Genomic DNA, 126,691 nt, shown 5'->3' with positions numbered 1-126,691 from the left:
CGACTGGTCACCTGCCCTCAGAAGACGGTGCTGCCCCTGATCTGATACCATCACACTCACTCTGCACCTCGGACCCTGAGGAGGCTTGGATAAGGGCTGAGATCACCAGAGCTGCCAGCTGCACGCTGGTCCTGGGGCCCTGTGCTCCTGCACTGGGCAACTGCACCTAGGAGGAGTCCATGGACTTGGGAGATGGAGTCTTCGAAGAGTGGATGCCTTGCCTGTGGGCTGGTCCCGAAGGGTGGGTTTCACCTACTGATGTGGCTGGGACGGGGCTGTGGGGCTGCCCCCCCAAGCGTGGACCTGTGGCCTCTGGGCTCCCATGACGGCCGGTGCACCGCATGCAGGGAGGACTCCCACTGCCCTTTTGTGCTGTTCCCCTCCTGGCCTGGCCGCTGGGACACTTGGGTCAGTCACGGTTACTGGATACGGGCAGTGGCCTGCAAGGAACCTCTCCTGGGGTTCAGTCTGTGCCTGCAGGTAGGGATGTGTGGTCCCTAGGCAGTGACCAAATGACTGGCAGACCTGAGAGCTGAGTGCTGGGTGGCCTGAAGCTGGGTGTGGCATGCAGTGCTCAGTCGGTGTAGCTGCCATGGTGACCTGGCCCAAGCCGGCATTGAGCAGCTACACTCACATTGCCCTGGCTGTGATGGCCACTGGGTCTAGGGGTACTAGGCCTGGGTCCCTCCAGCAGGTGCTGTGCCGTGGGCTTGGTTCTGCCTTGCCCTGTTCTTTCTCCGGGGATGGAGGCTGGGTGCCCCTCATGACTCCGGGGGAAGAGACTTGCCAGGGCCCCATCTCAGCTGCGGGTGTGAGGGGTTCTTGGCATACAACCTTTTGCAGCGGGTGCCTCTGCTGTGTCCCTTGTGACAGGGCAGGTTGGCCTTGGTTACACTGTGAACACTGTATGGAGCAGCCTGGTGTGTGTGTGTGGGGGGGGGGGGAGGCGGGGCAGGACCGGGAGCATAGGGGCACCAGCCTCGGGCCCCTGAGGAGTGGGACAGGGTGGTGTGGTCCTGGGCCCTCAGGAGGTTGGCTTCAGCCCAGAATTGCTGTAGAGTCTCCACTCGGTGCCTATAAATGCTTTTATGCCCAGAGGGTTTCCTTATAAATTGCTAATTCCCCTCTAGTGACACGCTTCTGACAACATACTTCCAGGGGTATCAGGCACAGCCAGGAACAGTGGCACATGCCTATAATCCTTGCACTTAGGGAGGCTGAGGCAGGAGCATCGCCAGTTTGAGTCCTGCCTTAGCAGCTTAGCAAGACCTTGTTTTAAGGCAAAAAGTCAAAGGGTCAGGGTACAGCTCAGTGTTACAGTGCCTTGGTTCATTCAGGCAGGCATGTAGTTTGGCTTCTGTAAGTTCAGGTGCAGCAGAAGTGGCACGGACAAGTGTGTTGTGATTGGAAGGGAAAGAGCTGGGGTACAGGAGGCTACGCCCTCATAGGACCCCACCCTGCCTCTGGGGTGTCAGGAACCAGCTGTGTAGCATCTTCCAGTAGGAATGGGCCGCTGGCCACCAGGACCCGCATGCCAGGCCTGCGCCCTCAGGCAGGAGAGGGAGGAGGAGGAACAGGAGGCAGAGGCTTCCTGGTCCTGGAGTGTTGCTGAAGGCCAGGCCTGGGCTGGGCAGCTGGGGGCATAGAGCCAACCTCCCGTACCTGTGCCCCTCCTGCGAGGCCGCACCATGGTCAGGAGAATGTGCTGGGCTTGCTATGTGGGGCACTCAGCCTCGTGTCCTCTCCCAGCACTTGCTGGTCACCTGTGGGCTGCAGGGCCCAGCCTGTGGGTGGAGCCAGACTGGACAAGCAGAAGCCCCTGGGGGAAGAGCTGGACAGTGGGACCTTTTCCAAGGCTCCCTGTGACTGTTAGGTGGGTGTGGACCCCAGGGACGTGGGGCCCGCAGAGGGTGAAGGCCAGGTTCTGGGCCCTGCTCCAGGCTGTGCTCTGCCCCAGCCTGCCAGTGGGTCATGCAGGAAGGATGCGGGGAGGGAAGTCCTGATGCTGCCATCCACTGTTGCCTCACCTGTTAGGTGGTGTCCTGACCTCAGAAAGGACATATCTTGGACTTAAGTCCTCCTCTCCCTGGACCTGGGCAGCACAACCTCCGTGCCTCAGTGTGAACCTAGCATGGCAGTACAGGGCTGGGCCTTGGCAGCTTGGTGCCCTGCTTGGTGTTCGGATGCCAAGGTGGTGGTGTCTCTGTGAGCTTCCCTGTAAGCTGGGTACAGAGTGGAGTGGGGAAGGGCACGTGAGCGGGGAGGACCCCTGCCTATGCTGAGAGGCAGAGTCCAAGTGGGGTGTGGGCCCATGTACCCCAGGGGAGACATGGACACTGCTTGAGACTGTGGGCCTGGACCAGGACAGTGACCTAGAGGACAGGCCTGTGCCTCCTGCCCGCGGTCAGCAGCTCCGTGGCTGCCTGCTGTGCTCCGAGAACAGCTGTCAGGCCTGTACATGGCCCAGCAAGCAGGGGACACAGCCTGAGTGGATAGGCCGTGTCCCTGCTCATGGCCCGTCTGCACCTGGAGGCTGCGTGGTCTGGGCAGGAAGGAATCTTGACAGTGGCTGCCACGTGGGGGACCTTGGAGACGTATCATGGAGAAAAGTACTGTGCAATTCCACTTCTCCGAGGTCTCCAGAGTCAAATCATCAGGTGTGGACCGGGGCCCCAGGTGGGGGGGCACATGGTACTCAGGGTTGAGGGCAAGGTGAGTTCTGGAGACGGGCGCATGACTGGCACACAGTGGAGTGGATGTGGTTAAGGTTGGAAGCTGGGCACAGTGCCACATACCCGGGACCCCAGCACTGGGAGGCTGAGGCAGGTGGATTATAAGTTTGTGCCCAGCAGGGGGAACTCAGAAATGTAGCAAGACCCTGTGTCAGACTAAAAAGTGATTAAGGGACTGGGGATTTAGCTCAGTTCGAAGGTCCTGGGTTCAATCCTCAGTAACACCAAAGAGAAACCAAAGTCCGAGCCCTCCTCCTGGGCCTGGTTCTGTCCCACTTGCCAGCTGCTGTAGCAGCTCGGCCTCAGCCATACCCCTGTGAGGCTGGCCTGGGTCTTCCTGCTGGTCCCTGGATGGAGCGGCTGTGGCCCCTGCATGGACTCAGCTCGTCCTGTCCCTGCATGCAGCCCATCTGCTTGCTTCGGGAGCAGCAGTGCATGTGGGATTGGCGGTCTGCAGGCTCTTCCTGTGCAGCCGGCCCCTCGGGAACCAGGCACTGTGCCATCCTCTGTGCCCTGGGCATGGATACAGGCTTGGCTCAGTCTGCAGAATGCATCTCTGGAGCATTTGTCTGTAGCATTCCTGAGATCCCAGGTCACCTCATCCAAGGGGAGCTGGGTGCCTCTGTCCCCAGAAGTGCTGGCACCAGAACACAGTGACCTGCCACCTGCCACCACCTACATCCACACCAACTTGTCCCCACCTGCATGAGGCAGGACCCAGGCTGGGTCATGGGGTGGGCTGCACGTTCCACAGGACGTGGCAGCAGCCCACTCGGGTGTGGGTGGTGACGCTCCAGCTACACGGGGCTGAGCAGGCAGGCGATGGCTGTGGAGGCAGAGCCGGACACAGAGGCCAAGGCCACAGTCAGTGCAGTGGGTCCTTGGTGCATGGCCACTTGGGCAGTGACCCCAGCATTGAGGAGGAGCACTGACCAGCAGCTGTGGAGAGGAGAGAGGAAGGCGAGGTCCCTGGGGCTGGTCCTGCAGCAGGGATAGTGCTGACTGTTCAGTACCTGGCCCTGCCCGACCAAACCTGTGTGTTTCATCTGGGGGAACTCAGGTTTACATCAGCACTCGTTCCTTGGTGGGAGACTTCAGAACTCCGTCTTGTGTGTTCAGGACCTCAAGGTGCTGGGGTCCGGGGCTGGTGGCCTGTCTGCCACAGAGTCCCCTCCAGTGCCACCTCAGGGCAGGCCTTGTGCAGCCAGGTTTGGTTGGCTCCATTTCACATTTTAAGCTTGTATTGAGGAAATGATTTCCTTATTTTTTAGGGGTATTAAAAGATATTTTTAAATTTCGAAGTAAAACTTATGTATAGGAAATAACACTCAGCCAGTCAAGTGGCTTTTTCCGTGTGCACAGCTGTGCCTGTTTCCTTTTCTATCTGGGAAATGGTACTCTTTAAAAAAAAAAGAAGAAGAAGAAATGGTATTCCTCAAGTTTTGTCTGAATTATTATCCCTCAGGCTGAACCGGTGCCATGGATGGGGAGGAGCCCTGGTTGGCTGACCCTTGGATCTCCAATGTCACAATAAACCAGTATGAACTGGGCTTGGTGGTCCTGATGCTGAGTTAGCTTTACCTGCAGGATCTGTTTATGTGCTAGCAGAGAAAGTGCCCTCACTCCAGCAGCCATACCTAGTGCAGGCCTCGGGCACCGAAGTTCTGGACACTGACCCATGCCCCTGGAGGCCCCGGCTGCACCCAGCATCTCCCTTCTGTTTTTCTGCGGGTTTTGTGGTTGCATTACCGGGATGGAACCCAAGGTGTCCTGCATCCTAGGCAGTTGCCCAACCTTTAGCCCAGGACAGGGTCTTGCTGAGGTGACCAAGCTGGCCTTGTGTTCGGGAACCCCCTGCCTCTGCTGCGGGAGTGGCTGGAATTTTGGGGGCCTCCACCCTGCCTGGGTTGCACCTCCACCCTTCCCAGGTTGTTCTTGTCTGATAGTTTTGGCTCGGACATTTCACACGTAAAGAATCAGCATGTGATGTTCTGTTCTGGCGTCTTTCACCACGTGATGCCACAGGCTGCCTTTTAGTCCTGTGAGGCAGTCTGTTGTATGGAGGGACCCATGTGTGTCCTCCCTCCATCCATAACGTGACTATGATGTCCTGTGGCTGCTGCTGATGCTGGTGTAACAGGTTGATACCCCTGGGCCGCCTTTTCTTTCTTTCTTTTTTTTTTTTGACAGTTGTTCCTAAACTGCTGAGTTGCCTGAGTTGGGCTTGAACTTTTGATCCTCCTGCCTCAGCCTCCCAGAGTGTACACCTGGCCCTTTGGGGCTTGAGACAGAGACTGTCTGGACAAAGGTGACTGACCAGGTGGTCACTTCTCCCCTGCTTCCCATTTCTTTAACTGTGCTATAGTACACATAAACATTGGCCACTTTCCATACTGCGAGTGAGCCGGGGCACTCTGGCGTCTCTGCATGGCGTTGGGAGCTGCTGGTTGGGGAGCCCGTGGATGTGCAATGGGTGGGGCTGTTTGTGGAGGACCTTGGACACTGGAGGCCTGGGCCACTTGTCTTGCTGTTCTGGGATTGTAATTCTCAGCACCTTCATGCTATCAGTTAACTTGGTTTCTCCAGCTTGTGTCAGCAAGAAGTTAGGCTTGCTTTCCTCAGGGAAAGTCGTTTTCTTTTGGAATAGAATATTCCTTTCTGCCACACGGGGCTGCCACTCGGGCCTAAGCATGCTGAGCAGGGGCTGTCACCCCAAGAAAGCATTTGGAGAGGGCAAAGCCGGGGCCTCTGGGCAGCTGCATCTCACTTGGGGTCTCGTGATGGCAGCTCAGGCCCCTGAAGAGTGTCACAAGAAGCCCTCTTCTCGGGGGCGTCTCAGACTGCATGGTCTGCGCGATGGCTGTGTGTCACCAGCTGGTATGAAGAACAGTCATTTGTGGGATGAGGCTGAGGCAGGAGGCTGTGTCCTGGACCTGAGGTTGGCTTCATGTTCTTTAGTGTCTATGCTGCCAGGTTCTTTCTTCACATTCTTTTAGTGTCTGTGACCTCCAGGCAGGCTTGTGTGCAGTCACTGGAGGGTCACAGATGAACCCAGGATCTAGTGAATTTGTATTAAAGTTTCAAATTTTGGGGCTGGAGATTTAGTTCAGTGGCCTAAGCACCTGCCTGGCAAGCATAAAGTTGTGAGTCTGATCCGGTACCAAAAATAAATAAATACAAAGTTTCAAATTTTATAACCTCCTGTACATCAAAGCCAAAAACCCTTCCTTTCTTTCTGAAGTTTTAGGTTCAGCATATGCATTTTTTTCTTTTTTTTTTTTTTTTTCTTTTTTTGTTACCAGGCATCAAATTCATGATCTCATGCTCGCTGTGCAGGTGCTTATACCGCTGAGCTGAGCTAAATCCCCAGCCTAGCACACACATTTAAAAAATTTTTTTCCCTTTTTTCCACCCAAATTCATTTTATTTTAAGGAGAAAAAGAAAAACAAACAAAATTTTTAAAACACATCAGGGGACAGTAGTACACGCATGCGGATTTTCACCCCCATTTTTTTTTTTTGGTCTTTTTTTTTTACTGTTTTCTTTTTTGGTACTGGGAACCAAACTCGGCCTCACTCTTGCCAGGCAGGCACTGCACCACTGAGCTACATCCCTGGCCCCACCCCCACTAATTTTTAAAATTCTGTAACTTTTCTTTTCTTTTTTTGGCAGGGTCTCATACGTAGCCCAGGCTGGCTTCAAACTTGTGGTGATTCTGCTGGCCCAGCCTCCTAGTGCTGGGATTACAGGTGTGCACCACCACACTTGGCTAGTGTATATATTTTTAAAGTTGTGGTAAAATACACACACTATGAAATTCGGCACTCTGGCACTTGCATACCTGGCCCGGAACCAAGGACCACCTCAGCCTGGCCTCCCATGGGGTCTCCATTCTGCTGGGTGGACCTGGCTGCATGGCTTCCCCTGAACCCATCGTAACCCAAATGCTGTCGTGTCATCTCTTCAGGCCTTGGCAGTGGGAGGAAGAGTGTGTGTGCCCAAGTGTGGTAGGTGTGCGACTGCGTGTCTACACACATTTTGACCCCACTGTGGGACACAGGTGCTGGGTCACTCTGGATTGGTAGCAGACTGTCCCTTCCTCAGCCTCTCCACTTTGTGGCCTTCTTGCTCTTCTGGCTGTTTTTGCTCACAAAGGCAACAAGAATGACTGTCCCCTCTAGCAGTGGCCTTGCTGAGCATGGGCTGTGGGCCAGGAGGAGCTGGACGCAGGTGAAATGCCTGCAAGAGGCTGTACCTCACTTGTGCCTGTTTATTCCAACAGCAAAATGCGTAATTTTAGACTTAGGGAATCAGAATTAAAATGGAAAGATGCCTCTTCTGCCTGTACAAAGGAGCAACAGCTGCTGAGGTAATAAAGTGAGGTCGCCTCTTCTGCCCCTGGGAACTCCATGATGGCGAGCTCCCCTTCTGGCCCTGGCAGCCCACAGTGCACGCTCCCCTTGGGCACATGTTCCACTAAGCCTCACACACTGCTCACAGGCTCCTACCAACCAGGAAGAGCAGGGGGAGGCCTGCGGAGCAGATGGAAGGCTCGACACAGCTTGTGGGTCTCTTGGCGCTTTACTGAGGGAGCCCCTCGGCTGGCTGAGGCTGGGGTCAGCACTGCAAAGTGGCAGTGCTGGGGGGAGGAGGGCAGGTCCACCACCATCCCTGGTGGGCTCTGGAGGGATCTGCTCTGAGCTGCTGCAGGCTGGTGGCTGACAGGGACACTGCCCTGCTCTGTATCAAAGTTTTACTTCCATCCTGACTGAGGGCTTCAGGGAGTGGCCAGAGGGGAAGTGAGTCTTCAGACTCCCTGCTCACCTGTGGTCTCTGCAGCTTGAGACCTGCAGGCTTGAGGCGGGGCCCGCCTGTAGTTCTGGGTTGAAGATGCCCGCTTACATGTTAAAACCTGAGTGGCAAGAGTGCTGGCTGAGGATTTCCTGAAGGGATGACGTCTAAGCATGGAAACAGACCCATGCCGAGAGCTGTGTCACCCTCTTCGTGTCAGAAGCAGCCCTGGCCAGCACCTCCACACCCCTGAACCTGCTTCCTCCCCTGGCCTCTGCTCCTTAGCCTCGTGCTGCTGGGTCCTCTACCTGTCCGCTCCTCTTTGTGTTCCAGTGTCACCAACCACCTACCCTTGCACATCCCCCTCAGCTGTGCCCTGCTTAAACTCAGTGACTCTACCTTGGGTTCTCCCGTGTTCTCATCTGGGGGACACAGCTGGGTCACTGGCTTCCTATCCACTTAGAAATCTCCCAAAGAGATGGCCATGCTCTCAGTACTGTGTTCTATCTCAGAGCCCAAACAAGGTTCTGGGCGTCCGCTGCTTCCCCTCCCACTCACAGTCCCTCTGTGCTGCCCTTTAGTTCCTGTGCCAGCCCAGCCTCCTGCCCTCTGGGTTCCTGTGGGTTTGTGACCCCAATGGCTGTCTTCTCTTCTTGGCATCACTTTCCCTCCTCCTGCATCCAGGGACATCGACATGCAGAGTGTTGCCCTGTGGTTTCAGTGCCACTTCTCTGGTCTCCTTTATAGCAAAACTGAAAGGAATGCAAAGACCTATCTTGGGGATTCATGTCCTCCTGTCTTTAGTGTTCCACAAAGCTGCCTGTGAGGGATGCTAGGACATCACCCATCCTTCCTGATCCTGCCCCACTGCCCTGCCCTGCTCTCCTACTTGTCTTCAGAATTGCTTTGGACTTAAGATAAAATGCACAGATTCTTCTAGAAAAGCACAAACTACTGAAACTGGCTCAAGAAAACACACAATCTGCAAAGGCCTATACCAGATGAAGACTGAATTAGTAATCAAAAGGTCATTTATTTAAAAAAAAAGGTTATTTATGAAACTCAGACCCAGATGGCTTCATTCTTAGCACTGATGAACACTTAAAGAACACATACCAATTTTTCACAAGCTTCTGAAAAATATGGGGAGAGAATACTTTTGCCTCATTTTGAGGCCAGTAGTAACCTACTACTGAAACCAGATGCTACAATAAAACTGCAGGCCCATTTCGATTATGAGCATGGTGATGAAACTCCTCAACAAAATCCAGGAACACATAAAACGGTTTAGGTGGTATGAACAAGTGGGGTTATCTAGGAAGGCACATTATAGAATGAAAACCCACGATCGAAACGCGATGTGTTTCACAATAAAAACGCTCCAGGTGGGACAGAGAACTTGGGCCCATAGAGGGCTGAATGAAAACCCACAGTACCAGTCAGTGGTGGACCGGATGCTTCCCCAGGGTAGGGACAGGATGCCAGGCCGGCCGGGTGGAACTGGAGGCTGTAGTCAGGGCAGTCAGGAGGAAGCTAGAGGCCTGCAGGTGGGGTGGGCATGACATTAAGTTTAGCAACTCCGTGAAGATGCATTGAGAAACCATCGGAGTCACCAACAGGTCCTGCGGGGTTGCACGATGACCAAGGACCCTCCCCCCCCAAACCTCCTTGGCGATGTCCACTGCCAGGAACCGGAAGGTCCCCGTGGAAGGGACACGGCTGCCGCCTCCGCACTCCCCACCAGGCTCAGGAGGCCGCGCGCCCCGGCCCCGAGGTTCTGCCGCACTTTCCTGCTCATGGGCCTGCGCACAGCGCCGAGGCGGTTCTGTCCCGGTTCTCAGGCTAGGCCGGCTGTCGCCCGACCCAGGAAACGGGTTGCCGACACCCTCGGCTCAGGGCCTCAGGTCCCGCATCGCTGCTGTGCGTCCCCGTCCTTCCAGGCCTCCTGCCCCGCACTGCTCCTCCTCCCAGATCCTCGGCTCTGGGCCCTGCCGAGAAGCTCCGGGCCCGGCCCCCCGCGCGCGGCCTTACTCTGGCCGCCAAGCACACAGGCGGAGGCATCCGGAGGTCGCGTTCCGAGAGGTCCTCAGCCGGCGCCCACAAGACCCGAACTCGGCTCCTCCGGCACTGCGACGCTCGTCGAGGATCCGCCGGCGCCCGTCCCCGCTCCCTCACAGGGGAGCGACTGCGTCCCGCCGGAGGCGACTGGGGCCTGTAGCCGGGACGACCAAAGCCCAAGGTGGACGCGTGCGGTACTAGAAACCAGCAGAGAGACGCCAGTTCGGCCAGCGTTGCTAGGAGCGCAGTGGCCTGGGAAGGGGCGGGGCCGCGGGCGGGGCCCACTGCGCCTGCGGAAAGGAGCGGGTCGGGGTGGAACTGGGGGCGGGACCGCGGGCGGTGCCTACTGCGCCTGCGGAAAAGGGTGGGGCTGCGGGGGGTGCCCACGGCGCCTGCGTGACGCGGCGGCGGTGTGCTTGCTCCCGCCCGTTGGCCGTCGCCTCAGCAGCCGTCTCCCGGGGCTGCGCACGCGCCGCCGTCGCCGCTGTCGCCGCCCCCGCCCACGGCCCGCGCCCGCCTGCCGCCGCCGCCTCCTCGCCGGCCTGCCGGCCTCTCCTCGGCCTCGGCTCGGCGCCCACAGCATGCAGCAGCAGCCTGGGCGGCGGCGGCGGCCGTGAAGCGAGGGCCGTGCGCCCCGCGGGCCGGCGCGGGAGGGCGGCGGCGTCTTTGTTGCGGCCGAGCCGCCGCGGCCTTTGTCTGCAGAGGGCGGACGCCACCGAGGCTGGCGGAGGATGGAGGCCCCGCTGGACGGCGCCGACCTGGTGCCGCTGGACCGCTACGACGCGGCGCGGGCCAAGATCGCCGCCAACCTGCAGTGGATCTGCGCCAAGGCGTATGGCCTAGGTGGGCGGGGGCGGCGGGCTGCGGATCGGGCCTGAGACAGGATCGAAGCAGCACGGGCGGAGGGAAGGACGCTGCGGGTGACGGGCCAGGCCGGGCCGGCGCCCTCCCCCAGTGAGCGCGACGCTGCGATTCCTTGCCCTGGCCCCATGCCGGATGAACGCTCGCGGGCCGGCCGCGCCCCGGGCCCCAGGTGGGGAGGTCCTGCGTGCGGGGTCCGCCCCGAGTGGCCTCCCGGGTCGCCCGCCGACCACTAGTGCTGAGCGCGGCAGGGACCTCTCTCCTGACGGCCGCTGTCCCTAGCTGTCTTGTGCAGCCCAGGGTGGTGATAGCCGGGAACGCTGGAGGCCTATGTTCCAGGGGAACGACGCCTGGTTCCCATCCATTCCTGTTCGTCGTGCGTTTTGATACAGCATTTAGCAAGCCAGGGCTTTGGGCTCCCTCAGGTAGAAGTTGCTATTGTGTGAATGGCGCGAGCTATCATGATCTCCTTTGGTTAATTTGGGCTGTGAAGAACTAGGTAACCTTGCCATGGAGTCCCATTCGCGCGGCCTAATGTGCTTAGTGGATTAGAGGCTCTGGTTTCTGCCCTGGGAACCGTGCAGACCCGGGGGTGCGCTGACGGGTTGAACCTGTGGGGCTCTGTGTGCATGGCAGGTGCTTGGTCTCAGGGAGGAGATTAAGGGGTCGCCACTGGTGTAACTGCCTCAATTTGAAGCACACCTTGCCTTTATTGTGGTGGAAACATCACCTGGAGTAAGATTGAAGGGCAGGAACAATATTTAAAGAAAGGGCTAGTTAACCAGTTTAGAAAGCTTGCTGAGCAGGCATTCTGGTGACCCGCCTGTGCTGCAACCAGAGGCCTCCTGTCAGGCATCAGGACAGGCAGGGATTAAACATTCGGCTTTGTTTTGGACCTGTTTTTGTGTTGGTAGGCAGCAGTTTGGAAACTCTCCTTTTACCCTTTTCAGTTTTACGGTTGTTGTTTACTGGTTCTGTTGAACCTCACTCAGGTCCTGTGTAGTGGTGGGGAAATGCTGCTTTGGACCTGAGTTAGTCTGATTTTATTTTATATCTTGTTTTTTCGAGATAGTCTTAATATGTATGTAGTTCAGGCTGACCTTGAACTCACAACAGTTCTGTGTCAGCCTGCCCAGTGTTGGCATTACAATTGTGTACCACCACATCTGGCTGCTTTACCTGTTTTTATGTTTTTGTTTCTTTTTAATCGGTATTGGGGATCGAACTCACAACCACTTGCTTGTTTATGCCATTGAGCTAAATCCCCAGCCCCCTACCTGATTTTATCTTTTTTTTTTTTTTTTTATCGGCACCAGGGATCAAACTCACAACTGTCTGCTTGCAGAGCAGGCACTTATGCCGGTGAGCTAAATCCCCAGCACCCTCCTACCTGATTTTAAAAGTTGGAGTTGGTAATATGCATATGAAATACCTAAGAAAATTACCCTGGAGTGGCCCCAAGGGCCTGGCAGTTTTGTACCCACCTCTGCAGCAGAATGCTCCTCCTTTGCCACACCTGTCCCATCCTCCTCACTCCCTGTGAGGGTTGGGTTTTGATTCTCCCTTCATTTCAACACGCATCTTTACTGAAGCAGCTTGGGTTTTGCATGGCTTTGCACCTTTCATAGTAATGTCTTCCAAGCTGCGTTATGTTCTCAAACTCTTCCTAGTTCTATTCTAAGTCCCTGTGTTGTTTTGGAGTGGGGGGTAATGGGGATCAAACTCACAACCTGGTGCTTGCCAGGAAGGCACTGTGCCAATGAGCTGTATGCCTGGCCCTGTCTCTGTGTTCTTTCCCACCGCTTTGTAGCATTTTGCTGAAGCCTGTTTACCCTGAATGCTGACTTCCCTGTTTTTGCTGTTAAACCTGGTGCATTCTTGGGCTCAGCTCCTGGGCTCCTGTAGGATTCAGTCCTGTGTGTATTTTTAAGATAGTACACGTGGGAATGGTTTAGGCCTTCTGATACTTACAGTACTTATAAAAGGCACTTCCAGTATTTTTAGCAAGGTAAGTTTGGGTTTTCTTTTGTTACATTTGGTTATAGCATTCAGCTTGGGATCTGTCAGCTGCGTAGAAGTATTTGTCTTGGCATTGTGTGCTTGGTTTAGTCTAGTGATGGCAAATGTGTTAGAGAGTTCAGGGATACAAACAACCCGCTTGGCATGCGTGCCTGGGTTCGCCACCAGTGATCTAGTTTTACTGCTGTACCCGGTTATTCTGGGTATGTGCTGCCTCATCAGATAAGGAGTCAAAAATCTGACAGTACTGTGGGCTTTGAAGTTTTAGAATTGTTAAGAGTTAGATATTTGAAGACTAGAAATGTGAGAAGAAACTAAAGACCAAGCACCATACTGGAATTTCATTTATTTATTTTTGAGACAGGGTCTCACTGGGTACTTCAGGCAGCCCTAAACTCACTCACTGTGCAGCCCCAACTGGCCTCAGACTCACTGTGACCCTCCTGTCTCAGGTTCCTGAGTACAGGGAATGCAGGCTCCATTCTGGGGTGTGAACCTGGGGCAGCCTTGCAGGTTTAGAGACAGACCCCGTGTTGGCAGAGGGCTCATCACCCCATTTTAGCAGTCCTGTTCCTGGGCGGGGGATTTAGCTCAGCAGCATAAGCGCCTGCCTTGTAGGCAGGCAGTCATGAGTTCGATCCCCGGTACTGATAAAAAGGAAAAAGACAAAAAAAAAAAAAAAAAAAAAGCAGTCCTGTTCCCATTCATTTTTGCTAAACGAGGTGTCTGTTTTGTAGCTAGCTTTAAAAGGGGAGCAGATATGATTTTATCTATTTATAAAATCCATTTTATTTCAAAGAGAAAAAAATAACAGTTTTAGAACACATCAGTTTGGTCAACAGTGGTACATACACTGCACATTGTCATCTCCAACGATTTTATTTTTAATTGAGAATCTGAATTTATAAATCTGGGCAGCAGAGTTCAGATGCCTGATGAGACTCAGCTGGGCTCTACTCAGCGGAAGCGCTTCTTATTTGTGCTGTGGTCATGGGGTTGGGGCCTGGTGTGTGCTTGTGGCTGCCCCTGTGAGGTCAGGTCTCGAAGGAAACAGTGGAGAAGGGTGTCCAGCTGGATTGGCACACTTTCTGCGCCCCAGAAACCTGACTGGTTGGGGCAAGTCTTTGTTTCCTTTTGGAAGCCTCTCTGCATGGGTCCCCTGGGCTGTCCCTGGTTGGATACGGTGCTTTCCGTCTGGATGCCATGGGGAGTTATTGGTGGGGTTGGGATGGCTTATATACCTTACCAGCACACAGTTGTTCCCTGGGTCAAGAGAGTAAACCAGACCACTTTCCCTGTAGGAATCGAAAGCATCTGAAGCACTGAGGCTGGCCGCACAGTGGCTGCCTTCTTGGTTTACCTGCAGGAGCCCGTGCCCCTGGGCTGCCATCTGTGGTGAGTGGCAGGCTCCAGTGCTCGCCCTACAGGCCTTGGGCGGAGAACCACACTGAGCACTTTCCTCCAGTGTCCTTGGGCCTTGGTGCCACAGCCAAGACTGTGGCTGCTCTTTGCTTTTATTTTTAGATTCCTATTCCGTTTTTTGGCCAATTCTTGAGTTCCATTGATAGTCTTTATTATTTTTTCTTTCATTTTATTTTAAAGAGAAGAAAACAAAATCTCAAAACAAGATAAGAGAGTAACAATAGTTAATACATTGTATATTGTTATCTTCAAATCAGTTACTCGGAGTACAAGATATCCATATTTCATTGTCCAAGCAGTGTTAGCACAAATCTTTCTTTTCAATGAACTAAAAGAAGTTAGTAGTATAACTACCTTTACTTACGGGTGTGTGTGTGTGTGTATGTGTGTATATATATATATATATATTTTTTTTTTGCTTTTCCCTTTTCTCTGTGTTCCCATGCCAGTTTCTCTTTCCTTTAGAAGTTTCTTCCCATTTTACAGTATATGTTTTGTGTTTGGGGTCCTGTTTATTTTTTCAGCTTGGTTATTCTTTTTTTGGGGGGATATGTGGGTTTGAACTTACCACGTTGAGCTTGCCAGGCAGGCCTGGTGCCACTGAGCTATATCCCTAGCCCAGCTTACGATTCTTAACTGTGAAAAGTTTTGTTGTTTTGGAGATAGGGTCTCACTGTGTAGCCAGGCTAGCCTCAGACTTGCTGTGCAGTGTACCAGTTGGGCTCTGATTTCTCAAGCCTACCCCAGCCTCCAGAGTGCTGGGATTAAAGATGTGTGCCACCATGCCCTGCTTTCATTGTTTCTGGGAGTTGATTTATTGGGCATGTTACAGGTTGTTCACTTAAGATGTCTATAAGCAAGAGAGGAGTCTGCTGCCTACAAGAGTATGTGGTGACGTTTTGGGTGAAAGTTGCAATATATTGTTATATGGCTTGAAATACTGCTTATTTTGCAGCATAGAGTATGGACCAGGCTGTGGCAGTCCTGGCTTTTGCTTCTAGTTCACTGTGCTTTGTTTTGCTTTTGGAACTGGATTTTGCTGTGTTGTTCAGGCTGGCTTGTACTCAAGGAAATCCTACTGCCTCAGCCTCCCAAGCCACTGGGATTGCAGGTGTGTACTGCCAAGCCTGGCTACCACTGTGTATTGTGTATGAGCCCTTACAGATGCACAGATTTCTGGACCTTGGTTTCAGGAGGCAGTAGGGCAGTACTGGCTCTGGCTCTACCCGTTGAGGACAGTATTTAAAGACGACAGGGAAGGGACGAGAAGGCTCTGACCAACTGCAGGCAGTGCTGGGTAGCTTGGTGGAACCTGACTTGTCTCTTTGCCCTGGATCTGCGCTTGCCTAAGAGGCTGAGGCCTTGTGGCCTGCCCAGCTCTGCCCCTCCTTTCTCCCTGTCTCCTGTTCCCCCACTGCCAGAGTCGGTTCAGCTGCTGATCTGAGCAACATACTGTGGAGGAGGAAATCCCGGCCTGATTTCTGTCCAGGGGAGGTTGGTGCTGGAGCCCCCGAAAGCCGTGCATTGTGATCTCTTGTCCTTGGAGCCCCTCTGTGTCCCTGTCGCTGACTCTAGTACCACTCTTCCGCAGTGGGGCCTGCTCCAGAGAGTGGTGCCCTTCGATTCCTTGTCAGGAGCAAGCTATCCACGTTAGGTGTGTTAGGTGGATGATTGGTGCGTGAGTTTGGAATGTGTGTTGGTCATTGTCTTTCATGGCAAGGACTGGAGCATTCTTTTCTGTGACAGGAGGCTCAGAGCACCTGCAGGTGCGCAGTGCTGTGCTTGGGGCTGTGGAGTGGAAGCGGAGGAGGGCATGCTGAACTCACATTTCTGAGGTGCTTCATTTTGTGGCAGTCTCATTCCTGCCCTGCTGCCCATGTTGGATGCTTACCAAGAGCAGAAGTCTGTGTTTAACTCCCTCCGTTTTGGTCCTTCACATCTGAGCGACTCTGTAGGCCTGCTGTTGTCTGCGTTTTTCAGGGTGCCCATGTTGGGCAGACCACCCCAGAGCGCCCAGAGCAGTGCTTTTGTTATTGTATTTATCCTCCTGTTACCTCCTGGGCTTGCATTGCTGTCAGGAGGAAGCCATCATTGCAGTCATGGCCGGTGACAACCAGTGGCCCCTTGCCTGTCACTTTTCCTATTACGGGAAATACAGAGTGGCCAGTGATGCCTTGCCAATGTGCTTGTTAGCCTAAAGTCCCCGCCAGCCACAGAGACTCAGGAATAATGCCAGCTTCAGACAGACAGGCCCATGGCCTCACCACAGTGCCGCCAGAGGAGCACCTGGAATGCTGGGAGGCCGGGAAGGCATGTGGGTGACGGGCTTGGAAGTGGGCTGGGGTAGCACTGTGTGGAGGCGAGTGTCCAGGTGCTGAGTAGGTGCACCTTGCTGAGGCAGCAGGCTGCGACTGAGCCGGAGGCGCTCTCGGTGATGGGATTGATTGCACATGGTCCTGGCCTGCTTGTTTGCCGCGTTTTGCCTGCCTGGGGACTGTTCTGCGGGCACCTGCTGAGAAAGCTGGAGGAGGAGGTGCCTGCTGGGAGATGGGGGAGCCAGCCTGCTAGGTTCTCTGCAGGGCCGCCAGGTGGGGGCAGGAGGCAGTGGGACCTTTTCTTGCTGAGGTCGCTGATGTCACTGGGCAGGAAATCTTGAGGGCTTGCCTCCTGTCAGGACTAGAAGGGCAGTTCAGCCCAGAGATACAAAAGAATAATTCGTGGAGGTTAGGCTGCGGGCAGGGGTGACCTAGGGGTCCTGACATCCTCCAAGGGATAAGGACAGTTTCTAGTTTCCTGGCTTTTTATCACATGCAGAGAAGGAGTCTTTGATGTTTTTCTGTTGCTAATTTTTTTTTCCTCCCAGTCCTACAGACTGAACCCAGGGTTTTTACACTGAGCTATATCCCCAGCCCTTTTACATTTTTTTTATTTAGGGAAAAGTTTTCACTAAATTTCCCAGGCTGGGCTTGAATCCGTGCTCCTCCTGGCTCAGCCACCCAGGGTGCTGAATTACAGGTTTGAGCCACCACGTCCAGCTGACCTTTTTCTTGAGGTTGGTGTAGGGGATTGCAGGAAGACCCCTTTTGCTTACTACATAGATGGTGATCTTGGGGCCCTGCTGGGTAAAACCAGTACAGGTTGAAAGCACTATCAGGTCACAGTGCTTGTGAGTCAACCCAGCACCCAGTCAAGTGTTGACGCCACACTGTGGGGTTGAAGTTGTTTTCCTGGTGACCCTGGCATCACTAAATACATTGCAAACCTAGGAAGAGATTGGGATTGGAAGTGCGATTTCTGCCTGATTGCCATCCGAAGGTTGAAAGTGTCGTGTGGAATCAGTGTAAGCTAGCACCACCTGTGCTTGTTTGCTTGCGTGTTCCCCAGTCTCTGAAACTCAGCCTGTCCAAATTAAACTGGTATTGGGGTTCAGCTAAGTGTCATATCGGGCTGCGCAGTGACTCAAGCCCCATGTGGGGATAGGTTGGGCATATGGGAGACCACTTGGGGCCTATTTAGAGAAGCAGGACAGACAGGAGTGAGGCCCCAGGGGAGCCTGCTGAGGTGTGGCAGTTGGGCAGTGTGTGGGGAAAGCTGGTGTCCTGGGACAGCCAGTCCAAGTGGAGAATTTGCAGGCCCAGGTATGAGAGCTCCAGCCCCTGGGTTTGCTCAGTGCGAACTGAGGCACCCTTGCCAGTTTTTGGGGGCGACATTCAACATGTGGGCTTTTAGTCTCTGCGGGGCTCAGTGCTTACTGACCACTGGAGGACTTTCTGCTTTTATGTTTTGAACAGGATCTCACTATGTCTTTTAGGCTGGCCCTAAATTCTCTGTGTAGTCCAGGCTGGCCTTGAGTTCATGGGAGTCCTGCCTCAGCCTCCCGAGTTCTGGGATGACAGGTATGCTCCTCTGAGCCTGGCTCTACTGTAGGTATAAAGCGCAGACTTATTTGGACCACTTCACCCCCTTCACCGAGGTATAATTTGCATGCCATTGGACCCCCATTTAGGAGCACAGTGGGGTGAGGTGAGAGGCAGCTGCATGCTGCCGTGACCATTGGCACAGTCCAGAGAAAGTGCTTCCTTCCTTGCTAAGGTTCCAAGGCCCGGCAGCACTTCCCAACCTGGCTCTGCTGCTGCCATCACCTGGAGTTTCCTGGTACCTAAGCACAGAGCAGGGCTCCTGCATCTCACATCCTTCACTGTGCATAGAAGGAACCCAGCTTGGAGTGCCGACTGCACCCTCAGCTCTTTATGGTCACAGTTTGAGGACAGTCTTCCTGATTCTCCTGCCTCAGCCTCCTGAGCAGCCAGGGTTACAGTGTGTACCCTGGTACTCTGCTCAGCGGAGCATTTTGAGGCTCTTCTGTGTGTGGGTCTTTGTTGTTCGGTGAGAGTCGTATTCCATGGCATAGCTTGCCTGCCTGTTCTTTACCTGTTGGTGATTGGCAGGGTTGCTTCCAGTTTTTTGCTGTTGTGAATCAGGTTGCTATGAACACTTGTGAGGACAGATGTCTTCTTGAGTCACCACTTGGGGAGCAGTGGAATCATGTATGTGACTCTAGAAGGAAGCAGTTTCCAGAGTGGTGGTGTGGGGCTGAGCATGTGGCCGCGCTGCCTCCTGGTCAGCACTTGGCACTGGCAGCTTTTAATCTGAGCTGTGTGGGTGGGTATGTGGTGCTGTCTTGCTGTGGGTTAGTGTGAGTTTCTGTGGTGAGCAATGATGATAGCATTTAAAAATGCGTTAGCCATGTGAACGCCTGTCTCTGTGAAGTACCTTTCATAATCTTGGCCAACTTTTAAAAAAAATTGATTTTTTTATTGGAAGATAAGTGTTAGCACACAGTTGTGAGAAACACTGCCGAGGTCCTGGGCACCTGTTCCCAGTTTCCCAGTGGTGGTGTGTTGCAAAGCTGGTAGAATGCACCCCACCAGCCGGTCTGGGCCAAGGCCCCCTTCCCGTGTGGTGTGTTTGTGCCCAGCCCATGTCTCCAGCTTCAGAGCTGGGATCTCAGCACCCCGAGTGAGATGCCCCTCTGTGCCATCAGTAGCACCTTAGCTGCAGCCCGCGTGCTGGCAGGGAGTACTCCATTCCCAGCCCTGTGTGTGGTGTTAGCCTTTCCTTGAGGCTTCCCCTCTGACCTGCTGTCCTTGTGTACTTGGGCCTTGGGAAAGAATACCTTAGTATGCAGAATCACACACTAAGTGAGGGGCAGCGATTTGGTGCTCACTTCTAGGGGTGTGGTGCCAGAACCCCTAGAACAGAGCCCCAGTGGGCTTGGGTGTGCTGAGCCCCGCTGCCTGTTCATGGGGTCTCACTTGTGCGCGTCTGCACCTGGTGGGGGACACTCAGGCCTCCTCAGCTACCTGAGACAGTGCTGGTCCCATTGGTCTCATCACCACCCAGCGCCCCACCACAGTGGAGACACAGGTGCAGATCGCAGTACTCGAGGTCTTCAGCAGTCTGGTGCCCAGGGTGTATAGAGAGTTCCCTGTTGTGTCCTGGTGACGTGATGTCACGAGATTTCTAATAAGACCATGTACTGGCTTTGTGTCTTCTGCGCTCGTCCCCATGTGCTGTGTGGTGTACCTTGGTTAGTGACAGTTCCATGGGTATTTGAAGGAAATGATGGCTCTGCCATACTGGGTGGAGTGCTGGGCACTGGCAGGTGACGTGAGGTCAGTGCTCACTCTGCCACCTGGCTCACGAGTGTGGTTCAGGGCAGTTGTTGATGGGAGCTTTGGTTGGGGTCCTTTTCAGCCATCAGCTGTTCTCCTGCATTTTGAGGCTCTCTAATTTGGGGTATACAGAGTTAGGTTTTTGAGGCCTGGCTGACAGATTGCTCTTCTTATCCACTAATGTCCCTCTGCATTTTTAGCGCCTTCCTGTTGATTTACCGGATGTTGCTGTGTGGCAGGCTGCGCAGACCTGTGCGGGTCACTGTGTGGACCTGTGATCAGCCATGACTGAAAAAGTTAAATGGAGAGTCCCAGGAATTACCTCTGGGCTTTAAGTCGCATGCCACATTGAGTCAGGCGATGAAATGGGGCATGCTGCCAGGGAGGGCTAACCTCATGCCCAGGGCTGCCCTCTGTGGATGGCTGGTCCTGATCCAGGTCCAGTGCTGACGTATCCCTGGCTGTCGCTGCGATTGTCCCGTTCCTGTTGTGGCTAATGCTGCACCTCTGTCATAGGTCTGTCTGCACAGGGAGAAGGACCTCTGTCATAGATTTGTCTGCACAGAGAGGAGGACCTCTGTCGTAGATCTGTCTGCACAGAAGGAGGACCTCTGTCGTAGGTCTGTCTGCACAGGGAGAAGGACCCCTGTCATAGGTCTGTCTGTGCAGGGAGAAGGACCTCTGTCGTAGGTCTATCTGCACAGGTAGAAGGATCCCTGTCGTAGGTCTGTCTGCACAGGGAGGAGGACCCCTGTACAGCGTAGGTCTGTCTGCACAGGGAGAAGGAGGCCTGGGGATGTGTCCCTGAGAAGGGCACCGCGGCTTTCCCTGCTTCCTTTAGGTGATGTGCACTTGGGCTGTCATTTTATGTCAGTTTACTTTACAGATCACTTCATTGGCTATGTGAAACATTGTCTATGTGAAAAACATGTAGTTGCGTCACTTTTTAAAAATATAGTTTGCTTTGTCTGTCTTTTAATGGGTGTGTTTATGTTTACTGTAATTGTTGATAGGTCAGGACTTAAGTCTGACATTCTGTTTGTTTCTCTTTTCCTTCTTTTGGTCCTCCCACACCCGCCCCCATGGGGTTGAACCCAGGATCTTCACACTGAAGTAATCTATAGCCTCTCCTTTTTACTTCAGTTCCGTGTCTCTCACTGAGTTGCCCAGGCTGACCTCAAGCCTGCGATCCTGTCCTATCTCCCCAATCTCCCCAGTAGCTGGTGTTACAGGCCTTGCCGCTGGGCCAATGGGATTTGCTCTTCATTGTATGGAAGTTTAGAGACTCAGAGGAGAGAGGCAGTCTGCTGTCATCCTGTCTCTGTCTTTCATCTCCTTTCTCTTCAGAGGACTTCCTTTAGCCTTTAGGTTGCGTGGAGAAAAAGTCTTCATTTCCCTTCGTATGAAATGTCTCTGTTTCTCCTTTGTTCTCTAAGGATAGTTTTGCTGTATACAGAATTTGTGGTTGCGGAGTGTTTTCCTCCAGGTCTGAAACATATTCAGCTTTCATGGATCGTGTCACCGTCCCCACATCCTTGGGCCACCCTTCTTCCTCACCTGCCTGGAGATGGTTTGTCTTTGACTCTAGAAGTCTGAGTAGGCTGTGCCTGGCTTGGGTTTCTTGGTGTTGTACTGGGCTGGTCCTGTGACTCAGCAGCTCCCTAAACTCCACCCACCCCTCCAGTCCCCTGGAATGGGGGGCAGGGAAGGAGAGTCTGTTCAGGGTGGTGGATGCTACTGATTGGACCTCCAGCAGGTTGATATCCCACCTGTCCTGAACTTCCCACTGAGTTTTTAAATGTGTTTTTGCATTTTCAGCTGGGTATTTGTGACTTTTTAAAACTTTTGGGTTTTTTTGGTTGCTCTCCCCCAGAATTTGTAATTGCTGATGAAGACAGGTTATGGTAGTTACTGTAGAGTCCTAGCCAGGGAAGTGTCAGCTGATACCTTTCCTTTTAGGGGAGGTTTCCCAGTATCCCCTGATGGAGTGGCTTGTGTATTAGCAGACTGTGGGCATGGACGTGTAGGGTTAGCAACACTCTCCCTGCCCAGTTTTAGCCTGCATATGGGCCTTGCCTTGGGCATGGTCCCTGCCAGTGAGCTCAGTCGTGGGATACAAGTTCATGGGCAGGGTGGTCCTGTGGCTGGCCCTATCTCACAGCTAGTGTTTGTGGAGTGGTTCTCTTCGCTGAGCCCCAAGGGAGGGAGGGAGTGTGGCACCTGTCTGAGGGCTCCACTTGCTGGGTTCGGCTCCCCAGTAAGCCGCCCCAGGGCCGCTCCGCTCCCCACCTCGCAGCACTCTCCTTCCCTGTCTCTTTGGGGCTCATAGCTGCACTGGCAGGAGAGAGGAAGGTGACCTGGTCTGACCAGAAACTCCTGGCTGTGTTAGAGCCTTTGTCTGTGGACGTCATCAGCATTACTGGGGTGCTCTCTGGGTGTGGGTGTTGTTTTTCAGTGTTGCAGGCATTTTGCAGTACTACTGGAGGCTGTGATTTGTGTGAATTTTACATGTAGTAGAAGATTCTTGCCTATATCTGCTTAATAAATACTGCTTCTGCCACGTTCGGTCTCCTTTCTTTCTGGGCTTCCAGTTCTGGCCCCCTGACAGTCAGTGTCTGGCCTTCCCCTTCTCTGCTCTTTCCGTTCCTCAGTCTCGTTGTTCATTTTCAGCACATCCTGAACTCTTCTTCATCGCCCAGGGCTCAGCTGCTGCCTGGCAACCCCACTGTACCAGCTGCGAGGCCACCGAATGGCAGAGTGTACATGAGCCCAGGGGTCAAACCCTAGGCCACCAAGAAAATCTGTTGTGTCAAATTAACTGCAGCGACTTTTTTCTGTTCTAGGATTTCTGTTGTGTCCTTTAGTCTGTCAGGTGCTTTTCATTTTCCTTTTTAGAATAGCTTCTACCCTCCTGCCAACATGCTTGCCTGTTATCTCTCCATGTGCTGACGCCTTGTCCTTTAAGTGGCCATGCTTGCTCAGGCCAAGGTCCTGAGGTCCGCCTTTTCCCCGGGGCTCAGCGGTCCTTGTCCTCCTATCTTTCTGTGTACTTCACGGGCTGCTGCGTGGGATACCTGGGCCGTGTTTCCTGGGGTGCTTACCCTACCTCGCTCTCCTCCACTGTCACACACATGAGAGGCCTGTGTGTCTTGCACGCCTCCTGTGACAGCCACCTGCCCCCTCGGTCTCCTTCTCCTGTTGAGTCCGTGCTGTGAATTTGCATCAGCTTTGTCTTTGTCAGACAGGAATTCTGATTTGCTTCTTTTGTTTCATTTCTCTGCTGAGCACTTGTATTTCCTCACCTGCTTCCTTTTAAATATTTCTATGGTGCATCCTTTTGCATCAGTTTACTTTCTAACCTTCCCTTACTGAATGTGAAGTGAGATTTTTCCCCTAGAGCTTGCCTTGGGCTCAAGGGGCCAGCTGCTCCGGAGCTTTTGGTGGCCCAGTGTCTGAGTTGTTGCGGGCCTGGCCCTTTTTTGTTGTCTTTTTCCTTGACTGCTTGTCATGTTTTCCTGGTTCTTTGTGTTTGGTGGGGGCTGTGTCCTGGTGTTTGTGTTTGGAAGTTTTGGGAGCCATCTGAGGCCCATGCGGTGTCTTTCTGCAGGTAGAACTGACACCTGCTTCCAGTGGGCGCTGGGAGCCGGTAAGCAGTCCTGTGCCTGCCTCAGCTGTAGGCTCTGAGGCTTCAGTGGGGAGAGCTGGTCTGTGTCACCCATAGCGTGCCCCTTCCTGGAGAGTGGGGAGGCCACCGGACAGGTCCTGGGACCTGTGTTTTGCTGTTAAGAGCTGGTGAAATGTACTCCTTTGCCTTCATGTCAGGTCTGGACTGGTCTCCCCAGGAGAGAAGGCAGACACCCTGCCTGGGTGCAGCGGCTGGCTGGACACTCCCTTCCCTGGGCTGGCTGGGGAGTTCTTTAGTCCCGTGGGCAGCAGAGCCTCTGTGCAGCATCTGTGCACACTGCTCTCCTGCTGTCAGTGGCCGGAGACCTCCTGCATTAGGGGCCTTCTGCCCCCAGAAGCACCCTCCTTCCTGCTTGCCTGAAGGAGACCTCCTGACTTCTGCACTTTGCTCTTGCTTTCTCTGTTGGGCTGGCTTGTTCAGTTGGCACCCTGGTCACATGGGCTGCTTCTCAAGTGTCCTGTTACTTTTCACTGGCACTGGAAATCTCAGTAACTTGTATGGCGATGCTTTCTTGGGGGCTGCAGGTGGTGCCCTTGCTGTGGGCCTCAGGATGCAGGGGCTGTGGTGTACATTTGGATTCCCTGGCCCCTTTGTTGCCTTGTGCCTGTGTAGGTGTCTGTCTCTGCTGGGCCTGCCTTTTTCTGTGTTGTGACCACTGAGCCAAGGACAGAGGCACGGTGATGGTAGCAGGCCAGTGTGGACTTTGAGTCCCTCTTATAGGTTCCTGTCATGGTCCCAGTGTCCAGGCCCCTGGGCCCATGTTCCTGGTGAAGTCAGGGCAGCCTGGACAGGTGGCAGGCTGTGCAGGTTTCTGCCCATCTTCCTGCCCTCAGGCACTGGCTGCCTCCTGTTGTGGTTTTTGGTTTCCCTACACACTGGGCTGCTTTTCTGAGTTTTCTTAGAGTTTTGTGTTGGGGTTTTCTCCCTGCTCCGGTGCTTGCCCTGGCTTCTGGAGCACAGTTGTAATAATCCCTTAAAGTCTTTGTTGGACAGTTCCAACATTTGGGTCGCCATCTGTTGATTTTCTCTTGAGAGTTACTGGTTTCCTTGTGTTTGTTTTTCTTGTTTCTTGAGGGATTTGAGAGGTACACTGGGCATTTGGGACAGTGCATTTTGCAACTCTGCAGGCTCTGTTAGGAATTGAGGGTGCTGGTGCTCTGTCTGTTTACCAGCTGTCCCCAGCCCCAGGGACTGGTATACTGCTGGTGAGTCTTCACTGCTGGTGAGTCTTCATGGCTGTGCCCTCTGGGTGGGCACTGCATGAGACCTGGGTTCACATGGCTCTGTAGTTGTCACTATGCTGTGGGCTTTATTTCATGCATGACCAGAGATCTTCTGTCCTTCTGTTGGGGACTGTCTTCCTTCACACCTGACCTTATGCAGCAGGGGTGGCAAGGAAACCACCTCCCTGCACCATTTGCTCTTCTGCCCCTTGAGTGTGGGGCCGTGGCTCCGCGTGGTGCACGTGGGTAGATAGGTACTGCCCTGAAGTAGCCAGGTCAGCCTTTTGTTTTTATTTTCTATTGTTACTGTGGCACTGGAGCCCAAACCCAGGCCTTGTGCTTGCTGGGCGAGTGTGTTACCCAAAAGCTGCTCCCCAACCCTTGTAGTTTGGAGGTGGGGTCTTGCTGTACATTCAGAGGGTCAGAAACTGCTGGGCTAAGCATCCCTAGCCTCCTCAGTGTGGGGCCTGCAGGCATGGGCCGCTGTGCCTGGCATCTCCAGGGTAGAGTTGGGGTTTGGTTGGGGTGTGGTAGTGGTGTCTGGAGGTAGAAGATCTTTAGCTACCTCCTCTTGGAGGCCCCTTCTGGCACACCTCCTAGCCCGAGGGTCATCATTTTGCTGTGCTTCGGGGCAGGTAGCCAGTGAGCTCCTGGCACAGGTGAGCTGTGGGGTCCTGCACATGGCTGGCTCTTGTTATTCCTTGCCACGAGTTGATGGAGCTGTGAGTGGGGGAGCGTGAAGCTTTGGGTGAGGTGGTGGCTATGGCTGGGCCTGCCTATAGCCTGCGGCCTCTGCTGTGGAAGAGCTGGGACTGATGGGGCACGTTCGCCACAGCCCAGCTCAGACACAGTGTGGCAGAGCTGCTTCTGTGCATCTGCAATAGAGGCTCTGGTGATGAGAATGCTGCTACGCTGAGGCCTGCCTTGTGGTTCCTCACACTCTGCTGTGCCTGCTGCAGGGGCTCAATGTGGGTAGATCCAGGTCCTCACGCAGCCCAGCCAGGGCTACTTCCAGTCCCCTGAGCACACAAGGGCTCGAGGTTCAGAGGCCAAGCAAAAGGGCAGGCTGCAACCCTGCTGGCCATGCTCCTCACATGGGCTGTGGCTTGCCAGGGTCCTCACTCCCTTCTGAGGGCCTTTCCTGATCTGGCAGGTTCCAGAGAGGCGTGACTGTGCCCTGGTGCTGTGTGCTGTCCCTGGGCCCTGCCTCAGTCTCCATGCGATCATCACTCACTGCTCTCCCCTTCCCCTGCACCCCACTTTGGTGCCCACTTTCCCAGATGTCAGCGTGGCCTCTTCCTTACCCCACCCCTGACCCAGGCTGGTGTTCAGCAGCAGCAGTGAAACCTATGCATGTCTCTCTAGCCCTTAAAACTGAATTCTGGACCCGCATGTCCCTCAGAGCAGAGCCTGCATCCCTGCCTCCCTTCCTGCATTCCTTTTGTGACTGCCACGCCTCCCTGATCCTGGGGCTCTTTCCTGCTGCTCAGCCCAATGGGCATTCTTCAGCATTTTGCCCTTGGTCTTTTCAGTGCTGGTGGGTGGTCCCTCTCTCTCTTAGAGAGGTCTTCCTCTTCTGAGCCCTCCAGTGCCCTGTGCTGTGCCCAGTCACCTCTCAGACCCTTCCTTTGGCTTCTTCCTTGGGCCTGCCTGATACTGGATGCCCTGTGAGTCTGCTCCGACCAACCTCGCTTCTCTCCGTGCCCTCTGACTAGGAGGTACAGCCCCTGTGGGTGTTAGTTTTCATGTATGGATGGCAGGCGCCACATGCCATCCCTTTGTCCTGTGCCTCTGATCTCTGTGGGAGAGCCCTGTGAGCACTCAGAGCTCCTGCAGGGACAAAGTTCCTCCTTCCCCATCCGCTCCCTGGCTCCTGTCTTAGTAGCAGGTTTTGGCCAGCAGAATCAGGAGTTGGGCATCTTTCTGTTTTGAGCTCACACATCTGTAGCTGAGAGCCAACACCTCCACCTTTGTCCCAGGCACTTGCTATCATCAAACTAGAATAACCTCCTGGTGTCCACACCTGTCCTCCCCACTTCGAGTGGAGGCAACAGCAGATCGAATGTCCTCATCCCCCAGCTTCCAGCCCTGACTGGCCCAGCCTCGCCTGTCCTCACTATATGCGCCCAGAGTGCCTGGGCCTGCTCACCCTTGACAACCCTGTGTGAGGCAGGCAGGTAGCAGGTACTCAGCTGAGTGTTTGCTGAGTGCATTGAGAAACCCTGACTGTGTCTTCTGGGCAGCTGTGTGCAGTGGTGTTAGCTGCTAAGATTCCATGCAGGGTGGTGTTGAGGTTGTTGGGCCTCCTCCCGCCCATGCCATGTGGACGCCCATGCCATGTGGACGGTGCCGGGTGGCTTCTTCATGCTTGTCGGAGCCTCCGTCTCAGTGCTGTTGCTCTCAGGCTTCAGCTCCCCTGTGTTTCTCTACTTTCCTGGCTTACCCAGGTGCTCAGTCATTGTTGAGTAATTCTGTCTCATTGGTTCATAGAAGAGATGAAAATTAAGTCACCAGAAATAGACTCGTGGCGTTCACAAAGCCAACTTAAAAATAGCTGTTGACTGGTGAACTGGACACATCAGGCTCCTGGTGGCCTGTGCTGCACGTCCAAGTGATGGGGGGGGTATGGGGTGTGGCTGCCTGTCCTAAGTGAGCTGGCTCCTGTGGCGAGGCTGAGGGAGCACACAGAAGGGCTTGGCTCAGACTCATCCACACAGCCCTGGGGCTCTGCGCCTCAACTCCAGCACCCAGAGAGGCAGCACGCTGTGCAGTCCTCTGAGCTCTGTATCTGCTCTCCTGAGGTAGAGCCTTCCCAGTTTTCCAGGTGAGAGGGGAGGGTGGCCTGGGCTAGCCAGCAGCACTCGGGCCCCAGATGTCACATGGAGATGTCACAGAGATGGTTCAGGTTCAGGGAAGGCCAGGGCCAGAGTATGCTTTCGGTGGTTGCTGCATAACTGCCGGGGTCTTCTGATCCCCTGGGCAGAATGGGATCACCTGAGGTGGGGGTAGGATGTGTCCCTTGCCATCTCTGGAAAAGATCAAGACTCCGGTGGCTGTGATGTGGAAGGAAAGTAGAGGGAGGTGATGGTGGCTCTGACCAGGAGCCCTGGCCACTGGGCTGCTGCCACAATGCAGCCTTTTCCTGCGAGAGCTTCTTGGACCATGGCTGGGTCACAGGACTCTGGGCCCTGTGTTCTTCCTTCTCTGCCTTCCACCCACTCCACCTGACTTGTACCTTGTGACGCCTGTCTGTCCCTGGCCACTATGACCCGTGGGGTGGCTCCTGCCCCCATTTGTCCCTGTCCTCATGTCACTGTGAATCAGAGGCCCAAGATTAAGCTCCATATTGGGCTGATTCCTTCTGCTATGGGTCCAGTCTCATTTGGAACTCTGGTAGTTTCAGGGTCGGCAGCTGCCCAGTGTGCTCGGCTGTGGGATCTGAGCCTGCTAACATCCACTGAGCCTGAGCCAAGCCTGCCATCCTCAGGGTTGCCATGTGTGCAGCCCAATGAGTCAGGACCGCAGCATCCTATGGATGCCAGCCACACTGTGCAGGAAGAGGAAGCCAAGGGGAGTGTGGGGAGCGTGGGGCAGGGGCAGGCCACATGCTCAGTCCGACTTGGGCTCAGAAAGTAGCCCCGTGAGGAGGAAAAGGAGCAGACATAGGGGTGCTGCGGAGGGACACTGAAGCGCCGCTGCCCCGCTCTATGGGCCTTGTAACTTGGACCTGACAGGTGCTAGAGGACATGGGCGCCCCAGCAGCATGTGCAGCACCAGTGTCCTTGGCTGCTTCTGGGCTGGGTGTGTGTGGGCTTCTTCTGCAGCCCTCCAGAAGGTGGTGGCCCTTTCTGCACTTCTGGAGATAGGGACAGTGCTGCAGCCTCAGCAGGGTTTGTGGCTGCTTGGTGCTGGGTACAGAGCTTCCTGTGGGACTTTGTTTTGCAGAAGCCTAAAGAACACAGCAGTGGCAGTGCACTTGCCCTGCGTGCCCATGGTGGTTTGTGTATGTGTGCATGTTGGGCAGCACAGGAGCGGCTGTGGCTGCAATCGGCTGCCTCTCCAGCCTTGAGTGTGGTCCTTTGCCCTGATTCGACGAAGCCCAGAGATGTGAAGAGACGGTTGTATAGAGAGCTGAAGGCAGATGACCTGAGGAGAAGGAAAGGTGGTTGCTGCAATTCGTCGCCATCGAGGTTACGGCAGCACTAGAGAATGGCTGTGCAGCCCCGCTGTCACCTCCATCCCAAGGTCGGGGAGGCCCTGTGGACACCCTGCTCAGGTCATCGGGTGGTGATGCCTGGTTTCTCTGCGCCGTGTGTCCAAGTCTGGGTCTCCAGGGTGAGCTGCACCTGTGGGCTGTGGCAGGTTAGGCTCTGCTGGTACAGCGCACCGGGATTTGCAAGTCTGACAGTTGTCCAGTTTGTCAATCGCAGTTTTGCCAGGCCTGCCCCAAGAGGCTCCCCTTGTGTCCTGTGGGGCCAGCAGTGCAGTGGGCCTGGCCCTCTCTGTGTCTGTGTCTCGCTCACATAGTGCTGTCTCTTGCCTTAGACAATATCCCTGAGGATCTCCGAGACCCTTTTTACATCGATCAGTATGAACAGGAGCATATCAAACCACCCGTCATCAAACTGCTGCTTTCCAGCGAGCTCTACTGTCGTGTCTGCAGTCTCATCCTCAAAGGGGACCAGGCGGCTGCCTTGCAAGGACACCAGTCAGTCATCCAGGCCCTGTCCAGGAAAGGCATCTATGTGATGGAGAGTGACGACACCCCGGTGACGGATGCTGACCTCGGCCACGCCCCCATAAAGATGGTGAGTGGGGGTGGACAGCCCTGGGGAGCAGAGGTCTGTGCAGATACAGGGGGCTCCTCTCTAAGTTCGTGACTCTTGCAGACTGCGGAGCTCTTTCTCAGTGGACACTGTACTGGTGTTGTACTGAGCCAGTCCCTGCAGGCACCGTGGCCCAGTGGTTGAGCCTTGTGTGGGAAGGCTGCACGTATCTGTGGCCTCTGTCCCTGTGTTTAAAGCCTTGCTACTGCTGCTGCTGCCGCGTGTCCTGCCCTGTGGGCTCTAGGGCCCCTGTGCCCCTGCCTTTCTTTGTTACGCTCTCCACAGGCTTTTTGCTTTCAGGGTTTTTCCATTTGGGCTTGTTTAAGGGTGGAGTTGAGGGTGAAGGGGAGGTCCTTTGCATCCTGAGAAAGTGGTGAGAAGGCACAGCTTTCCCGTGAGGATTCTCCTCCCCAGGGCCTTATTGGGCTGCAGGGTTGGGAGGAGGTGAGGGAGCCAGAGCTCAGCGCTGGCCCTGGCAACTTCAGCTGTCTGTGTCCTGCCAATCCTGAAGCTTGAGGGAATGAGGGATGCATAGGTCACAGGTTTGTGTCTCTTCATGTGGGGAGCAGAGTAAGCAACGAGTGAGTCTGGGTGGGGACCCCCAGTAGGGACACGGAGGGAGGTGCTTTGGGTACCAGCTGTTGCCTCTGCCTTCAGAGTGCCCACATGGCGATGGTGGACGCCCTGATGATGGCATACACTGTGGAGATGATCAGCATCGAGAAGGTGGTGGCCAGTGTCAAGCGCTTTTCCACGTTCAGTGCCTCCAAAGAGCTTCCCTATGACCTCGAGGATGCCATGGTGTTCTGGATCAACAAGGTAGGTGCTGGGGGCCCTTTCCTACTGCATGCTGCTTGTCCCTTGCTCTGGACCTGACTACTTGATCCTAGGATTTGAGACAGGCCTCGGCCCAAGTGTTGAGTGGCGCACGAGTGCGATTAGGGTTGTAGTGCCTATGTGACTGGGAACAAACAGTAAATTTTGCTTTTTCTTTGGCCCTTGTGTGCAGTAGGAGCGTTCCATTTCAGAGGGTACTTCGGTCCTTAGGAGACCCCCAGTATTTTCCTGAATGCCACTTCTCCCTTTCATGCGTGAAAGTGTAGTGCAGTCTTTCCTTGTGCACAGAAGGCACGCCGTGGAATTATTCACATCCAGACCTTAATGCAGGCGTTGTCTGCAAAACTGTGTTCAGGGGCAGAGGTGATAAGATTGCCTGGCCCTAGCTAAAGCTGCCTCAGTTTGAGGAAGACATCATGCAGGGCGAGCACCCACTGGGCCCATGGCGCCTTTTAGAGACTTCAGCTACTGCTGTGATGGGCAGGTCTTTATGTCAGGGGAAGGCTCAGGCCAGGAGTGACTCAGCCAGCCTGGTCGTGGATCAGTGGCTTTGGGCAATCAGTTGGGTGGACACTGCCCATCTCTGTGAGCTTGCTAGCCTGGGGCGCTTTGCTCAGTCTCACCATAGAGCCGCTGGGTCTAGTTTGGACCTGGATGCTGCTCAGTGCCCCTTTAGGGCACCTCCTGTGTGGGTACCACTTTTATGTGGCGCCTGAAGGGATTTGGTTTTAAAATGATTCTTTTGAGCCTGGCATGGTGGGGCACATGGGTGGGTGGTGATCCCATTACTCTGAGAGGCTGAGGCAGTGGGATTGCAAATTTGAGCCCAGTTTGGACAATTTAGCAGTTTAGCCTCCAAATCAAAAGTATAGAACGTGGTGCTGGGTATACAGCTCTGTGCTGAGGCCACAGTTTTAGTTCCCACTCTGGGTGGGGAAAGGGTTCATGACCAGGGCACATTTCCACAGAGACTTGGCCCCTGGGCGACCTTTCTGAATCCTGAGCAGGAGTTTCCCATGGGCAGAACATTCCTGTCTTGGTTACTTTTCTCTGTTGCTGGGACAAAATACCTGATAGCCAAAATTAGGGAAAGAAGATTTATTTAATTTACAGTTTGTGGAGGTTTCAGTTCATACTCAGTTGGCTCCAAGGCAGGCTGGCATTGCACAGGGGTAATGCTTCAATGCTGCAGCCAGAGCAAAAGGCAGGGAAGAACAGGCCTCTTTTCCTCCCTTATACTGTATGCTGGCTACTACCCCTCCCCGCCAGGGCTGGTGTAGCCCTCACAAAATCTCTGTGCTGCCTCCTGTACAGGATGAGGATATATACACAGTGAGGATCCTGGCTCCCTGCTGAGTCTCTGGGTTAAACTTCTAAACTTCTGGGGTTCACACAGTGTATCAATTATAACAATCCACCCCTTATCAACTTGGCAACCAGACATATTTCTTTAAACCAGCCTCCAGATACAAAGGTCTGTTATTCTTAACATTTTGCAACTTGAACATTATAACACAGTTTAAAAATCCTTAAGAACCAGCATTAAGTCTATCAACATTACATTAGAAACAACATTTTGTTCTTGGACCCCCAAAGACTCATGCAATCCTTTATGCAAAAAGCATTTACTCCATCTGCAAGAGCTCCCAAAGTCCTAACAGTTTCAGCACTGCTGAAAAGTTCAAGTCTTAAGCCTCCCCTGTAAGACAAACTCTTAGCTGCAAACACCTGTATAAATGAAAACAAAGAAACACTTTCAACCTTCTGGCTCCAAAAGTTACAAACAGGAGGGTACAAAGGATTGAGACAAAAGCACTCCAGAATCTGGCAGGGCAAACATTAAGTCCTAGAGTTCTGTGTGCCCATTTGAGGCAATATGTAGCAAATTGTGAGCTCCAAAGGGTTTGTGTGACTTCATCCTTAGCCACTTCTGGTGGTTACCTGTCCCACGGCTTCTCTCTTGGGCTGGCTTTGCTCCCTCATTACAGGTTTCCCTAGATGATCCACGCTCCTGGCTTTTCCAAACTCCTGGGGTCTCCACTGCACCTTTGGCTTCAAACTCACAGCTTCACACGCTGTTCTCTCAGGGGCGCACTGCCTGGCCTTCCAGACCGTCTGAAATCAAGGCAGAAGCCTTTTCAACCTCAGAATTCTTGCATTCTGTATGCAAATAAAACCAGTACCACATAGACGTGCTAAGGTCTGCTGCCAGCTGGAGCAGTAGCCAGGCTTCCTGTCTCCTGGGTTAGGGGTCGAGTGCCTGGATGGCTGGGCTCTCTGAAGCTGATTGTGAGGAACAGGTTCTCTATGCTGTCTCCATTCTGGAACCTCCACTGCCATTCTGGAACCTGGTATTCTGAGGCTTTCTCCTGTAAGCAAAGTCTTCCACTTTGCAATTTGGAGGCTACAAAGGTTTGAGACTTGCTGCTTTCTGTTGTGCCTTCAGGCCATCTTTTCTATTCTGTTTCTTCTCAGCAACTGAGGTTTTGCTCAGCTCCATCTCTGCAGTCTACAGCTTCACTGGAGCCTCCTTTCTGGCCAGACTCACAGTGTTTTAAATCATCCTGCTGGGATCTTTGCTCTTGATTTGCAACATAAACCTGGCTAAAACTCCCCAGCAGTAGCCATGCCACTGCCTCAGCATTGGACTGCTCTGAAATTTATTCTGCCAGATTAATTAGTTTACCAACCTTAATCTTAGTCTCAGCCAAAGTCTCTGGACACGAGCAAAATGCAGACAAACTTTCTGCCAAGCCATAGCACATGTTGTCTGGAGTCCTTCTTTCCAGCAGAAACCTCCCAAGCCCAGCCTTCATCAGCAGGCTTTCTGTCGGGCTTCTGGTCTCCTGAGCTCTGACTAAAATCTCCCATGCAGAAAAGCCCAAAGCTTTCCAGCTCTGTACATTCAGGAGACATCTTCAAACCTTCCCACAAGCCATTCCCAAAGGCTCTTGAACCACATGCTCAAGTAAAGTCACAGCAATAACCCACTTCCACTGGTACCGAATTCTGTCTTGATTACTTTTGTCTCATTGTGGGACAAAATACCTGATACCCAAAATTGGGGAAGAAAAGATTTGTTTAGTTTGTGGAGGTTTCAGTGCATAGTCAGCTAACGCCAAGACAGGGTGGCATGGCACAGGGCAACACTTCAAGGCAGCAGCCTGAGCAGAAGGCAGGGAAGAGCAGGCTTCTTTTCTTCCCTTATACTGTATGCTGGCTACCACCCCTCCCCGCCCAGGGGGGTGCAGCACTTACAAATCTCTGTGCTGTCTCTGGCACAGGATGAGGCTATTTACACAGTGAGGATTCCAGCTCCCTGCTAATTCTCTGGATTAAACTTCTGAATTTACATTGACACAATGTGTCAATCATAATAATTCTGCAACTGTAACAATTCTGTAAGTTTTCTGTTGACCCCCCCTCCACCCCGCCCCTTTTTTGGTACCAGGGATCTAACTCCAGACCTCATGCTTGCCAGGCAGGCCCTTAGGCCACTGAGCTAAATCCCCGGCCCCCAAATTCCCCTTTTACTCTAAAAGAAATGATGTAATTATAGGAAGTTTAGAAACTACCAATGAGTGAAAAGGCAGTATGTAAGTTGCCCCTCTTAGCATCTGTCAAGGGAGTGGCATCTGCTACTCCTTGCAGCTTACCAGCATGGGCGCAACATGTGGGCCAGGCGTATGGCTGAGTGCCACCTGCAGCTGTTGGGACTGGCCGGGCAGGCGTCTCTCTGTGCCACGGGGCCGTAACCTTGCCTCTGCTGTGCCCTCACCTTCCTATGCAGTCACTGTGATTTCTTCAGGTTTCTGTCTGGGGAACATGGGAAAAAGTTCGTTTTGCAGCGTTTTTGTTTGTCCCTTCTTGAATCACACCTGCTGGCAGCCTCTTCTGTGGGTGTGTAGCTGAGTTCCAGGAAGTCACTTGCCATTCACTGGCGGGGGGGATGTGTGGTGACTTCCAGGTCCTGTCTCTTTTGAATAAAGCTGCAGGGAGTGTTTGGGTGTGGCCTTCTGCTGATGCACTTGTGTGTCTCTGAGTTCCTCCTTAGGAGTGGAACCGCTGGACCGCCTCTAACAACTGGGAGTTAACCGTCCGCTCTCTATGGAAGTGTCAGCATGTCTCCGTGAAACTTCAGAAGGCAGCATCCAAGTGGGGCATTAGCTAGAGTGACTGGTCCATTTTAAATGCCATCAGCAGGATCGGATTCCAGTAGCTCTGTCCTTGTGCAGTTGGGCTGTTGGCTGCTTGGGGCAGGCCATGCACGTGTTCACCTGTGTGTGCACGTGCTGTGTCTGTGCTTTGTCCAGTGCTTGCTCTGGTATTTCACCCAGTTTTTCATGGGGTTTTCTTCACGTTACCACATCGCCTGGGGGAGATCGGGAATGAAGAGCCATGTCAGGTCTGCATGTTGGGAATGTTTTCCCCATCTGGTCTCCTGTTTCGCAGTAATTCTGAGACACTCCTGAGATTCTGCACGCCGTTTCAGGTGTTGCTGGCTAAGGTCTCTACCTGCCCGCCCCAGGCTGTGAAGGGCAGCTTCCATTCCTTTCTAGAAGTGTGGCCCTCTCTGCTGTGGGGAGGGAAGGATGTGGTGTTTTGCCCTTCTGGGTGCAGGCTGGTCCTGTGCTCTGTGAAGAGGTTTTCCCACCCTGCCTGGCTATTGAAGCTCTGTCCAGCTGATCTGAGCATGTTCCCTGTCCCTCGGCTGCTTTTCCCTGATTGGTGTGACTAGTTTTGTGCTGTTGTCAGGTGATCTGTGATTTATATGACTGTGACCTGGAATGCTCACATCTGGACGATGGATCGGAGTCTTTGAACTGCGCCCTTTTTAGTGGGAAGCTGTTGTTAAACTACTGTGTGTGACCTATGGTAGCCAACCAAGGATTATAACAATTGTAGGTTTTCCAGAGGTGTGGGAAGCCTGAGTGGCACTTCTCAAAAATGGAGGGATCCAAGTTTTCATTTTGCTGGCAGACTCAAAGGAGATACAGCTCAAGTCCTGAGCCCTGGAAAGGGGCTGCTCAGCTGCTTCCAGAGTTTATGGCGAGAAAAGAGACACCAGTGAAGTTCCACGACCATGATGGTTACTCAGACATGACAGGCCAGCGGGGGAGCCCCTCATGTGGCGGGAGGAGGGGTGCTGCCAGGTACAGAAACTGTTGTCATCATGTGGTTAAAATAAAAGAACACAACACTGTCTGATAGGCAAGTCTCAGGGTCGCGCCCTTGGCATGGGGATGTGTGTGTGTGTGTGTGTCTCCCAGGATGGTTTATTTTCCTATCTCATTATCTACATGTCCACAGGAGTTTTAATTTTTTTTTTGAGATGGGGTCTCGCTATGCAGTTTAGGCTGGCCTTAAGCTCACTTTGTAGCCCAGGGTGTCTCGAACTCGCAACGATCCTCCCACCTCAGCCTCCCAAGTGCTAGGATTACAGGCATGAGCCACCATGCCTGGCTCACTGTGGTACCGGGGATTGAACTCATGACCTCACGTTTGCCAGGAAGGCGCTTATGCCGCTGAGCTAAATCCCCGTCCTTTTTTTTGTTTTTTGAGACAGGGTCTGACTGTGTAGTCCAGGCTGTCTTGAGCTCACAGTGTAGCCCAGGCTGGCTTTGAACTCACATCGATCTTCCTGCCTCAGCCTCTTGAGTGCTGGGATGATAGGGGTGCGCCACTGCCTGCCTGGGTCTGCTATTTCTTTGTTAGTCTGTGTCTGCAGCACGCAGGATTGCATTCATCATGGGGAGCTGGTGCATGCATGCAGCCCCTCTTTATTTCTTTCCCTCTCCTCCTCCCTCCATGCTCTAGTTTTGTTGATGCTAAGTAGAAGGCTGGTTCATTTAAACTGTTCTTCATTTCTCATGTAAACATTTAAAGTTGTTGGCCAGGCATGGTGGCACACACCTGACATCCCAGCCCTCGGGAAGCTGAGACAGAAGGATTCCAGTGAGTTCGAGGCCAGCCTGGGCTACAGAGTGAGTTCAGGGCCGGCCTGAACTGCATTAGCGAGACCCTGTCTCAGACAACTCATAACAAACAACAAACATGAAAACATTGAAAGCTGTTGCCTGCTCTCTGCTCTGCTGCCTTTGCTGTTTCACCTGTCACCCACATGCCCTGGCCAGCGCGTGACCCCTAGGCCGTGTGTGCGTGTGTGTGTGTGTGTGTGTGTGTGTGTGTGTGTGTGTGTGAAGTGCTGTACCACTGAGCTGCATTCCCAGCCCCCGTGCATTTTTATGTACCGCATCCTTCATCATTCGCTTCAGAGTATTTTCAGTTTCACCCATGGATTCTTGCTGTGTCAGTGGGTCATCTCAAATGCTTTTGCTGAATTTCAGGTTTTGAGGCACAAGGTCTCACTTTGTCTGCTCAAGCTGGGTTTGAACTCCTGTCTCAGCCTCCAAGGCTGAGACCATGCTGTGCCTGGCGGTGTTTGTTTAATCGTGAGTATTTGGAGGAGGGGTCCTGGTGTTTTTAGTTGATTCTGAGGCTAGAGAAGGCACCAGCTGTGTGAAGCCCTGCCGTGGCTCTGAGCACCAGTCCTGGTGACTGATGGTGGAGGATGTGGCCGTTGGTCTTGCCAGCCTCTGCCCCCAGCCCTTGGTCCTGTCGGCCAGTTACTTGTAAGGAGGAGGGGGTTGTGGGGTCACAAACTAGTTCTGTTCCTGGGTTTTGCTTCTCTGTGGCTGGGCGCGGTCTTCGTTATCCTTTGTGTTTAAGAAACGTTCTCCTTTGTCACTAGGGATCACCCCATCCTAGAAGTCTCCTTCCTCAGTGCTGATGTGGTGTCCCCGGTTTTCCAGTGAAAACTCTCTTTCCTCTTCCTGTCGCTTTCAGCCTCTGGTCTGTCCATTTAAATTAGTTACTTGTGCCCATGGTTGTCATTGTGTGGAGACTGCTTGGTGTCTGTGTGCCTGGGTCGCATCTGGCCTGTTTCTGCCTCTTGTTTCTTCACTTTCCCCTTGTCGCTCTCCCTAAGGGCCATGCGTAGAGCCCTGTTCCGTCTGCGGTTGTTTGCAGGGCTGCCTGCATCTTAGGCTGTCCAGGTCTCCTGGGCACAGTGACCTGGCTTCCGGCCTGTGCTTCTCTGTCCTTGGTGGCCATCAGTCGCCCTTCTTTGGGTTTCACTATTTTAGTTTTCAACAGTTAGTAGTCAGAAATCAAGGTAGAAGTCTTTGGGCTTTACTTGTGTATTTTCCTCTTTTTTTTTTTTTCCCCTTGAGACAGGGTTTCCCTGTGTAGTCCAGGCTGGCCTTGAACACTCCGTGTAGCCCAGGATGGCCTGAAACTCAGTGATCCTCCTGCTTCAGCCTCCCAAGTGCTGAGATGACAGGTGTGTGCCACTTTGCCTGGCCTTGGCTTTTTTTTAATAGCTCAAAATACTTAAAACATTTTGGTTTCATGACCCATTTATACCTTTTGCTTTAAATCCATTTATAGTCTTAATAAAGAGTTATTGTAACAGCAAAGAAATTTTTAAGAAAATTATAATCTATCAGTATGTACCATGCTAGAAATTAAAAATAACATTTAAAGAAAGCAGTTAACACTCTTCATATGAATAATGATTTTTTAAATGAAAGTAACCATATTCCCCAAAGCAACATCAGAAGGTGGTGAAAGGATTTGCAAGTTCCTTCAGTCTGTTTGTCAGTCGGGGCTGCGTTCCCCCACTTCTTGCTGACGTCTGAAAGAGCCGTTTACAGTAACCTGATGGCGAGCGGGTGACAGGAGGACCTCTCCTTGGTCCTGTGCCCAAAGTTGACATTTCTCAAAGATTCATTGGAATTCGGAATTTGAAACTGTCATCAATTATCTTTTTAAAAGAATTCTCAAAAATGGAGGGATCCAGGTATGTTTCTTGTTTGGTCTTCTGTGCCGCAAGAGAAAGAGTGAAAAAAGCCTTTACTGGAAAAGAAGAGAAAAAAGCCTTTACTGAGGGCACGGGAGGGCAGCCGAGGAGAGGCAGGAGAGGCAGGCATCCTCCAGAAGCTGGCAGGGGAATTTGATGGGGCGGAGCTAAAAGGGCAGGAGGGATGGCACTGACAGCTGATTGGAGGAGCCTTTGCCTGTGCCAGCGGGTGGGGGTGGGGGTAGGGGTGGGGGTAGAGTGAGGTGGGGGGAGTGGGAGGTTTAACTTGTGGGTTCCGGAGAAGAACACAGGGGGTGCTGTCCAGTGCCAAAGGGAGCTGCTCTCTGGGAGAACCTTCAGTTCTCTTGACATCGAGTTAACCATTTTTATGTGAGATTGTCAAGCTGATGTCACCCTTGGCCACTGCTCCTAGCAGCTACCCATTGCCTTCCACTCTCAGTGCCCGGCCATTCCCACTCTGCTTCCTGTCCTTGTCCCTGTGGATTTGCTGGTCCTGGGCAGTTCATGTCAGGCAGTGATACCTGACACCCACGACAAACTGGGAAAGGCTTTCTGTGGTTCTCAGTTCTGGAGAGCAGGACGCTGTCGCCCAGCATTATGGCAGAGGGTGTGGCAGGCAGAGCTGCCTGCACAGTGGTGCCCAGGATGCAGAGCAGCAGACCCATGTGTGGCCCCTAAGGTCACACTGTCAGGGCCCACCGACACGGGTCTCTGAACCCAGTTGACAGGTCAGGGTGAGGGTCACTTGGACCTGGAATTGTGTAATTCGTGGCTTATAGACGTCTGGCTTCCTTCAGGAGCGCAGTGTTTCCCAGCATTGTCCGGGGTGTGGCAGGGGCTGGGCTGAGTAATATTCCACGGGCGGTCTCCATGTTCCGTGCGCCCATTTGCTAGTTTGTGGACACCCGTGGTGTTCCTGCTTGTGAGTGACCCTTGTGAGTAGTGACGCCATGTGGACTTGGGTTTTCATTCTCCCTGGGGGTGTGTTGAGGGGCAAACTGCTGGGTCGCACAGTTCTTCTGTGTAACTTTCCAGGTCTGCTGGGCTTTCCACAGCAAGTGGCACCTTTAGGTGTTCCCACTCCTACGCCTGAGGCTTCCAATTTTCTCTGTCCTTGCTAACCCATTATTTCTGTTAGCTTCTGAGTTGCCCCTGGAGGGGAAGAGATGGCGTCCCTGGGTAGCATCCATCCGATCTGCGTTTCCCTCCTGATGCAGGGCATGGGACTGCCATGTGCTTCTGGGCATTTATGTCTTCTTAGGAGAAGTATTTAGTCTGACTCCCTGCACATTTTAAAATGAGTTTTTTGTTGTTGTTGAGGTGTTCTTTTTATATCCTAAATACTAGGTCAGTAAACTTTTTATGTCCAGCTTTATTATTATTATTTTTTTTTTTTTTGTCTTTTTGAGGCAGGGTCTCACTATACAGTTCAGGCTGGTTTTAAACTCACAGCAATCCTCCTGCCTCAGCCTCCCAGGTGCTGGGATTTCTGGTGTGTACCCTGTGCCTGGCTTTGTGTTCTCCTTTATTAAAGGCTGCCTCTTTCTTCCTGGGGCTTTGTTAGGTCGAGTGTTGCGCTTTCAGAGGATTCCTTCACTGAGAGCGCAGATCCCTGATCTCACAGACCCCTGGGATGTGGTTCGAAGTATTGCTGGGTTGCTGTCCCCTCCGACTTCTGCAGAGGAGCCTTTCCGTGTTAGGAAGCTGTCTAGCTTTGATGGCACAAACAGACTTTCCAGAGTTTTAACTTTTGCCTGAGATTCATATGTTACCAGGAACAGGTTCTCTGGTGTCCCTGGAGCCCTGCGCTCAGTTCTGCTTCTGGCACTGGGCTTACTGGGTTTGAGCGGGACTCGGCATGCAGGTCTGAGGTGGTGCAGCTCAGACAGAGGCCTGCAGGTGTCCCTGTGGTCCCCTTTCCGTGTGGTGCACAGGAATGAGCCTGGGGCTGTGCTCCATGTGGCTGTGTAGGGCATGGGGCTGACGGGCTGCACTCTGCTGCCCCACCAAGGCCTTGGCAACTGCACGCCCATGAGGACCGGAGGCGGGAGGTCTTTGCAGCTCCAGCCATCCACGGGACAGCACAGGGGCAGGACACTGAGCTGGCCATGTCCTGAGAGGTGTCCAGAACCCTGCCCGGCAGGCTGCTGGGGCATCACGGTTCTGCCTGCGTCCTCTTCCTCTGCTCAGTGGCCCCGCACAGTGCGATTGAAGGTTTTTCAGGCAGTTGCAGACCCTCCAGGCTTCAGCTGCCCACATGGGAGAGGGTTCCATGCTGGCTTCGGGGTCCTGGCGAGTGGAATGTCCAGAGGAGCCCCACGGGGTTGCACTGCCCTGCCCCTGCCCCTGTCGCCTCTGCCTCTGCCACTGCCACTGCCCCTGCCTGTGCCAGCAGCTTGGCTGGGGCCATTTGTCTGACTCTGCAGAGAGACTGCTTTTTCATGGGCCCATTCCTCTGGCACAGGCCTGGCTGGGGGCACAGGCTTTGGCTGGGGGCCCTGTCCCCCACCCTCAGCAGCTGGCTTTTCCATCTCCTGGTGGTTGCTCTTTTTCCTTTTGCTGTGGCTTTCTGTGTGGTTTGACAGGGGTCAGATGGTAGCAAATGCTCCATTTGCCGTGTTTGACCTCCTCCTTGGTCCTTTAGTAGCGTACAGTTGTGCTGGCTTTTTAAATGGTCCTTCTATCAAAGTAGAAGGGTAGATGTTTAGATGCTCTTACTTTTCCTTCAAAAAATAGGGCTGCACCATGTTACAGTTTTGTTTTTTATTTGACTGTTTGGCTGTGATATTCTTTTGAGAAAGGGTCTCACTGTGTAGTCCAGGCAGGCCTTGAACTGCCTGTGTTGTCCAGGCTGCCTGTAGACTCATCCTCCTGCTCAGCTGCCTGGGTGCTGGACTTCAAGGCATGCGCCCCTAGGCCAGCCTCTCCATGTGATTTATGTCATGCCTACAATACTCAGCTGTAGATTCATCTTTTTTCATGTTTTCTAATTCATTGATTTTTGTATTTATCTCTATTGATTTTTCTGTATTTGTTTTTGAGTTTAAAAAACAAATTGCAGATTTCGGTTTTTTGTTTGTTTTGTCTCCAATACTTGGGGTTGAACACAGGGCCACATCCTGCACTGCCTCCCCCCATCTTCTTCATTTACTGTTTTGAGATGAAATCTCAAAAGCCCCCCTGCCTCAACCTCTCAGAGGTCTCGGGTCCACCCCGGCCTGCTGTGTGATGAGAAGCCTTCAGGCCTGCTCCCCTCTGCTGGCTGTCAGAGTAGCCCACGCACATTTTTCCCACGCTGTTGGTTTATAGCGCACTTTGTCGTAATGCATGAGCAGTCCCAGGAGAAGATACAGGGTTTCTAGCTGTTGGGGTGTGCAGTGGGCGACGTGCTGGGACGTCAGTCCATGTGGTCCGTTGTGCTCTGCTGGGGTCTTTGCATCTGCTGATGGGTCCCCATGGTGTCGGGGAGCATGTCACACACACGTACCAGGTCGCGCCTTGGTGGCTGTGCTGTGAGGGAGAAACTTTGGCTGGTGTGCAGGGATGGGGATCCCCAGCTCTAGGTGTCTCCAGGCCAGAGCTCAGCGGGGCCTAGGTGCAGCTGGAGGTGTGGGGAGAGCTCGGAGAGCAGCCATCTCCTTAATGTGTTTCTCTTCTTCTTAGGTGAATCTTAAAATGAGAGAGATAACAGAGAAGGAAATTAAGTTAAAGCAGCAGTTGCTGGAGAGCCCGGCTCATCACAAGGTAAAGGACAGATTTGATTTCCCGGGAATGAACTTGGCCAGTGTGGTGCTAGTGCCCGAGGCTGTACCTGTGACTTGTTTGTGGCTCCCTTCCTCTTGCCCCACAGAGCTGGCCCAGGGCTGTGGTGGCCTGCAGTGGCCTGCGGTCTGCCATTCTCCTCCTTGAAAAAGGGTCTGGCCACTGAATTGTGGGAAGGCAAGGGTATGCTGGGAGGGCTTGGGCAGCTCAAGAGTGGGGGGCCCTGGCCTGCCTGGAAGCAGGCCTCCAAAGATTGTGTCCGAGTGTCGGCCTGGTACCTGCAGCACCCTGGTGTGTCCCTGCAGAGGCTTTGAGGTGCCACATGGCTGTGGCACCTGAGAATCCCTGTCGTAGAAACTCGGTAGGAAATGTGTGTGTTGTAGGTATGCTGCACGTTTGGGCATTGGTCTCTCTCCCTCCTGGCATTTTCCCTTTGGCCAAGCACTTGTGTGCAGGACACAGCCAGGCTCTACAGTCTCACTGGCTCTGAGGAACAGCCCCACCCCGGTTCTTCTCCCTCCGAGCGCCATACCAGTGGGCTCCTGGCAGCCTGGCACCAGTCAGACCGCAGCCCAGACACCCCAGATGTCGCCCTGACCCAGGTGACACACGCATGGTCGAGGGGACAGCCTCGCCCTCCTTTGTGGGTGGGCTGCTTGCCTGAGCCCCCGTCCTATCTGAGTCTGAGGTGTTCTTTGCTACTGTGAAGGATGGCTGAGGAGGGGAGGTGTCTCCTTCCCCTCGACTCTCCTGCTGCTGTGGCGTGGGGCAGTCACAGATACCCAGAAGCCTTTGCTTATGGGATGCTGTCCCACCGCTGGCGTGTGAGTGTGTATCACAATGTCCTGCGGACCTGCTGCTGACCCTCCTCTTCACCTTCCTTCCTGCTTCCTGAGCAGTCTCCCTCCAAGTGGTATTGGAAGTTAGTGCCCGTAAGTGACCCTGCCACCAGCTGCTGTCTGCAGAGTCATCCTGTTGCCATCATGTGCTGCCATTGAAATGCTTGCACCCAGAACTGTTTCTCTTTTGTTGTTTGTTCAAGCGTCCACTTGGGACTGGTGTTACAGCTTCTCAGTAGAGTAGGAGTGAGCGCTGGCTGGGCTGTGGCACCTTGCAGGGTTGCACTGTGGTGCAGGGGCTTCTGCTCCGTCTGCCCCGCTTCTAACCTGGGGTTGTCTGTTCATAGTGTTCATGTGACCAGCACAGAGAGGCTGACAGGACACAGTCTCTCTGTGACTCTCAGAGATACTAGAAAGATTGACGGCAACAGGCAGTAGCCTGAGCTGCCCCTGATGTCTGGTCTTTCCTGACGTCACTCCCCCTCAGTGTTTACCTGCCATCCCTGGCATCTCCAGGTGGTATCCATTTGGGAAGATGGCTCCTGGCCAAGGGCATAGGTGGTCTGTGGAGAGGGATCTTGCTCCTGTCCCTGGGCCTGTGACCTCCCTCCTGTGCCCTCCTTCCCTGGCATGCGCTGGCTCCCAGGCAAGGGCTCAGTGTGGTCAGCAGGCCAGCGCAGGCTCAGGGCTCTGGCTTAGCTTGAAGACAGTGATTTGATTAGACAGCCTGGCTGTGCCCCATCTGTGGTCCATTCCGGACAGAGCCAGTTTGTCACCCTGTGCTTGGTGCCTAGTGGTGCCTGTGCACGTGAACTCATAGATACGAGTCCTTGTGGAGATGGGTCTCTGTGTCCCCCTAATGCCATGTGTGTTTGGTGGCTTCCTGATGTGGCTCAAATCACCCTCTGGCCCCTTCTCGGGATCCCACGGCATGGACTGCACGGGCTCCTCCGGCCAGGCCTGTGTTCTGGCCACTGTGCTTCTCTGCATGTGTTGGCAGACAGGCTGCCTCAGGAGAGCCACAGACCTCCGGTCTCCCGAGTTCCAAAGGTAACTGGGACAGTGGCTCACAGATTCAGCTGTCCTCCAGGGAGGTTGATTGAATGAAGACAAAAATGTGACAGCATCAGCATCCCTTCAGTTGTCCCCTTATCAGTGTGGCACTGTGACACACTCCTGTAATCCCAGCATTAGGGAGGCTGAAGTGGGAAGATCAATGTGAATTTAAGGCCAGCTTGGGCTGCATAGCAAGACTTTGTCTGAGAAAATAAAAAGTGAGCAAATGTTCCTTTATCAGGAACTGCGAGTGCCCTGCCACAGTTTTCAGTAAGTAGCTGGTGAAGATGAACCCGGTAACAGTGACAGGTGGAGGTTTTGTCATCGCACCCCACAGCCAGCGTTGAGAGTGATAGCAGGAGGCAGTTTTGCGCTCCGTGTGCTCCCAACCCCCCTCACCGCCCATCTTTAATCCGGAACCCATTTGCTTCATGCATGCCTCTGCTCGCCCCATGTCTGCTGCCTGTGGAAGCCTGGCCTGGCGCATGCCACTGTGCACTGCATGCTGGAACCCGCGGAGCTTGCACGTGTGGTACAGTATGAGGAGGGTCATTGTGGGAGCACGTGCCCTGGGTGCTGAGAAACAAGTTAAAGCGAGCCTTTGCCAAGGAGTCCACACAGAACAAGCCTTGTTGCAGAATTGTGCAGACAGCATTAAAAGTGTCTGATGCTGAATGTGACTGTTTTATCCTTGGTCTCCCTGGACATCAGCTGGAGATTCCGGCCTGCAGGGAGACAGCCTTGGAATCTGTTCACCTGTGGGCCAGGGACTTGGGGCTCTGAGCTTGTGACGGCCAGGCTCTGCCTATAGCTGTCGTGCGTCTGCCTCTGCAGGAGCTGTGGCTGGCAAGGAGAGCCAGGCCTGAGAGCTGTGCTGGTGAGCCAATGTGAAACAGGGTGGGTACAGGCTCAGGGCTGCCGGAGGGGCCTGGCTACTACCTCCTCTACCCCAGAGCAGAACTGAGGCCCAAGGCTTCCTCTCCAAGTGGAGACATGGTTTCTGGTCCTGAGCCTTGCACAGGTGCTTCTTGGACGGGTTGATGTGTGTTTCATGAGAAGGGGGCCTCACTTGCTCTGAGAGTTCTCAAACTCTGCACCAAAGCTGTCGTGTGTTTTCCTTCACGGCCACAGCCAGCTGATGGCACTCCGAAGCTCACTGTTTAACTTGTTTCTCGCCAGTTCGTAGCGTGTCAGCTATGGTAGTGTAGACCTGTGTTCTGCCTCCTCCCCACGTGTCTACCTCCAGTGTCAGCTGAGCATTGGACTGGCCCTGGTGGCGCTTGCAGAGGATGGCTGCCAATTGTTGTAGCTGCGCAGCCCAAGTCTCCAGTCTTGACGAGGGTCCTGGGCAGGGGTGCCATCCCAGCAATCTGAGTGTGCCAGGCGGGCACAGGTTTTCTCCAAGAGTCTCAAGACACTGCCCATGCTGTGCTCCTGTAGCGTGGCTATAGTCCAGGCCAGGTGAGCACACATGCAGAGACCCTTTCCCTTTATCAACTGCAGGTCCGCTATCGGCGAGAGCACCTTTCCTCCAGGCAGTCACCCTACTTCCCGCTGTTGGAGGACTTGATGAGAGGCAGCAGTGATGGCGCTGCTCTCCTGGCAGTGGTGCACTACTATTGCCCCGAGCAGATGAGACTGGATGGTGAGTGGAGGTGCTATCTGCACGCCTAGGAGGTGTGTGGGGTGGTGTGTGGGGGGTTGTGCACCTGTGCCGTGGCGGGCGAGTCAGGGTAACGTGGGCGAGCGCCTGCAGCTCACCTGTATCTCAGAAAGGTAGAAAGGGCTCAGGACGCCTCTAGGGGATGAGAATCCCGCTGCTTCAGTGCTCTGCAGAGCACTCCCAGGAATGTGCGCTCGGCCTTGGTGTGGTCTGCAGGGGCCATGGCCTGGGAGGACGTGGCGGACTGAGCGCTGCTCCAGGGCAGGAGTGCCACATAGTGTGTCAGTTCTTACAAGGGAGTCTCAGACAAAGCGCTGCTCTCTCGCATGTTGTCCTGGCTGGCCATGGACACCTGCGCTACAGGCCATCCTCTCTCCACTGGAGTCTCCTGAATGGGTCTGGGGGGCTGCGGGAGTATTTCAGTACTCACAGAGCTGCACTGGAAAGACAGGGAACCTTGGGCCAGGAGAGACCTGAGAGGAGCCTGAGGAAGGAAGGAGCCATGTGTGCCCCAGGGTCCAACAGGCTATAGCCTGCAGCGCCATCAGCCTTAGGGCCGTCTGTGTCAGAAGCTGGGGCCAGGCTTCATGGAAGAAGAGCTGGGAAAGTATGGGGGCTCCTCGAGTGCCTACTCCCCAGGTCAACAGGCAATGGGTGGGGACTGAGAGGCTACCAGGGGAAAGGTCAGTGTCAGAGCGCTCTGGGGTTAGGGACACTCATGCCCCTGCAGGAGTTCTGATGGAGGCTGTAGGCCACACCCGACCTGTGGGATGCAGGACAGGAAGAGAGGGCGACAGCTAGTAGGAAGATGGCAGATGTTAGTGACTCTGGGTTTTTGTGTGGCAGTGCCTCGTCTCCTGTCTGCATTCTTCCCCTCCCCACTGTGGGTAGGATTCTCTGCAATGTGACTGCGGACTCAGGGGCCTTGTCTCGGGGGAAACTGAGCCAGGCAGGCTGTAGGCTTCGGGATGGTTAGGAAGGAGGTAAGCCCCTGGAGAGAGGCTTTGGTGTAAGCTGCTCTGTGCAGTTTGCCAGCCCATCTCAGCCCCAGGAGGTCCGTTTGCCTTGGGTGCAGAGCAGGGGAGGATTCTCCTCTGCAGAAACTTGCCTTGGGGAGACGTGGCCTGCCCTGTCACCTGCAGCAGAACCTCTGCTCTGATGCTTCCCTCTTAACTGGGTGTGGAAGGCCAGTGACCCCAGACCCAAAGGAGCACCAGGTACAGAGGCAGCACAGGAGACGCGGTGTCGATGAGGGAGTGGAGAGAGTGGACTCCAGGGAGTCTGAGGAAGGGTGTGCTGAGTCATGGAAATGTCAGAATTCCTGAAGAGCTGGGTTAGGTGGATTTGAAGAAACCCAAGAACCAGGACAAGGAGGAAGAGGTAGAAAAGCCAGAGGTGAGTGCAGGGAGGAAGAACAGGAAAAGGCAAGGCATCACCTGGGAAGTGGAAGATGCCAGTGTCACTTCCTGAGAACCCACAGTGGTCAGTGTGACTGCTGAAATGGGAAGAGGAGGCCCCAGCAACCTTGGGGAAGTGGGAGCAGGACGACATGGGACAGTTGGATGGCACCCCAATGCCCAGGGAGGCTTTTAGCAGGGCACACTTCGTGCAGGGGTAGGAGAGGGGCTCAAGTCTCCAGTGTTCCAGAGACCGAGGCCCCTGGGCCAGGTGGGGCAGGCAGGCCCAGCTCAGTGGCCACCAGACAGACACAGCAGAGTATTGGGCAGAGACCCCAAGGGGCTAGTCTGGTCATGAGAGCTTCCTCTGGACCCGGCTGCAGAACACAGTGTGCCCACAGCAGTAGCCATCTGCCGCACAGCAGTGCCCTGGACCTTCATTGCTAGCTAGGCAGGCCCAGGGCAGGAGCAGTCACCAGGGGTGTGGGCCTCAGCAGAGGGGTTGCCCAGTGACCTCTTTTTTAATAAAAATCATGGTGGCATGACTTTATGAGTTTCAATGTAAAAATGTTAAAGTTTTTGGTAAATTCAGTTGCAGAATAAGAAAATTTTAAAAGGGAGAATATGTAAAACTAACAGCTTTTAAAGGATTAATAGAAAGTTTTCTGGAAACATCAGAAAGGAGAGCAAAAATAAAGAATATAGTGAGCAAGAAGAACTACAGATCTAGTAGATAGCAGAGATGGCTGCTGGGAATATTTGTGCCACTTCCGTTTGCACATTAGCTGCCACACAGCATTCCCTGGGCCTGGGAGAGATGAGAGCGCAGAGAGACGCAGTGGTGACCAAGGCGATGAGCTTCAGGAGTTGGAAGACACCATCACATGGGACGGCTGGGCTGGGCCTGGAAGACAGGTCAGGAAAATGGCAGCTGGTGTGTGGTGTCAGTCCCAGGGGACAACACAGGTTTTGGGACTGGGGAGGGGATGCTGTTTCTGGACGCCACCTCAAGAGGGAGCCAGGAGTGGGCTTGCTCTGTTCATGCAGGCGAGAAGTCCTATGTGAGATGTTAGGAGACAAGAATCCGAGGACCACATGGGATCATTCTGGGAGGGGCAGCTTATGGCCTGCTGAGGACGTGATATGGCCTGGTCGTGGTACACACACACACACACACACACACACACACACACACACACACACAGACACACACACACACAGACACAGACACACACACACACACACACACACACACACACACACACACGCTCGCTTCCCAGGTTGCGCCCCAGGGAGCAGGGAGAGGCTGGGTCCCCCCAGAGGGCCCTCACTAGGGCTCCTGCACACCACACCTTGCCAACTCCTCACACTAGAGGGCCAGGAAGGACTTGGGAATGAAGTCAGTGAAGGGAAGTAAGAAAAGCAGAAATAGGTTTAAGATTGTAAGGAAAAAACAAATTCTTCTATAGTGCTTGGGCCAGGAATGAGCGTTCTCAGGTGCTGAGTCACTACCTAAAAATCGTTATTTTCCAGAATATTCTGAAAGTGTGTCAATAGCTGTTGTTTCCTAAGAAATTGACAAAGTGGTGTACAATCTCCCTGGGTGAGCCCGGGGCCACTGTCATGCTTTGTCACCCTGCCCAAAGCTGTTGGGTTAAACTCTCTAGGTGATCAGGGACCCCCAGTGCCCCCTGTGGGCCTCTCCTGTCACCACACTTGAGCCCCGGCCTCTGCCCAGCACGTGCCACATGGCTATGGCTTTCAGTGCAGCTCTTAGGCTTTCCAGGTACCTCCCTGTAGCCTCGGGACTGCATCTGAGCTGCCACTGGCCATCTGGGCCTTGGTGTTTGGGAGGCTGGTGGGTGGCAGAGTGTCTCTCGGCCCTTGGCCTTCTGTTTCACTGCACTGCTTTGGCAGGTCAGGCAGCTGGATGAGAAAGATTCTGCTTCAGAATTGGTTGATTCATTGCGAGGGTGCTGCAGACCTTGCCTCCTTTGCCCCTTGTCCTCAGATTTCTTGTCTGCCTTTCTGTGCACTGTCGCCATGCTGCCTGTTATTGGTCACCTGGTCCTGCTCCATGGCCTGCATTCTGGCTCTGTTAGTGGATTATAATCTGGTTTTTAAACTATTTTTCATTGCAGCTGTCGCAGGTTAACTGCGAAGAGGAGAAACACGGGTGCTTGCTCCATGATTTACCACCAAATCTTGCTGGATGTTATCCTGGCTGGAGCTGCGTGGCTCTGGTCTGGGAGGCAGTGGAGTGGGGAACTGCACGCAGAGCCTGGGGAAGAGGCGCTGGTGCAGGGGATGGATGTCCCAAAGCCACTAGGGACAGACTGGCTGGCTAGTAACCCCTGGTGCCAGGTGGCCTTATGTGAGACCTGGTGACACCCCACTGCATGTGAGGCAGAAGCACCCTGACCTTAGACTAAAGCCCTGAGCCTGAAAGGAGCAGTCGAGGTGACTGAGTAGAAAGTCTGACTTGGAGGTGCTTCCAAGCCCCTGATGTTGAAGCTTGTCCTTAGAAGGCTCCTGCGGTGCTCTTGCCAATGCAAGCCTGATGTCCTCAAGTGTCCTGCCCAGAGCGGGTCGGTGGCTTTCCTCGACACTTGGAGTACAAGCTTCTCCCAGCACAGTCAGGGCAGAGGGGACTTGCTCAGCCCCTGGTGTGGCGAGGCTCCCCAGATGAATCGGTGTGGCCACCCTTTCTTTTAGAAGCCCAAATCAAATTAGTGATTTGCTAGCTGTCTCAGCATTAGCCACTAAAAGCAAATCCTGGAGGTGTCACTGCTTTCTCCTTGAGCACATTCCTTTTACACCGAGTGTCACTGGGGAAACTGTACTTTTGGATCTCCTGATGTTATTTCTTTGGTACGACACTCCCCGGCATGAAACGCCCTGTGGCCCATCTGTACACCCCACTGTGCGGTGTCTCCGCGTGCTGAGCCCTCCTCCTCTGTGTCTGTCAGATATATGCCTGAAGGAGGTGCCGTCCATGGCCGATAGCCTGTACAACATCCGGCTGCTGAGAGAGTTCGCCAACGAGCACCTGAACAAGTGCTTCTACCTCGCGCTGGAGGACATGCTATACGCGCCCTTAGTGCTCAAGGTGAGGGCGGCTCAGGTGCAGCGTCGTCTGGGGCTGTGCACTGCTGGGTACTTATGTCCCCTCTCTCCTTTCATTGTTCTTTTAGCCCAACGTTATGGTTTTTATTGCTGAGCTCTTCTGGTGGTTTGAGAATGTTAAACCCGATTTTGTTCAGCCCCGGGATGTTCAGGAGCTGAAAGATTGTGAGTGACCACACATGGTGGGTGGGGTGTGTTCCAGGGATTCCTGGGAGCTGGGAGATCCTGGGGGTCTGCCGGCACCCAGGGCAGGCTGTGCAGTGCCTAGGTTCCTTGTGGATCAGGCTTTCCTTTTCTGTCCACTCTTCTTCCAGTCTGCATAGTGTTTGGAAAAGTTGGTTTAACAGTCATAGCATTTGCCAGGCACAGTAGCTCATGCCTGAGATTGCAGGCATTTGGGAGGGTTGCTGTGAGTCCATGGCCAGCCTGCACCTCACAGTGAGTTCAGGGCCAAGCTGAACCACAAAGCAAGACCCTGTCTCAAAATAACAAAACAGAAAGTCATATCTGACGTTATGCAGTAAATTTGTTAAATTTGACAACAGTTTTCTGGAGAGGTTTGTTTTCAGGTAAAAGTTGAGTTATTTTTACACTTATGAAAGATGCAGGCTTAGCCAGGTGTGGTGGTACAAGCCTGTAATCTTAGCACTCAGGAGGTGGAGGCAGGATCCCCACAAGTTCGGCCAGTCTGGCCTACATAGTGAGTTCATAGCCTGAACTGCATACACAGACCCTGTCTCAAAAACAAAATACCAGGTTTGTGTTTCATGTTAGTTTCCCTAAAGTTGTTACTTTTGCAGCTAAAACAGTGTTACAGCCGAAGAGCAGCCGGCCCCCTGTGCCTATCTCCAATGCCACCAAGCGCAGTTTCCTGGGCAGCCCCGCTTCGATGAGCCCCGCCGACCTGCCTCCCGCCCCGCTGCCAGCCGAGGGCGGGCATAGGCACCACCTCCACCCCGAGGAATCCGAGTGTCTGTGAGTCTGTCCTGTTCCCCACTTTGTAGCGGCTCAAAGTTGTGGCGGAAGCACTGGCTGTGTCGGTGTGCCCCAGGAAGCTTGTCCTCCTCCGCTTGGGCCTCCACAGAGGCCAGGGCTAATTGCCAGTCTCCACCCTTGGCACATAGCTCTTGGCCTCTGTGTCCTCTCTTCCTTTCTCGCCTCCTCTCTTGCTTCCCACCCCATATCCCTTCTGACCCTAGATGACCTCTCCCTGCATTTACCTCTTTAGGCCCAAGCCTGGCAGCTGCGGCCCAGCATGCTGGTGGCCTACAGTCCCTCCAGCCTGCCCATACCTTGGTGGCCTGTCCTTGCCACATTCCCCTAAGTGTGGCAGCGAGAGTGCCCACAAGCTGACAGCCTGGTCAGCTGGTGGCAGCGCCCTTGCAGGCGTGGCATCCCTGTGAGCACTGGGTCTGCTTCAGGAGTGTGTGTCCTCAGCCACAGATCTGCGTGAATGGGCCGAGTGGGGCCATGTTTGCAGTGTTAGTTTGCACAGTCATCTTTATTGCTGAAGTGACCGGCTTGCCACTGAGCCAGTGCCATGCAGTTCTGAGAATCCCACTCTTCTCACTCCTGTCTCTGTGGTTTCTCTCACATGTACCCTCGTGGCATGTTTATGTTTCACTGTTGAAACGGGAAACTGCCTGTGTGGCTTGCTGACCTGAAGGAACCCCTTGTTTGCAGCTTTTCCATTTGTCCCAGGGTTGGAGTTCTTGGTAGTCTCGTGGCTCATTTTTACAGCAGTATTTCCCAGGAAATGTTAGGGTGCTTACAGCTGAGAAGAAATTCTTGATGATCTTTGCCGTTTCACATGCATTTGCTTTTGAAATTGAAGTTTTATAAATGGTAATTTTTCTCTCAATTGTTTTCCATTTAGGGGGAAAGGAACGTCTGCATTTAGCCCATCCCATCCTTTACTGCCGTTGAGGCAGAAGCAGCAGAAAGCAGCACAGGCCGAGGATCTGCCTGGTGAGAGCATGCCTGCCCGCTTCTGCCCGCTTCCCCTCCCCTGAACCGCAGGACTTCCTTGGAGCCAATGACTTGGCTCATGTAGTGACTTCAGTTAAGAACAGGATGGTAAACTCTGTTTTGCACTGTGTGCCTTGAGTTTACAGTCTGACTGTGAAAATCTCAGCCATACCTAATAAATCCCACGGAGATGCAGAACCGCTGCGGGGACTGAAGCAAGAGCTTCTGTATTGAGGCTTGCCTAGAGTTGGGGTTCCCTTGCTCCCTGTGTTGGGCTGATGGTTGCGTCCCACGTTAGTTACTGACCTGTGAGTAGGATGGGTTCGATTGTCTGCTTTCCTTGAGCAGTCTTGGTGTACTGAGTTAAGATCATTTTCTGGGGAAAGCATTTCTAGTTGCGCAGAATTAAAACTCCAAATGTTAATTCCTCCACACTGCAGATCAGCGGCATCGGTCCAATTCTTTAACCCGAGTTGACAGTCAGCCACGAGGTGCTGCAGTAGCGTGGCCGGAAAAAAAAACCAGGTGGGTCCCTTGGAAGTGATGTTTACATTGTGGTCTTCAGTAGACTCCCCTGAGCCAAGCCTGCTATGGTGGTGCTGAGCAGCCTCCTGCACACTGTTCCACACCTGTGGTTTCTGCTCGTGTTTCAGGCCTGTGTCCCAGCCAACACCTTTTGTACTGCATCATGCCACCAGCTGTGAGGTGGACCCTGGTTCCGGCGACAGCATCAGCTTGGCCCGCTCTATCAGCAAAGACAGCCTGGCTTCCAATATTGTCCACCTGACGCCCCAGAACCAGGCACACCCCACGGCTGGGAAGGCCAACGGGAAAAGCCTGCTGAGCAATGTCAGTATTGAGGATGAAGAGGAGGAGCTCATGGCCATCATTAGGATGGATGTGACTGCCCACCGCGGTGACCCGGAGGTCACCAGGGCCTCACCCCGTGTGCCAGTTCTGCCGACCAGTGCCAAGTCTCCCCAGAGGCAGCTGGATACTGCAGAGAATAAGCCTGACAGTTTCTTCCTGGAACCCCTGATGCCAGCAGTACTGAGGCCAGCAAAAGAGAAGCAGGTTATCACCAAGGAGGACGAGTATGGGGAAGGGAGGCCAAGGAGCTCCACAGCCAAGCGGGCCAGTGAGGGCCCCCAGCCACTGGCACGAAAGAAAGTAACTGGTGGTCATGGTGGGCGGGACTCGAATAGGACTTTCACCCCCATCCCCTGTGCAGAGTTTGTGGCCAGTGCAGACTCGGCTGAGGTATCTCTGCGCTCATCGGAAGCCCTGGGGGAGGTGCGTGGGGGACCTCTGGCCATGGGTGGGTTCCAGCCGTCACCCCAGAGCCAGCCTGTAACTGGCTTCTTCCTCCACGTGGGCCGGGCTGACGAGGATGCAGAGGGGAGGCTGTGCATTGGCTCCAAGAGCCCTGGCTCCCAGGACTCGGAGCCCTGGACGCTGCTGAGGCAGGACTCTGACTCTGATGTGGTTGACATAGAGGACGCAGAGCAGGACTTCATGGGCGAGGGTCACCCTGCAGTTCTTACTGTGTACACGGGGGAGGAGGAGTCTGCCAAGCTGCAAGAGGACATGAAGGTGCGGGAGCATGAGGACAAGGATGGCGCCAGTGGCCGCTCCAGCCCATGCCTGAGCACGGCCTCTCAGCTTAGCAGTGTGTCCCTAGCCAGCGGCAGCGTGAAGATGACCAGCTTCGCAGAGCGGAAGCTGCAGCGGCTCAACAGCTACGAGACCAAGTCCAGCACCAGCAGCTCTCAGAAAACCACTCCAGATGCATCAGAGAGCTGCCCCGCGCCCCTGACCACATGGAGGCAGAAGCGGGAGCAGAGCCCAGGCAGGCATGGTCGGGATCCCGCCAGCCTCCTGGCCTCTGAGCTGGTGCAGCTGCACATGCAGCTGGAGGAGAAGCGCAGGGCCATTGAGGCCCAGAAAAAGAAGATGGAGGCGCTGTCCGCTCGGCAACGCCTGAAGCTGGGCAAGGCCGCCTTTCTGCATGTGGTGAAGAAAGGCAAGGCAGACGGTGCCCCACAGCCACTGCGGCCTGAGCACTTGGCCAAGGAGTACGCACAGCACAATGGCGAGGACCTGGACGACAGTACTGCCAGAACCGAGCAGGGCATGGCTCGGGATGCAGACGGAGAGGGCTTGGCTCTCGTACAGCCTCTCAGGCCCCGAGAGGCAGTCATGGTGCATGACGTGGATAAGAGCAAGGCGATCTCTGCTGCCCTCCTGGAGGATGGGGTGGGTGAGGGTGTGGACGTGGCCGAGTGCGAGCTGTCCATTGAGAAGCTGAGCGAGACCATCAGCACGCTGCAGCAGGCCATCCTGAGGATCTCACAGCAGCAGGAGCAGCTACTCATGACGTCCCCGGCTGTTCCAGTGCCCAGCTCCAAGACCAGCTCCCAGGACCAGAAGGTGAAGGCTGCCATCCACTTTGTGGAGCCGCTCTCACCACCCGGGATGGCTGGTCACCGCAAACCACCTCGGCTGGGCCAGGGCCGGACCTCCCGCTCTGGAAGACCATCGGAGCTCAAGGTCCCAAAAGACAGGCAGCAGGGAGGCTCCAGGAGCAAAACCCCGACGCCCAGCATGGAGGGCCTCCCACACCCACGCCCCTTCCCCCCGGGACACTCCCCGATCACCCCCGACACAGGTGCAGATAGGGCTGCAGAGTCCAGTGGCCACCCACCTGAGAAAGGGCTCCTCGATGGTTACCGGCTCCACGACGAGAGCAATCAGCGGGCATTCATTCTGTCCTCGTCCAAAGATTCCAACGTCATTGCAGAACAGATGGGTCTCAGCGAAGTCCTGGACGCCAGCGTGCAAGAGGCAGAGCTGCTCCGCACGAAAGAGGTAGCCTCCACGGAGGAGCCACTGAGGAGCAAGGCCAGCCTCATCGAGGTGGATCTGGCCCACCTGAAGGCCCCCGACGAGGATGGTGAAGTGGCGGGCCCAGACAGCGCATCGGAGCTCGTCAGCGACGGGGACCAGAAACCTGGGGTCGGCTTCTTCTTCAAGGTACGTGGGCGGTCGTGACGGGGCTGGGGTGGGTTCACACCCAGGACTTTGGTCCGGAGCAGACTTGAGGGTCTGGGTGGAAGACCTGGTCCCCTGCTTGTAAGGCTGAGCCCCCACCACTGCTCATGAACCCTAGGGTCTGATTTCTTGGCATGTACACATGTGACGAAGTGTTTTTCTGTCATGGACTTTTGAACCACTTAGAAGTGTGAAAAAGGCAGAGCCGGAAAGCTATGGGAATGCCGAGGCCAGGCTGCACTCCAGGGGTATGGAGCCTGGGCCAGCCCTGCAGCCTCCCATGCTCCTTCCCTGCGGATGCAGTGGGATGCGACCTGGGCTGGTGCCCTGTGCCGGCCATCCTGCTGAAGGTGCACCGTGGCCCATGGCACAGCTTTGGGAGTGTGCATGTGGGATGTCACTGTGATCGCGTGGGCGGAGTGTAGGGCAGGAATGTGTTTTCATGCAGACTGGTCGTGGACTGCCTGACTGGACGCCTTTGAGCAGCGGTTCCGTTCCTTTGTTCCATAGCGTAGGGAGAGGTGTTTACAGCGATCACAGAGTGAAGCTCTGACCACGTTAGGATCTATGTGCGCCCCAACTCTCGTCGATGGCCTTTGGACACTTCCTGGACCACTGTGGTCTGTTGTTGCAGGATGAGCAAAAGGCAGAAGACGAGCTTGCCAAGAAGCGGGCGGCCTTCCTACTGAAGCAGCAGCGCAAGGCGGAGGAGGCGCGTGTGCGGAAGCAGCAGCTGGAGGCAGAGGTGGAGCTCAAGCGCGACGAGGCCCGGTACCATGGCCCTCCTCCCCACACCCCCAGTGCCTGGCCCCTGCCCTCCCCTCCCCTCCTCTCCCCTCCCCTTCCCTCCCCTCCCCTTCCCTCCCCTGCCCTCCCATGCTGGGCCTCAGCCTTCACAGCCAGCTGTCCTGTCCTCCTGCCCCTCCCTCCCTACCCCTACGTAGCACATGAAGCAAGTCCAGCCATGCGCAGTGAGCTGAAGGCACCAGTCGGGCTCTGCCAGGAGCAGTGCTGTGGATGCGCTCCTTGGAGAGTCCCACCAATGGATGATGTGCTCCTTCTGCCCCAGGCGTAAAGCTGAGGAAGACCGGATCCGTAAGGAGGAGGAGAAGGCACGGCGAGAGCTCATCAAGCAGGAGTACCTACGCAGGAAGCAGCAGCAGATCCTCGAGGAGCAGGGGCTCAGCAAACCCAAGTCAAAGCCCAAAAAGCCAAGGCCCAAGTCTGCTCACCGTGAGGAATCATGCAGCGACTCGGGCACCAAGTGCTCCTCCACCCGTAAGCTGCCAGAACAGGCAGGGTTCCTGCCAGAACAGGCGCGGTGTGGGGAGCTGTGGGGACCCTCCCTGCACAGGAGACACAGGGACAGCGTGTTGTAGGTGCCAGACTACAGGCAGCTGCTGAAAGCCCAATTCTTGCCTCCACAGCTGATAATTTGAGCCAGACGCACTCCGGCTCCAGCCTATCCTTGGCCTCTGCAGCGACCACGGAACCTGAGAGTGTCCACTCGGGGGGTACCCCTTCTCAGCGGTAAGGAGGCCTGGCGGCCACAATGCCCCTAAGATACTCCCACCTTTTGCTCCGATGGCTTCATGCTTGCGGCCCAGGTTGTGGTCCTTGCAGGTCCCTTTCCAGTGCTTCCCTCTGACTCGCCCCCTGCATGCCTGCCCGCTGGTACCCTGAGTGCTGCGCCACTCCCATGCCCAGGGCCAGGGCAGCCCCCTGGCCCTGGCTGGCCTCTCCACCTCACCATTTTCCCTGCAGGGTTGTTTATTATTAGTGCGTGTTTGCGGAACTGTCTTCGGGGGCGCTGGAACTGTGCATGACGCTGGTCAGTCCTTCTCCGTCCCCTGCCCTGCACTCGCCCACTCTCCCGCCCTCTGTATTCATCCTCTTCCCATTTACAGAAGCTCTGTCTCCCTATTTCCTATTGTGTATCTTTAGTTTGTTCTTTATGTACGCTTTGGGTTCCTCATAAGGAAAACTGATACTTTAGCTCCTGTCTGGTTTGTTTCACTCACCATTACAAGGTCGAGGTGCATCTGTTTTCCTCCAGGTGGCTCAGGTTCCCTTTATGGCAGGCAGTGCTCCTCTGTGTCACATCCACACTTTCTTTATCCATTCATCTGTCCATGAGCACAGGGGCTGCTTCCAGGATTTAGCTCTTGCGAGTTGTGCTGCTCTGAATGTGGGTGTGGAGGTTTCACTGTAACATAGCACCTTCGCCCTTCTGGGGATATACCTAGGAGGGTGTAGCTGGCTCCGATGCACCTTCTCGGTGAGGGTTTTTGAGGAATCTCCACTGATCCCCACCGTGGTTTGGTACTTGCTTACACCCCCTCCACAATGCAGAAGGCTCCTCTTTGGCTGTTGTTTGGCTTCTCCTGGATGTCTGCTCTTTCTGGAGGAAGAGGAATCTCTGTGTTGCTTTACTTTGCATTTCCCAAATGACAGAGATGGTGGACGTTTTTTCGTGCATTGGTTACCCTTTTGTACCTCTGAGCAGCGGTTCTGTTCAGGAAGCTCTGGCCTGGGCCAGTGTTTTCACTGGCAGATTAAATGCTTCAGTTTTAATGTTTAGATCTTTGATCCATTTTGATTTTAGTTTAGTTTGTGGTGGGCTGTGTGGGTGTAGATTCAATCATCCGCACGTGGACAGGTTTCCCGGCCCCATCTATGAAGGACACTGTCTTTCCTCCAGGGTGTGTTTTTGGCCCCTTTGTCAAAGACGAGGTAGCAGGATTGTGCCCGTGTTGCTTCTGTATCCTTGTTCTGTTCCCCGATTTGCATTCATTCCTCTGTGTCTCTACCATGGCCGTTCCTGTTACCGTAGCTTTGTAACATAATCTGAGACCCAGGGTTGCGAGCCTCCTGCTTCACTCTGTCGCCTAGGGTTGCTCGCGCTATCCTGGGTCTCCAGGTTCCCTGTGAATTTTAGGATTCTTTCCTCCAGCTCTGGGAGGAGCGCCGCTGGTGTTTGGATTGTGTGTTTTGACTTGTGGCTGTTAGGACTGCATTGCTACTGTGTCTCTGGGAGCAGGTGTTTCTGTTCGTTTCCTGATGCCCTCTTGGAGCTCATTTTTCTGAGTACTATAGTTCTCAGCGACTGTAGAGGTCTTTTGCTTCCCTGGTTAGATTAATTCCTAGGTATTTAATTTTTCTGGATGCTGTTATGGGTGATACTGTTAATTTCTCAATGAGTTCATTACTGGTGTACAGGAATGCTGTTGATTTTTGCGTGCTGATTTTATATCCTGCTACACAGCTGAATTTGGTTATTTCAGGCATGTAAGTGGAGGTTTGTGGGTCCTTTTGCATGGAGGATCCTGCTTGACCTGGTCCCCTTAGGGACACAGGTTCCCCTGGCTGGGGCCAGCTGTGCCTCTTGGGCAGGGCAAGGCCTATCCTCTCTGGTCAGGTCCCAGTCCTGTGGATCTTGGTCATGTAAGGTGCTGTTTGCCATTTTCCCACTGTTAACATTCTCTTTGTGATTAGAAAGTAATTTTCTAGGTGATTCGGAGACTCGACTACACGTCACTGAACTTTATCTGGGACTTTAGGAAGCCCTGCCTGGCCCCTGTGGTGCTGCCCTCCAGTGGCCGTGGCTACTCCCTCCCAAGGTGTCCTGTAGCATGTGTGCCTCGGCCATCCCTGCTGTGTCAGATAGCGTGGCCTGTGGTTTTCTATTGTCTCCTGGTTTGTGCAGGATTCCTTGGAGCAACTTGGGTCTTGCTGGAGTCCGGTTCTGGTCTTCCACCCCCGGCCTGGCTGCCCTGTCAGAGAGGAGCAGCCTGACCCTACCAGCAGGGCACAGTGGGATGTTCCTGCAGGTGTGGCTCAGAGCTGCCTGACCTGAGTCTCTGAGGCTTGCCTTTGCCGCTTGGATGAACAGGGGTCCTGCTGCCTGGCTGCAGCACCCGAGAGACACAGCTCTGCCTCCACTCCTGAGCCAGCAGCTCTGTGGCCCTTGCCCCCATGGCAGCATCCTCAGACTTAGGTTGCGAAGGCGAGCCCTTTCCTCTTGGCTGGAAATATGTGGTGTTCACTTTTGCCTGTGTCTGTGTGTGTGTGCGCGCACGCCCATATGGGGTGTGTGCCACCTTCTGCCTGCCGGAACTAGGTGAGCCCGCAAAGGGATCCTGTGCTGCACTGCAGGTGGGCGGACTGGGCCCTGTAGCTGTGCAGCCCTCACCCTGTGCCTGCTCTTCCTGCAGCGTCGAGTCCTTGGAAGCCCTGCCCATCCTGAGCCGCAACCCAAGCAGAAGCACGGACCGGGACTGGGAGACGGCATCAGCAGCGTCCTCCCTGGCTTCGGTGGCCGAGTACACAGGTGACTGCTCACCCCTGCTTGGCAGCCCCATCAGAGCCTGGCCGTGTGCCTGGTATGGCGCTCCGCAGGCCTCGCACTGCACCCAGGGCTGACAGTGCTAGCGCCCTAGTTTGCAGGAGCCATGCACAGGGCTGGGTGCTGGTGCTGGGCAGCTAGCTCGGGGCACTTGGGAGCCAAGGCTTCTGACACTCTGTGTGTGTGTGTACATTTGTGTATATTTATGTGTGTGTGTATGTGTGTATTTATGTGTGTACATATGTGTGTATGTTTTCGTAGTACTGGGAAACTTCTTGCTTGAATACCAACATTGCAAAATAGCAATAATAACGACGAATGAGTGAATGAATAAACTTCGCCTAAAAAGAAAATATTTTTTGTGCCAGGTGTAGTAGGGCATGCCTGTAATTCCTGCTACTTGGGAGGCTGAGGCAGGTGGACCGTGGGTTCAAGATAGGCCTGGGTACCACAGTGAGACCTGTCTTAAGCTATGGAGAGGAGCGGGCACAGCCCCTCTGCAGCTGGGATTTGGTCACCAGTGCCAGTAAAGTAATGAAAATGTCATTTCCCAGGTTTGTCATTTTATAGAAAAGAAATGGAAATTAGGTACTTTAGGCTTTTATCTCCCACCCCCCTTTTTTAAACACACAGTCTCCCTATGCAGTTCATGCAGTTCAGGCTGGCCTTGAACTCACTGCCTAGTCCAGGCTGATCTTGAACTTGCAGCCATCCTCCTGTCTCAGCCTCCCAGGTATTGGGATGACAGGCATGTGCCACTGTGCCCGGCTACTTTTATTACCTTTTAGATTTTCTCCTAGGAGTTTCCTGGAGTAGATTCGCCATGGTGCTTTGTGCCCACTTGCAGGGCAGCATGTATGCCCATGCTGACACCTGTCTGTTTCTTGACTTCATGATAGCGCTGTGCTCTTTCTCATGTGCCTCCCTGCCCTTGAATGTCTGTTTGCAAACCTTGGCCTGGTATTCTCAGGTCCCAAGCTCTTCAAGGAGCCCAGCAGCAAGTCCAACAAGCCGATCATCCACAATGCTGTGTCACACTGCTGCCTGGCTGGGAAGGTGAACGAGCCCCACAAGCACTCAGTCCTGGAGGCAAGTGCCCTGCATGCTGCCACCACGGGGGCCGCAGCCCCACTATCACTGGGAGCCATCCGGCCAGGAGGGAGGCAGCTATGTCCCAGAGAGCAGAGTCCCTGTGGGTTTGGTTCAGGTGGGCTCAGGAAGAGCGGGACTTGGGCAGGAAGGGAACTCGGGGGTCACTGACTCGGGACTGAGCCAGGGCCTGGAGATAGCAGCCTGGAGGTGGGGCAGGAGACTGTCCAGGAGGGACCGGGGGGAGTCAGGGCAGGTCCAGGTCTTAAAAGGCCTGCATCCTTGGGGATCAGGGTAGATGGGTAAAGCACCTGGCAGCATGGGGCAAGGTGCACAAGACAGTGGGGGCTCCCAGCTGTTCTAGAGGCCGTGTGAGGCGGGGGCAGAGGAGGGGTGGCTGGCTGTGGGCCAGTTGTCCCAGGTGTGCTGTGGGCAGTCATCTTTGTGCTGCAGGGTACAGGGCCGGCTGGGGTGGGGCTGGGACGAAGACCAAGGAGGCCCCTCACCAAGGCAGTGCTGGTGATGCCCTCTGCCCTGGCCGCCCACGGGCTTCAAGTCAGGAGGACTCAGGATATGATGACGGCTTCCGTGAGCACCGATGTGGCCGTGTGGGCAGTGGGCCTGGCTGCTCAGGTCACATTTCATTTCTAAGCAACTGGGTGGCCAGAGGTTAGGGACACAGTAACTAGGCATCCAGGGCTGACCAGGGCATGGAGATGGAGTCAGATGTGCAGTTGGGTGGGGCACAGACAGTGAGGGGACAGTGAGCACAGGAGCTGGCCTGTGTGTGGCAGAGCAGAGGGAGGCTGGTGCCCAGCGGTCACCCAGTGGTCATGGTGGGACAGGCTGCATGGGCCCCTGGGTGGTGGGTGGGTGTGTCTGTTCTGGGGATGAAGTGGTGTGGGTGTGAGCCAGGCTGCACCGTCCTCCTGCTTGGGGAATAGACTGTGACAGAGGTGGTGTGGGGGTGGAGCCCATGGCCAGTCCAGGTTTACAGGGGCGAGGCTGAGGCCTGAGAGTGACCGCCGGGCAAGGACACAGCCCGTGAGGCCCAGAGCACTGTGAGGGGAGGGTGCTGGGGGCCTCTGTGCATCAGGGTGTGTGGCCCGGCAGCTCAGGGAGCTGGCTCCTAAGGGTGTGCTGTCGAGGCCGTTCTGCAGCCCTGCATCCTGTGGCCATCTCGGGCCAGGGCTGCAGAGCTTACAGGAGGAGGCCTGGTGGGCTCCCTGCCCTCGGAGCTGTGCAGCTCAGTCCTGAGGTGGCCCTGGGCATTTACCTGCCAGTTTCCTGTGCAGGTTATAGTGTGAATGAGCTTGTGCCCCATGCAGGGAGGGACACGTCTCAGGCAGTCTCAGACAGCGACCCTCCCGATGGAGGCACCCCTGCACCGTCATGCCCCAAGCTTACCTGGGAACAGAGTAGCCTGTGACTGCAGTGTTACGGCCCCCAAGAGCACCCCAAGTTCAGCGATATCTGGAGGAGTCCCAGACCTTGCTGTGTTGCTGTCTGTGCCAGCCTCCCACCGTTTATGTACCTGAAACCCTACCTCACCCCTCCGAGGGTGCACAGGGCTGCTGAAGGCTGGCAGCTCAGCTGCAGGGGCTCATGCCAGCCAGGGCCCCCCGGACCTCGGTGGCCCTTATTCTGCCAGCAGCTCCTGGATCAACCCCCAGCCACCCCACAGTGACGTGAGCTGGACAGATGCCCACCCTATCACACACTGGCAGACACAAAGGTCACTGGATCACCTTTCTTGTTGTAAGCGGCTAAAGTGCTGTGCCTGGGAAAGGCCTGGCGAGGCGGTGGACAGTGGGAAGACTCTGCGTCACTGGCACATGAACAGGAGTCAGTGCTGCCTGGGTGGCCGTGGGGTGGTACTGGGAAGGGGCACAAGCTTGTGGACACTCAGTGCCCCGCCACAGCAAGGACCATGGGGAGACGCTGAGCCGCGCAGAGGGGCTGGCAGACCCACATGGGAGAGGACCCGCTGCCCAGCATCTCTGAGCCCAAGGCCCCTGTGAGTGTGTTTCCGCAGCTCTCCTATGTGGTCAGGCCCCTGTCAAGGTACCCTTCAGGCACTGGCAGTCTCCCTCTGTCCCTAGGCCTGCAGTACGTGCAGGACCCTTGGGCTGGCATTGGCTATGGAGCAGTATATTTGAGGGTCACAAGTGTTGTGGGAGCTTGGTCAGATGGCATTCAGGCCTCGTAGGTTGGGGACCCTGCGTCTGCCAGCAGGCACTGTGAGGCAGGTGTTTCCATGGGTCTTTGTTACTTCTTGAGTACTTGTGGGTGCCGCAGAACTGTCAGGCTTCCCCATGGTGGCTGGGCACTTACATCCCGCCTGTGCTGAAGGCATCCCCATGCGACAGAGGCGCTACCTTTCCATCCCCAATGGCTGGTGACAGGCATCTCCTCGTGGGCGCACGGTACACACCCCGAGACATGCCTGCCTGCTTAGCTCAACTCCACACAGAGGTCTCAGGGGCTCCCGTGCGGCGGAGCTGTGTTCTCTGTATGGGAGCTACAGGCGGCAGGAGGCGGCTGTGTTACACAGGGCGGACTCGGCTGTGCCCCTGCCTGGGTGTGGGGCCTATGGTGCCTTCGGGGTCTGGGGCCCTGAGAGTCACTGTGCTGCTCAGTGCTTCTGTCTCTCCGACCAGGAGCTGGAGAAGTGTGATGCCAACCACTACATCATCCTGTTCCGCGATGCTGGCTGCCAGTTCCGGGCTCTGTACTGCTACTACCCTGACACCGAGGAGATCTATAAGCTCACCGGCACGGGGCCCAAGAGCATTACCAAGAAGATGATCGACAAGCTCTACAAGTACAGCTCGGACCGGAAGCAGTTTAACCTGATCCCCGCCAAGACCATGTCCGTCAGCGTGGACGCACTCACCATCCACAACCACCTGTGGCAGCCCAAGCGGCCCCTGGTGCCAAAGAAGACCCAGACTCGGAAGTAAGCCGGCACTGCGTCCTGGACGCCTGCCGGCGGGGTCCTTATTTATTCTTTTGTCCACTCGGTACGAAGCGTGCGGGACGCAGACCTGTTCTGAGCCTCTGGCGACACATGCAGCCCCGTTGGAGGTGTGGACACCATGTCCAGGCTGCGCTGCCATGGCCCCGCTAACCTCTGGGTCAGATCTCTGATGCAGGTACCCGTGAGCAGGACCCCGGCCACGTGGCTCCCTCCCCTGAAGCTCCAGGATGAGGCTGTGCCACCCACCTGCACCTGGCCTCCCCACTCCCTTTGCACACGGCCCGAGCCTCGCGCTGGCCAGCGGGGTCGCCAGGGCTGGGGTAGAGGCACCCTCCGGTCGGGCGTCTGAATGTCTTCATAAAAAGAGTTCGTATGGGAAATCTTTTTCATTTGCGAAATTATATGATATTTATTGATCGTGTCTACTGCCAACTTTTATATCTAGTTCTAAGATTTCCGAAAACACCTTGTTCCTTGCTGCTCAGAGAAAGTTTACTGAAAACACCGGTTCGCACTGAAAAGCACTGAAATGGGCAAAGTCCGTCTTCTGCTAAAATAACGTTTACACGTGAGAAGCGATGCTTCACCTGAGGCCGCGAGGACAAAAACAGCACAGCAGCAGTGCTGGGCAGCCTGCGGCCATGTGTTCACTTTAATGAAGGCAGTGAGGGCACAAGAGCGTCCACCGCGCTCGCCGCCCACCTGCACACTCTATTTCTGGGGGCAGCGGGCGTTCCGGCTTGGGGTTGCTGCAGGGCGGCTGGGGACCGGGGTCACCCAGATTTGGAGGCCATTCCTTGGCGGTTCCTGGGTGTGTCTGTGGGTCCTTCCAGCTGGTCCCGTGGGTGCCCGGTGTGCCTGTGAGGCAGACTCCCAGGAGCGGGTGGGCCCTGACTGCCAGGCTGGTGCTCACAGGGTGGGCCAGCTGCTGCCTGCTATGTGTCACTCTGGGCGTGCTGCCGGATTGGCCCTGCGCTGCACCTGTTGGGTGGCATGTGACTGTCATGTGACGCTGGGCAGCAAGGCGGGAAGGAAGTGCAGTCTGTTGCCAGTGTCCTGGGCAGGCACGGCTGTGCCGTGACTGAATCCCGACCCCGAGGCTGCATGGTCTCCTGTGCTGACCATTAAAGTCCGTGAGCGTGTCACCTCCTTTCCACATGTGTGCTTCATTTCCCCTCTGTGCCTGGACATCGCCGTATTGATGCAGCAGGGCACCGAGAGGTCACCAGCGAGCCAGCACGCATGCGTCCGGCACGTGGGTATCAGGTGTGTGTTCCCGTGAGTGTCACTGGGCTCTGTTGGCATCTAAGGAGCTTGAGGTCGCGTGGAGCCAGGCTCCAGGTGCAGTGCACGGTGGCTGTGGCCTCCTGTGGCTGCAGCGATGTCGGTCCGGCCCCACACAGGTCCAGGCTGGGCAGACCAAGACCACGTCACCCGTGGCTGAGGGCCATTTTCCTGCTCTACCCTCCCCCCACTCCTGAGGTCCTGGGGGTGAACCTCAGGCCTGGTGCATGCCAAGCAAGCTATACTCCGGCCCTTTAAAATGTTTTTATTTTGAGATAGGGACTTGCTGAATTGCCCAGGCTGGCCTCAAACATGGGATCTACCTGCCTCAGCCTCAGCCTCACTGGTCGCTGGGCTCCTGGGCCTGCTCCCTGTGCCCCTGGTGTGTCCTTCTGACCTCTGTCATGGTGGGACTGTGGAGCGGTCTCTCCTAGGACTCTACCAGCCCAAGCTGTGTTCTCCACTCAGGCAGTGCTGGGAAGTGAGAGACACACTAGTCACGTCTAGATTATGATTTTAGCCCTAAAATTGTAATTGTTATTTGGAGGAAAAAGTATTTATTGAAATAAAATTTTCTGTTAAGTTGGGTAACCTTTTCCCGATTCTGATTTATTTTGTGAAATGGATCTGACCAGTCAGATGCAGGCTGTCTGAGAGCAATCTTGCTTCACTGTGGCCTCCGTCCATGTGTGATAGTGTGAGGGACATGGCCAGCAGTGCCTGACTTAGGCCACGCCCTCTCCCTGAGCTGGCAGCACGAGCTTCTTTACCGACACCTCCGGCCTGGGGTGGCCGTTGAGCAGAGGCTGCCCGGGTAAACCCCAGGCTCCTGAGGCGTCTGCATGCCTCTTGTCCCTCTCATCTCTCTCCCACTGTCTGGCCTCTGGGAGCGAGTGCTGCATGTGCGGTGCTGTTCCGGAGCCAAGGAGGGCCTCCGAGGGCGCCACCAGGGTGGGACGAGTGGCCGGCTCCGCGCAGGGCCGCGGCCCCATCAGGCCTGGTCGATGCAGGTGCGAGACAGCGTGGTGGGAACTGCGTCCATGCATCCGTGGGGTGGAGATGGAGCCTGTCGAGGGTGCTCTTGTGCTGGAGATGGGTGTCCAGGAGCCCACCCAGGGCTCAGAGGGCCTGAGTGTGGCCGTGCCTGCCGTGCTGGCCCAGGATGCGGTATCTGGGGCTCACCTTTCCCAGGATACTGAGCTGGCTTCCTTCTTGGCAGAAGTGATCTTGACTGTGTTTGGGTGTGGAGAAGATCCACAGGGCACCCTACTTCCAGGCCTTTGAAGTGGAGCAGCAGTGACAGGGTTGGCACGTTGGGGGGCCCTTGGCCTCGGATGCAGCATGGGCCTGAAGCGCTGGTTGCTGTGCGGTGGCTTTAAGTCACGGTGGTAAAGTGCTGCTCTCCGCTTTCCGGGAACAATTTAGAGCTTGTTCTTTGGTCCGAGACAGTCACTTTGGTTTCAATAGCAGGATAGTGCAGGCTGCGGTAAGCAGAGGTGGCTGCACCTGCAGCGGCTTAGTGCGACCTCGCGGTGCTGTAACTCCCTGGCTATCCGTGTTCAACCCCGAACTCCCCACACGTAGCTGCTAAGTTGTGCTCACTTAGCCGGACCAGGCTGGCTTTGTTCCTGCCTTAGGCTGGCTGCCTGCGGCTCAGCAAGCAGGCTAGGTGCGGCTCCTGTCCTGCAGCGCTGGTGGGTAGCATGACACAGATAGCGGTGGTGGTCACCTGAGGTTGTTTGCTTGTTGTTGTTTTGAGACAGGCTTTTGCTGTGCAGTTTAGCCTGACTCTGAACTCACCGGGTTGGCCTTCAACTCTAGGTGATCCTGCCTCAGCCTCCTGAGTGCTGAGTTACAGGTGTGCACCCTGGGCCGGCTGAAGTACCATCTAAAGGTGACTGAGCTGCCTCAGTTCCTTCTCTGCCTCAGCACAGCAGGCACATATGGGTGTGGGTAGTGTTGTGGGTGGCCGAATCCAGAGTTTTTTCACAGAAGACAAGCTTTGCTGTGTATCTCAGCCCACAGTGTTCGCAGTGTGCGGACTTCACTTTGGTCATACACTGGCAGCTGCTCACCCTCGGGGACAGATGTGGCAAGGTGTGGCCTGACTTCCTGTTCTGCACCCTACATGTGCATAACCAGGCCACAGAGTCACCAGAGATGCCACCAGATAGTGTCCCGGGATTCCCTCCGCTCTGCCAAGTGCTGGGCCAACGTGTACAGCACCGGACTGTGACTGCCCAGGAGCTAGCTGAGCCACCCACTCCCCAAAGACAGGACCTCAGCAGAAGGACACTTCGAAAGGGACATTTCCCAGCCTCTGCATGTGACACATTGGGCCCTTCTGACCATCTAGGGGTTACTCAGTTTCTCCGCTGCACATCCACAGTGGTGCTGACTAAATCGAAAATGCACGCACATGTGTGTGCACATACATACGCATACATGTTGAAAGTGTCTTGAAAGTATGAGCGCTCAAGTCTAGACTCCTCCATTAACCTTCCATTAAAATTAAAATATTAATACAATATATTAAAATGTACAGTTTATTAGTTTACTAACTACCTTTATGGAAACCAGTGGCCTCCAGCACCTAGGAAGACCAGATGTCATGAAAGGTCGTTTGCCCTTTGCGCACCCCATACTGCAGAGTGGACAGGAGGACGCATGGACCTGAGGGGCCATGGCCACTGCCTCACGGGTGCCACCGCTACGCCCTGCGTCTCCTTCCCTCTGAGACCCAGCACAAATGGTGTGTGCTCCGCAAAGGGTCCGCCAGTCCCCCCAGAGTGACAGCTCACATGAGTTCTAACAAGAAGAAACTCAACGAGATGCGTTACTTTCCCACTTCTGCTTTTTATTATGTGCCCGGCACTGGTGGCATCAGTATCCCATAGGACTGGCCATCTCCGGAAGCTCTTAGCACTGTCAGAACCGTCACACAGGCCAAGAGGCATGCACAAAGCAATGTCGTTGTGTGAGCCACATTGTCTCGGGGCCACCAGCCCATGCTGCCCCTGCACAGTCTTCTGCGCCGTGTCCTCTCGGCCGCAGGGCAGGCAGGGACCAGCATCTTCCCCTGGCATCCCTTCTCCAGATGCCTCTCGAGCCCCATTCCAGAAAGGCGTGTCCAGAAGGCTTGTTTTTCCCAAACACGTGGGCATTTCCAAGGTGCGATTTCTCGGCACTGCTCTGTCATGGTCAGCAGCCTCTTTCTTTCTATGTTGTCCACTTGTAGCAAGTTTTCTTTTAAAAAGTCGGAATGTAGCCACAGCTTTGTCGGTTGTACACACAGACCTTCTAGAAGTGGCTGGTCAGTCTTCCCAAAGGCCAGGGAGCACCTCAGCTTGCCAGAGGGGGCTGTTTCTCTCTGGCAGTCACCTGTGCCCACCAGCACAGCGTCACCCCAGGACCCTGACTGCTGTGCTTCCACACCCTCCTCAGGCCCTCAGCCCCCATCCTGCAGGGTTGGGCTGGAGTCTCTGTGGCCTGAGGGGCTCCGGATCCAAGGCCACTGCCACCACCAGGCCGTCAGAGCCAGGCCCAGCCAGTGGGCAGTCCCAGCAAGAGGGATGTGAGTGCCGCCAGGCAGACGCCAGCTGTCCTAAGCCCTGTAGCCTCCAGCCCGGGAAAGAAGCACCCCTCACTGCCCACCTTGTGTGCCGGACCCCTTTGGGGCCTTGGACCAGCGTCTCTGCAATGGGTGATGAAGCCACTGGTCAGGTGCCCCGTGGTGTCCTGTGTCTGTGTATGCTTTATGTCTGTCTGATTGACCTGGCTTTCACTGTCACGGGGCCTGTGGTCAGCAGAGGGGCTCAGTGTTTGCAGGACCCCATGTCTGAGGTTGTGTTGCTGACACAGGCCAGGAAGGCACCTTAGGATCCAGTCTGTGTCCAGCCAGCTGAGCACCGCACTGGCCGCTCCCCGTGTGAGGCAGGGTCACCTCTCCAGGGTGCGTGTGCAGGGCACCCACTGTGTCAGCTCTGCTCAGACATCACCCTAGGCCGTGGTGTTTGGGGGGTCTCCCCAGACAGCTGGCTGTGAGCCTGAGACAGGCCCAGGTGGCTTGGGGTTTTCTGTTACTTCTTCCACTGCATGTCCTGATTGCAGTTGGGGTGTGGAGAAACAGGAGCGATTGTACCCCAGCCATCTTCCCGAGCTCTGGTGACTCGGACAGGTGAGCTCGCCAGGCTCCCTAACCCCGACCCGAGCCCCTCGTTTGTCATCTCCGCTTCCGATGCCTTGCAGGTCTCGGCTTGCCGAGCAGGTGGTCCATCTGGGTGACCCTCCTGTCTGTGTGCCGTGGGTGTCCCTGGCAGGCCGTGGCCGGTCCCTTCCCGCTGTGCTGCAGGGGCAGCATCTGCTGAGGCAGCTGTCGGTGCTTCCTCCTTCCTGCTAGCCGGTTCCCCCAGGCGCCCTTCAGGGACTGTGGCTGACCAGATTCCTGCAGTGGCACCCCTTGGCTGAGTGTGTGACCTGCCTTGCCCATGGGGCTCGGCGTGCTGATGCTTGGCTAATCTGTAGGGCATGCATTTGTGATTTTTTTCCCAACGTGGCTCTTTGCAGATTCGTTGTCAGTTACAATGGCAACAGAATCATCTGGGACATGTGGCTACCATTTCTCCATTGAGAAGAGCCATGCCTTCCCAGGGGTCACAGGCGTGTTGGGCATCCTGTGGGCTGGGGTCTGAGGTCACAGCTTGGCAGCCCTGGGTTCCCTGAGGCTCTCCTTGGTAGGTTGGTGCCGTCCCCTACGTGTCCTCACACCGTTGGCCCTCTGGCCTCTGAGAGATCTCCTGGACTGGGTGAGCCGCAGTGGTGGCTGCGTCTTGGCTTCCTTCCTGCTGAAGACCTTGTACCACCTTGCGGTCGGTGGCAGTCACATACTGATGCAGGGACATCGTTGGCCTTCGCAGGTGGTACCCACATTGGTTCCACAGCTGGGTTTCTGCCACAAGGTGAGCTGACTGTTGGATGGGCAGACCAACTGCCTGGCTTCTTCACCCCGTGCCTTGTGACATCCCTGAAGGCACCTGAGGGACCCTGGATGTGAGATGCAGGTGGAACATTCAGTGGGTTCCCATGAGCCCTCTGCTCAGAGAGCAATTTTGTACCCAGATCGCTAGGGACAAAGGGGCTAGAGACCAAGCCATACCTTCTGCTCCAGGATCTTGGCTGGCCTGTCTCACCCCCATTGGTCACCGAGCCTCTCCCATGGGTTAGGTGCTTGCACCTGGGCTCACAGGGAAGACCATGGGTCCTGGGGTTTACGCAATGATGCCCCTAGCCTGCCTGTTGGAAGTGTACAGACTGCTGGCCCACGGGAGACCCACTCAGAAGGTACACACAGCGCAGTCTTGCCAGCTCAGCAGAACACACCTGTGCTGGGGACGCTAGCGTCTCTGGGTGGCAGAGGGGACAGGTGGGCTAAGTTTGCCTCACTGCTCTGATCTGCGAGTAGGGCTTGGCGTGCCTGGGTTGCCAGCTGGCACAGGGTTACCTGAGGTGGACAGCAGGGACAGTAGACTTCATCCCCACCTGCACTGCAGCCTTGGTTCCTGCAGGACAACCTGGGGCAGCAGGGCTCACTGCTGGGTGCTCGAGGAGCCCAGCAGGGACGCCAGCCTCTGTGCTGGAATCCAAGGCCCTGCCTGCCTCCAGGGTGCTGAGGGGAGCATGGCTGTGCACAGGGTGGTGGTGCTGCAGTCCCTGAGCAGAGTGCTGTCCCATGGTGGTGGCAACCCTAGTCTTCAGGGCCGGTCCCTGCTGGGGCCTCCCGACTCCTCGCTCTTTGTCTGCCTTGCCGCAGGGCACAAGGTGGTCGGGGAAGCTGGGCAGGACCAGGAGCTGGGGACCCGGGATGAGCAGTCTAGCCAGCAGGATGGCCAAGTGCATGTCCAGACAGCCTGAGGCCACCACTGCCACTGCCTCGGAGGCCCCTTGCTTGGTGGGGGAGTCTGCTCGGTCCCAGGGTGGCTGCGGCTCGTCCTTCTGCAGCTTTCCCTGCAGTCACTTGCACCCCATTTGCTTAGAGGTTGGCCTGAGACAGACTTCTGCCAGTATTTCCAGGGTTGCAGCCCATCATGGACGCAGGGAGACGGAAGTACAGGTCCTGGGGCCACAGCACCACGCAGCAGAGGGCAGCGGGAGGCCAGCAGGACACCCTTGCTAGGAAAGGGGAGGCCAGGCCTCTTTGGCCGCCTCCCGGCAGGGCGGGAGGTAGGGACCAGCCTGTGGCTGCAGCAGCCCTAAGGAGCAGAGGGACACAGCTGCCCGTCACCACGTGGCTGAACCTGGTGCATGAAGATTTGGAGCTCAATCACTAGAGGCGCCGAGGGTCCATCCTCGTCCCTGGTCCCTGCCACAACTGGGCATTGAGTGGGACCACAGTGGGATCTGGAGGGGGTGCTGCCCCTCAGCCACCTGGACAGTGCTGGGCTTTGCCAAGGCACTCACCAGAGGCTGGACAAGGACAAAGCCAAGGTTAAGAGCAGGGTCCTGGGTCTAGTGCCCAGATGCCACCTCCAGGCCCTGCTGCTGTCAGCACCCCCTTCACTGCCTTCCTTGCTGGGCACTCTCAGTGGAGTGAGGTGTCCTGCATGACATCCTGGGCAGAAAGCGGGTATTATTGGGCCAGCTGTGTCCACAGCAGCCCTCAGCTGAGGCGAGCTGAGGGCCATGCTGATCTCTGGCTTCCTGTGGGTGCAGGTTTGGTGCATCACTGCTCAGGTAGCCCCACCCCGTCTGCAGCCCCACTGGAGCTGGAGCTCCTGTGTGACGAGCTGGAGCTCCTGTGTGACCTGACCTGACCTGACCTGACCGGAGGCGGAGCCATTCTCCTGCCTTGAGCACTGTGAGGGGCTCCCCCTGCTGGCGGATGAGTGTATCCAAGGGCCTTGCTCCCCCAGCAGGCGCCTTTGGGAGGAAGGGGCTCATAGGGCTGCACAAGCCCTGTGGGCCTGGGTATGGGTGGCCAGTGGCCGTGGGCCCAGGCCAAGTGACGGGAGACTCCAGATCTTCTTGGAGTTGTGTCCAGCACCCCAAGAGCACCCCAGAACTCCAAGCCCAGGGAGTGAGACTGGGTGCCCAGCCCCTATAGAGAACGCCACCCTGTGCTTGTGCGTCCTGCACCCTTGGAAGTGGTCAAGGGGGCCGGGTGGGGAGCGCTGTGTCAGGGTCTGCCCCAGTGCGGTGCGGGGTGCAGGGGGCAGGGACTGTGGATGTTGCTTCCTCCTCTGTCCTTTGTACCTGTCCCCGCCTCCTTCAGGCTTCTCCTGGGAGCTTACACGTTCTTAGGTGCTGGCCACTTTTCAGGGTGTCTCTCTGTGGCTCCTGGGAGGCAGCAGGACCCATGGCCAACTGCCTGTCCCTCACCACCTGCAGCAGCAGTGCCCAAGCCACTCGTTCTGGACCAGCAGCTTTTGGAAAAATAAGAATAAAAGGCTTCTCCCAAATACGGTGTGTTTCCAAAGCCTTAGCTCCAGACAGCAGCAGCCTGGAGGCTTGGGTCCCTGTGCACACAGCTGTGCAGTGGGTGTCTCAGGAGAGCTGCTAGGGTGCCCGGCAGGAGGGCCAGCGGGGTCAGGACCCTGCTCCTCAGTGCTGGGGCTGTTCGTGTGCAGACCTAGAGCCCCCCCCCCCATCAAGGCCACAGCCCACATGTGGAGAGCTCAGAGGTCGAGGGCAACACAAAGCTTCCAGGTGCGCAGGCAGCGTTTATTGGGCTGGTGACTGGCATCTCACAGGGCAGCTGTGCTCCTGGCCAGTGTGGTGGTGGCCTGGCTTACTTAGTAGCTGAGAAGGCCTGGCATGCGGGGGTCACCCCACCTCTGCCAGGGACCAGGAAGATGCTGCTGTCCACAGCTACCTGCTACAGCCCAAGCCCAACGCCAGGGATGTCCACCCAGGTGCTACCCGGAGCAAGCCCTACTTCCAGTCAGGTCGGCACAGGGAGCTGGGGTGTAGTGCAGGACATGGGGCCCAGGGCACCAGCGAGGCAGCTCACTCCTAAGCAGGACGCTGGGGGTTCCCTGGAGTCACTCAGCCCAGGGACCTGAGTGGCCTCAGCTGAGACACAGCCCAGGGCAACGCTTGCCACTGCATCAGGCCTGGGGTTCCCCATGCTGAGGGCTACAGGGTGTTTCCTGTCCCTAGGAATGCTGTGCCTCAGGCTTCTAGGCACTTTCTGAGCAGGCATCAGGCAGGCCAGGGTAGGGGCACAAGCTGGACGTGTGTCCGAGTCCTGCAACAGGCAGCCCAACTCTGGGTGCATCCCACATGGTCCCCTGAGCCGCCTGGCCTGATGTCAGGAGCCCTGCCCTTCACTGCAGCCTCTTGATGTACCAAAATGGACAGAGGGGAGGTGCACAGCCCTTCCCCCAATGGGAGGGTCCCTGGCAGCTGTTGGTCTCAGAACTGTGACAACCGCAGGTCTGCCCCTGGGAGCTTCCTGGACACTGGGCAGCCCACCCCGGCCAACCTGCCATATGGGGCTTGCAGCCTGCACTTTAGAAAAGCTGTTACTGGCCGAGTCAAGGTCAGTTGAGGACCACTGTGGGCATTTATGACCCTGCAGCAGGTGAGCCCAGGTGTCCTCCAACCCTGTAGCCAGAGCCCGAGGGCCCGGGGAAGCTGCTTCGAACATGCAGCCTGCAGAGTGCAAGGGTTGCTAGGCTCAGGGCGTGGGGCATCCAGTCCCTGGCCTCCACCCTGGAGAAGCCTGCAGAGGTCAAGGACAGCAGCCTGCATCCAGGACTAATTGTGCTTCTTGTGTCGGGAGTTAGGAACAAGGCTTTGCTTGGATGTGCAGCGTCCCCACACGAGGTCCCCAACCAGCGAGCCAGCGAGCAGTCCGTGTAGGAACAAAGAGGCTTCTGACTTCTGTGCAGTTCCAGGCTAAGTTCCAGCAGAGGGCGCCCTTGCACCATTCCAGTGCTCCACCCTGTGGGAGCCTTGATGGGCAGTTCCTGTGTGGGCCACCAGTCCCCACTAACCGGTCTTTGGGTGCCCTTCTCTCCCAGCCTCTAGCAGTGCCCAGGGATGGCCATGCAGGGCAGAGGACTCCCATGGTGTCCAGTCCCTGCCCATCCCCTCCCAGCCACCCTCTTTTGCCTTCGCTGGTTCCTGGTCACGAGTTCCGGTACAGCTGTGAAAAGACGCGAGTCATACAGATTTGTAAAAACAGGTTAAAAAAACGCTTCCACCAGCTCCAGGGCAGTGTGGAGGTTCCACTGCTCCAGCCTGCAGGATGCCTCGCCCACAGCCACAGCCCAGGAGTCACTGGAAGCCCCGATGGCCAGGGCAGTGGGTGGCTACTTCCTCTGCATCCTTGCTGCAGCCCCAGGGGTCCAGGTCCCAGGCCTCAGAGCTGCGTCTCATCGCGAGTCTCAGGGTTGGAGGATGACAGTTTGTGGCTGCAGCTGTTCCTATGGTTTGGGGAGCTGCTGGCCATGTGAGCCAGGGGGTCAGAGCGGATGAGGTACCTGCAAGGACAGTGGGGCCTGGAGCAGCAGGACCTCTGCTCACATCCCACATCCCCACAACGGGCTTGCGAAGCCCCGAACCCGACTGCAGGACAGTGCACTCACACAATGTCATTGGGCTCCAGCCGTGTGTCAGGTGGGGGGTTGATGAGGACATAGGAGAGGGTGTTCTGCTGGTCATTCATTTCATCTGCAACGGACACAGCCACCCCGGGTCACCACCTGGCCATGTCCACAGGGCTGCTGCAGGGCGTGGAGCTGGGGCAGAGAAGTCACCCCGAAGCTCACCCAGCCCAGGCAGCAGCGGAGGGGAATCACAACTGGGTGGACCGGAGCAAAGGCAATACACACACCTGCAGGAACCCCACACATGCTGGGATACACCTGCCTGCACAGACACAACTGTCCTGCACACCTGCACACAGCCAGCCCAGTGTGCCTACATTCCCCAGCCTCCCTGATGCCCTGCAGCACCGCTGTCTCCAGGGCACCCCAGGCAGCTGCCCTCACTCCCAGTCTCAGCCCTTGGTATTGGACCCTAGTCCCCAGCAGCCATCAGCCCAGGCACCCACTGAACTCGTGGTTCAGAGAGGAGGACCCTCCTGCCAGGAGCAAGGGCTGGGGGCCAGAGCCTGCCTGCCCTGGGAGATGGCCTGCCGCAGTGGTGTCACCCACAGGGTGAGGGTGGCTTCAGCTGAACTCTGGTCCATCTCCCAGACTTCACACTCGGTCAGCAGGAAACCCTGGCCAAACCCAGGATTGAAGAGTGGCCAGCTTGCTGGCAGTGTCCTCGAGCACACTGGCCTCTGTTTACCCACATGATCATATCCAAAGGCACCCCAGATGCCCAAGACCACATGGTGGCCCAAGACCAGACACCTCCCCTCTGGCCCCTCCAACTTCATCCTGCATATCCTCTCCCCAGGGACTGTGCAGGCCGCTGCCCAGAAGGCACAGGGTGTCGGCAGGGCTGGGGCAGTAGGGTCTGCAGGCGGGGGGGCATGAGACTCATCTTGAGTGAGGGCTGCTGGTTTCCAGTGCTGAAAACAGAACTACTACAGAGTGGGTAGGATGGGCATCAGGGACTCTAGGCAGGTGAGCCAGGGCCAGGATCACATCTGTGACTGGAACAGGTCGGCCTGACCACCCTAAGCCTCCACAGCATAGGGCTCATTCTGCCTCAGGGGCACAGCTGGTGATTCTGGCCATTGCCATTTGCTGGCCCCGAGACCATGTGCCCCAGGCAGCCAGTGGTGCAGGTGGCTCTCACCAGGCCCACACCCAAACCACGGGGCCACACCATGGTGGGCACACAGTGGGGCCACTCCAGGGTGCAGCCCAGGTCTGCTCTGTGCTGGTCAGCTGTGCCCTTGAGAATGAGCCAGGATATCTGCAGGGCTGCCACAGCCCATGGCGAGGCTGAATTAGGCCTGGCTCTGTGCTTCTTGGGGTGCCGGGTGTGGGGCATGCCCAGTACTGCACTGACTGTTCGGCCAGCCAGGGGGCTGAGTGGCCGTCTCTGTCCATGCTTGGACAGGTAGGGGCAGGGCAGGCCTGGCCTGGCTGTTAGGAGTGTCAGCAGAGGTACCCACTGGACCCCTGTACCCAGACCCTCACTCTTCCCCATGCTGCCTTCTGGGGCTGGGACTGCCCCGCACGTCCCACTCGTGTGCCTGCTTCCTCAGCCTAGCCAGAGCCACCCTTGCCTGGCCGTGCCTTCCTTTGCCTTATCTGCACCCCGAGAGCCTGGCATCCTGGGGTGCCCCCTCCAGCGTGACTCACTGCCCTGCTTTCTGTCCCAGTCCAGGTGCCAGCAGTCATCTGCTTTGGGGGTGTAGTTGCAGCCCCCTGGACTGGACCCCAATGCCATCTCCCTGTCCAGGACACAGGTTGGGCTCGGGAAATGCCATGTGCAGGCACATGCAAGCCTGGGGCCCTCAGTCTGCATCTGCCCACCCTGCCCAGGAGCCACAGGGATGCAGTTGCAGTACAGCCAGGCACAAGGCAGTGAGTGTCCAGTTCACGGAAGCCATCTGCCCTGGGCTGAGCCCCCATGCCCAGCAGAGGGCGCTCTTCCATGAATCAAGCTGTGGGACGGCCAAACTAGGAGACGGCTTCCCCTGAGCTGACCCTGCCTCCCTGTCCTGGAAGCCCCAGAGCCCTGTGGGGTGGCCAGGATGTCAGGGTCGTCCTCTGCACCTCAGTGGGTGGGCTTGGGCTATGGGCATGTGCCATGTACCAGCAGCCCTGGACCAGTGTGAGCACAGATGACACACATCGTGGCGCATGGTCCTGCCAGGTCATCCAAGCCCAGGCCACTGCCAAGGGAGAGGCCTGGCCTGCTTTTGTCTCTCCTGCCACTACCTGACCCGGCTGGGCAGTGACAGGTTGGCCCGTGCCCTGAGCAGAGTCTGTGTCTGCCAGGGCAGAATTACCTTGTAAATATCCCAGGTTTACCCGATTCATGACATCACTGGCTGTTAAATTTGCTACGTCCTCTAAGAACATACAGGGGCGGCACAGACAGAAACAGAGAGAGAGAGATCAGCAAGCCGTGGGGCAGGGAAGGGGGGCCAGCTGCACAGGGGCATCCACACCCGACGGTGGCGGCCAGCGAGAGCCACCTCAGGAAGCCTCTTGGTAGCCAGCAGAGAGCTGCTCTGCAGGCCCTGGGGGTGCAGGGCAGGCGCTGATGTCAGGCTGGGATGCTGGGGAACTGGCTTGGGCTTGGTACCATGCCCTCCAGGGTCCACGGGCTGTGGCTGCGAAGGGCCCTGCAGGTCACCCCTCAGGGGAGCCACTGCTGCCCCAGCACCCAGCATGCCAGGGCCCAGGGCAGCTGCTTCTGCTTGGGGCTGAGGGCCTGGCCCAGTGGTGGACTCAAGAAGCAGGTGGCCTATGCCATAGCCAGGCCTGATACGAAGCCCAAGGGAGTGCTGGGCAGCGGATGGACATGGGGAATGGGCCCTGTGTTCCCACTGGCAGAAGTCAGCAGCTCCACAGGATGTGGAGAGGACAAGCTTCTGCCACCTGGGCACCTGGGTCAGGCACATGTGTCCCTGAGCAAAGCCCGGAATGGGTACAGCGTGAATTGGCCCCACGGAGTCTAGGGAGGCTCCATGGCAGCAGTGATGGCAGCTATGCCTGGGAAGGGGGCACCCTGGCGTGGCTGTGCCCATCCCTGTGGTTAGACCCCATGCCGGGCAAGGTAGCTGCTCTGTGATGGGCACAGACTTCTGGGCTGACCCTTCCACGGCCAGGGATTTGGCCCTGCTTTCCACTGGGGACACCCAGGAGCCCAGAGTGCAGGGAAGAGTTGGTCCTGGGCCCTCTAGCCCTTGCAGGAGGTGCCAGGGTGGGGCCTGAAGGCGCGGTGCTCACCGTAACCAGATGTGGGCAGCCCCAGGTGCTTCATGCGGTTCCTGACCAGCTCGGAGAGCTCCTGGCGCTCAGAGCACCGGTGCAGGCTGGGCCACTGCTGGCCCCTCTCAGCTGCAGACACCTTCCCCGGGGGCCGGGAGCCCTTGCGGCTCATCTTCCGGGCCCACTGCAGGCTCTTGCGCCGCAGTAGCGGGTGCTCGGCCGGGTCACTGCTGCTGCCTGTGTGGCGGCTGTGGGTGCTGCCCCCGCCAGGCCTGGCTCGTGCACCCCAGGGCCCCCTGTCCTCACACGTGTCCTCGCACTCTCCCATGTTCACCAAAACCTGGGACTGGGTAGGTGGAGGCCGTGGGCTGGGGCCAGGGAGGCTGGGCCGGCCCGGGGCATACAGGCCTTTCCACTCCAGCCCAGAATGGTGCGGGGCCTGTGCCCAAACCACCCCGCTGTGGACCTGTCCAGGGATGAAGTCCCTGCCTGCCAGAGTGGGGGATCGTGCCCCACGTCACCTCAGTCTTCATTTGCAGGTGGGAGCCATTTCTCTTGCAGTCCCAGCTTTGGGACACTGTGCATGGTTTGATGGGCAACTGGGTGCTGGGGTGAACACATGGGGACCCCACTGGGCAGCACCTTGAGGGCCCAGAGCTGCTGGGGCCCAGGTGAACCTACTGAGAATCATCCAGCCTGTTTCCCCACCAGTATAGGAGAAAGGGAAGGGCCTGGAGCCCTGAGCTGTCTCACAGCCAGGGCATCCCGGGCACCACACCCTGTGATACCACTCGTACCACAGGCTTGAGGGGAGGGGGCTCTGGGGTTGGAGTCCCTCAGGGAGGCAGGGAGCAGGATTGGGGTGCTCACCTGGGCTTTGAGGTCCTGGGGCTGCAGAGGAAAGAGAGCCAGACTGGAGTCCTGAGTGCCCGGTCTACCCCGTGACTCTGAGCCCCCCACCAGGCACTGTCCCCTTCCCCACCTCAGAGGAGAAGACGTGGCACTCGGTCCTGTAGATGCCGATGGGGATCTCAGCACTGGAGGAGCAGAGCTTCTGGAAGAGGCGGCCATAGGTGCGGATCCACAGGTCGTCCTCAGTGATCTTCATCTGCAAGGATCATGGCCCAGCCCTGATGTGCCACCAGGGACCCATGCTGGGCCAGCGCCCCGCCCGCCAGCCCCGGGACTCACAGCGCAGAGGTAGCCAGAGCCAGGCGTGGTGTCCAGGCCCAGCAGCAGCCGCGTGATACTGATCATATAGTCCTTCACAAAGGACTGCGGGTGCGGGGAGGTGGGGTGTGTGTGTGTGTGGCATGACTGAGAGCCTGCCCGACGCGCCCCATTCTGGGACGGCCGGGCGGGACCCCAACCTGGGATACCCGGGCGGGGCCCTGCCCTGGGAAGGCCAGGTGGGGCGGGACTGACCTGATAGAGCAGGGTGTCCAGCATGCTGATGCTGAACACACGGCCAGCAGCGAAGGGCAGGCGGAACATGAAGGCCAAGTTGGAGCCATTCTCTCGCTCCCGCTGCGGGAGAGGGGACCTCAGACTCCTGTGTCCCCGTAGGCTACCCGCCCAGCATGCTCCCAGCGCAGGACAACTTGGGGCCCAGAGGGGGCGATGCTCCCTCCTCGTGTCCCCTCTGCTGTCAGCACCCTGAGGTTCACATCATGGGCCGGGAGCTGGGGAGGGGCCCACGGACCGCACCCAAGCCTGGACACCCCAGCAGTTTCATCCTGACCCTCGCTCTGTCCGCTGAGGACACCAGGGCGCAGTGGAAGCAGGGCAGTGACCTGGAGGATCTGCTGTGGAGATCTGGAGGGTGCTGGGAAGATGCCACAGACTGAGCAGCTTAAAACAACAGGTCTTGTCCAGGCCAAGGGCCAGATCAGGACTATAAGCCCTCTACCAGTGCACATGGCTCCATGGCCACTTCCTGGGTGACTCTATGACTGTACCTAGGCCTCTTCCTCTAGCCTCCAAGCCCAGGGCAGCACCGTCCCATGTCTGCCTCCATTCTCCCAGAGCCACTCGGACTTGGGGCCCACATGGGAGCCCTGGGTCCTCTCCCATGCATAGTCCCGCTGCCAGACTCCAGGAATTGCCACATGACAACTTCCAGGCTGTGCTTTGTCAGGTTGTGACCATGTGGAGCTGAGCTCCAAGGCACTTGAAGCAGTGCTTCTTAGGGACACAGCCAAATGCCTGGTGAGACCTCCTTTGGGCCCAGAGGCAGCCTCAGGTGTGGTGCAGTGGCACAGGTTGTACAGGGCTCTGTAGTACAGAACAGGGCATGCTGACCTTATGCTCATGAAAACCCCAGGTTAGCAGGGCCAGGATGAAGGGGCTGGTGAAACCCCCCTCGTTGGAACCACTGCTGTCCAGACTGGAAGAACGTCAGGCAGGAGAGCTTTGAGCCTCTCCCTCCACTCCAGTCCACACAGCCGTCCTCGACATCGGGACACAAGCTGATGCTGCCCCAAGACCACCGGGGGCTGGGCCTTACACAGCATGGAGCAGGCTGCTGTGGAGTGGACGCTCCCCTGCCTGGCCACCTCAGGGACTCACAGCCATCCATGCACACTCGTCCACGGTATGCATCTCGAGGCTGGGCCAGTTCCCCTTTGCTGTCCATGTTGGCTTCCAGGTAAATCAGGCATGGCATGCAGTCTGCCACCCCAGCCTCCTCTTGGGGAACTGCTCCCCGCAGCCCAGCAGCTTGGGGTGATAGCCTATCTGCAGCTTTCTTCCTCAGCTTCTCAGGGTTACTTTGTGGAAAGGCAACAGCTCAGTAGTGCTTTTGTGTCCAACTGAATGACCACGTTCCTTTTAAAAGAGGCTCACACTGCTGGGTGCTCCATCCATCATCACGTTGGGAAAGATGGCCTGTCCCCTGAGCAGGGACGGTGTGACCACAGCCCTGCTACCCCAACCCTGCCACTCCCGAGTGCTGGCCACCCCCAAGGTCACCCCAGGCAATGTCTCAATACCCAGCTGGTCCCTATCGTCACATCCACTGCAGGGTTGGGGGGAGCAGGTGGGCAGAACCCAGAGGGAAGCAGCTCTGCTGCCTGCTGGACCAACAGTGGTGATGGCCGGTGATATGTGTGTCCTCCACGCTCCCTGTCCAGGCTGCTGTAGCTGCTCTCGGTCTCAGGGAGGTGGCACTGGTTCAAGGCAGCCCATGGACACTGTCTGCACGTATGGTGAACCAGACTTGGTCATCAGATGCCCCCACGCAAGCCCCAGGTGTGGCCCCCTCCGGGGGTGTGAAGTCCCCCAGCTTGAGGAGAGACAGGGTCCTCTGTAGGCCCTTTGCTCCAGTGCAGCTGGAGTCCTGGGGTCCCCATGAGCTCTGGGTCCAACTGAGTGGAACCCCTGTGCATGAAGCCAGTCCCGGCTCCAGTGGGAGGCACTGGAAGGTCCTTCCTGGCTGGCCACAAGGGCCATGGCACACCATGCCCAGATTGGTGACCACGGGCTCAGGAGGAGCAGTGCTCAGTGGCCGGGATCTCCTACTGGTCCTGGGCCTCTGGCTGCCCTCGTGCTCGCCAGCCCCTTCTACCAGTCTAGGCAGGAAGCACAGGGCACCCTGACAGGGACCCAGCTCCTGGTGGGCTGGGTCTGTTGTCCTCACCTCTGGCCGACCTGCCCGGGGCTCCACACCTGGGCTCAGCTGATGGCCTCCATTGAGCCCCCAGAGCAGAAAGCGGGGAGTCAATGCAGCTCTGCTGGGCTCTGACTGCAGGTGATCAGGCCAGTTTCTCCTCCTCCCTGCCCGTCCCTCTCTGTCCCCAGGCAGTGGACTGCCAGAGGACATTGTTGGAGCCAAGTGGGCTCCTCTGAGGGGCCCCGGGCTACCCCAGCAGGACAGCAGCCTTGGCCTCTCAGGACTCCACACCCCACTCACCTTCTCCAGCTTGGAGAGCGCCAGCGAGTAGCTGTCCTTGGCGCGGAACTGCATGAAGCGCATGTTGGAGGGGTGCGTGAGCTCCGTGGTGATGCTGAGGCTGGGGAAGAGCCTGGGGGTCCGGCCATGAGCATGAGGCGGGGCCCGTGGTCCCCTGTGGTCCCTGCCCGCCCGCCGTGGCCTCACCGGAACATGGTCTGCACATTGACGATGGTCTTGGCATCGGCCATGTAGTCTTCCTCGGCGCTCATGGTGCTCTCCTTGTCCACCACCACCAGGTTATCCGCGTAGATGATGCCGCACTGCAGCAGGCTGTCCAGGCTGAGGGCAGCAGGAGCAGTGGCCGGGACCCGCCGCCCGCCCAGAGGCCAGCAGCCTCTTCTCGCCCGCTGCCCACCGGTAGGGTGGGGCCACCACAGCCGCCTTACTTATCTACGGAGCCCTCCATGTAGTAGACCATGGGGAAGCAGCAGATGGCCTCCAGGAAGTGGTGGTCAGGCCTGTGGGGACAGCGGCCAGATGTGGCCCCTGCTCTGCATGTCGCCCTCCCCACACCCCAGAATAGTGGGGGATCTAGGGGAGCTCTCGAGACCCAGCAGGGCATGCAGGGTCCAACAGCTGAGACTGGACCCCTTGTTCCCCTAGCCCCCACAGGTCCTCTGCTACAGGGACAGGTGGATGGGACACGAGGCCAAGGGGGCACGGCAGGGCCACCTGTTGTCCAGCAGCAGCACGATGGGATTGAGCTCCCTGCGCGGCCGGTAGTAGGCTCGCAGTGGCACGATGAAGTTGTACAGCCCATTGCCGGCTGTCTCCGCCGAGACGATGATGAGCTTGTTCTTGAACCCATAGGCCTTGGCGTCCTCATAGCTGTTGTGCTTGCAGCCCTGGGGGCAGAGCCAGCGCTGCCACCCATGCCAGGCTCCTCCTGCCTGCCGCCTGGGCCCACCGAGGTCACACATGTCTGTAATCCCAACACTCAGGAGGCATGAGGGGCACTGGGTTTGAGGCCAGCCAGGGCTACACCATGAGGCCATGTCTCAAAAAAAACAAAAATCCCTAAAGCCAAAAGCATAACCATGAAGACTGAGAACAGAGGGAAAGCCCATGGGCAGGTCCTCTGGGAAGCCACTGCCACAGAGGGCCACAAGGCTGCAGAGAACCATCCACCAGGGCTGAAGCCACGTCCTGCCCTGGGCCTGCTCACTGTGCTGTGGTCACCAGGGTGTCCCCGCCCTCAGGGACACATGGACGTGTCTGGGGCTCAGCTCTGAAGTAGGGCAGAGGCCGGGGATACAATTCAGTGGCACAGTGCCTGCCTGGCAAGTGCGATGTCCTGGGTTCGATTCCCGGTGCCAAAGAAAAATAGCCTCATTATCCAGTGGGGAATTGGGGCTGGTGACCGGCACTTGCGGCACAGCTTCCCGGGGTTGGTGTGGGGCTCAGGGACGGGGCCTCACCTTGTCCAGGCGCAGGCAGCAGAATGGGGCCTTCACAGGCAGCAGGTGGCACAGGGTAGGGGAGCTGCCAATGTAGGGCGAGTTGGGCGGGTAGCCCTTCACGTACCTGCCGGGGACAGGATGGGTGGGGCCTCAGGCACCACAGCCGCTCTGCCTGGGGCCCCTCTGCCACCTTCACCCTCCCCCACCCCGGGTGCCTGCTCCACCTGAGTACCTCCCCCGAGAACCCTCTGAGCCAATCTGCAGCCACTATTGGGACCTGCCTGGCCCAGCAGCCAGTGGGGCCGGGACTTTGGGAAGCTACCCTCACCCCTGGGTCAGGAAGTGCTTCAAAGGCCAGGCCAAGGTGGGCCACAGAGGGGCCCTCACCAGTCCTCCAGCAGGTGCCGGACTTCCTCCCAACCCCAGCAGAGCCAGAACATGCCTGCCATGCCACGCGATCCCACACCACTCTAAGCATAGGACCTTGCCAGGCGCCTAAGGGACACAGCATTAGGGCCCACCTGCTCCAACCCAGTGTCGGAGCCCTGGCCCATGGCTCCTTTGTCAGTCACCCAGGAAGTGGGCACATGGTGACCCTGGCCAGGCACCACCTGTCCTGTGGCCATGTGCAGAGGACTGACTGGGCTTCTGATGAGGACACAGGGAGTGGACACTCAGGGTGGGCTGTGGTCTGGGCCTGGATATGGGCTCCCGAGTTCCCACTGGTGACCTCTGAGGACACCCAGAGTCAGGTGGCTGTGCCCCGTGGAGCTGGGGGTGATAGGGCTGCAGAACAGCAGAGGGCTGGGAGGTGGGTGTGGGCGGCTCTGCTCCGGGGCCCCCAAAGTCCTACCCACTTGGCGCTGCCCCAGCTCCAGTACAGAGCTCAGTCTTGGGCACCAGGGCCAGGCACAGGGCCCTGGATGCGCCCCCACCTGACAAGGCCTTGGGAGCCCCCACCTGCCCACCCACCGGCTGCACTCACTCCACTGTGGAGAGGCCCTCATCCTCAGAGGGCGTCGCCTCGTCCTCCGATGGGTCACTCAGCAGGTCGCAGGGCAGCAGGGCCGAGCTGTCTGCCAGCTCCAGGACCGGCGCGATGCTGGGCCGCCGGCTGCCTGAGCCGTTCTCCGTGGGCAGTGTCAGCTTGCTGCCTGTGCCGCCCTGCGCGGGCCCGCACTCGGCACTCTGCAGGTCCATAGCCACAGTCCCTGGGGAGGGAAAGCCAGGCCAGCCCCTCCCCGCCTGCTGCTCACTTCCGACTCAGAGAGCTGGGTGCCCTGGAGCCTGCCCGCGCCCACTTACCCATGGAGGCGATGACGCTGTGCACAGGCAGCCGTCCCTGGTACAGCGCCGGGCCGGCCAGGCCACGCTGCCTCTGCCGCTCCTCCTGCTTGAAGATGAAGGCCGAGTTCTCTTCCTTGGTTATGTTGATGTAGAAGCAGGTGTCTGAGGCGGCCAGGATGTGGCGTGGGCCCGGATTCAGCAGGATGCTCTTGTTGTCCTCACGCTTCAGCCCAATGAGGCAGACACCATACCTAGGCGCGCAGAGCGGCCTCTGGGCACCTCTGCACCAGCCTGGCACTCGCCCATGCCTGTCGACCCAGCTGCCTGCCCCACACCCTGGGCTGTGCCTACTTCTTGTGGGCATGGAAGGCCGCATAGGTGAAGCTCTTGCCCTGGTACTCGCGGAAGAACTTGCTGTCGCCCATGCGGATGTGGTAGACCTCGTTGCCCGAGCAGCGCCCATACATGCGCTGCCACTGCTCCGGGGACTCCTGTCCTTCCCTGCCAGTGCAGCAGGAGGAGGGACTGTCACAGTGGGCCCTGCCCAGAAGCTGCTGCCCACTTGTCTGCCCGCCCCTGCACCTCTCCTCAGGAAGCCCCACACAGGCAGCAGCCACGCCTGGGGCCCCTGCCTTGTCTCCCCAAGATGGTGGGCAAGGCGCCATATTGGTTGGTGTGGGGCACTCACTGGCCGCGGGATGTGTGCACCAGCAGGGTGATGAGGGTGGAGGTGGCCGGGCAGACACAGTTCAGGGCCAGCATGGCATACTTGCACTCCTCCTCACATACCACGTGGTCTAGGACAGAGGGTCCGGGCCACCATGTGCCCTGTCCCCAGCCCAGTGTGCATGCCAGGTCCTGCCCAACCCCTCCCCCTGGACCCCAGCATGTCCAGCTTCTAGTGGCTGCCATGTTTCTTGGCTGGTCCCCAGCTGTTCCCAGAGCTCTAAGATTCCTGGCCCTGCCCACCCATCTCTCAGGTGCCCAGCTGAGGCCCTGCCATCCAGCTGCTCAGAACACTGCTGTGCCCACAGTCAGCCCGGGCCCCAGGTGCCATGTCCCCGGCTGTGGTGCAGATGTCTGCTGTCCCTGCAGTCCCTGGTGCCTGGGGGCTGCCTGCCCACCTGCCTGGGGCCTGAGCGCACCTGCGAACTTCACGTGGAACTTGTTCTCGGGCTTGAGGATCTGTACGTACAGTGGGCAGTTAGGGGCGAAGTCTTTCACAGCCCAGGCACGCAAGATGGTCTGGTGGTCCTGAGGGGGCAGTGGCCATGTCGGTGAGTGGCTATGCAGGCCACATGGGCCCTACCCCTGCCTCGGTGGCCTCACTCACCGCAGCTGTGCGGTCCACCTCGTTCCGGCTACTTAGGATGAAGCAGGCTTCCCCATTGTCCATCCTGTAGGCAGCAGCTGCTCAGAGTGGCCATGCGGGGAGTGGAGGTGGGGGCAGCCTGGCCCTCCAGTATCCCTTCCTCTCCAGGCACTTTATGGGCAGCTGGAAGCCCAGACACCCTTCACCCAGGGTGAAGCTTGGGCACTGAGCAGGGCACACCAGCTGGACAGCTGGGCAGCGGGGCAGCAGGGCAGCAGGGCTATGCGGAGTACTGCCTGTCCTCTAGCCGGATCCAGCCCCTCCGCATCCCCTCCAGTGCTCAGGGGCTGGGCTCAGGGTTTGCAGCTGGACACGGCACTGAGACCATGCTTCACCTTGTGCCGATCCCATGGGCCTGGCATGGCTGTCTTACTGGGGCATCACCCGGCTTTCAGGTCCTATCCCCCAAGTCCCTCTTGCCCCAAGGCACTAGTGACCACAGGAGGCTGTGAGCAGAGCCTGTCCTCCTTCTGCCTGGCTACACTGCGGTGACCAGCACTGTCCCCATGCCAGCCGGTCCCATGGCAGGCCACGTATGCTAGACACCACCTTTCCCAGCTGGGCACCTACTGCCCTGGCCTGTGGCCCAGAGCAGGGCATGGATAGTACTCAGGTGCTGTGGATGAGGCCAGGAGGAGAGAAACCCTGAGCCAGTATCCTGCCCCTGCCTGTTGCCCCACACAGACCCACGCCACACAGCAGGTAGGGGCTCGTCTGGAATAAAATTCAGTGCTGTGGGGGCTTTGGGGAGTACAGGAAGTGTGTGCACATTCTGGAAAGTTCTCAGAGCATGCCCTCACCCTCATCCCTGAGTCACTGCCACCTCTAACACAAGATCTGCCCCGCGGATCTGGCAGCACCCCCCTCCCCGCCCACCATCTATTCTGAGCTCCAAAGAACTCGGCACTGAAACTTCCGGACTCACACTGGGGTGGGGCCTCCTGGGCAGCCCTGTTGCACCCCACCCTGGCCTTGGGCTGTACTCACTTGGCCCGCATGAGGTCCTGGTCCTTGAGGGCAGAGCCCTGGAGGTAGATGACCCGCTGGGACCACAGGGGGATCTGCAGCACCCTGCGCACCTGCACGTCCATCTCAGTGGGGCACAAGATGACCACGTAGTAGTCCTGCCAACCGACCCGGCGGCAGCTCAGAGCCCTGCATCTCCCACCAGCCCACCCCTGTACTGGGCCCCACAGTCCCGGCCTCACCTGCAGCCGGGGGTGGGCGTAGAACTCGTTCAGGAAATCCATGAGGAGGTCGATCTTGAGGGAGCTGACGCACAGCACCACATGCTTCTCCGTCTGCGCCCGGTGGCGGCTATAGTTGCCCCCTGACTTCTGCCGCTCCATCCAGAGGAAGACGAGCTCCTCGAACTGTAGGGTGTGAGGGTGAGCAGGGCACCAGGGAGGGGCACCGGAGTGTGGGGATCAGGCACTGACCCAGACACCCCAAGCAGGTGCGGTTGGTCAGCCAGGAGCAGGGATGAGCATCCTGATCAGAAGCAGGAGCAGGACTGGGAGACAGCCCAGGACAGGGCCATGTGGGATCCCGCTGGGCAGAGCAGGTTGGTGTCTACCACTGGCATGCAGCCGCAGAAGCACAGCCAGTCCAGAACCCGCCTATGATGCCAATGCTGAGTGGACACCAGGCCTGGACCTGGTCACAGGGCACCCCCAAGACCTTGCTTTCCCTGTAGCCCTAGGCTCACCTGGGAGCAAAGCAGTGGAGCTAGGATTCTCAGCCTCTGGGAGGGTAGGTGGGAGGGAGAGATAGCTCCCTGGATAGCCAAGGTCAGGCCACTAACTATGGCCCCCCAAGGGGCACTGCACCCACCAGACCCAGTGCCTGCATCTGAGCGCAATAGGCACAGCCTCTTGCCCTCAGCACTGAGTCCACCCATGTGTCCAGCCCACCGCTGAGTGGACAGTGATGTGGCCCCAGGAGGAGGCACAGGTGACCATGGCCACCTCCATGCTGTGCCATTGGGTGCCTGAGCCCCTCTAGGTGCCTCCCCTGCGCCAGGGATGAGACAGGGCTCTGCTGCTAGCACCCTGGGCCCAGGCTCAGCGAGGGTTCAGTGAGTTAAAGAGTGGATCTGGCAGTGACCCCTAAGACTTCCCACTGCCTGGAACCTCAGATGTCGATGTGAAGCCATCAGGAATTAGGGCACCAGGTGCTGGGTGGCAGCAGGGACCCCCGACACTGAGGCCCACAAGCCCAGCCTGGAGCCAGAAGGAGGTCCTTGCTGGACGCCAGCTGCTGCCGTGTCCAGAAGGACACCTGTGAGAGGGTTAGTGTGGTCACCCTGACCGCAGGACAGCCGCGGGGTGACAAGCACCTGCCCTTCATGCCTGATGCAGCCCTGAGGCAGACAGGAAGTGGCCCACACTCTGAGCTCGGCCACTCACTCACTGACAAGTGCTAGCCTCTGCCAGCCCTGGGCAGGACAGCATATAGGCCCCTCCGTCAGTTTGGACACCTGGCTAGGCTGTGGGACACATGACTGACATTGCCCAGCTCTCCAGTGGCTTCTGACCCTGCAATTACCACCTCTGTTGGGAGCAGCCATGTCCCCGCAGTGCACAGGAGAGAAGGTGAGGCCACAGGCACCCAAAGACCCTCTGGATGTGGGCAGCGCTGCTGGGAAGCCCTCAGCCACAACTCTCGTGGCCACGGCCCTTTCTCTTGGCTTTCCCTGAAGAGGGCTCTGGGGCAAGGCTGCTGGCCCTGGTCTCCTAGGTGAGACTCAGGAAAGGGACACTGGGGCAGAGCGGAGTGTGGTCCCACCCTGGCCAGGGCATAGTTGGGGGCATGGAGAGCAGGGCCCACCGCTGTCGACGCAGGTTTCAAGCGGGAGCAAATCGGTCCTGGTTCATCTTAGGTTCTACACACGTAGGTACCCAAGGGCCCTGCACCCCTTATGCTCAGGTGGGCAGGGGGAGCAGTAAGAGCCCCAAGCAGGCGGTCAGCCAGGAACAACTTGGCCTGAGTGGCTTTGCCGAAGAGCATTGTGGGTGGAGAGAGGCCAGGCAGAGCCAAGGACACCGCAGCCCACCTCTCCCCAACCCCTGCAACCCCGGCTCCTGACTCAGGCCCTCAGTGTTGTGGAGGCCTAGGCCTGTGTTTTTAATCCCTGGGCCTTGGCTGTTGGTGTTGGTGGCCCCAGGAGGCCCTCAGACATCAGGGTCTACCAGAACAGGGCAGAGATGTAAGGAAGCAAAGGAGACCTCCCTCCTTGGGGACAGTGATGTCACTACACAAAGCCCTATCCAGCAGCACCTGCCACATACACTCCTGCACCAGCCACCCTGGGGACAGAGCTGGCGCCACCAATGCCATTGGTGCCCCGTACCACAGGGACACACAGAGCTTCTCTTCCACCTGGTCCTCGGGGTCCCCACAAAACCCCAGTGCGGGATGGGTGGGACCGCCACCAGCAAGTGAGGAGCCAGGTCAGGTAGGACGGGAGTGGCACAGCCGTCCCTCACGCCCATACCCTTTCAGGAGGAAATGGGACACAGCAGCTAAGACTTTAGACCAGACAGGAAGCAGAACCTCAAAGGGAAAGGTGGGGACACTGGGCTGCAGTAGGCGCCAACGCATGTGTAAAAGTGGGAGCTCACATGCAAAAAGGGGTTCAGGGCAGTTCCCTGTAGACAGCACACAGGATGACCAGGGGGCGTGGATGCAAGGGCCAGTGCGGGTAAAAGCCCTCGTGGGTACTGGGATGACACTGGCAGCAGGGGACAGAGCTGCTAATACTGCAGCTACCTCAGATGAGGAATGGGGGGCCCCGGCTAGCGCTGTATCAGACCTCAGAGGCCAAGGGCCCTGCTGCCCTGGCATCCTGGGCAGGAGACCCCATGGCACAGCCCCAATGGGCTCCAGATGAGGGCATGTGGAGTAGCAGTAGGAGTTGTTCCTGGAAGCTGAAGGTCAGCTGCTGCTTTCCTGGTGCTCCAGGTCCCCTGTCAGCTGCTGCCCCCGCCTACCCTGTGCCTTTGACCTTCTCCTAGAGCGGTTGCCCGGCACTGAAGGACTGTGATCTGGAGGCAGGGCCTGGGCTGCTGGCCCCCGCCCTCTCCACCCCCAGCATCAGCAGCCTCATGGAGACCCAGGACAGCCCAGCTGGGAGTGGCCCCTGTCTCCACAGCCAGCCCCCTGGGGTGGGACTCACCTGCAGCGGAAGCACCACAAGGGCCACGCAGATCATGATGACCACCAGCAGCTGTGACGGCCAGATCTTGGGTGTGACGTCCCCGTAGCCCACGGTGGAGAAGGTGACGATGCAGAAGTAGAAAGAGGTGAGCAGGTCCAGGTTCTCGCCGGCCCGCTCCAGGTGCTGGATACCACAGGTCCTGGGGACAGTGGTGACCGTGAGGAGTGGACGCCCTCTGCCCATGTGCAGCCCTGATGCTGGGTCTGAATTCAGCCTGAGGACTTCAGCCCCAAGTGGTGCCTAGCCCCTATCCTGGCCAGCCTGGAAGCAGGGTCCCTCCCTTGGCCACAGAACCGCCGCGATGTCCGGATGTGGCTTCCACTGTGCCTCTGCCCTTCACCAATCTTCACACCCCCGGCCCATCCCTGTCCTCCGGTCCCCTGTGCCCGCTGGGCAGGCTGGGGCCCCAGGCTCACCCTGTGAAGACCAGGCAGAGCAGGGTGCAAAAGAGGATGAGGACCTGGTTGAACATGGCCGACTGCGTCCGCAGGATGGCACGGTGGAAGTCATTCTGCAGGCGACAATGTTGGGGGTGGTGTGGGGACCCCGCCCCAGGCACACAGCAGGGAGGGGGCACTGGGGAGCAGGCAGCCGGGCCCCATCTCCCCCCAGTGAGGACACGGGGCAGCCTGACCTCAGCGTCCCCCCAGGACCTCTGTCCGGCCCGTGCCCGGCCAGCAGCTGTGGCCCCAGCCTCAAACTTCACTGTTCAGCCGGGCCTCGGAGCTGGGCCAGGCAGGAGAAGCTGAGGTCAGCTCAGGCTCTCTTGGTTCTGGGGGAGTGCTGGGGCCCCAGGACCTGGATCCTGGTCTGTCTCCTGCCCCCCATTCCTGGGTAGGAGCTGGAGGCCGGGCTGCATCCTGCGTGGGGACAGCGGCTTACGATCATGTTCTCCAGCGCGTGCTTGGCCAGCCAGCAGTTAAGGAACACAGGGATGAACAGGTTCCGCAGCGGCGACCAGAAGACCTGCGGGCCAGACAGGTGAGGCAGGCAAGCGCCAGGGCAGGCAGGCAGGCAGGCGGCAGCTCACTCACCGTGATGATGAAGGGCAGTGTGTTGATCATCTCCAGGACAAAGGACACGCGGAAGATCTGCTCCCAGATGTTGCCCTGGGGCCACAGGGGTTCAGAGCCATGGGGAGGACATGGGATGAGTGGAGGCTCAGGCAGAGGGTTGAAGCCAGGACAGCGGGCGCTGGCACAGGCAGGGTGGGTGGGCGGCACTCACCTTGTAGCTCAGGTAGATGAGCAGCATGGTCTCCAAGAAGCTGATGGTGGCCACGACGACCTGCGGAGGAGGGGGAGGCTCACAGCAGTCCGGGGGCCATTGCCTGGCCCACACGAAGAAGGACGCTGGCCCCACTGGGGACAGTCTGCCACAGCTGCTGCCTAAAGCCCCGGAGTGGAGGCACCTTGATGCTGTTCCTGTCCTGCGGCACCAGGATGGGGGAACCCCATCCTGCCTCTCTGGAGGTGGAACACTGGGAGGGAGACCCCTCCACACAGGCCCCCCGTGAGCTCCATGGCTGGTCTGGAGTGGGCAGTGCAGTACCCCTCTTCCCTACAGGAGGCGTGGCATTGCCCACCAAGACAGGAGCAGTGGCAGAGCCGGGAAAGCGCCCTCAGGAGTCGGCAGGGTGGGGAGGAAGGGTAGGCAGAGGGGCCGAACTCTGGCCTGTGGTGGGCACTCACCTGGATCACCCACAGTGTCATCTTCCTCTCCACCCAGAGGATGGGGGCCCTGGGGAGCGATGGAAGTGAGCCTTGGGCAGGAGCCGGTCAGGCGCTGAACAGCAGCACAGCTGGACCAGAGGACGTCCCAGGTGGACCCCACACTGATCCTGTGCCCTGGCCTCAGCTGAGCATGTCCACAGCAGCTCAGGCTCCCTGGAGAGGGACCCCCCCCTGTGCACCCCCATCCCGGCCCTGCGTGAGGACCTGGCATGTGTGGAGCGAGCTCACCAGTTGATCTCAGCGGATGAGGCGTTGAAGGTGTAGTTATGCTTGGTACAGCCCCAGCTGTGGAGAGAGACAGTGATAGCCCAACCACAGCCAGGCTGGCACTGACCCTGAGGGGCCTTCCCAGGGGCGGGGGACACCCAGGTGTCCACTCTGCACCTCCATAGGGGCTGTGTGCTGTGCTGTAGCAGAAACAGGGTGAGGTCCACAGGACTCTGCTGATGGGAACGCGTCCCTCATCTGGGGACTCTGTCTAGGACATGACAAGCTCTCAGGAGGCCCCGACCAGCTGGAGATGGAGCCAGGGACACCCAGGCCTCCGGAGCCTGCAGCTGCCTGACAAGGCTGGATACAGCCCCAAGAGCTGCCGTGGAGGCAGAGAGCCAGGCCACGCTGCAAGATGGGCATCTCCAAGCCTTCTGGAACCAGGTGACAGGAGGTGGCAGGGCACAGCACACAGGCTTGCTCTGCTCAAGAACTGAACTAGCACCAGGTCACTGGCCAGAGGGTCCTACTGCTCACAGCACCCGCACTGTGGGTAGTTTTGCCCTCCATAGACCTGTTTGCCCCAAGACTCAGTGGGGCTGTCACCAGCTCAGTGCCCACGGAAGTGACTGGGTGTCTGTCCTCCCATCCCTCTAGTCATCTGTGCATCTCCCCGCCCCCATTCTCTCACCCAGCCTCCCTCAGGTTATCTCTCATCACCATCCATTCATCCAGCCTCACCATGCCCTGGCCCACCCATTCCTCCCACCCTCAGTTATCTGACAGCTACTTCTCACCTCTCCATCACCCGCCCACCTACCCAGCCCCCCCCCCAGCCCTCTGCCGCCCATTGCCCCCTCCGTCTTCCGTCCTCAGTCTTGGTCCTCCCCCTGCCTTCCCACCCAGTGCCCATGCGGCAGGCCCTGTGCTAGAGATGGGTCACTGAGCCCTTCTCCCAGGCTGAACCGAGCATGGGAACCCCACGTGGACCCAGGAAAGGGGGCTGAGGAGTAGTCAGGGCCTCATGGCTCCCTCTCAGTCTACACGCAGGTCTCTTCCCTCCTTCCTTTCCCTGGTGGTGGGGCCTGGCCTGGGAGTACGGGGCACCCTGAAAGTGGGGAGCGGATGAGAAGGAGCCAGGCAGAAGATTGAGATCAAGGCCCAACTGAGTGTTGGCAGTGTCCCCAGATGGCCTGGCAACCACTCTTAAACGTCAATAGTTGTCAAGGTCACGAGGTTCGAGGCCCCCACAGCACGAAGGTTGGGGCCTGCACAGGGGAGTGGGGAATGCAGCGAGCAGAAGAGGAAACCAAAAGCAAAGGGCAGGTTGAGACTCAAGGCTGGAAGGCAGGTGGCCTGGGGCAGGAGCAGCCCTGCCACTGCTACCGGAGACCAAGAGACAGGAAGGCCCAGCGCCAGGGCCAGGAGGCCGTGTGCAGGCGCATGGTCCCTGGCAACCACAGCACCTGGACCAACCCAGAGAGGCACAGAGCAGAGCCTGGCACACTGGGTATAGAGCCCCAGCAGCTTCCGGGTGGACAAGGTCTCCCCCAAGGACCAGACCTTAGAGAAGACTGGATGCCTCCTCTCCCTCCCTGGATCCTGGGGGTGCTGGGCTGCAGGTGCTGCTTCCCCGACATGGAAGATGAATGTGTGGCCCAGGGCGTGGACACCATGGGTCCCCAGGGGTCAGACAGGACCCTCAGAGATGGGGAGAGCCTAAGGGCCTGCATGCTGCCATGTGGGCTCCTAGGGACCCCCACAATCCCCAGGCTGGGGTGCTGTGAGGAACAAATGGGCCCGGACCCTCTGCCTTCCAATCTAGGCTCCATGCAACACTGGGCCCTGCTCTGGCTCTGCTGGGGGCTGGGGGTTGGGCGTGTGCCCCCCACAGACCTGTGCCCCCCAGGCAGGCTCAGCCCCAAGACCCTGACCTGCTGGGCCCAGTCACCCACCATCCGATCCCCTGGGCCGGGTTGTCCAGCAGGACACGGACAATGTAGAGCAGGCAAGTGAGCAGCTTGAGTGAGAAGTTGAACAGCCGGATCCGCAGGCCTGTGGGCAGGGGCAGCATCACTGGGCTCTGTCACCTGGGGTTTTGGGCCGCTGGATCCCCAAGCCCTGCAGGATCTCTCTCCAGAGTGCCATGGCCAGACCCACACGCACCCTGGGACTGCCCAGAAAGTGCACCATGAGGCCTAGGGTGCAGGGCCTCGAGGCAGCTCAGCTGTGTGGGGGCCATCTGGGGCGTAGAGGGATGCACACGATCTAGGGCTGGGAGGGGAACGCAGGGCAGAGTCCTGGGGTCCAGGTCCCAGGTCCCAGCCCACCTCCCTCTGCTGTCAGGAAGTGGGAGGGCCCTGTCCCCAGCATCCACCTCTAAGCAGCACAGCCCTGCGCCGCACCCGCCCACCGGGGCGCCACTCACTGGATCTCTGGTTTTTGATGAAGAACAGCTTCAGCCGCTCCTTGCAGGTGTTCTCGTTTACATAGAACTCCACCTCGACCCTGGGGGCAGGACAGGGTCAGGTCCAGCCAGGCGTGGCAGGTGCCCAGAGCCCGGCAGTGGGCAGAGGGTTGTCCCGGAGCCTCACACTTGGAGGAGCCAGACACCTGGGGCCAGGCTGTCCTGCTCCCTCCCCATACAGGGGGCTAGTGTTTGCAGGACAGGGTCGGGGTGGCCCTCAGCCAGGTCTCCTTCTTCAGCACAGCACGGGTCATATGGGGAGGAGGACAGAGCACTACAGGCTGTCTCACAGCCAGGAGTGTCCAGGGCCATGTGGAGAGGGCCACCAGCTGTCCACAGCAGGCTCCACCCAGCAGTGGGTGGGGGGTCCACCGTCCCTGCTGCAGTGAAGGGGGGGGCCTGCTGTGATATCTGAAAAGTCTGAAAGTCACTGTCCCCAGCCAGTGCTCCGCTGGAGCTGAGGAGGCCTCAGCCACATGGGCTGTGCCACCACTGGGCTCTAAAATGTGGGGACAGGGCAGCTAGGTCTGGGGCAGTGTGGGCCCCTGGCCCTCTGGACTCCTGGCACGGCAGCAGGTGGGCCTCCCTCAAACCAGCAGGGGTATCCAGGGCTGCTGACAGAGCCCTGGTGCCCAGAATGCCCACTGCACCCACACACCTCCTTTTCATGCTGGACCTAGAACCCCAGCCATGCATGGGGGACCCTGGCACTTTGTCAAACGCCTTTCTCACTGAGGTGTCAGGCTGGGCTGAGGGGACAGGCTGGGGGTCTTGGTGGTCTGGTCCCAGGTGGGGGCAGTGTGGGGCAGTGACTCCCCTTGGGCCTGGGCCGGGACCTCCTCAGCACCCACTCCTTGCTGCCAGGTCCCCAGAGGCCACCGTACCCTCAAAGTAGCTGCGGAGCTTCTGGGCATCTCTTCTGCTCCTCCCAAAGCAAGGCCTTGTGGGGCCTCTGCCCTACTCACACCATCTCTCCACATGGCCTCCACAGGGCACCCTTGCCGGTGGCTAAGTCCCTCTCTTTCTGGGCCTCATGGAGCCCGGTCAGTCCTCCACTTTGCGTCCTCCAATGCTACCACCTCAACCCTGATTGTGGGCACACAGGGCTGGGCACACAGGCCAGCTGGAGCCCCCTCACCTGGGTGAGCCCGGCTTCTGCCCTGGCCTCTCCTGGCTTTACCCAAGTTGTGGCCTGAGCCAGTGTCTAATCCCTGTGTGGGCAGGCAGGGGAGAATTCATGGCCCTGGGAGGTGACAGGGTTGGCTAAAGTCACAGGCCATCGTGGTCCAGCCCTGGTGGCTTTGCAGAAAGACAACATAGACCTCAGTGTGTGTCTCTTGCCATGGGAAGCCTGGGCCACCTGTGGCCTCCACCACCACAATGACCACAGATGAGCCCTAGACCTGGGGCCTCTAGAACCCAGAGCCTAAAATTTCCCAACTTGTGCACTGTTGGTAACAGAGACTCGGCTGGAGCGTCCCCCTGGGACAGTGCACCACTCCTGCCCCTGCAGCCCATTCCTGTCTGGCACATGCTAGGGACCCAAGCTTTGGGTCCTCCACCTTGAGGCCTTTGCAGGCATCCACCTTGTATGGGATGGAGCCAAGCCCTGCCCTTGCAGCCTTACTGCCAGCCTCCCTGGACAGCTGGACACTACCTATGGGGCAGCTCTGCCCCCTCAGCTCACGCTGAGCCCTGACCTCCAGGCTCCAGCCCTGAGGTGCCCTCAAAGTCTCCTCTGCCAGGTGGGTGATGTCTCCACCTTGACCCCTTCACTGGACATGGGTCCTCCAAGCTCCGGGCACCGCACTCCATGCCCACACCCACCTCTGAGCCCCTCGGTTCTGCCAGCTCCTAGGCACCTGCTCCTCCAAGCTCAGAAGACGCTGTGACCTCCAGAGACCAGGGCCAGTGTCCTGATGAACTGCTGTCTCCTCAGAGCCAGGAAATGGAGACAGTGCCATGACAGCTGCACCCACCCCCACCCCCGCAGGCCCTGAGGGAGTCAGCATGGATGCCACCAGCCCAGTCCCCAGGGTACGGGGACAGCACCCATCTCAGGGGATGGGGATGCCCTGCTGGGCAAAGCTTTGGGCCAGCAGCTTAGCCACTGCAAGGTCTGGGCCCTGTGATGCCAGGCAAATTAACGATGTAGCCTCTGCCTTTCATTTTTTATGAGCTGTGGCCACCACTTCTCCTGTACCACCATACATGGCAGATTAAAGCCACCCATCCTCTGGAGCGAGCCAGGTACAGCTGGGCTGGCCGCCAGGACAGAGGCCAAGGACGGAGCCCAGTGGTCAGCTCTGGACACCCTTCCCCAGCCACCCAGCCCCTCTCGTACCCCGGGCTCATGGGTACCATCGGCCCTCCTGGGACTGCAGAGCAGAGCTGCCTGGCAGCCAGCCTTGAGGGCGGTGCCCACCGGGGAGCCTGGCCCGGGCCCTGCCCCTCACCTGCCCCACCCCAGCTTGCTTTCTGGGAAGGATGATGACAGGATCGCCCCCACACTGCTGCAGGGTGCTGCCGGGAGGAGCTCAGTCAACCGTGAGGTGCGAATGAGTTGTGTGTGGGCTTGGGGCAGACATGTGACAGGTGGCAGGTGCAGGGGGAGCGGCGTGGGCCAGGGCTGCTTAGGCCACATGGCCACACAGGTTAGCACCAGGCCCTGGCCGGACTTGTGAGGAGGGGGTGGGTAGCAGGGGGGCAGTAGATTCTGCTGGGCAGCCTGGGCCCCGAGCACACAGACCACACTCCTGCCCAGCCTGCGTGCTCACCTGCCACCTGCTTGCCCTCCCCGCCACTGCAGACCTGTGTGCTTGGGTGATGGGGCAGGCAGAGGCTCTGGGCTGCACCCCAGTCTGCATCACTTCCCCCAGGTCACCTGCTGTCCCCAGTGAGCCTGCTGCTAGGAACACCAGGCCCCAGCCCCTGGGAGCCCGATAGCAGGTGCAGGCATTAGCTAGGAATGTGGGAGGAACCGTCCCAGGTAGCTTGTGGGGCTGGGGGTGACGGTGACGTCTCAGATGGCCCTGGCCTGGTTCTCCCCACAGGGCAGCCTGCCTGGGACCAACTGACTCCTGTGCTGGCCTCAGAGACACCTGTTCCAGCCAGGGGCAGCCACAATGCTCCACAGTCCCCTGCAGGCCCAAGGCCCAGCCCCTAGGGTGGGGAGAACCTTGTGGGTGGTGGGCACCACTACCCGCTACCCTGCAGTGGTGCCAGGCAGGACACCCAGGCTGCAGCCTGGCTATAGTCCATGGCCCAAGGTGTGATGTGACAGGGCTGGCCCTCACAGAGGAGGCACCTCACACACTAATGCTGCTTACCACTGCCACCACCAAGTTAGCCAAGGACACGCACAGCCAGTGGCCCCTCTAAGGGCCACAACACCATGGCCAGGAGGGGTCTGCACTGGAAGTACCAGCTTCCCCACCTCAGAGCCCCCACCCCCTCGAGTCCTAAACTTTGGTGGGACCCCAGCTTTAGGGTTCACCCCACACCAGCAGCAGATGGTGCTGAGAGACCCAGCCCAGGAGTCTTCTGCTCGTCAGTCCTGTGCCATCCTCCAGCTGCCCCTGGTGGCAGGGCCACACTGTGGGGTCTAGGGTACCCAGCTCTCAGCTCCCTGGCTCCTCCCCGAGGGAGCACTCACTGCCCCCTGTATCCCCATGCCAGGTGGTGCTAGTCAGCCCTGCTGCACCCCTTCCTGGCCAGAGGCGACTCTCCCATGGGACTGGTCCGCCAGGGCTTGAGGACACGTCTGCCCCAGATGATCCCTCCCCTCAAAGCACTTACTGGGAGAGGGAGGAGTCCAGGCTGAAATCTTCCACCTGCAGCCTGGGACACAGGGCAGATGGTCAGTGAAGAAGGCGGCAGGTGGGGCGGCCTCTGGGCCGGGTTGGAGATCCAGGCCAGGTTCGACTGCAGAGCCCCCAGTTGCAGTGGGAGAAGCCCAGCATGCAGGTGGACAGAAGCCAGGCCTGACCCACAGCCTCAGGAAGCCGCAGGCCACTCCACTATGACTGTTACATGCAGCCTCCAGCAGGAGGCTGGCCCACCCCCACACACGGGGCCATGGTCCTCCAATGCTCAGTACCAAGCGTTCCCACACAGGATCATGCAGCCATCTGCCAGGCAGCCCCTGCCCTCCAGGGACCAGGGACACTTGGCTGGGAGCCAAAGCTGGTTGGGGGATTTAGGGGCACCCCTCCACCAGGCCAGACTGGGCATGGCCCAGGGACTCCTGGACACTGAGGGCTGAGGCGGGCTTGGGGAGGGGCTGGGCAGGGGTAGAGGTCTCAGCCTTGGGGCCCAGGCTGTCCTGGCCCAGCTCCTCAGGAGGTCCCCAGAGCAGCTTCTCTGCACCAGAGGAAACAGTCAGATGTGCCATGTGGGCAGGAAGGAGGGCGGCACCTGCCCATGCACCCCTGCCCGTCAGCCCTGCTCTCCATGTGGATGAGGCCTGGCCAGCTGAGGTTCTGGCAGGGTGGCCGGGTCAGTGACCTGAGCTCTGGGCCACAGTGCTTCCAGCACATTCTGGGAGTCTGCTGGCCAGCTCCTGCACTTTGGCCCCCTCACCGCCCTGATCTCAGCTAGGGTGAGGGCTGCAGTCGGGCCTGCGGGACTTGTCACAGTGGGGCCAGGGATTTCCACAACCTGGCCTGGGGCCCAGAGCCCAAGGAGGCTGCTGCCCTAGCTCTGCTCCCTGGAACAGCCAAGTCCCATCCACATAATGCCTCCTCAGGCTCTTCTCAGAGCCCTCCTAGATGGCACCTTGGGCACAAGCAGGCAGGTACACACATACAACCCCGCCCATCCCCAAGACAGCCTGGCCTGGGTGACTCCTGCCACCCTGTGCTCTGTCCAGGCTCAGGTCCTCAAGCCAAAGATCAACCCCTCTCTCTGCAGAGTCACCTGGCCTGGGCTCACACCTGGGGGACAGGTATTACCTAGGAGTGGCCCCAGACCAGCAGGCTCAGCACATATGACCTGGGTACCACTCAGCACCTCTGCAACTGACTACAGCCCTAATGGGTGTGAGACACAGGGAGAAGCCTCTTTCACGGCCCAGCCCTTCAAGGTACAGTCTGCCCTACCCAGGGGCAGCCAAAGGCAGTGGCAAACAACTCCTGGGGCTAGGCCAGGGCAGGGCTGTGATGAGGCAGGGCCGGGAGTGCCCCAGGGAGGAGCCCTGGGGGCTGACGGGTCCTTGTCCCTCAGCACTTGGGGGAGGCTTAGACGGAGAGCAGTGTCTGCCTGGGTCTCTGGGAACACCTGCCCTCAGGCTTGGGGGTTCACAGTGTAGGTCCTGAGCCCTGGCTGACCGTGTGGCACCCCAGCCTCCCGAGCTCAGACAGAGTGGGGAGGGGAGTTCGGACAAGGGTCACTGAGCGGAGAGGGCATGGCGCATGGTCCCCACCCAGCCTGCCTGCTATGCACAGAGGGTGGTGCCTGAAGACCAGGAGGACACACAGGCCTTGGGGAGCTGGGCTGCCACACCCTATCTCGCATGTCTGGCTTCTAATGCCGCTGGAAGTGAGCTGCTGTTAAGCCCTGTGTGTGTGTGGGGGGGGGGGGTGGCCCTGCCAGCTCACCTGACGATGCCACCTCAGGTCCCCGGAGGGACCACGCATCCACCGAGCACTGTGCCTGGCTGTCCCTGTGTGTCTGGGGCGAAGGATGCACCAGTTCTCAGAGGGTACATTTTGGAGGGGCAGGGTGAAGCCAAAACAGGAGGGTGGGCCACCCTGGGAGGGGAGGGACACTTAGAAGCCACAGCCCAGCTGGTCTCTGTGCTGGTGGCTTGCAAAGGGGGAGTTGGGCAGGATGGCATGCACACAGAGCTGGTGTCTGATCACGCCCAGCAGCAGGGAGAATTAGGGCACAGGGCTACCGTGAGGGCCTGGACCTGCAGGGCGGGAGGACCCCAGCGAGGATGGTCAGCGCCCCCTAGGACAGCCAAAAACCAGGCTTTGGACTTTCTGGGCTGGGTCATTAAGGACAGGGGCCACTGGAGCCTGAGGAGGCCGAGGGGAGTGGGGAGGAGTTAGCTGAGATGGAGAACAGAAATGAGGGGGACGCTGGGGTGCGGGCAAGGTGGTGCCAGCATCCCAGGAGTGAGAGCCGGGAGAGGGGTATTTGCAGGATGCTGGTGGAGGTAAATACCATGCCCAGGAGCCTGGAGGCCACAGGACACTTAGAGACAGCTGCTGTGGGTGGAGAACAGAGACCCTGGGCTGGGCTGGCACAGCCGGCTAGGTGCGTGAGGAAGGGCTCCCGGGTCCTGTGCTCCCTTCCTCATCCCCCAGCCCCGCGCAGAAGCGCCTGTCTCCGGGTCTCAGTGCATACAGCTGCTCTGATGCCAGGCTCGAGGGGTCCTGTGGGGACGGAGACAGGGACAGGAGGGCAATAAGCATGGCCATGTGGCAGCCCCCACCCCACACTGCACAGAGGCCCTGTACCATCCGATTCCCGAAATCACTGTGAGGGCTCTGATGATACCAGCTGAGGTCCACCCACCTGCCATGAGCCGGACCCCTCTTTCTTCAGCTGTTTTCCCTGGGCACCTCCTTTACCTCTGCCTCCTGGAGCCCTGGCCCCTCCCACAGGGGCCCTGGCTGTGCTCTGTCCCCCTGATTGAGCCTGCAGCAGCTCCCCCCGCCCACCTTGGGCCCTGGACACCCCAGGGCCCTTGCTGCCTCTCCTTCTCTGCCGGGCCCTACTTGAGGATAGCACCACAGCCCCTCAGGGACGCCTGCTCCCTGCATACCACGTACCCTCTCAGGGTCCCCTTACCTGTCCCTTTGGGTCCCCAAGGCCACAGCTGGAAGTCACGGCTGGGGGTGAGTGTGGGAGGAGTGTGGGCGTGGGCTGCATGGAGTGGGGAGCTGTGAAGGGTGAGCAGGGGCAGGTACCTGACCCACTGAGGGTTGCCCACACCTGGCTCCATGGCTGGGGCCCAGGTTCCGTTCTCTAACCACCCAGCCCCTCTCCAGCCAGTCTGGAGCAGGAAGGAGGCACTGGTGGGTGCAGGGTGTAGGATTAGGGTTAAGGTTAGCCACATCATCCAGACATGGAGAGGGGTCCCCCTGTCCCATGTGGTCTGCCCCCGGGCCCTGGCTGGCCTGGGCAGCAGCACCTCCTGGCCCAGCCTCACCGCCAGACTCACTCCTCACTCACAAGTCTGCTAAGCACCCTCTGCTCCAGAACCTGCCTTGCCTCCCCAGTGCTCATGCTCCAGCAGATCCCACAACCCACATGGGACCCCTGGGAAGGGGACCCTGCCTCTGGGAGCTGCTGGGAGATGGAGACATGGCTCCTCCGGAGAGGCCCGGCTGGCGACTGCTCTGCACAGCCAGGGCTTCCTGGAGGAGGCCGCCTCATGGCTGTGGCTCCCAGGTGGGGCTTAGGCTTTGGTACAGTCTGGCACAGCCTCCATCCCTGCGTCCACCCTGCTGGGGGCCTGTCAGGGCAGCTTCCAGGACCTGGGCCCAGGGTCCTGGGCCCAGAGTCCAGGGGAGGAGGGGAGAGCAGGACGGTCCCCAGGGCCCTAGCCAGCATTCCCCACCCTCCTGCCGGCGCTGCCTATCAACCATGCACTTAACCTCAACATTTTCTCCTGGCAAATGGGAACAGCAGCCTCCCTGGGGACTGTGGGGAGCAGGAAGTGGGGTGGGGGAAGGGCCAGGACAGCATCCAGCCCCTGTCCAGCCATCTGTCAGGCCTGGGCCCTGCCAACACCCTGCCAGCCCTGCCTTGGCACTGCAGCCCAGGCTTTGCCCCTGCGGTTCCCTCTGCCAGGAAGACCCCTACCCCGAGGGCCAGAGCCCCAGTCGGCCTGGCCTGGCCTGCACCCCTCCACTCAGAGCAGGCTTCGTGCCCACGACGATGCCCACACTGGGCCAGGTCTGAATCATCCCAGTTCCCCCGAACATCCCTGGCTTCTAGCACAGGAAGGTGCTGACTGCATGTGCATGGCCATAGAGGCCTCGGGGTCCTGCCAGTGAAACAGGGTGCTGCACCCTGCCCGGATCCAGAGGCACTATACAGGGAAGCCTTACCCTGGGCATGGTCCCTGGTGGGCAGAGCCTGACCCCCTGCAGTCCTGGTCCCCCACCCAGAGGGACAGGACTGGGCCCAGGCATGGGTCCTCTGGCACAATGCCTAGTTTCATACCTACAGGCCCCTGTGCACCTCTGAGCAGGACTGAGGGTTCCCCTGCCGATTGGGGCTGGAGATGTCCGAGGCCAGGTGCCAGGTGCAAGCCTGCCCCTGCCCTCCCGGCCCGTTGCAGCAGGGACCCAGGCAGCCAGCAATGCGAGGAAGGAAACCCCACCCCCCACCCCGCGGCGCAGACCCGCGCCCCTACCTCTGGCCCACGTCGCTGCCCACAGAGCCCCCACCGCGGGCCGGCAGCAGCGGGCTGAGCCCATGCGGCTCCTCGGGGGCCGGCGGGGCGCCCCCCGGGCCCGCCTTCCCCTCGGACGGTGAGCGTGGCAGTTTGGCCCGCGCCATCCTGCGGGAGCCCGGGCAGGCGGGAGCGCGGGGGCGGCGCTGGGCGCAACCATCGCTCTGGCTCCGCAGCCAGCCGCGCCGCCGCAGTGGAGCCGCCTGCCGCCGGGGAGGGGGGCTCTGCTCCGCCCCACCGGGCGCCATCCCGCCCTCCTCGGACCAGAGGCACCAGCGATGGGAGGTGCGGGGGAGACCCCCGGGAATCCCTGGCCCTCACCTGCCGCTCAAACAGGAGCCGCTAGCAAGGGCCGGGAGTTATTTCAGCTAGGCAGGTGCCAGTAACCATCACAGCCCCATGGGGCCCTGGGGCCCCTGCGTGGCACTTGGCACCGCCTGTTCAGTACCTGCCCAAATGAGCTGGGCCCACCCGCACGTGGGAAGGTGCACACAGGGCCTGCCCCGCCCCCCGCAGACACTCAGGGTCCCCACCCGTTTCTACCAGGGCACAGCCCACAAGCACCACACTGTTGGTGCCCATGTGCCAGCCTGGCATTAATCCCGCCATGTACATGGTGGCTCCACGGTGTGGTAGTGTCCAGAGGGGCCTCGGAAGGGTCCTCTCACTAACAGAAGCAACCTGAGCAGGTGGTACAGGTTTCTCCATTTTGACAAGTAGGGAAACTGAGGCATCCAGAGAACACACAGCTTCTCTGGGAAATTCAAAGAAAAAGGATTCGAGCAAGGATTTGAACCCAGGACTGGCTGATGCAGAGCCTGGCACTGCATGGCCACTATGTGGCTATCCCGTCTGACACCTCTGTTCACAGATGGGGCCCCAGGTCTTGCCCAGGTGGCAGGCAAACCTTTACCTGTTTACCTGTGGCAGGTGCTGGCACCAGATGTGTGGCCACAGGGGCTCAGAGTCATACCTGCCCCACAGATGTGCTGCCTCAACCAGGGCTTTCCTGAGCTGCCAGTACCCTGGCCCCAGGCTTGCTGGGTCTTGGCCACTTTGTCATCATCAGGGCACCATCGTGGGTGCCCATAACGCAAAGCAGGGAAGGTTTCCTCTGGCTTACAGTTTAGAAATTTCAATCCTTGCCTGGTCAGTGGCATGGCGAAAGGGTCTGGGTGGAAGAGAGCAGTTCACAGCAGGCAGACGGGCAGCAGAGAGAAGGGGGGAGCCTTGCAGGCCACGCCTCCACGCCCCTCTCCCGACCAGGCTCCGCCTCCTTCAGAAGGCCCTGCTCTGAGCACTGAGATTTTGTCTAGATATACAGCCGACCCTTATTTGAACTCAATTCGAACGTTAAGCAAGTGGGTCCACCACCTGCCAGCTTGTAAACTCTGTTAGTGACAGTGTCTTCCACCGCAGAGCCAGCTGAAGGCTCGGGCTGCTCTGCACAACCTTCAAAATCTCTCCTGTGTAATTCTAGACCGCACTTTCCTCCAGGCAGATCTGAGTCCTTAGAGCGTCACTGGCTTGGGATTTCTCAGTCAACCCCTCTGGGGAAAGGATGTGGTAATGTCCCTTCTAGACTCGGTAAGGGTTAAGTCTGTATCTGAGCCACATCTCCCCACACCCACTGTCCTCACCACTCCCTGTGCAGCAACCCCAGGCAGCTGGGGGCCTTGCATCCAGTACTGAATGGGGACCCAAGGGTCCCCTGTCCCAGGTGCTACCGCCATGTCATCTGATAGGCGATACATGGAGACCAGGAATGGTGGCCTCTATTGTGAGGCTCCCATCTTGCCCCACCATGGAGGTGCCTGTCTCCAGTGTGTCCCCCACCTACATCCTCACCTGCTTGAGTCCAACCCTCCCCACCCAGCCCTATGGGGCCACAGCCACCAGCATGCTCATTGCACCAAGGGCCCCCATGCTGCTGCGCTCTCTGCAGCCTGACAAAGCCCCACCCAAGGTCTGAGCACGGCACCTATCTGGCATGGTTCCCTGGGCTTCAGGGTGTCTGTCCCATGGGGCCTTGTATCTGGGCTGCATGGACCCCAGACAGGTCTGGCAGGACCTGAGGCAGGTCCGGCACTGGGGTTTATCATGAACCCTTGAGTCACAGCTGGCCTCCCATATGAACAACTTGGGTTATGAGCAGAATTTTAGATTTAATAAGACCAAAGTCTTGAGCTATGACCCAGGTGCCTGCCGCTTTGTGCCTGTAAACAAAGGCTCTGGATGCCAGAGAAGCATATGAGAGTTCACAGGCATCAGGTCTGAGCCCAGATGTGTGTGTCTATGAATGTGACTTCAGTCAGTGCTTCATAATAACTGCAGCCCAAGACCAGCCCAGAATGGGTGAGGACAGCAAGGTTGGGCAGGTGTGGGGCAGTTGTGGGGGCAGTTGTGGGGCAGGTGCAAGGGCAGGTGTAGGGCAGGTGTGGGGCAGATGCAGAGCAGTGTGAGGCAGGTATAAGGCAAGTGCAGGGCAGGTACAGGATAGGTGTGAGGGCAGGTGTAAGGCAGGTGTGGGGCAGGTACAGGTGTGAGGGTAGGTGTAAAGGCAGGTGCAAGGGCAGGTGCAGGGCAGGTGTGGGGCAGGTACAGGATAGGTGTGAGGGCAGGTACGGGGCAGGTGCAGGGCAGGTATGGGGCAGGTACAGGATAGGTGTGAGGGCAGGTGTGGGGCAGATTCAGGGAAGATGCGAGGCAGGTGTGATGGGAGGTGTAGGGCAGGTGCAAGGGCAGGTGTAGGGAAGGTGTGGTGCAGATGTGAGGGCAGGTGTACAGAAGGTGTGGGGCAGGTGTGAGAGCAGGTGTGGTCAGGTACAGGACAGTTGTGAGGGCAGGTGCAAGTGCAGGTGTGGGGCAGGTGTGAGGGCAGATGCAGGTCAGGTGCAGGACAGTTGTGAGGACAGGTACAAGTGCATGTGTGGGGCAGGTGTGAGGGCAGGTGGGGGCAGGTGTGAAGGGAGATGTGGGACAGGTGTGAGGGCAGGTGCATGGCAGGTGAGAAGGCAGGTGTGGGGCAGGTGAAGGGCAGGTGTTGGGCAGGTGTGAGGGCAGGTATAGGGCAGGTGTGAGGGCAGGTGTAGGGCAGGTGTGAGGGCAGGTGCGGGGCAGGTGTGAGGGCAGATGTGAGGGCAGGTGTAAGGCAAGTGTGAGGGCAGATATAGGGCTGTACCCCAAGAAGGATGGCAGTCACCTCGTGGGGAAAAGGACGTGCAGCTGCCTGGTGAGTCAGCTGGTCCCCTCTGCCAAGCCCCAGGGAACACAGTCACAAAGGCACCTGCAACTATTTCTTGCCTGCTAGGCAAGCTGGGTCCACTAGGAGTCCAGACCCAATGTCCAGCTTCCAGGGACTCTGAAGTCCGAGGAGCAAGCTGAACACCTGAGGCCAGCAGATGCCAGATGACCAGCTCCCTCCTGCCCCGAAGCCCAGCTCAAGGCCCATTCACATCCCACTCTGCCTCAGCATGGTGTGGCTGGCTTCAATTTCTGCTTGGGGTCTCACGGGGCTGAGCACCAGTGTCCAAAGGCTGGGCTGTCACGCACAGCACTGGATAGTGTGTGCGTCCACATGGGCAGGAGATAGACTGTTTACAGCATGCACACCCGCAGGACAGATTAATTTGGCCTGGTCTGGCTCACGCAGTGGTGGAGGCAGAGACATGGTCAGCTCCAGGCCCTGAACGTTGCAGGGAAGCTCAGTCCCTCTGCGGCTGGCACTATGTCCTCCTGTGTCCCTGAGAGAACTCACAAGACTGTGTTTCAGGTCCACCAAGGTCATCAATCCATCTCTAGCATCTTCACTGAATCACACCTTCAAGGTCACACAAGGTTATGTCTCAGGTCCAAGGGTTGGACATTGATGTCGTTGTGAGGGGTCCCCTTTTAGGGACCCAAGACTGAGGGCTGAGGTGCCCGGGTCCTGATAGGCTGGGGTGGGCCTGGGGTCTCTGCCTTGCCCAGCACAGAGCTGTGGAGGGGAGCTGGGGTCCCAGGTTGAGCCTCAGCCCCTAGGCAGCACCTCCAATCCCAATCCCTGTTGCTAGCCTCTCCTGAGCCAGAGGCCTGTCCCAGCCCCAGAGGCGTCCTGTGCCTCAGGCTCTCAGGTCCAGCCCTACCTCACTCAGGCCAGGGGCTTCCCTGACTACAGCCTCTCTTCCTGCATTTCCACTTTCCAGCAGATTTCCCATCCACAGAGGACCCACAAGAAAGGGGCATTTCCAGAAGCAGGGCTGTGGTCTCAGCAGGTGCTGTCCCTGGGGAGCGGCTGTGTTGTGGGGAGGATGGGGACACTGACAGTGAGCACAACTGTCGACTGGACAGACCCTGAGAGGGGACTGACGAGGGCACTGTCCTTCTCTGTGCATCAGTGACACCCATGGCTGGATGTGTTGGGACTCTGGAGGGCAGGGCACAACTGGAGGTCACTGGCATGTGACCTAGAAGGATCTGGGGCCTGTTGCCTATCCCCTGCTTGGCCTCTCAGCCCCATGAACAAAGCAGCCTGGTTCCTCTCCGCCATGACACACCTGCCTTGGAGCAGTAGCCATGGACTGTGCCCCTGAGCCCCTAAACCAAAGGGCAAGGTGTGGATGCTGGGCACTGTGTCCTCGCTGAGGAAAGCCAGCCAGTACAGCACCGAACCCAATGCTGTCTGAGACTCAGTGGGCCCTGGCTCCCCTCCCACTGGGCACCAGCTTCCGTTCCGTTTAACGTTAGTTCAGGAGGAATCTGGCTTTGCAGTTTGAGTCAGGAACACCTGGGTTTAGGGGTGAAATGCTGTACCCCACTACTCCAGCCCAGGAAATGGAAGAGACACAGCCTCTCGGCTTCTGAGTGTCCCCAAGGTGTGGGATGGGGCAGAGGCATTGCTCAGAAACACGAGTCAGACGCCCTGAGCGTCTCGGGATCAGCTGGCCTGTCCTAGGGGCCCAAGTCCTCAGAGCTCAGGCCTCTTGCAGACACTTGGGGAATCCTGGGCATCCTGAAAGCCAGCTCCCTCTGCATGGGGCACACAGTCCTGAGAGCTGGGTAGGGACTGTGACAGGGCTCCCCCTGAGGAAGGTGGGGGCTTCCCTGCCCCAGTGCAGGTGGGATGGGGGGGGTAGGATGGGGGTGCTGGGAGGAGGGGCTGGTTGTGGGGGAGCAGTGGGGAGTGTACCAGTAGCTGGGCAAATGGAAGCAAGCTCTGTCTGGGGGGCAGAGATACAGTGGTTGGGGAGGGCACTCTGAGGCCTTGGGGATGATTCCTGTCCACATCTGGCTCTGCTGGCAGCAATGCTTCTGGCCTAGCTCCCAACTGTTACCAGGACAGGCAGCTCCTACAGGGGTGTTGGCAGAGGGACTGGCCTTTCCTTGAGGGGGGGTGACCTAGTTCTGCAATTCTAAGTGCCACCGATTCCCCCTTGCATCCACCCTGACCCGAAGGCCTCCAGGTCTCTGACGACAACCACCTGCTGCATCCTCAGACAGGCAGTTTCTGCCTCACTGGGCCAGCCCATTCTCCCGATGCTTGGGAAAACTCCCTGCGGTGACTTGCAAGGCTGGGTCACCTAACTGGCAGGCGAGTGTCCACCAGGACCACATTGTCCCTTGAAAGAGGTTGAGTGCCCAGCTTTGTCCTCTCCCAGGGCTATGCCAGGCTCATGCCCGATGAGAGGCCAGCCTGTGCCCTGTGGCCATGTGGGCAGCTGACTGCCTTCCTCCCCAAGGCCAGCAGGCAGCCGTGGTGACTCACCAGAGTGGCTTTATTTCCCTGGAGAACAGGAAGCCTATGACTCCGCCAGCCCACTCACCCTCACAGCCAGCTGGGAATCGGGGTACAGCTCCCCAATTGCCCTACGGAGACAGGGCAGACAGGGGTGGTCTGGGCTGGGCCTCTGGTGCCCTGCCCTGGGCTGGCAACTCCCCACCCTGTTCCCTCAAAGCAGAGAGAGCAAACATGCTCACCTCCCCTGGTCCCTTGCTGGGCCCTCACCAGGGCCTAGGACTTCATCCTAACTCCCCAACCCCCCAAACCCCAGCCTTGGAGATTCCTTCATGTGCATGGAATCTGCTCTGCTCCCTCACCCTGCAGGGCATGACGCTGCCACCTGGGCCAGCTCCATGCAAGGCAGGGGTCCCCCCAAGCCAGGCAGGAGTGGCCACAGCCCCTTTGATGATACTCGGCCTCTGGACACAGGCAAGAGAAGAAACAGGTGGCTGTAACAGGTGGCTAGCAGGGCAGTGGGTCCATGTCCCGCATGTCCAGCAGTGACCTCTGGAAGCCAGCACCCTCTCAACCTGGAGTCTATGCTCAGAGCCAGATGTACTATGGAACAGTGCAGGTGGGAGAGGGACCCCTGCAGGTCCCTGGTCTCCTGCATCACCTGCCCTGACAGGACCTGGGGCTCACAGGGTACAACTGAGCCTGAGTCCACCCCAAAGCTACACAGCCAAGCAGCCCATGGGCAGACACGTGAGGAAAACAGAAGCGGGCTCCCAGGTGTGAGCCCACTTGACTCTGGGGCTGGTGAATTTTCACGCGTTGTGCTACAACTGAAATCCACATGCAGGCGCTGCTTCCCACCTGTCCCCTGGGGCTGGGGACAGCTCTCCCTGTGGGCACCCCACCATCTCAAGCAGTGAGACCTTTGCCACTTGCTCCTGAAAACACAGGACACACCCTGGAAGCCACAGGGGAAGGCATCCATGCTGACACCACAGCCCTGGGCATCGCGTAGTGAGACTGACTCGGCCTCCTGCCGGATGCTGGGAGAAATTCCGAGGACTGCTGCCTTCAGGCTTAACCAGCACTGGGGTGTTGGTGCTGACTGAGCAGGGTGCTCCGTGTGGGTCCCAGGAGGGCAGGGCGCCTCGGCCACGGATCCTGGCCAGCCTGAACCGGAGCCAACCATCCTGGCCAGCGCATCTGCTCAAGGTAGGTCTATTGGTGGCCACATCAGCTTTCCAGAGCGAAACCTGCCCAGGTCAGAGCATGCCCCTGTGGGCCCGGGTTCCCTGTATCCATGCAGGGGGAGGCTCTGGGATCTGCTGGGCTAGCAAGCACGGAGGCCATTGGGGGTGGAGGTTGCTTGAGATCCCCAGGCCTCAGACTCACAAAGCAGCTCCCAGCGGGGGGGGGGGGGCCGCTGCTGATCTGTGACCTTAGGCACTTTGTGTGAGAACTTGAATGAAGGCACCCTGGGGGACAGCAGGCAGACCCGGGACTGGCTGAGGACCCCCAGCCCCCTCCCCCAAGCCCCAAGTACTGGGGTGTTTACCCAGACAGCTGCTTGCGGGAAAGGAGAGAGAAAAGTGACATTTGTCTTTTGGGTCCTGCCCACCCCTCAGCCTCCTGCGGATTCCCTTCCTTTTCCCTGCTCATGCCTGAGAGAACCGTGGTGCTGGAATGATGTCGACCTGGCATGTGACCACACATAACCCTGAAGGGCACAGTCCCTCCATGCATAATTAATAAGCGGCGGAGCTGACTCCTGAGAACACCAACCCAGCCGCCAGCAGGGGCTCAACTACCCGGTGCATCCAGCCCTGCTCAGTCCCCAGATTGGCAGAGCAGCAGGGCTGCAGCCTGGAGCTGCAGAGAAGCACATGGACCCCAGAGTGGGCCTCTGGGGTTCCCCGCCCCCTCACCTGCCCCTGAACCCCACCTGGGGAGACGCACCCCCAAGTCCCTACCCTGAACTGGGTCAGGGGTGGTGGGAAAGTTGAAGGGCGAGGGGCTCAGCACCCCAGACAGAGCGCAGCCTACCTGTCTTCGCTCTGGAAGGACTGGTCGCCCAGAAGCAGGTCCCGAAAGCGGTACCGTGGTGGCAGGGGCAGCACCTCCGAGTCCAGGCCGCTCATCTTGAAGCTGATGGCGACTTCCAGGACCTCGTCCCCGTCCCCGGTACAGAGGTGCCTGCGGGCACACACCAGCCAGCCCCTCAGCCCAAGCCCGGCCTGGACAGGCAACTCCCAGGCAGCTGATTGGGGACTGGGAGGGGACCTGCAGGGGCGCCCAGGGGGGATGCACGGGGAGGGGTAGAGGACCTACAGGTAGAGGGGACCCATGGTGGGGGGCCTGCAGGGAGAGAGAGGAGGGGACCTGTGGGAGGTAGAGGGGACCTGCGGGGTGAGGGAACTGCGGGGGTACCCCTGCAGGGGTGGCAGGGGCAGGGTGGCCCAGAGGCCCCAGGTCTTGTGGAGGCTGAGAACTCAGGGACCTGCACTCAGGAGGTTCCCCTTCCCCCAGGCAGGCATAGGGACCACCTGCTCCAGGGCCTCCCTCCCTACCTGAGGACCTGTGTGGGGCCAGCCCTCTTGGCCACAGCCCATGCCAAGGCCACTTGGCCTTCCTTCCAGATCCAAAGCAGATACGTGGGCCCAAAGGTGACCACCGGGCCTCTGCCCCCACATTGAGGATGCGTGCACTTGAGCCTTGCGGAGCTCCAATGGCCCCAAGCTGCCCTGCAGTGTCAGCAGGACCCACAGCTCACAGGCTCCTGACCCACAGTCACACAGTGGCAATGGAGTGGGCGATAACAGCCCAGGTTCCTAGAGGGTGCTGGTGCTCTGCAGTTCCTGGGGATCTCATCCTCCAGCCTTCATCTCCACACCCAAGTGAGTTCTGGCTGCTATGACACTGGGCACCCAGGCAGGGGCTGACAGGGCCCCAAAGTCCCCATACCTGGGCCAGCAGCCCTGTTCACTCCCCAAGCCAGGAGGTATCCGGTCACCTGCGGGGCCCCACCAGACAGCTTGCTCCCACAGTGCCCATCCCCACCACACCGATTGGCCTGCAGCCTCAGGGGCACTGGGACCTTTGGCCTCCTTGTCCTGTGAGCCGCTGGGGAGCAGTGCTGACCCCAGTCTGTCCCCAGAGCTGTGCAGTCACCACAGACCATGTGAAGGCAGGAGGCTGGTGAAGGTTAGAGGCAACGGTCTGCCTGGGACAGGAACAGAAGCCAGGAAGGGTGGGCCATCCTGCACGCTCCACTCGCTCCAGTAGCTGGGGATGCTCTGGAGCCAGGTCGTGGCCACAACCAGCAGGTGCTGGTCCAATGCCCTCTTGTTTCTGGGGTCACGGATTCATCCTTGGGCTCTGGCAGCATTTGAAAACTAACAGTTCCCTACTTGCATCCGCAGCTCTGTGTTTTCCTGGGTCCCAGCTGGCTGGGTGATGGGAGGCGCACATGTCGGGGCACCTTGGGGATGGGGTTCGGGCCATGCTTTCTTGGCTTTACCACATTCCTACTGAGAATTCCTGTCCCTGGCACTGCTGGCCCTACTGCTGTGCCCCTGGGAACTCAGGCTCTTCTGACCAGAGGTCCAGCCTCCTCAGAGGGACACAATGATCGTCCTGCCCCACCCCCAGCCACTGTCTCCTAGGCGGCCATCACTGCACCATCTGAGCCAGCTCACAGTGTAAACTGGCACCCCGCGTGGAGCCAGGCATCTGCTGGTAAGGCTGAGAGCCAGGGCCTGGGCCCTGGAAGGCACCCACAACAGAGGCCACTCCCTGAGCACCATGACGGCTGGCAGGGCGGAGATGGCCCAGGTGGTACAAGGACACAGCTGCCGCACAGTCCCCAGAAGCTTACCCTCACCAGGGTCCCCAGAGTAGTGCTTGCTGCTCTGCCATCTTCTGTGTGATGGATTGGGCACCCCGGACAGCACCCAGTTCCCCACCCAGACTCCACCTGTGGCGGGTTGTGGGCCCTCAGGACAGGGCACTATTACAAGGGGCCCTGTGGAGACCCCCTACACCTCTTGGGGGCTGGGGGCAGCTGAGGGTCCTGGTAGCACCACACAACTCGGCCCTGGCCACTGCTCTGGGCTGCATGGCCTTAGGCAAGTCTCCTCTCCTGCAGCCTGGCCTCTCTGTCTGGAGGAAGACACTGGAGGAAGGACTGACCCTCAGTCCACTCAGGAGTCCACAGCACAGACAGAAGCGTGGTGCTTGTTACTGAACTCAGTATACCAGTGCTTACTCTGCAGTAGCCTAGGGGGTGGACCTAGGGGACCCTTTCCAAGGCCACAGCAGAGGATGGGAGTCCCGGGCAGAGTGTGCCCAGAAGCCACCTCAGCCCCTATGAACACAGGTGACCATGTGTCCTGACCTCCCATTCCCTGGCCCGGCCCAGGATCAGGCCTGAGAGGGGGCAGGTGATAGCTAAGAATCCTGAGGACAAAGCCCAAGTTGGGACTGTTATTACCCCGATGCAAGCTGAGGACACCTGGGCTCACAGAACCCAGGCTGGATGGGCAGCTGGGTGGTCCCTAGCCATGGCCCAGGCCCTCATGTCTCCCCAGAACACCGGCAACAGGAAAGAAGGGGAGGAAGGAGAAACACAGCTATGCGCTTGGCTGACACATACGTGTCAGCAGAAAGCTGGAGACAAAACCAAGAGATCAGCAGGACAGACGCAGCTACACCACGTGACACTGCTGAGCCCGGAGGCCTCTCAAGCCCAGAGCAGAGCAGCCACACAGGCCCGGGGCCCACGCACTTCCCCAGAGCCCCGAAAGCGACAGCAGTCAGGGCTGGAAGGGGGTGGGCACCCGGCGCCCGTCAAAAGGCATTGTTGTTTTCCAGAATCTGAAGACTGGGGAAGAATAAATGCCCAGGAGGAGCCCTGGGCGGAGGGAAATTGGGAGAAGGAACGCGTCGTGCCAGCTGTCAGCTCTGATTCACAGCCTGGTAACCCATAGAAAGGAAAGACAAACAGTGACAGAACACACAGCGGGCCCTGGCCTCTTGGGGTCCAAGCCAAGGCTTGGCTTGGGCTTGAGAAAGGAGGGGGCCATGGCCACCCCAGGGTGGGTGAAAGCTGCAGGCCTGAACCGAGGGCAGGCACAGCGACAGCCTCAGCCTGCAGGGTGCTCACTTTTCCCTGCTGAAGGAACAGGCCCAGCCTGGCCACTCGCTTTCGGCCCTCAAGCCAGGCAGCTCCTGCTCAGACCCAAGACCTGGCTCCAGAAGGCTCTACCTACAGCCACTGCCTTCCACTGGACACAGCCCCGGGCCCAGGGCAGGAGAGAAGGAAACAGAACCAAGAGGCCCTTTCCCGAGGCACCAAGCTCCCAGGGGCGGAGAGAGCAGTTTACCAGGGTTTCACAGCTGAGCTCGACACAGCCCCCAACAGAGGGCCCCCCCACAAAGCAGGAAGACCAAGCAACAAAGATGGGCAGTGTGTCTGGGGAGCAGAAATGGTAAAGACCCCCAAGGTGCCCGCAAAGCCACAAGGAGAGTGTGCATCAGACCGGCCGGGACAGTCCAAGACGAGAAACGGGAAAGAGCAGCGAGGAAGCAATCATCATCCCAGCACTCTGGGAGGCTGAAGCAGGAGGGTCACAGATTCCAATCCAGCCTGGCAGACTTAGTGAGACCTTGTCTCACACTTTGAAAACCAGTGCTTGGTGTGGAGCTCAGTGCAAAGGCTCTCAGCTCAGTCTCCCATACCATTCAGACCCACACACACACTCACAGATACACACTCACACACACACTCACGCACATACTCCCACATTCGAGGAAGTGGACATGGTCAGCTCCCTGGCAAGCAGGGAAATGGAGGCCGGCCAGGCACAGGCTCTGGCAATGGGTTTGAAAGCACTGTACAAGGGGTCCGGGAGCCAGGTGCAGTGGCCAGTGTCCACCTAGCCCACCAGGGGTGACACAGCAATGATGGAGCAATGGGTTCCCATCACCTGGGAGCCCCTCCCTGTGAGCCTCAGCACGGATGTCCCCACAGCCCCATCCAGAGGTGATGCTGCAGGGACCAGATATCCCAGAAGCCCCCCACCAGCCTCTCTGCACCCGCCAGGTCCGTGTGCACTTGTGGGAGCCTCACACTCAGCTGCTGCCAATGCCAGCACCCTGGCAGGATCCCAGTGAGGCACCACCTGGCCTCTTTCCAAAGTACCCTGCACGGGCGGGGGCTTCTCAGGGGCCCCAACCTGCGAGCCTCAGTTGAGGTCAGGGGCAGTCACAGGTCCAGGCCGCGCTGTACCTCCTGGCGAAGACCCTGTCCATCCACTCCTCAGGATCCACACATGGGGGCCGCCATCCCCTCCCCTGCCCAGGGGCTCCTTCTAAGAGCCCTGCTGCTCCTGGAGCTCCGTTCAACTGTCTTTGCTGAGAGAGGCTGGTCCGCTTCTCACGCTCCTTGGTGTCCACACCCGTGCAAGTGCCCACAGCTGAGAGCGCTGTGCACAGATGCACGTATGTACAGATGTGTGTGGACATGCATGTACATGTGGTGATGTGTTTACACTGGGCACACGCAGTGCATGCGTGGGTGCACACACATATATCTGCATGGGCTTGGGCATCCTTACTCGGCCTCCAGCAAGGTCCCACAGTGGTGCACAGTGTCACCACAGTGGGGACAGCTCAGCATTGGGCTGAGTGCCTGACCAGTGGGAAGCAGCAGACCCTTTCTCTGAGACAGAAAGGTGAACTGCAGCAGGGCGTGTAATCCCAGCACTGAATCCCAGCACTGAAGTAGGCTGAGGCAGGAGGATCATAAGTTTGAGCCCAGCCTGGGTAAATTAGCAAGACACTGCCTCAAAAAAAAGTCTTTATTTTTGGTACCAGGAATCAAACCTCATACTTGCTGGGCAGGTGCTGTGCCACCTAGCTATATCCAGGTTCAAAGAAAAAACAGAAAAAGGCTTTAAAAATGCTGGGAATGTAACATAATGGTAGCTCACCCCAGATTCAATTCCCACCAAAAAAAAAAAAAAAAAAAGAGAGAGAGAGAGAGAGACAGAGACAGAGAGAAAGACACCGCTTCCTGTGCACAACATTCCCAAAGCCAGCACCGTGTTGGCGGGTGGCGAGGCACCTGGGTGCCATCCCTCTCCTTCTCCCTAGGGAAGATGGCTCACACCCACACCGTGGGTGGCTGCTCAGTGCCACCTCGGGACACATGTGCCAGTTTCCAAAGTGGGACTGAGCAGAGTGAGCCAGAGAGGTCTCTAACCCGAAAGCAGCTTCCCTTCATAGACCCAGCCTGGGAGCAGAGGGGACACAGAGGTCACAAGGCCTGGGCCACCCCAAGGATGGGGGGCAAAAGTCACGGGGACTGCAGCTTCCATGCCAGCTTGGGTGGCCTCTCAGGCAGCCTATACCTCACCCCAAGTCAGCTGGCAGCTGGGTGTCCAGGATCATCCTACATACGCTCCTGGGGCCCCCACCTGTGGACTGCTACCCACCAGCCACACTCAGTCCTCCTGCAGAGTGACCCACTGTAGCCTGACATGACCACAGCTCACAGCCACTGGGTACTGCACACAGACAAGTTCTCAGTCCCCACCCGAGCCACGACAGCCACAGGGTCAGCGCCAATCCCAGCAAGCAGAGCCCAGGGCCAGCACTGGGGCTCTCCGGCTGCCCTGCCAGGACACGTGCCTGAGGGTGGAACTGTGTGGAGAAGGGCGGCCCTGCCCTGCCCCTACTGCAGCCCCCAAACCAGCAGTGCCAGGGCTGCTGCTGCAGAGTTTGGGGCGGCATGGCCTGTGGGGCTCTGGGCCTTGTCTGGAAGCCGAGGTGTGTGACACAGCTGGCCATGGAAACAGCAGACACTGTCTGGGCCATGTCGCAGCAGGACAGGTGTCCTCAGCAACAGTGCTGGCCATGTGCACTGTACATAGCCAGCACTGTGCCAGGACAGTGCAGCAGTAGGTGCACCCTGCAGTCTACCCGGTACCTCGCCCCACCACTCCAGCCCCACTTTAGGGACTCCGAGGGTCCAGGACCCTGCAGTAGATCCCCATGGAGCCTAGACCCTGCCTGCCTCCGGTCACCCTGAGCTCCCACACCAGGACCCCAGCTCCACCCGGGAGGCTGGCAGAGTCTGGTGCTGGCCCCTGCCCCACCTGTCAGGCCTCTCACACAGCATCAGCAGCAGGACACTTCCTGCAGCTCAGCTCCAGCTGGGCTTGCTGTCCACCTGGCTCTGTCACTCACGGAGAAGTGGCATAGGGCCCTGGAATTCCTGGGGACTCTCACAAGGCCTGGTGCTCCAGGCCAGCCCTAGGACATCAGTGTCCCCCCGATGTCCACCTCCGCTCCTGTGACACCACCTCCCCCTTATCCCTAGTCTGCAGTTCCAGGCCCCTCTCGGGGACACTTCCCACGATGACCCTCACAGCAGCACCTGTGGTACCAGCCCCACCCTTCCTTTCCCATTCGAGATGGGTGACCGCAGGCTCCTCCCACCTCCTCCAGCTCTGGCACAGGTTCACCTGGTGTATAAACCCTAACCCTAACCTCTAACCCTAATGCTCTACACATGCACCAGGGCCTGTGGCTCATTTGAGAACTCTCTCATCCCAGAGAAACCCAGGCAGTTTGTGGGGATACAGAAGGGCCACCTGCTTGGCTGGGGCAGCACTGTAAACCCTGGCTGGCGGCCTGAGAAGTGGAACAGGAGACTCGTGCAGAGAACCCCAAAGAGACCAAAGTCTCGACGATCAACCACCATCAAGGCTGCCTCAGGAATTACACGATTGTCATGATCCAGGCCCCAGATGGGATGAGACACCCACGGTGGGGTGCCCACAGGGGCAATACCCATGGGGCCCAGATAGAAGCCAGAACCCGAGGGTCCCCATTGTCCCCTGCTTACTTACCACTGTCCTTGGGAGCTGCTGCTGCAGAAGCCACCCCCAGACCACAGGCAGTGCCCTGGGCCCCTCTGCTGTGGGCTGGGAAGCCTCCTGGCCCTCCTGCCCACTGGCCAGGGTCAGGTTGCACTATGAGCCCTCAGGCTGTTCCCCAGAGCCCATGTGCTTCCTGCTGCCCATGGGCATAGCTCCCTAATATGGACCAGCCAGAATGTCCCTGGCAGGATGCCAGGCCTATGCTCAATGTCCTGGCTGTCAAGGCCTAAGGGTCCCATGACACAGAGGCTAGGGCTGTTGGGAAGAACCAGCAGTTCCCAGAAAGGCACACAGGCTGGGGTGGGGACTGCCTGGCCAAGGCCCCGCCCAGTGCCCCAGCAGCTGTCACCTCCAGACCCAAAAGGGGCAGAGCAGAGGATGGCAGGGGAGGGCCATGCCTGGTGACCCTGTAGGGAGGCTGGGCCCATCAACCTCACAAAGGGGGTTCAGGCAGGGAGCCATGAAGGTGGGGCTGCTCTGGATCCCCTCTTCTCTGCCCCACAGCCTGGAGGCCTGGAGCACCCCAGGATAAGGCTGGGGTGCAGCTGGATGATACTAGATAGAATCTCAGCACCTGCCCCAACACCAGTCAGACAGACAGCACTCAGCCCTGGAGAAAACCAAGCTCCAGACATACACTGCTTCCTCAGCCTGTGGGGGCCCCCTGGCAAGCTCCCCTCTTCTGGCCTTCCCCCACTGGGCCACCTGATACCCCTGCCTGCAGCAGCTCCACCTGCAGTGTGATGGTGAGCATTTAGGACAGAGGCCAGCCTAGGCCAGCAGGGATGGAGTCCAGAGGTGGAGGGACAGTGGCTGAAACCCAGGCCTTCAGGGCTCAGCAGTCCTACTGGGGATTCAGCAGGGGGTTGAGGGGCACAGGGCATGAACTCGGGCTGAATGGCCTGACAGGGTGACACATAGGCCCCAGGGACAACAAATGGTGCCCGGGCCAGGAGGTTGAGGGACACAGAGAACACGCTGGTTGTCACTTATTCTGGACAGGCACACATCACCACTGACCCCTCAGCCACGCACCAGGTCCAGTGCATACACTTTCCCGGGACCCTGAGTGGCTGTGCATGCTCAGACAGCCTTGCTGCCCTGGTCCCCTGAGGGATCTCTTCGTGGAGGGCTGCCCAGAAAACACCCACCATGGGGCAGAGTCCCAGCCCCAGCCCTCCGCATAGGAGCACCCCGCGACCCCTCCCTTGGTTTGGCAAGAGAGTTCTGAGTTCCTGCATGCAGAATCAACTCCCCACAGGGCCGCCCCGCCCCCCAGGAACGACCTTGCAGCCTGCACCCTCACACCTGCCGCTCCCTTGAGTGCGACGGAAAGGCGCTTGCAGACCTAGGGAGAAGGAGCCCTGGGCCTAGGGGTCCGGGGCTGGGGTCCTGGGGGCTCCCACGGAGAGGAACCGGCCCAGCCCGAGGGTACCCGTGCAGCAGTCCGTACCTGGGGGTGCGCAGGCCGTCGTCGAACTCGAAAGTGCTGTTGGTGAAGCCCTCTGGGCTCTGCGCCCCATCGGGGAGCGGCATGAGCGAGTCCCGGCCCCGCTGCTTCCACGCGCGGCCCCACTCGAGCGGCCCCACTCGGCCCCCTCTTCTCAGCCAAGGTTTCTAGCGCCTGTCCGCGCGCGCCCCCTGCCGGCCGCACCGGGTCTGTGGCGATCTCCGGCTCAGCCAGGGCCTCGCGGGGGTCGAAAGTCCCCACCCTCTCGTCAGAGACACGTTTTGTAGCCCTAAAAACAGGAGGGGCGTGTCTGTAGCTAGAACCCCAGCGCACACCAGGGTGTGCGCCCCCGCGGGGCTCCTGGTAGAAGTGGCTTCATCCCAAGGGGCGTACCTGCCCCTCACCCGGAGAGCGCACGGGGGCCAGGGGGAGGGGCAGTGGTCCGCATGGGGCTCCCCAGGTCACAGGTGGGTTAGGGTCAGTCTGGGGGATGCATGACGGGATGCTTCCTGGCCCCTAGCCCCTCTGGAGTTCCTCCCCTGTCTGCCTGCAGGCACGGCAGGCTGAACGCGGGGCCTTCTGGGAGTGGGGCGCTGGGTGTAGGTGGGCTGATCTCTTGGGCCCGAGTCCCGAGAGAGGCAGTGCTCTGCCAGGCCCCTCCTCCCCGGCCAAGAGAGGTCCCCAGCAGAACTCCAGCCTGTCCACAGGGACTGGCACCTGACCCGGGATGCAGAGGCCATTGCTCCGAACCCTTGCCTGTGTCCGCCCCCTGAGGGCGCCCCACTCACGGGCGCCCTGAGGTGCCAAGGTGAGCTTCTTCAGGGGAGCCTCGCCCACCCTGCTCTGGCACCAAGGAGAAGCTGCCCCCCCCCCCCGCGCAAGGAGAGCAGGAGAGGCGGGGTTGGGAGTGGGGCTGGGGGCGGGGCCCTGCCTTCCAGCCCATCCTCTTCCACAGGCCGCTGGGCCGAACCTGAACCGGTGCTGGAGCCACCCTGGCGCCTGCCAGCCTGCTGTCCTCCCCTAACAGCTTTCCCTGTGACACTGTGGACCTCCCAGGGCAGGTTCTGCCTGCTCCTCGCTTCCTGCACAATCCAGGCCAGAACTGCGTGGCTCTTGGAGGGTTCTGGGGATCTGGAGCTGCCCATCAGGCTGGAGACTCTCCACCTAGAACCAGCCCCCCCCCCACCACACACACACACTTCTCCTCTCCAAGGGGCCTTTAGATCCCGCAGCCCTGGCTGGGCAGACCACTGTGTCCTGAAGCCCGAGCAGAGATGGGGAGGACCTGGTCCCAGAGGGCCGCACCCCTTACACCCAAGCAGCACCACGTCCTCCCATCTCTGGCTGATGTCCTTTCTGCCCCGCGGCGCCCGGCCCCAGGTCCAGGGTACAGTGATGGGTGCTCAGCTTGGCCGTGCCCTGCACCTCGGGCAGACACCCCCGGGTGGCACCTGTTCTGGCTCCCTCTCGTTGTCCCCAAAAAGCACAGTGTCCTCTCACCCTCCACAGCTGTCCCCAGCAGGAGCCCGGGAAGTCATCAGAAGGGAAGCCCAAGGCCTGGCACCTCCTAAAACACCCTCCTTCCCCCAGGCCCCACCACAGGGGCTCCGGGACATCCGGGAGGCAGCAAGGCAGCCAAGTTGGGCTGAACCCGCTACCCAGAACCACACGGGGAAGACCGGGGCCCTTGGGTTCCGGAGTGCAACCCCTGCACAGGGAATGAGCTGGGGACACAGGACAGGTGGGTGACCTGCAGGTAACACATTGCCTCCAGGCCCACTCTTTCGGGGAGCTCCCACGCTAGGGCTCAGAGACCGCGCATGCAAGGAGACTTGAGACTGCTGGGAAGAGCGAACGAGGAGGTTGGGCCCCACGATACTCCCAGTGGGGCCCGCAAATCTGCCTGGGCTTACAGCCTGGCTGAGTTCTAGCAACTTCTTGGGGGAGGAGCTCTGACGCTGTGGGCGGGCCAGTGGGCGGGGCTGAGTGGCTAGCGCCACGTGCACGCAGGGGCGCACGTGGGGGCGTGCACGGGGCGGGGCTGGCGGGGGGAGCTTGCGCGTTGCGTGGGTCGTGCGTGCACTGCCTGTGTTGCTTCTCCTCCTGCGCTATGCGTCATGGCGTCGCGGGCTTCTGAGCCAAATGCTGGGGTCCCCAAGGTGCCAGACCGCGGGAGGTGCCAGTGAGTGAACAGATGGCGGGCTGGGTGGCAGGTCCCAAGGCCTTCTACTCAGCCCTGCCCTGCCCCGCCCCTTGCACCCGGCCTAGGGTGGGGAGGAAGGGCCTCGCTGGATGGGCCTAGTTCTGGGCGATCCGGGCACAGGGCACCACGACCCCAGGCGCACCTGTTACTCCTCCCTGAGTGGACCCTGGCAGCCTTTCCTGGCGCTCACAGAGCCGCATGCTCTTGCTCTTTTTTTTTTTTTTTTGCGCAGTGGCTGTTCGGCGCCCCAGTCTCCGGTGAGCTCAGAGAACCCCACGCAAGTCCCAGGCCCGGGCAAGGACCCCGCGGCCGCCAATGGCCTGGGCCTGCCGAGGAATGTGCTTAGCGAGCGGGAGCGCAGGTGCGAGGCCTGGGGACAGCTTTGGCCCCCGGGGTGGGGGCAGCTGTGTGGTTGACCCGGTTCCAGGGAGTCTGGTGGTTATTCACAGTGGGAGTGGTCTTCACCTGCGCTTTGCCCCCAGACTGCAGGCGTCCAGAGATCATGCGTCTGGAGTCTCTGGATCCCTGATTCTGATTTACCGTGGGTGTGGTAGGGGTCAGGGGAGGGAGCCAGTCTGTGCCGAGGACGGGAAGGCCGATAGCGGCCTGGCCTGGGGACCGTGATGTCTGCCGGAGAGGACCCTCCTCCGGGCCACTAGATGGTGGGTTCCAAGGTCCGACCCCACCCCTTGGCCCCGTGACAGCGGAGCCAGTACCAGATGTCTGAGGACACTGTCGCTGGTCTGGAAGCAGGAGGCGGATCTCAGCGAGCTGCGAGCGCCTGCGGGCCCTGCTGCCCAGGTTTGATGGCCGGAGGGAGGACATGGCATCCGTCCTGGAGATGGCTGTGCAGTTCCTGCGCCTTGCGAGCAGCCTGGTGCCCAGCTGGGAGCAGCACCACGTGAGTTGTCCTTCAAGTTGGGCCTTTTACAGGGCATCCTGTTTTCTGCAGGGCCCTGTAAGTGTTCCTTTGTGGCAGGAGTCTCCTATGTCCTCTGGTGGTACTGATGGGTTGCCCAGTACTTGATAGAAGCTTTCAGGGCCAGTGGGGTCTCCCTTGTGTGCCCCTGGGTGAGCACCACATCATTGTCTTTGGGCTTTAAGTCCAGTGAGGACACTCAGTCCCAAAGGGGAGCAACTGTCCGGTCACACCCGGTGTGGGGAGGAGCTGTGCTGACATCCCGAGGGTGGAGGTTTGGGAGGGCAGTGTTTCAGGAGTACCTTGGCTGTCACCTGTGCCCTCAGACCTGTCTCAAGCAGGTGTGGGTGACCCTGGGGTGCACCTTCGGTGTCTTGGCACCCGGCAAGGCCGCTGTGCCCATCACACAGGTGAGCCAGGCTGCTGGTGCTTGAATTTCAGATTCCTGCTCCAGCTAGGACCACGTGGCACACGTGGCAGGGGGACGTCCTGCAGTGGACACTGGCGAGCCAGGTTTCAGCAGCCAGCTCAGACCCTGCAACAGCAGCAGCCAGCCTGACTCTGTGAGTGTCCCCTGTGGCAGGGACAGAGACCCCGGGCACATCTATGGAAGGGGTGGCCTGGCATGGTCTCAAGGATGAGGACCTTGTCCTGGGAATAGGCTATACCTGCCATCCTGGTTCTCCAGAGGGTGGAGCCTGGGGACAATGTCAGAAGTGGTGTGGTCAGCAGACTTGGACCAGACGGGTGCAGGGAGATCCAGCACCAGGCTTGATCCCACCCAGCCTGGGGGCTCACTCTACTTCCAATTTTCACACTGTTCAGGCAGCAAGAGCCACTGGGATGTGTGCCCCGGGGTGCAGGCGACAGCAAGTCTCCGGCTGGCTTGTCAGAGCTCCTGGATGGGTTGCCCACCCTGCCTGGTGAGTGTGGACTGACGTGTGCATGCCACTCATGGAGGCCAAGTGTGTCAGGGCAAGGCTCAGCCCATCCTGGTCACCAGCTGGCCCCACCAGCAGCCAGCTCTGCACACTGTGACCTGTGCTTTTGTCTCACGGCTGGCTGGTGGCAGTTTTGCATCCCAGATGGTTAGAGCTCTGGTTCCCAGGGCTGTCTGCCTTGCCCATGCTGCCCCTGGGGGTGACAGCCTTCCAGCCCACCTGCCATGAGGGCTTTGTCCTCTGCTGCCGCAGTCCCCCTGTCCTTACCTCTGCCCAGCTGTTGGTTGCTCCACAAACATGGGTGCTTGTTGTGTAGGGGGAGGTCACCCCATGGTGAGGGCACCGTCCAGCCCCAAGCATGCCCACTGTTGCAGAGGAGCCAGCTGGTGGCAGAGCGAGGTCACCAGGATTTCTGAGATCCACATGGCATGTGTCAGAGGTCGCACATTTCTGGGACCTGAGATTGAAGGATCCCCAGATCTGAGCCCACAGATGGCCTGAAGCCTCCTTGATCTCAGGTGTCACACAGCTGTCACTGGACATGTTTCTTGTCTGCCACCTGCTAGCAGATTTTTCCCTTTGTGCTGCAGTGGTGATCGCTAGGCAGAATGTCCAAGGTATGAGTTGTAGCAGGTGGGAGGACTGATCATGTCTCCCTGTTAGGGCCCTCCAGCCTGGGGTCCCGGCCCCCACTCTGGCCTTCCTGCACTTGGCAGTCAACCTCCCCCAAGATGAGCGAAGAAGCCAGCATCAGGCAGGCCCAGGCTGGGCCCCCAGCCAGGATCACCACATCTCCAGGCAGGCTGGCTGGGGAGGTAGCCCTGCTGCCTCCAGTGGATACCAGGTGGGTACCCAGCGGGTCGTGTGTGTGTGTGTGTGTGTGTGTGTGTGTGTGTGTGTGTGTGTGTGTGTGTGTGTATGTGTGCGCGTGCCCTCGCCCCAGCCCTGCACATCTCCTCCTCTTTGAGCTCTCTTCTGTTCTGTGCACTTGAGCCATGTGGCTTTGTAGCATGTGAGCATCTGTTCCAACACCGCTGTCATCCGATGGTCTGTTGTTTTGGCTGATGTGAGATGAGTTTGTATTTGGTGAGCACACACCAGCTGCGTGTGGGATGGGAGCGCAGGAACGAGGCTTTGGTGTGGCTTTGGCTGGAGTGGGACCAGCAGCGGTGTTCACTGGATGGTGCTGGTGCCGGGGCCGTGCTCTCCGTGGGGCCTTCTCCTTGCTCCTTGGTGTCGTCTGCAGCTCATGACACGAGGCCTGGGGCCATCCCTCGAGGTTGGCAGGTCCGGGTCCACCTATGCCATCTTCTTGCTTCCAGGTCTGCATTAGGGCTTGACCTGGAGGGTGGGGACTCCTTCCCCCTGAGCGCCAGTCCCGAGTGGTGGCTGGGTGAGTGGGCCCGGGCCCTGGCTGCCTTCACCGTCGTAGGTGTTGGCTTGGGGGTGGTACCCAGGAGATGGGGTGTTCATCCAGAGCCTCCTCTGGCCCACTGCTGCCTTCCTTGCCCTTGGTCTTCAGGGTGACCAGCGAGGAGTCAGGTAACATGAACACAGCCTGTGCAGTGCTGCCTGGGGTCCTGGGCCTGTTCTCCCTGCCCCGGTCTTCACAGCAGCTACACTGGCTCCTGGAGGCATCTGGAGGTGCCGTGTGGTGGTGGCCACCTCTGGGAGCAGAGCAGCCCATCCTCCAGAGGAGTAGTGGGCTCTGGCAAAGGCAGAGTCTTTCCTGCTGATGTGACCCTGTCTTTCTAGGGTCCGTGGAGGCCAGAGGAGTGACCCCAGCCAGGGCCTCGGCTAAGAGCAGCCCAGTGGGTAGGGTCGAACCGGGCTTCCTGAGCGACTCCCTGCCCAGCTCCCAGGAGCTCCAGGAGGGCCCTCTGGAGCTGTGGGGCTCGGATGTGGACACCTGGGGCCTGGACCTGAAGGAGGATGGAGTGGACGGCATCTTCGCTGACTTCCTCGCCTGCTAGAGGCGGGGTGAGCAGCGGCAGTGCTATCATGCATGTGGTCAGTTTATTTTGATTCTGGGTCGCAGCTGTGCTCTAATTCGAGCAGGGCTGGCAGGGCCACGCGCAAGGGAGGCTGGCTATTAAAGAGGGAGTGCGTTTCTCCTTCAGGAAGCGGCGTTTGTGTGGTTTCTGTGTAATTAGTTTAACTCACCAAGCAGCTGCCGGAACTCAGCTCTGCACAGGCCTGGGCATCGTGGCCTCCTGAGGTAATGTGCTCTGTGGCTGGGCCAGGGTGCATTGCCAGGCCTCTCCCGGGTCCGCTCTGAGCTGCGCTCTCCTGCTTGGCGTCCTCCAGGTTGAGGGGCTGGGTGTTTGCACTGCCCAGGGACAGGGTTCTCCTAGCACAGGGTTGCCTTCCCCAAACCAGCCACCTCTGTTCTATTCTCACCCAGCATTGTCTGGGTGCCCTGGTCCCCAAGCCCCACATCTCGGGAAAGGTGGGGCTGGGGTGAGCTGTAAGTCCAGCCTGAGCTCTGGCTCTGGTCTGGCTATTCACGTGCCCCAGGCACACACAGCATTTGCTCTTGCTGCAAACCAGTTTCCCCTGGAAGCCTGGATTTGGGTGTCTCCACATGTGCATACATGTGTGTACATGTATGTGTGGTGTACCTACACCCTGGTGCATATGTGTTTGTGCGTCTGTCTCCTACACTGGTGTTGGGGTGTGCATGTGTGTGTGTATCTAAACTACAGCCCAGTGCTGCCTCGGGAGGGTGGACACCACAGGCTTTGGGGGCTCTGTGCTGTGTGCAGGGTGGGGGTGGAGACTGAATCCATCCTGTCCGTAGCCCAGCAGGTCAGTCATGAGCCACCAGGGCTTCTGTGGGCTGAGCCCAGCACCTGACCTGCGCTTGGTGCTGGTTCACAGCCAGTGTGGGAAGCAGGATCCCCTGCAGCCTGGGGGAGGTGGAGAGCCCTGATCAAGGGGCCCAGGCTAGGCATTCCCAGACTTTCTGCTGGCAGGTGAGGGAGGGACATAACCCAAGGCTGGTGGCCTCCTGTCCTTCCCAAGCGGGTTTAGGAAGGAACCCAAAGTCCAGCTTGCAGTTGGTCGTCCCCACCTAGGGACTTGGAGGCAGACGGCCACTTCTCAGGAAACTTCCCCATCGGTGAGGCTGTGCCAGGGCCAGTATCCAGGGTGACTGCTAGGGGCTGTGAGGGCTTGGGGCCTCCCGGCCCCATTTCTCCCCTGGGGTGCCGCTTTGGACAGGCATGTTTCCCCCATTCCCGGGCAGCTCTCCCTGCTCCGTCCACTCCCATGGACCAAGTTGCAGGTCTGGTCTCTGCGGCTCAGCGTGGGTTCAGAGTTCCTGAGCAGCCAGTTCGCTGCTGGTGCTGGCTGCATGCACCCTCTCACCCTGCCTGATGTCTGTCTCCCTGGGACAGGGATAGCCAGGCAGAGGGCAGCCTGTTCACTGCGGGCCTAGGGAGAGAGCCAGCTCAGCCCTGCTGTCTGCCACCACCATTCCCAGCAGGTGCCTGGTGGACACAGCCCAGGGTGGCAAGTGCTTCTGAGGGGCCAGACCATCTCTCGCCTTTATCAGTCCCCTGAGGTGGTGGCAGAGGGATGGGTGCAGTGCTGTCCCCAGAACCAGTCCTTATTCCTCTCACCAGCAGATAATGGGGCACATCTGCCTTTTGGTGTTGCAGGGGTCCCCCAGATTTTCACCTTTGGGGAGTCTCAAGGTGGAGCCTCGTCTGGAATCAGGTCCTTGCAGATGTTCTTGTGTAGAGGCCTTGAGGCAGGGTCATCCTGGACTTAGGGTGGGCGACCTTGAGTGGAGACCTGGGGGCAGAGGCAGGGCCCATGGTGACACTGCCTGGGATAAGGAGCCACCAGGAGCAGGAGAGACCTCCAGAGAGAGAGGCCCTGGCAAGAGAGCTAGGCTTCTGTTCGCATCCAGGACTGGAGGGATGCATTTGTGCTGCTTAAATCCCTTGCCATGGTCAGCAGCCGGGAGTGACATATCTGGCTGTGCTTCCAAGCAAGCAGGGGTCTCAGCTCCCCTTCTGCATGGGTGCAGAAGCCTCAGCCACAGACTGG

The 126,691-nt window shown here is 58.3% G+C and overlaps 3 protein-coding genes across 21 annotated transcripts; 2 read left to right on the top strand and 1 right to left on the bottom strand.

The window, feature by feature from the left end:
• Window positions 1-10,162: 10,162 nt before the first annotated feature.
• Camsap1 (calmodulin regulated spectrin associated protein 1) lies at window positions 10,163-65,163 on the top strand. Of its 4 annotated transcripts, none has more exons than XM_003472981.4 (18): window positions 10,163-10,425; window positions 29,013-29,275; window positions 29,951-30,112; window positions 41,676-41,756; window positions 42,674-42,706; window positions 45,173-45,314; window positions 49,699-49,838; window positions 49,924-50,020; window positions 50,656-50,830; window positions 51,732-51,823; window positions 52,264-52,348; window positions 52,477-54,856; window positions 55,509-55,645; window positions 55,944-56,152; window positions 56,302-56,404; window positions 59,089-59,204; window positions 60,190-60,308; window positions 62,969-65,163. In XM_003472981.4, the coding sequence occupies exons 1-18, from the start codon at window positions 10,314-10,316 to the stop codon at window positions 63,269-63,271; spliced, it is 4,749 nt and encodes a 1,582-aa protein (XP_003473029.2). In that variant the 5' UTR covers window positions 10,163-10,313; the 3' UTR covers window positions 63,272-65,163. The 4 variants fall into 4 exon arrangements, with proteins under 4 accessions (XP_003473029.2, XP_013011279.1, XP_023422167.1 ...); XM_063244051.1 differs by lacking the exon at window positions 42,674-42,706 and adding an exon at window positions 44,142-44,201 and having other exon boundaries at window positions 10,212-10,425; XM_013155825.2 differs by lacking the exon at window positions 42,674-42,706.
• Window positions 65,164-72,267: 7,104 nt separating this feature from the next.
• Window positions 72,268-118,755, bottom strand: Kcnt1 (potassium sodium-activated channel subfamily T member 1). Of its 16 annotated transcripts, none has more exons than XM_013155905.3 (33): window positions 118,576-118,754; window positions 110,224-110,373; window positions 97,856-97,897; window positions 94,019-94,098; window positions 93,546-93,645; window positions 91,609-91,665; window positions 91,339-91,387; window positions 90,875-90,934; window positions 90,682-90,756; window positions 90,530-90,613; window positions 90,064-90,158; window positions 89,606-89,786; window positions 86,637-86,801; window positions 86,416-86,552; window positions 85,390-85,453; window positions 85,202-85,310; window positions 84,745-84,853; window positions 84,408-84,557; window positions 84,075-84,307; window positions 83,755-83,980; window positions 82,788-82,893; window positions 82,042-82,214; window positions 81,756-81,827; window positions 81,514-81,648; window positions 81,328-81,439; window positions 78,843-78,944; window positions 78,609-78,692; window positions 78,400-78,525; window positions 78,288-78,308; window positions 77,436-77,763; window positions 76,490-76,552; window positions 74,160-74,244; window positions 72,268-74,054 (listed from the first exon to the last, which is right to left on the bottom strand). In XM_013155905.3, exons 1-33 carry the CDS (start codon window positions 118,656-118,658, stop codon window positions 73,934-73,936), a joined length of 3,777 nt encoding a protein of 1,258 aa, XP_013011359.1. In that variant the 5' UTR covers window positions 118,659-118,754; the 3' UTR covers window positions 72,268-73,933. The 16 variants fall into 16 exon arrangements, 15 of the variants coding, with proteins under 15 accessions (XP_013011359.1, XP_023422163.1, XP_063100127.1 ...); XM_023566395.2 differs by lacking the exons at window positions 110,224-110,373; window positions 118,576-118,754 and adding exons at window positions 79,159-79,242; window positions 102,429-102,646; XM_063244057.1 differs by lacking the exon at window positions 97,856-97,897 and adding an exon at window positions 79,159-79,242 and having other exon boundaries at window positions 78,609-78,944; window positions 118,576-118,755.
• A 1,866-nt stretch (window positions 118,756-120,621) lies between these two features.
• Sohlh1 (spermatogenesis and oogenesis specific basic helix-loop-helix 1) lies at window positions 120,622-124,758 on the top strand. Its single transcript, XM_063244114.1, has 8 exons — window positions 120,622-120,754; window positions 121,008-121,136; window positions 121,529-121,676; window positions 122,136-122,257; window positions 122,520-122,617; window positions 123,299-123,479; window positions 123,958-124,028; window positions 124,391-124,758. The coding sequence occupies exons 1-8, from the start codon at window positions 120,690-120,692 to the stop codon at window positions 124,606-124,608; spliced, it is 1,032 nt and encodes a 343-aa protein (XP_063100184.1). The 5' UTR covers window positions 120,622-120,689; the 3' UTR covers window positions 124,609-124,758.
• Window positions 124,759-126,691: the final 1,933 nt, after the last annotated feature.

Source organism: Cavia porcellus, unplaced genomic scaffold (genome assembly GCF_034190915.1).
Source record: "Cavia porcellus strain 051 isolate PalLab524CR breed Dunkin Hartley unplaced genomic scaffold, mCavPor4.1 scaffold_49, whole genome shotgun sequence".
Taxonomy (NCBI): domain Eukaryota; kingdom Metazoa; phylum Chordata; class Mammalia; order Rodentia; family Caviidae; genus Cavia; species Cavia porcellus.
Note: the sequence above shows the minus strand (reverse complement) of the source record. Positions and strands in the feature narration are given on the sequence as shown.

Coding starts and splice junctions, on each gene's coding strand:
- Camsap1 (XM_063244051.1), top strand. CDS start 10,314: ATGGAGGCCCCGCTGGACGGCGCCGACCTGGTGCCGCTGGACCGCTAC. Junction 52,349..52,476: donor TGGCCGGAAAAAAAAACCAG/GTGGGTCCCTTG, acceptor CTCGTGTTTCAG/GCCTGTGTCCCAGCCAACAC. Junction 60,309..62,968: donor ACAAGCACTCAGTCCTGGAG/GCAAGTGCCCTG, acceptor CTCTCCGACCAG/GAGCTGGAGAAGTGTGATGC.
- Kcnt1 (XM_063244057.1), bottom strand. CDS start 118,658: ATGCCGCTCCCCGATGGGGCGCAGAGCCCAGAGGGCTTCACCAACAGC. Junction 90,935..91,338: donor TGACACTGTGGGTGATCCAG/GTGAGTGCCCAC, acceptor CCTCCTCCGCAG/GTCGTCGTGGCCACCATCAG. Junction 86,553..86,636: donor ACGCCCACCCCCGGCTGCAG/GTGAGGCCGGGA, acceptor GTCGGTTGGCAG/GACTACTACGTGGTCATCTT.
- Sohlh1 (XM_063244114.1), top strand. CDS start 120,690: ATGGCGTCGCGGGCTTCTGAGCCAAATGCTGGGGTCCCCAAGGTGCCA. Junction 122,258..122,519: donor GCAGCAGCCAGCCTGACTCT/GTGAGTGTCCCC, acceptor CACACTGTTCAG/GCAGCAAGAGCCACTGGGAT. Junction 122,618..123,298: donor TGGGTTGCCCACCCTGCCTG/GTGAGTGTGGAC, acceptor TCTCCCTGTTAG/GGCCCTCCAGCCTGGGGTCC.